This window comes from Cyrtonyx montezumae, unplaced genomic scaffold, assembly GCF_038088225.1.
Source record: "Cyrtonyx montezumae isolate F1298 unplaced genomic scaffold, pur_monq_1.0 scaffold_29, whole genome shotgun sequence".
NCBI lineage: Eukaryota > Metazoa > Chordata > Aves > Galliformes > Odontophoridae > Cyrtonyx > Cyrtonyx montezumae.
Window position 1 is genome coordinate 1,136,681 of NW_027072033.1, and position 144,179 is coordinate 1,280,859.

Consider the following 144,179-nt stretch of genomic DNA (forward strand, 5'->3'; position numbering starts at 1 on the left):
CCGATGAGTCCCTAACGATCACGAACACCTGAATGAAGCCGACGGCGGGTCCGAAAGGCTTCATCTGGTGACCCCGACGTGATTCGTTAGGGAATAGTGGTCAGCCACTGGCAGCGTGGCAATCCTGCTCTCATCCGTCTCCCTTGGGGAAGGAGGCGATGACCCTGGAAGAGGGGGCTGCGGCTTAGGAGAGTGGAAGCTGGGTGCGTCGGAGGTGCTCTGACTGCAGCAGAGTGTTTGACCACCGGCGACCCAGAACTTGGTGAAAGCCAAGTTGGCACTATCGGAAGGGGAGCCCGATAGTGGTGATCCGCGGGACCGAGGACGTCCGGCGATGATGGAAGCTGTCATAAAGGTGATTTCGTCCGCGTGTAAGACTTATTGTGGGAAGACGTCTCCTTCTAAGAAGGAGATCGCGGCATTATTACTGTTTTTACAGAAAGAGGGGTTGCTAGCGTCTCCCTCAGATTTATATTCCCCGGGTTCGTGGGATAACACTACAGCAGCGCTCTCCCAGAGAGCGATGGTGCTGGGGAAGTCGGGGGAGTTAAGGACTTGGGGATTAATCTTGAGAGCGCTTAAAGCAGCCCGGGAGGAACGGGATACATCTGAACAGGCGAAATTTTGGTTGGACTTGGGGGGCGGCGCGGCTTCTCCCACTTGCTCTACAGGAGGAAAATCCACTCAGATCTCGGAGGAGAAGAATGGATCGACTGTGCAGCACGAACAAAAAACGACCGTTGCTGTTGCAGATTGCGATTGCGCCGCTTCTGTCCCCTCCGCCCCTCCCCCGTATGTGGGGAGCGGCTTGTATCCTTCTTTGGAGGGGTTGGGAGGGGCGGAGAAGGAGGGTGTGGCTATGTTATCAGCGGGGCGGGACGGTGCGCCCCGATGGGTTGGACAGAGGGCGGAGTCAGGGTGCTCTGGCTCAGCTCCTGGGCTGGCCTTAACTGATTGGGCAAGGATTAGGGAGGAACTTACAACAGAGAGCTCATCCGTAGTGGCAATGCCTGTGGTGGTTAAACCTGAGGGATCGGCTTGGACTCCTCTGGAGCCGAAGTCGATAACGCGGTTGGCTGACACAGTTAGGACCAAAGGTTTGCGGTCTCCAATTGCCATGGCAGAGGTGGAAGCTCTTATGTCCTCCCCATTGTTGCCACACGACGTCACAAATCTTATGAGGATTATATTAGATCCTGCCCAATATACCCTATGGATGGATGCTTGGGACACTCAGCTGCAGGTGGTGGTAGCAGCGGCGACTCGAGATCCCAGGCACCCTGCTAATGGCCAGGGTCGAGGGGAGCGAACCAACTTAGACCGCTTAAAGGGCAGAGCGGATGGCATGATAGGGAACCCAGAGGGCCAGGCAGCTCTTTTGAGACCGGGGGAGTTGGTTGCTGTCACGGCATCGGCCCTCCAAGCACTCAGGGAGGTCGCTCGTTTGGCAGAGCCTACGGCCCCTTGGGCAAGTATTACACAGGGCCCATCCGAATCCTTTGTGGATTTTGCCAATCGCCTCATAAAAGCGGTTGAAGGGTCGGATCTCCCATCAGACGCACGGGCCCCTGTGATTATTGATTGCTTTAGGCAGAAAACACACTCAGACATTCAACAGCTTAAAAGAGCAGCGCCTTCCACACTAACGACACCTGGAGAGATAATCAAATATGTTTTAGACAGACGGAAGATTACCCCACTCACAGACCAGGGAACAGCTCAAGCCTTGAAGGAGATCGAGAGACTGGCTTGCTGGTCCGTTAAGCAGGCCAATTTAACAACTTCACTCCTCAGCGATTTATTAACGGACGTCGCAAGTGTTAGGCATGCGGTCCTGCAGAACCGAGCAGCTATTGATTTCCTGCTTTTGGCTCATGGCCATGGCTGTGAGGATATCGCAGGAATGTGCTGTTTTAATCTTAGTGACCACAGTGAATCCATACATAAGAAGTTGCAGCTTATGAAGGAACACGTCAACAAAATCGGCGTGGAAGAGGACCCAATTGGAGATTGGCTGCGTGGACTGTTCGGAGACATTGGGGGATGGGCTGTGCATTTACTGAAGGGTCTGCTTTTGGGACTTATAATTATGTTGCTTCTGCTAGTATGTTTGCCTTGCTTCTTGCAAATTCTGTTAGGTTGCGCGCAACGGATGATTGATCGTACAATCAATTATCACATAGAGTATAGAAAGATGCAGAATAGCTTGTAAAGGAACGCGTAATAGGGTTGTAGAGACTAGGCTATTTAGCGTATCGGGATGTAACGGGTTAAGGCTTGCCGGAGAGGACAATAGCATGTATAGGCGTAAAGCGGGGATTTCGGGATGTACGCGAGTAGAGTCCTCTCTGATTACAGTAGGGAAATTAATGCATCGGGAGGGGGAAATGTAGCCAGTGATCACGGAAAGATTCTGCTCACAAGGAATGTAGGGGGTGATCACAGAAAAATTCCACCCTCAAGGGGTTGCCAATAGTAACCAGATAAGGGAGTAGTGCTAATTGTGACCAAATAAGGTAATAATGCCTGTAGCACCTAGATAAGGAGGTAATTATGCAAGCGCCTGAGGGGCGTAGACGAAACTATGGTAAACTATAAAAGTTGTTGTTACGAACAAATAAACGCCATTTTACCACCCACCACATTGGTGTGCACCGAGGTAAATGGACAGACCGATGAGTCCCTAACGATCACGAACACCTGAATGAAGCCGACGGCGGGTCCGAAAGGCTTCAGATGTGTTTGGGTGCACCATTACCTGTAATGTGATCTGTGCAGAGGGCCACTCTTCAGGTGCCAATCCCACTAGTTAGTCTTGGATTTTCTGTTGTTTTTTGTGTTTGTTTTTTTTTTTTGTGTCCCCAGGTCCTCTGTCTTTTAGTTTGCTTGACCTTTTTTCTTTTGTTATTAGGCTCAACCATGATCCAAGGATCCTGCTGATCCAAGTTCTTCTCCTCTTTCAATGAAATAGATCTTATTTTCAAAGGAGCAATTCCATTTGAAGTTGGGTCAGTCTGTTCTGTCAAAGACATAATTTTATTTTCAAGTTGTCTAATACAATTTTTCAAAAACTCATTTTCATCTTTTAATTCTTCCTCTGAGGAATGGTGTACATTAACAGTGAGAAGCAGCAGCCATGCCACGGCAGATTCTACTAGTATTCTTTTCTCAGTTGTCAGAAGGTTTTGACCTAGCTTAATAAAAAAATAAGCCGTTTTTGAAGGGAATTTGATAATGGAACCATTGTCCCCCACAGGTTCCCATTCTTCAATAATCCATGCAGTGCTCAGCCCAGGAAAACTGGGGTTTCATCTCTTTAAGTGTATTTGGGGTCTCACTGATCACACAGCACACGATTTCTTCAAAATAACCCATCATAAATAAGTACCTGCCTGGCTCATCAAATGTACTGGCAACAGGACCAGCACAATGAGAAAGTGTTACAAAGAATGAAGAAAATGAAATGCTTGCCTAACTCTGAGGATTGAGGCTCACAAGAAAAAAGAAGGATTCTCCAACACAAGACCTTTTCTCAGTGCCAGTCAGCCCTTAAATGAGCCTGGCTCCACCCCTTCCAGTTACACAGGTGAACTGCCTTCACCTGTGCTCCCAGGGCTGACCAGGTCTTTTCAGCAGGTGCTCATTCAGTGGTTCAGGCCATGACTCAGCAGTTACCATACAACAGTTCAAGAAAAACTGTGAGACACAAGAGAATGTATTAAACACTACATAAAAAAGGAAAAAGAGAGGCAAATCTTTATAACAAACAGTAATTTTCAAATAGTTATGCAGAATTGTAACTAAAAGCTAGTGATAATATAAAGCTAGAATATTCAAAATTATTTTGTACTTCTCAAGTAGCCTAAAATACAATCAAATGAACAAAAATTATTACTAAATATAAAAATAATCATTATGTTGATTTTTTTTCAACTTCATTCTGCAACAAGAAGTTTGCCTGCAAAAGGAGGCTACTAAAAGAGTATATTGCATTATAGCTATATGATACCAAATAACAATTTTGTGGTAGTTCTAGAATGCTCAGAACCTCACCATAGTATATTCGTCAGATGTGATTGTTAATGTTTGATACCTTCAATAACTAGTGTTGAAATACTCTTTATCCTTATACTGAGAAATTGATCACCAATTTTGAATAGTCTTAAGAACAGCATTTGTATTTTATACACTTATAGGCTGTAGAAAATGACTATCCTCATCTGAAAATTCTGTTTTCCCTAAAAAACACTGAAAGAGAACAAAAAGACAGTGTATTATTATATAGACAGTATTACGCTGTAAAGAGTGAGAACCTGAGAGGAAGAAGATATTTTATCTCCTTATTACTGCACCTTGCAGGGCAAGGTAAGGTGAGATGAAAATAGAAAACGAAGAATTATTTCATGAATTAAGTAGGAGGAGCTGCTAGCAGTGTTAACACATCTGCGAATCAACCACAAATTTTAAAATTCACTTTGCAAATATATACATAATGCTTTAGTTATAATATATATACATAATGCTTTAGTTTTAATGTAACCTTATTTTCTTTGTATTCTACTTAAGTATGCTGCTTTTTTTACATATTTCAGGAGAAAATAGTGGATCAGTTCAATTGAACAGGAATTTTGCCATTGACTTCAATTAAGTTTGTACAAGTTTTCAAGTTTCAAGGTGAAAAAATCAGTCCCATTTAGGTAAAAAAATTGAAGAAATTGTTTTCAAATACACCCTTACTGACTAGAGTGATCTTCCACACCATTGAAATTCTGTAGAAAAATAAAAAGCAACTGTAAAATACAAGGAAAGTGTCACAGAGTTCACAGAAAATTAAGAAATCTGCATTGCTTACTCAGAAAAATGAAAATTAAGTGAATATGGGTCATCATGATGGGTGGAAGGGAACTTTTCCTTTAAACATTCAGTTTAGCACTGGTAGTCAAGGTGCAAAGAGGAGCTTCATTTCAGTACTGACTAAATCAGAAGCATCCTGAATCCCCTTAAACACAACTGCTATCTCCTTTTCTGACCCTCTGTACACTTGACTCTAAAATCCAGGGGGTCAAACTCAGATCTCTCCTAAGACTCTTAGCCAAAGACTCCAAATGGGACTTCTCTCTCCAACTGCAGTATAAAGGATGATTTTTACATCATATCCCATCTAAACCCAGAAAAGATTGTCTCTCTTCCTTACTAGTGGGCAGAGACATGGCATTAATTTTGTTGATCACATCCCTTAGGTTGTGACAATGCCTATCTTGATACTTTATACCTAGGAACTGAATTTCCTGTGCAGGTCCTTTCACTTCATTTTGCTTAATAGCAGAATTGGCTTGCAGAAGGATCTAGTCAACTCCGCTTTCTTGAAAACTTCTGCTGCTGTACTGCCCCACTGCAGTTGCTTGGGAGCACTGCTCTGTTCCAGTCCAGTTTGGAACAATCTGTGGTAGATTGTTGGACAGTGTTTCCACCCCTGGAGCTAACAGTTTCAGGCATAATGAACATCTCTCAATATAAAAGCATATTGTGGCCTACATTCTGTGGTCAAAGGAGTGGAAGCATTAGCAATATAAATTGTGGTATTACCACTTGGCTGCTTTTTTACTTCAATTCATATCAGAGTTCTAACATGCCTGGTACAGCAGCATTCAGTGGAGGTGTGATTTCATTCAGGCCACTGTAGTCTACCGTCAGCCTTCACACACTTCTAGATTTAAGTGCTTAAGTGGATTTAAGGCTATATGGGGCTGCTAAAAGGTGAATGAGTTTTGCTTACCACTCCCTGACTCTCTAGTTGGCAAATCAACTTATGCGTGGGGAGCAAGGAATCCCTTTTAGTGCAGTACTGTCATCTGTTTTTGTAGCCACTGGTGCTTGCTGTGATTTTACTTGTAGAAACCCCAAAACAGACAGATCTTCTGACAGGACAGGCAAAAGAGAAAGCTGCTTAACATGGTGTGTATCTTTACCAGTGAGGCTCATTTTGGCCTTCAACACTGTCAAATCTTGGGAACCCACAGCCACCCCAGAAATACAAATTGATTCTGTCCCTTTGTGGCTTGAGAGCATTAGAGTACACTGCTATGTGTCTATCAGTGCCTCAAATTTCTATTGGTCTGATGTGCCAGGCCATTGAATCCACACAGACCAACACACTCTATTATCCCTTTTCCCACCCTGGCTGGGGGCAGGGCCCCTCTAATTGACCTGTATAGTTCTTCTTCTGTGAGCCATGATCAGGGTCTTTACAACTTTTGCCGTGTCTCTTAGAAACTGGAGGAATCAACTTTTAGGAGGAGTTAATCTTGGTAGTTTATCTGACTTGTAACTTTCTTACTGGTACTCATAGTGCAGGAGTGCTTTTTTAATGCCACTTCTTCATATCTTCTCCATGCTAACCTGGTAGTACTCTATGAAGTCATCACTGTCTGGATTAATGTGGGGAGACCAGAGTCTAACAAACCATTCAAATAAAAGACATCTTCTTTGCCCTCTGCCATACAATCCTATTAGTGTACTTGTGTATTTTTCTGCTGCAGTTCTAGTGGATTTCTGCTACATACTTGGTGTATACCTGACTCTTGGGATCATGTTCCTGGTTTGGATTGTCAGGAATGAACATGGGGTCATGTCATATTTCCACCAAAGCACATTCTCTCTAATAATGGATGCCTTTTTCCATAGTAGTCCATGTCTTCAATTGAGACATCAGATCTTCTTTGAAGAGGTGTTTTTTTCTCCTAGCACCTGCCTCCAGAGAATGAAAGTCCCATTCTGATAACTACTAACTTCTCTGTCAATGGCTGAGATCTTTGCAAAACTTCCCAGTTGGTGAGCTTCTCTACTATCTACCAACACAATGCTGGCCCCATTGCTCCAACATCAAAGTAACATGGTGACAGTGGTTTCATTCAGGTGCTGTGAAAAATCTTCTCTCAAATCTTGAATTTCACTTATATTCAGAGTTTGAGTACTAATGGTGACCATGTCTTCTTCACCTTTCTCTTCTTCTCTTTTATTTTTTGCTGTTGACTTCTTCATGGGCAGAGTTTTTGTCTTATAATGCTACATAATAACACCTACTCCATACATAGTACTGGTATAAATATCAAACACATATACAAACAAAAATTGAAAATAAACATATTTCAAATAAAACATTTAGTACGCTTGTTGGTCTGAGCATAAGAAATTTAATTGCATTTCTGTACACTAAAGAACATTAATTTGTTAATCAAGATGGAATATTGTAACTGTAGGCTCTCGTTATTGCTCCAGTTTAATAAAGAAAACATCAAATTCTGAATAATCAGTGGAGATTATATATTCTTATGTTCTCTTCACAGATGTGTACCTCAAGATGTAAAACAACTGAATAACAAAGATGTTGACATTTATGACTACTAATCTCAGGCATCAGACTATCTTATCATAATTTTATATAAAATGTTTCTGTGGGCAGAGAGAGAACACTAGTTCTATGATAAAAGACATACATTCTATAATAAAAGCATTCATGGTTTAAACCTGCAGATCTCATAATCACTAAAATCTGGAAAAAAGTTTGAACTCCAAATATGTCTATTTTTTTAACTAGATCAGATATTTGATCAAATTAGATCTGTATATTTAATTGAAAAACTTTTAAGTAGAAAGCTAGTGCTTATTCTACTAATACCATACTGCTACTAGAGCTTATTACTCTGGGTTAGTGAAAAAAGATTATTGAAACTGAGGTTTTCACTGCCCATCACAATGAAAAGAACTTTTCATCTTCAACTGCTATCAATAGCAGAACTACAGTTTCAGCTACAGCTACTGCATTATCTCACACTGGAGAGAAAATTTGGATTTTACCATCTAATTGGTCTAATCTATTTCATCATACTATATGTGAGAGTAAAGCCTAGGGGAAAAAAATAGCGTATTTATGGTATTAGGCAGTTCTATTTCTTTATAACAAAAGCTAAATATGAATAAGATTTAAAAGCACAGAAAATATATTAAAAGTTGTGTGAAATTGCAAATAATGTAAATCATTTAAAATTATTTTACTCATATCCTCAGCTGAAGTATACAAAGAGCAGTTATCTGGAAGAAGGAAATAAATATGGAGCACTAACCCTCTAGAGAAAATATCAAAAGCAGGTTACCTTTGGTACAATGCTTCCCTGAACTCCTTATTTTCATAGCAGAAATAAAAAAGGATTATCTACTATGTTCCCTTGAGAAATGTAATCTTTCAGCTCGAAATTGACCAACTAATATAAGAAAAAATATATTAAATATATTAAATAGAAATATATTAAAATATATTTTCATTTATATTTACTTTATGTTTATTTGCAGCATTGCTTACCTATGAAATTACCTCTGTCCTGGGTACAGAATTAAAAATATTTTTAAATTTTATACTTGTGCTCATGGCAAATGGACAACATTTGTATTTTATGTCCTCTTGTCTTCCAAATTTATCAGATATTCTGCATTAATATGACTTGTTTTGTAGGAGAGAATGACTAATGTGAGTCTTTCAGAAGATAGTCAGTTTTGCACTCATCACTTCTGAGGAACAAAAACTACAATATTTTCTGCAAACCTGACTGTGCCGTGTCTATTACATTATAGGACAGATTTGTTCTTGGAACAAAGGACATGCCTCATTAATCAGAATCTAGTATTTTCCTTTTGGAAAGGAACATGAGATTGCAAATTCTATCTGTATTACTAATATTTAAGACGGTTTAACTAGATGAACTTTGTCTAACCAGATTTTCCTTTCTCTGCAGTATCAGTGCCGTCATACTGTAATACTGTAATTAATTTTAATGACTTTTCAATTTCATGGGGCAATAAGGGAGATCGTCAATCAAAGAAAATAAGAAAAAAAAAACAGTTTTATTTTTATCTAATGCTATTAGTTGCTAGTTAGGAAGAAAGTATGATAAGATGATTTATTAATGTAAAAAAAAAAAGGAAAAAATAAAGGATACCAAGTAATAAAGTAAATATCAAAAAAGAAATTAAAAAACAGATTTTACTTATACTATTCCTCACCAGGAGTCATAACAGCATGCAGATAGTTTATTTGTTAAGATCAGAACAATGTGAATGAAAAATACAAAAAGAGGAGATTACATATACCAACTATCCTACTGCAATGCATGTTCATTTTGAACTCTATTAAGCAATTTTTTATTCATTAAAAAATGATATACTAGGAAATTAAAATCTGTAACCACATATAAAAGAAAAAAAAAGGTCTTTAGAAGTGAAGTCAAAAGTGAAACACAAACATAAGCTGAGCAATGAGACATACATGCAGAGGTTGCACCAGTATTGATTTTGAATATACTAGCCCATTTACTTCTGACAATTTGTCTCTTCAACTCAATTGCATTAATGTGAACCAAGCTTTGGGAAAGGAATTAGCACCAAGCTGCAAAAGAAGACCCAAAACAAGTAAACAAAACAAACCATTACAGAAACCTATGTGTGTTATTCTTACCAATGATAAAATATATATAACAAAAATCCTACATAGGACACTGTCGAAGAATTCCTGCAACAGCAAGGTGGACAAGACAGGTCACTGCTTCTTTCAACTGTTAATTTTATTTCTGATTACTCCAGAAAGAAAAAAGCTTTTTACTTCTAATCATTTTTAACAAGCACATTTTTTAAAAATGAAAAGGGTATTATCCAGTCCTGCTGACTCAATGGAGCCTCTATATAGTATGTGTTATAAAGACTATGGTTATATTGTGTGAATATACAAGGCCCTGGTGACCTAGTGCCTTTCCTTCAGCTGGGATAGAGGGAGTACAAATCAAATAGAAAACAAGACACTCAGATTTCTACATTAAGGTGAAGAATAGAGGCAGTGAACACAGCAAGAGATATTTGTTCTCAGCGATGTCTAGAGCCTTTCCCAAGTCTAGTGAAACAGACAAGCTAAAACACTTTAAGTATCAGAAGGAATATTCTTGTCGGAAGAGTATCTCATTCTGATCTTTTCAGATAGGGTTTGACAGAAGTTTGAGGTAATGCATGTATGGGGAAGATAGCATGCACAAAAATCTTTGAAGATCAAGTTTCCAGGAGTAAAAATAAAGTGACATAGAACAAAAATATCTTCTGTGCAACTATTTAAAGTATCTTGCTTTTATAATTTAATATGATGGAAGATGACAATTATTTTTGAATATTCTGATGCAGGTCCTTTCTTAACTGAAGAAAAATGCACAGTCAGCATATCCTGGCCAAGGCAACATGCAGGCTAGGAGTTTGCAGATACTTTATTGTCTTAGATATCATTTTGGACTTGATGCTCTTGGTGGATTCCACAGTTATAGAAATGATTCTCATCATTATTAACTTTTTTTCTAGGTAAAAATTTCATGGTTGCTATACACATTTCCTCAAAGCTCTACAGCTGATAAACTGATAAATAAATGAAATTTACCTGAACTCTTCAACTCCTAGGAATTATCTTTATGTGGAATTTAATATGTGGGCAACCCCAACCTAAACTATACAATTTTTATTCAATTACCCGTATAATAAATAGAGAGCATGACATCTGACTCACAAGTTAATACTCCCACTCAGTGCATTGTGACTTGAACAAGAAAACTTCTGGGTTTCCCAGAGGCAGTCAGACTATGTGGCTATACTGTTCCTGGTTTATTTTTCCCTGTTTTCACTATCTTTGATGAACAGCTGCTTCTTACGAATTCTTGATTAAACAAGATTACTTAGAAGGTCGTTTAACATCATTCTGCTGGAGTTTCTTGTACAAAGCAGGATTAATGCCAGAATTATTGTAAGATTTCAATTCTTTAATGCTGGTAGAATATTTAAAGCACACGAAGTGGAGTAAAAAAAATAATAATGATTTAACATAATTATAACAGTCTGTTGAGGCTGTGTGACAGTTCTGCAAATTTTTATGACATATTTGTAGTAAATTAATGATGAATGAAAGAAGAAAACCTATCAGGATGACTACTATTTTCCTTCAGTGTGAAAAAAAGTATCTGTTAAGAACATATTCTGAAACATCAATCCATCAGGATTTCATGAAGCCAATTTACAATCTTAACTTTAAACAATTCTTCTCACATTATTTTGTACCTAAGTATTTGGTCAGGTCTACACATTTTATAAGACATTCAATTTAGCCAATAAAGTTAATTAACTTCTACTATATTTAGAGATGAGTTTAGACATTCTCAAACCTTGAAATCAAATACACTGATCGAGTCAAATGACTACACAGGCAGTTAGTTTAATCAGACTAAAATCCAACTGTAACAGTTTTTTTGCATGGGCCAAGGTAAGTATTTTTAATGTGCCTCCTTCCTCTGTTTACAGCTGACTCAGAACTTTGGAAAAAAAGGATGTGTCTCTAAAGCTTAGAGAGAAAAATACATTACAGTAAGAGTCCAGATTGATTTATTCACACATATCCTTGCACTACTCTGTGCACTTATATATATACTTATGTATATGTGTGTGTGTGTGTGTAAAGAAATTCACTGTGAAAGTTTTGACACTTGCAGAGTGTCCCCTAGTGAATTTAAACCTATTTTCATATTTAATAATCATTCCAAAATGTTAAGAGATCTCCTTCAGTATTTAACTTTTTAGGTATTAAATGAAGGATATGATAGATTATGAGGATAATAGATAAAGGGAACAAATTTAAAAATGTGAAATTTCATTTGAAAATAAAACAATACTTTTACTGTTAGGATGGTCATACATTGGAATGGATTTCCCAGAGTTTTAAAAAAAAAACAGTTTGTGGAATCTCCATTCCTGCAGAGATACAAAGCCTTAGTGAATACAGTCCTGAATGAACTCTTCTCACTTACAGCTTCTTGTTAAAGTAGGGAGACTGCGTGAATTCAAGAAGTGCCTCCAATCTCAGTAATTACATGATCAAAAGAGTACTGGACTATTTCTATTTAAAAATAGCATTGAAGATGTATTTTCAGATCACCAAACAATAAATTAAAAAAAATAAAGAAAGACAGAAAAAAAAGAAAAATCTGAAACAAAGAGATTCCCTCAAGGAAGAGAAATCACTTTTTTTTTTTTTTTCACTTTTAGGGATGCATTTCTACCCAAAATTCATTACAAATTAGGTACTTACTAGATGGACGTTTGTGTAGTATTTCACAAGAAACAGACTTCTGTCTAGTAGTGCTTTACTTAAAATTTAGTCAAATATTTCTTCAGTATAAACTGACATTCCAATGCTATACTTAAGCAAACATTCTTAAAACTACATTCTGAATGCAAAAGAGAGGACAAAATACTGGTCCTGAATTATTCCCCTGGAACACTTCTATTTGGGAAATTGAGGCTTAATATTTTATCCATTCACATACAGGTCAGCACCTCCCATGATATAGAAAATGGACTTAGAGAGCCCACTAGCCTTCATACTTTGTCTTGTGTTGAAGTAAGAGCAGTCACAAGATTCTGCATGGATGAAAAGGAGCCCTTCAGCAAACCCATTAGAAAATAAATGATTGTTTTTCTAAAATAACTGTTCTTTACTTGTCTTGGACTATAATGACCAAAAGGTTATTTACAGGTTGCCAAAATAGCTACTAAGTTGAGGGACTTGTCAACATTGCAGACCGGGTCACATTGTCTCACTGATATTTTGTTCAGATGGACAAGTTTAAAATGCTAACATTAAGCACCGACCATCAATGACCAGTTTTCTTTAGTGGAACAGTTTTCTTAGGATTAATATTGTCACCTTTATATGTGAAATCTAAATTGTCTGTAAACTTGATCAAAGGAGATGTTTTGTTCTGAAGTCATACTCTTTTTAATGATCTTATAAATGTTTCTGGATAGTATGATTCTAATAAAATTTAAAACTTATATTAAACTTCAAAACTTCATTCTTCTTATTTCAAAGAACAAATCTTTATCCACTTATTAATTTATCCACTTATTTTGCAATAGAGAATATTGTCAGCTGCATCAAGCACTCCCTTGAGATTAGAGCTTCTCTTACAAAATACTGTAGCATCATTAAATATATATATATATATATTTCCCCCTCCAGCTCAAATTGCAGGAGTCAAGAATACAGCAAGTCAACAATACAGCAAGTCATGATTATTTATTTAAATGTCTTATAAGACGTAAGCATTCAGCACTCTTGAAATTGCAAATTTAGAAAAATAAGTTTAGAAGGGTGGGGAAAAACAAAAGCAAACAAACAAAAAAAGCTTTGAATAATCTGGGAAAGTAGACGAATCAGAATGGAAATGTGCTAGGTACTATCCTGTCAGCATAAAATGTCATATTTTGAAATACTCATTCCAAGCAGTGAATACAGGAGCTGTATCTGTTATGTGCATCATTTATAAACAACCCCCTCTGGCATTTTTATGCTAGAAACATCTCTCATAAGGGAGACATTCATTGAGTGCAAGTGATAAACAGTTATATAACAAATAAAATTATGAGCAGTTTGATTTCTAAAAGCTGAAGTTGGATAAATTAAAAAATTAAAATAACTGGTATTAATGAACTGAGAATTACTCACTAGTGAAATTAATTCTCTATACCACATTATTTCTTTACACCTAGATATTTCCAAAAGCTCTTCCCTATGTTTTGCAGGAATGACCTGATAAACAAAAGGTCTAATGAAAATACTGTAAAATTTGTTCTGTTCTTAAAGAATGCAGTGGCAATGCTGAGTCATACCTTGCCCAAGCAGTGTTAAAGGGTACGGTAGATAGGCAAGACATGCCCCAGTACAAGCCAAAGTATTGACCCAGGACAGGAATATAGCCTATATCTTGCCATGAAGAGTGGACCTACCCCTTCTTGTACCCCGGAAATATGTATAATTATCTCTGTGAGTCTCTTTGAGTCCACAGGATCACCAGGAGTAGTAAACAAGGTATTCCAGCATCACTGTAAGATCAGTGTGATGCCTAGTGGTGGACTATATGAGATGGATGGAACATGAGCCAAATGTTTCCTCACCCCAGCAACTATGTGTCTCCAGAAGAACCACTGAATACTGACCAATGAAGGAACACAGACTTCAACCATGAACCAATCATCAATCATCTCATATTTTGATAATCTACAAATTGTACAAACGTCAGTGTACTGGAGCACCATAATGGAAAGGGCTTACCTTTAACCTGCTCTATTACTAGTTCATGCTATGAAGGGGTGGAGTGCAGCTTAGTGGAAATCACAGAATCATAGAATTATAGAATGGTCTGGGTTGAAAAGGACCAGAACGATCATCCAGTTTTAACCCCCCTGCTATGTACAGGGTTGCCAGCCATTAGACCAGCCTGCCCAGAGCCATATCCAGCCTGGCTTTGAATGCCTCCAGGGATGGAGCATCCACAGACTCCTTAGGCAAACTGTTCCAATGCGTCACCACCCTCTGTATGAAAAACTTCCTCTTAATATCTAACCTAAACCTCTTCTGTTTCAGTTGAAGATCATTTCCCCTTGTCTTATCACTATCCACCCTCGTAAACAGCCATTCCCACTCCTGTTTATATGCTCCCTTCAAGTACTGAAAGGCTGCAATTAAGTCTCCCTGAAGCCTTCTCTTCTCCAAGCTAAACAAGCCCAGTTCCCGCAATCTTTCCTCATAGGAGAGGTGCTCCAGCCTTCTGATCATCTTAGTGGCCCTCCTATGGACCCTATCCAAGAGCTCCACATCCTTCCTGTACTGTGGGCCTCAGGCCTGGATACAGTACTCCAGATGGGGCCTCACAAGAGCTGAGTAGATAGAGACAATTGCCTCCCACTCCCTGCTGGCCACCCCTTTTTTAATGGAGCCCAGAACACAGTTGGCCTTCCAGGCTGCAAGCGCGCACTGCTGGCTCATGTCCAGCTTCTCATCTACCAGGACCCCCAAGTCCTTCCCTGCAGGGCCGCTCTCAAAGAGATCTTCCCCCAGTTTGTATAAGTACCTGGGACTGCCCCAACCCAAGTGCAGCACCCTGCACTTGGCCTTATAGAACCTCATTAGGTTTTCATGGGCCCTCTTCTCCAGCCTGTCCAGGACCCTCTGGATGGCTTCCCCTCCTTCCAGTGTATCAACTGCACTGCACAGCTTGGTGCCATCTGCAAACTTGCTGAAGGTGTGCTCAATGTCAGGTCACACCTTGAAACAGTGACTGAGCACCTGGTAGGAAGGCAAGGCCAACCCAGGGGAGCTCAGGTACATGCAATGCACCTGAATAACCAGAAGGGGTGGAGCCAGGAGACACCACTTCCCAGAACTCATTTAAAGGCTGTCAGTGGAGGCAAGGAAATATCTCTGGAGATCCCTATATACCTGAGGCCTTCTGAAAGTAAACACCTTCTTTCCCTTACTTCTGTGCTCACTGCTATTGTGTTTGAAAAAATCTTCATTTACTGCAGCCTAGGATCTTGCTGCTCTGCAAGAGCATTTTTCTTGCATTTTTCCATGGTGTTACAAAGGGCAAGAATGTATAGATTCTATAAAATTAACTTTTACAGGGAAGTATTTGCAAAGATATCCTTTATGTAAAGGAAAGTTTTTTGAGGGATTCATGAAGCAGACTTAAAAATGAAAGGTTAATGTGTAGCATCAAGGTGAAGAATGAAGGAGAACAATTAGATTTAAAAGCGTCTGTGATTATCCCATCTTCTGTACAGCAGTAGTTCTGTCTCAACCTTTTGCTGTATTCTCCAGTATTTTTCTAGTGGAGTTGAACCTGGTCCAAGCATTTGTCGCAGATTTTCTGCATTCATGCATTGTGACCCCTTTTAACATATAACATAATTTCAAATAATTTTTTTAGGCAAAAGCAGAAAAATAAAAAGAAACATATAAGTCTGTGTCTGCAGTATGAGGCTAGCAAGATCTGAAAGAAACACTGCAGTTTTATCTACCGTATTTTAATAAAAAATGTGCCCTCTTGTTCATTGATTCTTATTACAACTAAGAAACCTACTAGAACAAAGAAAGAGTTTCTAAATATTAATTAAGCGGAGTTCTGCAGCTCTACTAACTCTGGTTATTCTGTCATGGACTTGTGTTCAGACTCCAGTTCTTTCTCTGGGATCAGACTCCAATCACAAGTGTAGTGCTGAAAAAGACAAGCTGAGGTGAAGAATATGGGTGGAACAGAGTTTTATCCTGAAATGAAATAACAATACATCTGTCAGATTTCAAAATAATTTGGAATGAAGTCACAAGAAAAACTGAACATAAATTAAGAAGTCCTTAAACATATATAATTTCAAAATGTTTGCAAGTACAAAAATAGAAATAACACCAAGCAGGCTACATGGTTGCATTTTAAAATAACTATACTTTGAAAACTTATCCTTGAAATTCCATGAACTGAACCACAGATTTCAGGGTTTCTGTTAGCTCTTCGTTTGTTTTCTTTTGAGATTAAAAATATTCTAATTATTTATTTAATAAATCAACTGTGCATAATTTGATTTGCATGTGTCAACAGTTAATGGGATGGTTTGGTCTGATTCTGTGACTAATGAGGTGAGGGTACCGACATCCTGGGAGAAGAAAAAAGGGAAAGGGTAAGGAGACAGGCCTAAAAACAAAACATTGACAATTATCTGAGGAGGAAATCTAACTTATTAAATAAGATATTAGAGTGCAAAATAACACAATATAAAACAATATAATTCGAATTTAAACTAATTTATCAAGTAAAATGAGAGAATCAAAAAACCAAAGGTATTATTTCAGTGCTGAATGTAACACAGCTAGGGAACATGCAGTGCAGATGAGCAGCAAGGGAAAAGACATGCAAACAAATTTTTCTTCCCCTCTGAATGGAAAACGGAAAAGGCAACTCTTCTGGGGTATATAGTCCTTCTCTTCTGAGGCAGGTATCTCTGGAACTATTGACATCCATGGATCTGAAGCATTAACTTTTTAACTCCCAATGTACTACATTATGTTATGATGTGGAATACCAGTAACAAAAAATAATAAAACAATAACAGCTTGCTCAACACCATTAAGTGTTGTGTTTTTTTTTTGTCATTTATTTTTCATAACATGTCACCTGGCTAATTTCTAAACACATCCAAATTACAGTAAGAAAAAAACAAACATGCAAGACTCTTTCTTCCATGATGGCATATTTTAGATGACTTACCTATATACAACACTTTCTTGTAGTAGTTATTCAGAATGCTTTTGAGGTTTTAGTCTATAGATTTATACTCCTATTTTCCTTGCTGCTTTATATTGCCAAATTTATATAAAATTAAATATAATTATTAATAAGAGTTGTCTTTTTGCAACTCAGAACTGCTCAATTAATATTATTTCTCATTCATTGAGTGCTTTTTCTTTCTACAAACAGACTCCCTTAAATAAGACAGGAGAAGGCTTTACTTTTTCCATTGCTGCAATAAGGGCAATGAAATTTAAATAAGTTTGCATTGTATTCGATGAATACATATTATTAGAGTTTGTTTGATAGTTTGTTGGTTTATTTTTAAACTCAGTATTGTACTTGATTAATGCACAGGCTTCACTATAAAATGTCCATATTGGGAAATTATATTTTCCCAGTCAGAATTTCATGTCTCTGTTGCACAAGTAATTTGTTCACATGTTTAAAACAATCCTAAACTGTGGAAGGAAAATACAATGACTCTCTTGCAGGTCTGAGGGAGCTGCCACCAGAGGGGACCTGTGCTGGAGCTGTGCTTGAAAAGCAGGTCCCATGGTATGGAGCTGTCTTGGAAGAGTGCTGGGAGAGCTGTATCCTGTGGAAAGCCCATGTGGGATTAGTTTGAGAAAGACAGCACCTCACTGAAAGGACACTATGCTGAAGCAATGGCAGAGAATGACCATGGAAGAACAACAGAGACAAAGTATTGTGGACTGACTGCAGCTCCCATTCCCCTGTACAGTTTGGGGAGAGGGAACCAGAAAAGAGTTAGTGGAAAGAAAGCCATTTTTAATTTACTTCAATTTCTGACTATTGTGGTCAGTTACTAGCAATAAGTAATAAAATCATATTAATCTCCCTAAACTTCATCTGTTTTGGCTATGAGAATAATAGGTGAGTGATCTCCCTGTTCAACTTTCAGCCAATGAGCTTTTTTTCATCCTATTTACCTGTTTGGGTGAGTAGGGGGAATGAGAGGATTGTGACAGTTTGGGCAGCCACCAGTGTGTAATAACTACACAAGCTTTTTTTCCTGCTTTTCTTGCTCAGAATTTCTAATGCTTATGCTTTGTGCAGGTCATTTTGTTTTCCTCATTCATTTCTGCTTTCTAATTAAATTTCTGGCAACATATTTGCCTTTGATTCTTGGCACAAAATTTTCTCCATATTTCAATAGTGCCTCCAGGAGTGATGTTCACAGCCTCTTACAAAGTCAGTTAGTTGTGAAGACAGACCGCAGTCTGTCTTCAAAGTACTTAAACTGACCAGGGGAAAGTGTACAAAACCAAATTTTTACCATACTAACCTAGGAGAATGGAAGAGATGATGGAGCAGCAGCATCTTAAACTACTTTTCCATATCAATAGTGAGCTAATTTTATTCCCTCCTACTCTGACTTTCATTTTTGACTTAGTTATTATCACATAACTGTATTCTTTGATAATGGGATGGAATCCAGAAAATACCTTCTGAACTTAAAATTTCCAGTTCTAAGCAGCTAAACCTAACATTATCTTCAAAAGCCTCTATATGAAACAAAAGTTTATATAGATGTGCATATGGAGGAGAAAAGATCTTACTGTGTACATTTTTGAAGTGTTAATCCATGATTTAACACTTCACTTCATGTTAAGAAGAAATAATACAACCCACGCTAAGATTTTTCTTTAAGAGAACACCTGAAAAAGTTGGAAAGAGTAACTATTACTTGAAACAGAAGCAACATATATGGGCAATGATTAGCAATTGAAATCTTTTCTTAAGTGTTCTTCCATCTTCTACAATCTTTTACAGATATTAACTGTCTAGATTTCAGAAACATTCAACTGAAGGCCTTTATACAAGTTGTAGTTTTTTGTAAATTTACTGATAATTAAAATGATGTTTTATTGTTCTTGAATCTCATAACTTACCCCACTGGAAGTCTTTTCAGTTTATATTTGCCTACAAAATTTCTCCACTGATGTCCAAACTCAAAGTTAATATTAAATACACAAACTAATATGTTTATGTGTAAAACTATTTCACATACATTTAAATAGCAAAAATTACAATTAAAAGATACAAAGACCATGTTAATGCAAACTCTAAGATTGTTCTTCTGGCATCCTAGATGATTTTGATTGCAGATCACCTCATACCCAGGGCACATCTAGCTTCATATTATACTGAAGTTCATTGAGAGAAAAAAAAAAAGCAGAGCAGAAAGGAGCAGTTATCTTTAACTAACTTTAACTTAAACTCATTAAATACATGATATCAGACTCTTCATCAGTGGATGCTACTCAATCAAGCAAAAGAGAGCATCCCTGCATAATCAGGACTGACTTTAACTTCTTTCTTAAAGCACAGGAGCCCAGTCCAAAATAATGTTTCAAAATTTGAGTTAATTTTACCTTTTTCTATCTTGCACTATAGTTTTCATTCCTTTAATCTTATCATTTCTTCATTCCCAGCTGATAGTGTCTGCTTTCAAGTGAAAATACAAGGGAACTCTTTCATTAATCAGTAGTGAATGGGTGAGACAGGTGAGAAAGTCTTTGGAGTGTTTTCTCTTAGTTATTTTTCCCTCATCTTTCTTCCTCTAGTTAATGTTTTTATTTTTCTTTTCAATTGAGTGAAGATAAAAAGCTTTCTTTTTTATTAAAAAAAAAGCACCTCCAATACTGCTTTTCCAAAGATTTTTTTTTGTGCACCCACTGCCCTATAATACAAAAGATAAATTATTTTCCTGAATTTTCACTGCTAACTAAAACTACTTTTAACTTTCAATCATTTGTTTGTACCTTTGTTGCTAGTTCTCTTGCAGGTCTTCACACATCCAGTCTTCCTGACTTCTGGTGATCCTAGATCAGTCTCCTTTTCTTCCATTGTCCTCAAAGAACTGACACTTTGCTTTGTGCAGTGTGTCAGAGACAGATAAGAGACCACCACAGGTAGGTAGAAGGATTATAGGAAACTGTTCTTCCTTGCAGACAGCTAGAAACAAAATGAGGAAAGCTTAACAAAAAAGCATAGGTCTAGCTCTCTATGGACAAATGCCTCACATTCCAAAGTGATTTTACTTTCCTATAAAAGAAATTGGTTAATTAGTGTGATTTTCTTTCAAAACTATTCTTTATCACAGTAGAACTTCTTCTTAATGGAACTCCTGAACACTTCTATGAGATTTGTTCATTTGTGGTTTTCCTCTTTTACTGAAACCAGAGTGAACAGGAAAACATGTTGAATTTGCTATTTCCTTTGTAATAGACGTTTCTGTGTAATAGTTGTTTAAAAGTGCAAAATGTCCTTTCATCCTCCTGTTTTATTTTCATATAATATAATGTTCAGTTCTCTGAGCACTCCAGTCTGTTCCATCAGCAAAAAGGAGCTCTGATCCACATGAACTTATGTTCTAGACAGTGTTTCTCATTTGGTAATATCAATCTCAGCCATTTTTTCTTAGCACAGCTTTTGGAAAGGAAAAATAGCCTGACTGTCACAGCACAAATGCCATCTAAACTCTCTGAGAGTGCATTTAATTTTCAACAAGTCTTTGAATGCCATATTGTTAAGGTTCTCAGTGTGAGAACAACATGAGCTGGGATTTCTTTCCCCTACTCAATTCCAGCTGCTGACGTGAATTACTGACAACATATCAATAACAGTTGCTCATTTTGCTTTCTAACATGCACGAATACTGAAATGTTAGTTTTCCAAGAAATCAGTACAGAATTACAAATAAAATAATAACAATAAAAATGAAGTTATAGTTCAAAAATATATACATTGCAGTATTTCCTTTAATTTAAAAAAAAAAAAAGATTAAGTTCTCAATAGATAAAATTTAAGTTATCACCCAATTTAACTTGTAGAAGAAAAAAATTACTCTTAGTTGTTCTGAAGGACTGAAGTTTACGGGAGCTTCTGTATAAAAATTCTGACACTGCAAAACACACACAACAATTTAACACCAGGGAGGGAATTTCCCACAGAGGGAATGGCCACAAGTTGCGCCGGAGAAGATTTAGATTAGATTTGAGGAAACATTTTTTCTCTGAAAGAGTGGTCAGGCACTGGAATGGCCTGCCTAGGGAGGTGGTTGAGGCACCATCCCTAGCGCTGCTCAAGAAGCGTTTAGATGAGGTGCTAAGGGATTTGATTTAGTAGTTCAGTGGGTACGATGGTGATAGGAGGATAGTTGGACTGGATGATCTTGTAGGTCCCTTCCAACCTAACATATCTATGAAGCTATGAATCTATGAACACTATACTATTCCCACTCTGAAGTAGTTACAAAGCTTCTTATATCTGTTATGTGATATTCTATCAAGTCTTGTGTCCTAGTTTCTTAAAATATTATTCTGGCTTTTTTTTACAAAACTTTTTGTAAAAATAAATTATTACATTTCTGCTATCTCTGTTGCTCATGTAGTCCAAACAAAAAGATTTCCTTTCAGATTTTCAAACTTATCTGCCAATAATTCAGTCTGATAGATCATGAAATCCTGAAGTTTCTGTTTCCTATCTTTCATTCCTTATATGCTTTCTTTCCCTATATGTAAGTTACATGTAAAACTTTCTCCGTTTTTACTCTCAGATTTTACTTCTCATCATTCCTATGAGGAAAAATTCCATATTTTCATTCTGGAAATGCCATAACAGTTTGGATGTTTCCATTAGTCTAAGTGACTACCAGATTTAGAAGAATTACAGTCCAGTACTGCACATTTTTGCATAAGACACTGACAATAGGTATGTCTGTGTTAACGGTTTGCAAGCGCTATCTTATTTTTAAAAATATTTTATTCTCATTCTCCATATCATTTAAGTTTTCCTTGCAACTATTTTATTTCTGATTGCTTCAATTCTTCTCTCATCCAGGTTATTGTTGTGGTATGTGCTTGTTCTTACTATATCTACTCTAAATTTTATCTGCATAGTTTGCTGTGAAATTGTTGCCTCCTATTTCACAGAATCACAGAATTTCAGGGGCTGGAAGGGACTTCTAGAGATGATATAGTCCAAACCCTCTGCCAAAGCAGCTCCTTAGACCAGGTTGCACAGGTAGGCATACAGGCAGATCTTGAATGTCTCCAGAGAAGGAGACTCCAGAATCTCTCTGGACAGCCTGTTTCAGTGCTTTGTCACCCTCACTGTGAAGAAGAATGTAAATGAATGCATGAAGGACATTTTCTTTTCCTTCTTTTGAAGAAGATATTTAAACAATTGCAACAAACACAGGCTTTTCATCTGCTTTCAAAAGTAATATAAACTGAAGCGGGGTGGGAAGAATCAGAACAATTTCCTGTTTCATGTCAAAACCAGCGTAATTTTCTGCTTATCTCAAATTTCCAGTAGAAGAATATCTTTGAAAAGATGAGCAATGAAATATTTCAAAGAGCTGAAATAAGAAGATCAATCTGGATTATGCAGTAAACTGTACTTTTAAATTTATGTAAAATTGCAAAACATATATAGCAGACATCAGAAATTATCTTTGGTGCTTATTAGGGAAAATCATCATACTTCTGCTGGGTTAAACAAAGATGGTGAGATCCCATGCTTTATGAATTAAGATCAAATGTGAAGGGGTCTACCTGGCTGCAATAAAATTAAAAGGAAAAAAAGTGTGCCAACACTATAACAGAAAGTTTTATGATAAGGTCTAAGATAAGTTTGTCCAGTGTATATAAAGAACATTTAAGATTCAGTAAGTATGGAATCTCATCAATGTAGTATAATGAATAAGTACATTTAGTAAATATGTTTGCATGAACCTGTTTTCAGATTCAGAGATCATAGCTCCCATTTGTTCACTTATTCTTTTATTTATTTATGCTTTCTTCTTCACAGAGGAGTATAACCTTTTACTCAGGAAAAGCTGGCTTTCAAAATATCCTGTGCAGAAATATGTAATAGTTTTGTTTAGAAAGTCCTTAAATTTTCCTTTCTGCACTTTTGTACTGATTTTGCACTGGAATGGAAAAGAATTTAAAATTAATGGCCAACTTTCTTCTATTGCAGAACCACAAAAGTTGTCTTCCTCCCTAACTTGATATAATATCATGATACTGTTTAATGCAAGTTAGTTAATTCTGAAAAACTGTCTCTAGCTTTTTTTTCTTTCCTTTCCTTTTCTTTTTAATAAAAAGAATCCTTAATAATACCAACTAGATTTTTTAAAGATGTTATGAAAGCCTACTTACTAGTCTTGAAGATTCTGTTTATTTTACATCTTCATAGAAAAATCTTGAGACTGTTTAATTCGCCTCAAACACAATTTGCACTTACTCATATTATTTTAGGAAAGATTGGCAATTTAAAAAAAAATAGATGAGACTTCCAAATAAGAAAAATTTTAATATCAAGCTAACAAAGTTAAAACCCACCACTCTTCTTCTTGAAAGTCCTGAAAGTTTGCCAGAGCAAAGAACGCTGGTTGTAACAATATTTCATTCTTATTGTTTTCTACTCACATTTTGTTAATAGAAAAAAAAAAAAAAGCAATTTACATATAAATTGCCAGTTGTTAAATTCTGCAACAAATAGTTTCTATAATACTTCCTTTCATTATTTTTATTTAGAGATGACAGGATGTACTTCACTGTACAACTGAAACAAAAGTTCACCTAATATATGATCCCTTCAGGGATAATGTTTCACTTCATATTTTTGTGGTTGCTTTAGTAAAATGATCAAAAAATCCTCCCTCCAGCTGCTTCATATCTCAGTGCAGGACATTTTTAAAAGGATTTTGCCAACCATTTATGCATTAGGAATAAAATTAGACAGGAATCAGGACTGACATTTTGCTAGGTAAGTCTAACCTTTTGTTCTCTAAGGATAAAAAACTTCTCTTTTGCCATCTCTGTGCAATTTTTGCCACACACACACTCTTGCCCTTTATTCACAGCAACTATTAATCTTCATAAGTGAACCCCACTATTTCCACTTGCTTTCATCTCTTCTTCTTCAAAAAAAAAAACAATCCACCCAACTTTAATCTATCTCGATGTTAACACTTCTGCTGCTAAGTAAAATTGGTTTAAATTACTCTTTACCCCATGGACATCTCATTCATTTGAATTGCCTCTAATAATTCTTTTCTACTGTTGTCTTTCATTACAAAATGCAGGAGTTGCTCAATAGGCTGATACACTGACGATGCTGTGGTTAAGACTTCAGAAACACATAGACATAGGAATATGAGGTAAATTAAAGCCATTATCTCATATGAACTATATTAAAACTTACCCTTTTGTTCTCATGACATATGACTTTTCTACCTTTTCAGATATTCCTCACTATAGCGGAGATACTAAGTTATGGCTTGAAACAGTGATTGAGCACCTGGTAGGAAGGCAGAGCCAGCCCAGGGAAACTTAAGTGCATCTGAATAACCAGAAGGGGTTCTATCAGGATCCAACCCTTCCCAGATTTAATTTAAATGTTGTCAATGGAAGCAAGAGTATCTCTCTGGAGATCTCTGTTTAACCGAGACCTTCTGAAGATAAGCAGCTCCTTTCCCTTATTTCTGTGCCTGTTGCTGTCATTTTTGAGCAAATCCTCACTTGCGCAGCCTGGGGTCTTGCTGCTATGTCATCATTTTTGTGCTTTCCATTGTTGCACATTCTGTTATTTTAAAATCACTTATTTTGTCTTGATTTAAAGTGTTTCTACTTCTGAGTGGATTTAGATTATTTTATACCTGCTAGACCCTGAAGAAATTTCTGAATTAAATGAGTTTAATTTCCCTAAGTATTTTAATTAGAAAGTGGGGAAAAGTGGGGAAATTATTTTTAAATAGTTTTATGCACAGTTTGGAGAAAATCAAGGCAGTGATTAAAAAGAAAAACTGTTTATTGCCACGTGAACAAAAAAAAAGAAGAGCAATTTCATATGATTAATTTTGATTTGATTATCCAAGAAAAGTAAAGAGTTGGCAACATGGAAATGATCAGTGCTAATAGACTCTTATTTTTCATTATTAATGTGTGTGTGTGGGGGGGGGGGAGGTGGGAATAATTTTATCGTTATGTCAAAAGGACTCTATTTCAACATTTCTTAGTACCAAATAATTTCTCATCTTGGAAGGTTTCAAAATTTCTGTAAGGCACTGGAATACTTGAAATATAGTATAAAATATGATGTCTTCAGATATCTGGTAAGACACTAGAAATCAAGTTACCAAACCTGTGTTGATAGTGTACATCTAAGAAAATTCTGTAATTTACCATCCGAGAATTATTCATAACTGATCGACTTTTTTTCCACAGTAGCACTAAATGCAGTGCACAGACAATGATACCCCCATCTCAGTCCAATTACTGTAGGAGATGCTCTGACACATATAGATACACAGAGTGAGAAAAGGGACCAAATGCTATCATTTTAAGCAACTAAGGAATGTGAGGAAAATGGGGAAGTAAGTGCAAGTAAAGAGAGAACTATGAGGAGGCAACAGTCATCACCATGGATGTCTCTGCATGGTGACATCTTGCTCATCTCTAGGGGATCAGCAAGTCAGTTGACAACATCCCCTTGACCTGCATGACTACAAATCAGTACAGAGTTGGTACTTGTTCTTCTTTGGAATTCTTCAGGTTTTTATCCTCTTCATAGTATTGCTTTAGTTGCCAGGGACAGCAGCTGATTGTCAGGGGCACTTCTATTTAGTTCATCAGGGCTTGCTTTGGCTGTCGGCAGCAGTTATAAACATAAATGTTCATCGGGCATGACAGCAGTTGCCAGAGGTACTTATGTTTTGTTCATCAGGGCAAAAGCAGGCTTCTCTTACTGCTTTTACTCATAATAACCATTAACTCCTAATGTTTGCTGAGTAGACTGTGTTTCAGATGTTGAACAAGCTTTCATGCCAAAAATTGTTCCAGCTTCTCAAACCTCCCCACCTCCATTTTCTTTTTCAAAGTAGGAAATGATGAGAATCACTAAACCAAAGATTTACTCTATTTAGCCATACTATAAATACATATAATATATATATATATATATATATACTTACAGAGAGATGAAGCTGTGCATTTAGAGGTTTTACTTTTAAGTTTGCTTAACGGTAATAAAATTCTAAATTGCTTTAGTAGAAAAGATTTTGTGCACCTTACATTTAAACTGACATTCAGGAAAATGTTTTGAGTAAGAATCAAAGAAACTAGAATCTTTAAATTGTATTAAATAATGATTCTCCATTACATACTTAAATGTGATCAACTATCGTTTTCAAAATGTAATTTTCTTTAGCAGATTCATAAGTACATATTTTCTAAATACTCTCAACTATTGAATGAGTTGTATATCTTTTTTCCAAGACTAGTCAGTGCAGTTTAAAAATGAAAAATTAGAAAATATAAAAATTTAAATTTACGGGCTCCTCAGAGAAAAAATATTTCTGTGTCATTCACAGGTAAGTGAAGGTTAGGGTACTTGTCTCATTAACTTCATACAATGTTTTAACTGAAGAGCAGGTTTGTAGCATTAAACTATAAAATTACATATGTTCCACTAAATCTCACAAAAAAAAATAAACTTTATCCAACATGAAATGCTTTTATAACATTCTGGATAACTTTCTAATGCTAACTCTATCTTCTCTTTCCATGCCAATTATTCAGTATATACAGGTCCATTTTAAGAGGGCACAGTTTAAGAATTTAGCCATGTCAGTGATAATAATTACGTAAATATGGATTTTAATTTCATGAAGGAAAATTTTTTGATCCAGTGAGATTAAACAGAAAACTATTCTGTGTGAAACTGAAAACATCTGGGCAAAGAAATTACTTGGGCTGGAAGACGCTTGAAGATTATGATAACTGTGACATAAGTATGCCAAGAAAATACAACCATGATTTTAGACACTAGTTTACAGGGTATTTGAACTGAAAAGTGTGAAGAAATCTCAGCTCATTTGTTCATAGTGTGCCATCATCACCCTGGACAATGCAGGGTACTGGACTTTTTCAACAAAGGTAAAATTAGTTTGTGTCAATTGACTTGGAAGAGAGAATAAAATGATGACTACTATTTACTAGAAGAAATATTATATTAAATGAATATGCTATTCAAATTGTTCACATGCTTTACTGCTATCAGTCTGCAATCTGACTGCACAAGGTGTAGAATAAAGTCGGAATCTGATGCATTTTTCATTGATGATTAATTATTTTTAGCAACAAGTATTAAATTGTTGTTACATGGAAACAAACTACATCCTTATATACTGAACACATAAATCAATGTAAAGTATTAATATTTATATCCACTAAGTTGCAGGTCAGAGCTAGATGTTATTAAGACACAGTCATCATACCTAGTAAAAATAAAGAAGAATCCTCAGTTGCCTAATGTTTTGTTATTTTTAGTATCATAATCTTATGTAAGCAGGTTTGATAATACTTTCAGAGAGATCTTTGTGCCACCATCATGGTTTTTGCTATAGACTTGCATTATTGCATATGAAATAGAATATGAATATGCATAAGATCTGCTTTATTTTTGTTCTTTACACAAGGCTACCATATACATACCCTCTTTTAGTTTAAAACCGTTCCCCTATGTCCCATCACAATTAGACAGTGTAAGAAGTCACTCCCCCTCCTGTTTATAGGATTTCTTTAAGTACTGGAAGGTCCTCTCTCTGGGGTTAACAGGCCCAAGTCTCTCAACTGTTCTTCATAGAAGAGGTGATCCAGATCTTTGATCATCTTCATGGCCTTACTTAGGACCCACTCCTCCACATCTCCACATCTTTCTTGAGCTGAAGCCCCAGACCTCTGGATGGAGCATCACAAGGACAGAGTAGAGGGAGACTGTCCTGCTGGCCACCCCTTTTTCAGTGCAGCTTGGGATACCACTGCCCTTCTCAGCTGCAAATACACACTGCTAGGTTGTGTCAAGATTTTTGTCCAGAAGATCTGCCAAATCCTTTTCTGAGCAGCTGTTCTCAATTAGTTCTTCCCTAGTTCTTCCTTTCCATTTATCATAGGGGTACACTATCCTTGGCCTTTCTTTTCTGACTAGTGAAGCTATGGATCCTAGGCCAGAGTTCTATTCTGTCCATACATGTCCCCTTTCTCCGTTTCATCAACAGGGCTAGCCCAGACCTCCTGGTTTCCTGCCTCCCATTTGATTTCTTACACTTGGCAACGGAGAGCTCTTACACCCTATGAAAGGTGTACTTAAGGAGTTGTCAGCTCTGCTCCATTCTTTTGTCCCTTATGGGCATGTTTTAGTGGGGAAATAGTGGCATATTTGGGCAGTAAGACTAGGTGACTTTGGAGATCTTTTCCAACCTCAGTGATTTTATGATTCTAAGAATCTATAGTAAGGACAGGTTCTCAAATGATCTCTTCCACTTATTCTTTAAAGAGCTGGAATTTTGCTCTTCTGAAGTTCAGGGACCTGACTTTTTCTATGCCTGTTTTCCTTGTCAACATGAACTCAATCATAACTTTGTTGCTACAGCCCATATTGCCTTCAGAATTAACCTCTTTAATGAGCTGATTTACAGTGGTGAGCACCAGGTTTTGTAATGATTCTTCTCATGTTGGTTTGCCTAGAATCTCCAATACACTAGCACATAAAAGCTATCTTCAGTTCTCTCCAGAAATCTCCAGGAAGGCTTACAGTCTGCCATGTTACTTTCCTGAGGGACATCCATGTGACTGAAATTCCCCATAATTTGATAAGGTACTGTCACTTAGCAGCTCTGCTTGTTACTAGTACTGCAGCCTGATTAGGACTAGGGAGTTTCTGCTTGTTACTAGTACTGCAGCCTGATTAGGACTAGGGAGTTTCCTGAATATTTACTTGACACCAGCTCACACATTAGAGCACCCAAAGCCCAATGAGATGTCTGTTTGCGCTAGCAACACTTTCAGTATTTCTGTAAGTCTAATGAAAACCTAATCATTTTTGTTTTATGCAAGAAATGAATCTGTATGATCAGACATACTAATTAAAACATAATTGACATCACTGCGCCAATACAAATTTGTCATTGCTAATGCAACCCAGTTTATACTTTGTCCCTTATATATTCCTCCTAAGATGACTGGAAGTCAACATCAAAATCAATAAGTAGGAGTCATTTATGCTTAGCAGCTCTCTTTCAGTGCTAGTAGGACATAGAGCTATGTGACTGCACAGCCTTATAGAGAAAGTTAAAATATTCAACCTTATTTGCCATGGAAAAGAAAAAAAAATCAATAAGGAAAAATAAAAGGAATATCTTTAAACGTGTTCTAAAATCCTAACTACTAGCTTGGTAAAATTGACTTCCTGCTGAACATTTGAATGTATTCCTATGGAAGAATCAATACACTCATTAAATTAAAAAACTTACATTGTGTTTGTTCAGTTTTTATGTATGTTTTAAAAATATATTATTAATATTATTATAATTATAACTTTAACTATTATTATTATTATATCTTCCACCAGACAGTGGGCTTGCCCAAGAAGACAGTGGTGGCTCAGATGGAAGGCCTGCCCAGAAATGTGTCAGTTCAGGCCTCTGGTTGCAGGGAGTGCCTAAGCCTGCTGCTGCTGGGGGAGGGTGGGCATGATTTCACCCGCGCAACGTGCAAGCAGGTGGAAGAGCTACTCAACCTGGTGGTGAAGCTCAGGGAAGAGGTGGAGAGATTGAGAAACATCAGGGAGCGTGAGGGAAGACTGATCGCTGGAGTGACTCGCTGACAGGTCAGAGGGAGGGATGACAGGGAGATACCCTCAAAAAAGTGGTGGGTCCCCTGCCCTGTCACAGTCAGACAGATCTGACATGTGAGGAGGGATGGAAAAGTCCCAGCTCGATGTCAAGGGTGCACTCCCTGCCTGCCTACCCCAGTTCCCCAGGTTCGCCTAAGCAATGGATTTGGGGTGCTGGAAACCGATGAGATGAGTGGGGAAGTGAAGGAGGATTCACCTACTAGGGGGACTAGGGCGAGGCGGTCATCCCTACACCTTGAAACTGTCTTTGACAGGAAAGGCAGAAGGGTAACTGTGGTAGGCAGTTCACTTCTCAGGGAAACAGATTTTCCCATATGCAGACCTGAACTGACCCATAGGGAGGTATGCTGCCTCCCAGGTGTCCAGGTCAGGGGCACCACCAAAAAACTCCCTGATAAAGTGTTGACAGAATGATATTGTGTCTGTATCTCATAAAGACAGATTTATTTTCTAGAACTGAAAATATAAAAAAACCTTCAGATTTCCATGATCCTTTGATTCTTTAAAATTGAGTTGATATCTATATTACTTTCTGAACTCTGATCATATAAGAATTTGTTCACAGAATTTTAGGGTCCAAAACATTACATGATTGTTGTAGTCATAGTTGGCTGAAAGAAAATTTAGTACTTGCACCTAAATCTAAAATCTCTCCCCTCCCACAAATGCTCCATGCATTTACACAACATTAGAGATGTAAATTATTAGTACATATGCAAGCATTTATTACAAAATTTAATTTATACATCATTGCTATGTTTTACTTATAAATTTGTTGCATCTGTTTTAGTGCTTATAAAAGCACAATGAAGTGTAGCTCAGCATACAAATCCCACACTACTCCAAACCAAACCTTAAAACTTTGCCAGTGATCTCCAGACACATAGAACAGTGGTTGTCTGGAGTTCTTATTTATTGATTTAGTATATGGTTTCCTCATTTTAAAGTAAAGATGATCAGTGAGAAAAGAGCTGTCTACACAACAGCATCTAGAGTGCAAAGTCAGAGGTGGAAATCTTGGATGCAGTACCCTTCCTTGCCTGAGGATATTCAAGGCCATATCTTTTATAAAATGAAATTCCAGGTGATAAAGTAGGCCAAATGGGAATCTCCTTCTGTCAGTATTCACCTTCCCTGCTGAAAATTTGCTACTGTACAGAAAACAGCAGATGATTTACTGGGAGGTTTTGTAGCTCTAGGAAGAGGTTACCATATTCTTCGAAAAGGGAATGAGAACTTCAGCATCTGCACAATAAATTATTTCTGTACCTTATCCAGCAATTGTACTGAATAAGGCAAATCTTGACAAGAGTCATCATTCATCTGGCCAGATCATTGCTGCTTGTCTTGAGAAGAAAATATGTTAGATAGGTAGTGAATGATTTATTGAATAAGAGCTTAAAATGATACATGTTTGTACAGGCTCAGGATTCTAAACATCAAATGAATTCATTAACTTGAAGCATTTCTAGTTAAACTGAATGTTGAATTATCTACCTAAGTGTCAATAAAAATCACAGTCAATTTGTGAACTACAATTTGGTAAATAGTTTGAAAGTCTTTTTTTGGAGTTGTTTGTGTTTGTTTGTTTGTTTTAGAGGGGAGGGAAGGGAGGAAGGGAGGTTGTAAGCTGATTTATAGAACAGATGTCTGGGAACTGTCCTACCTTGGGATCTCATTTTGCACTTCAGTACTTCACAGCTGAGAAATAACTGGAAGTTGTAGATTTTAACTGTAAATCTTTTGTCTTTGGGGGAATTTAGTTTTGTGTCTGACCAGACTGTAACAGATGCTACTTTCAGTTAGCAGCTAAATTAATAATTTCACTTTTATTAATTAAGTGTGGTGTTGAAGATTTTGTCAAGGGACTGCAAAAGATGAAAAGACTTCTGGTGAAAATTCTCACTTCTATGAAGAGTGCTCTCTAAAGAATAGCAAAATGCTTTCAGTCTGTACTTCACTAAAAAATAAACTATATGAATTGGGAACAAAATAATGCTTTTTAAAAAATCTTATGTTTATGAGATCTTCAGAAATCGGCCATATTCTCAAGTTTTTCTTTTTTATCTAGCATTTTTTAAGGTTACACTGACTAAGCAAACTTTTGCTAATCATCTCCAGCATTGACAGCCTTTCCTTACACTTGCCAACAGGCATTAATTTTTCTTACAAATATGTGTCTTCATTGTGCAATTCCATCTGTTCTGCCATCTAACATGGGAGATTATGAAACACTATACTGAGTATAGTAACAAGAACTACATTTTCAAGATAGTAAAGATTTTAGTTTTCATGTGAAGGAATTCATACTGAATGTGAGGGGCTCTGAGAAGTGCTCATATACAAGTAGTCCTCCTTAAACACCTCTAATTGATTATGAGATTCTGATTATCAGAATTAAATCCTGAGTCAGACAAGTCATTCATCTTTCCCAGCAAGGCAATTCTGCTATACATCTGATACTTTTGAAAGAACTGTTTTATGTACAGCAAAGGTAAGGGTATACTGACCCTGTACTTTCCTCTCTGCCCCCAGGCCCCCCTACTCCGCTTCCAAGACATCAAGAGTCCCTTCAAGTCTTCCAAGGAAGAAGTTTCTTTTTCACCTAGGTGTGACCATCAAGGCTTCTAGAGTCTCTAAAATCCTCTAATATGATGCAATAGTCTCAGGGCTATTAGGCATAATTGATTAATTTGCCTTGAAGCACTACAACTTTCATGAGAATCTACAATAAGCCAAGATAAACAACACATAATGAAATCCACAGTTGTGTGCATAAAAGATGCTTCCTGAAATTACTCTTTCCTTGTTAATAGAAGACTTTTATACATATTTACATACTAACAATCAGAGCTCTGGAAGTAAAAGTTACCATTTTATTCCAAATAGATTTATATTTTACCTATTCATTTTCAAGAATGTTAATACTTTCCTGAAGTCACAGTTAATCAAACTGATTATTCCCAGAAGATTGTTGGTTGATGCTCGGCTCAACATGAGCCGGCAGTGTGCCCAGGTGGCCAAGAAGGCCAACGGCATCCTGGCCTGTATTAGAAATAGTGTAGCCAGCAGGAGCAGGGAGGTGATCATTCCCCTGTACTCAGCTCTGGTGCAGCCGCACCTCGAGTACTGTGTTCAGTTTTGGGCCCCTCACTACAAGAAGGACATTGAGGCCCTGGAGCGTGTTCAGAGAAGGGCAACAAAACTGGTGAGGGGTCTGGAGCACAAGTCTTATGAGGAGCAGCTGAGGGAGCTGGGATTGTTTAGTCTGGAGAAGAGGAGGCTCAGAGGAGACCTTATTGCACTCTACCACTTCCTGAAGGGGGGTTGTGGTGAGGAGGGGGTGGGCCTCTTCTCCCTGATAAATAACGACAGGACGAGAGGGAATGGCCACAAGTTACGCCGGGGAAGATTTAGATTAGACCTGAGGAAGCATTTTTTCTCTGAAAGAGTGGTCAGGCACTGGAATGGCCTGCCTAGGGAGGTGGTTGAGGCACCATCCCTAGCGCTGTTCAAGAAGCGTTTAGATGAGGTGCTAAAGGATTTAATTTAGTAGTTGGGTAGAGATAGTGATAGGAAGATGGTTGGACTAGATGATCTTATAGGTCCTTTCCAACCTTATGAACTTATGAATACTAATGGCTTCTAATTGTAAATGTAAGCAAGAGTATGACTGACCAACCAAGTTCACATCACTGAAGACTGCGTTATGCCATGCTACATTAGTCTGCTTTCCTGTGAAATGCTGATGGAATTGTGAGAAGAAAGAAGGGCATGGGAAAGAGAGTGAGGATTTAAAATACACAGGAAAGATTTCATTTCTCATGTTTAAAAAAATATCTTAAATATCTACCTGGATCACCAACTTTTGGATAAAGAATAACTGAATCTCATTGCCTGACTAAGCTATGGTCTATCTACCAAAAAATTAAGCACGATAACTACTGACTAGAACCAGACTAAGTTGTTTTTAAAATGACCAGTATTAAGAACATTGTTCCCATGATCTAAATAGTATTTTGTATGTACATCATTAGGGAGATACAGTTAGCAGGACTGGAATCACCATTCACAGGTTCATAGGATCATAGGTACATTAGGTTGGAAAGGACCTACAAGATCATCTAGTCCAACCATCCTCCTATCACCATCCCTACCCATTGAACTACTAAACCAAATCCCTTAGCACCTCATCTAAACGCTTCTTGAACAGCGCTAGGGATGGTGCTTCAACCACCTCCCTAGGCAGGCCATTCCAGTGCCTGACCACTCTTTCAGAGAAAAAAATTTTCCTCAAATCTAATCTAAATCTTCCCCGGCTCAACTTGTGGCCATATGAAAACTATTGTGTAGGTATAGCTGAAAAAGGTATATAAGCTCAGGTGTGTGTATTGTTAGTGTGATTATTAGAGGATAGAAACAGATTGTAAGAGAATGTAATGGATTGTAATAGACTGCAATAGTTTGTAACAGCTTGTGAAAGATTAAGTTCTTTGGATGAACCCCTCGGCCTGCTTGCTGCGAAGCTTCCCAACTTTCTCCCATCCCCCCACAGTGACCAGAGAATTCCTGAGACCAACAGACTACGAACCTCGCTGGATCCACGGTGGTGATTATATCTCTCTTGCTTTCTATCAGGACTCCTTGCCTTTTATCTCTTTTCTATTGCTTACCTTCCCTTCCCCATATCCCTAAGCAACTAGTATTTGTAATAAACTGGTTGGGCTAACATTTGACCCATTGTGTCTTAATCTCGCCCTCGGGTATACACATAATCAAAGAACCTCGTCTCCCTCCTTTATATTGGAGCGTGACACAGCTTAAAGAATAAAATGGCTTCATGCTTGCAGCAAGCTGGAGACCCCATGTCTTTATCACCACCTCTGTCACATCATGTATATAAAATAAGCTATTATTTTTTAATTATTATACATAATATACATAATATGTAAATATGAAAAAATATATATTTATATAATACAATATATACAATTCACATATAATACTGTACATAATATAAATTTATAATACTTAATCAATGTATAATTAACATATATTAAATATGTAAACATAATAATTATAACATAATAAACATATGTGTAATGAATGAATAAATATTATAAGATGTATAATATTACATATCGATTTATGTTGTATTATATAAAATATATAATACATTTTCACATGCATAAAATGCATTATGAATTACATATGTGAAGTATATTTCAAGGGGCAAAATGAGGCTCAAAAATTCTAACTGCAAGGTGCTGCACCTGAATCAAGGCAGTCCTAGTGAGTACAGACTGGGAGAATAGCTCATTGAGAGCAGTCCTGTGGAGAGGGACTTGGGGGTTCCTGGTAGATGAAAAGCTTGATAAGCCAGCAATCTGTCCAGAAGCCCTATTGTTTGTATCCCTAGCTTCTTCAAAGTGAGGTGGCTGCCAGGGTGCTCCCCTTCTACTCTGTCCTCATGAGGCCCCACCTTTAGTAAGTTAGATGTTAGAAAAATGTTTTTTACTCAAAGGGCATTGGTGCACTGTAGAGGGCTACCTAAAGAAGTTCTATATGTCTTGACATTCTTCAAGCCATTCTGCCCCAAGCCTATAGCACTGCATGGGGTTATTGTGGAAACAACTGACCCTGAGAGGATATAGAATCACGGAATTATAGGGGTTGGAAGGGACCTCTAGAGATCATCTAGTTCAACACCACTGTAAAGCAGCTCCCTAGACCAGGTTGCACAAGCAGACGTCCAGGCTGGTCTTGAACATCTCCAGAGAAGGAGACTCCACCACCTGCCAGGGTGTTATCCGTGCCAGTGACCAAAGAGAAACCAAGAAAAGAGAGAGAAAGGAAAAGGAAAAGGAAAAAAAAAACAAACTGCACCGTCAGTGGCCATGAGGCCACCCGCGCAGAGCCGTGCGCACCGGGAGGAAGGGGAAACAGAAGGAAAAGATGGGTCTACAAAAAAACAACGGCACGATTTGAGAAGGAACAGTAACTTTACTAAATCTAATAAGATTGAACAATTGAGAGAGAAATGAAGTTTCCAAACCAAAAGCTGTGAGCTTACCTTAAGGAGGAACTGCAGAGGAAGCACATGCGCTGAACCTCCACAGCAGCCGAGAGAGCACGCCCAGGCAGAGCGCCGCCTGACATCCGGTACGGAGCTCCACCCCTCTGCTGCTCCCACAGCATTAACTCCTTCACTGCTGCATGATGCTCTGATGTGGAATACCGGCATCAAAACCACACCACCACAACACCACCTCTCTGTGCAGCCTGTGCCAGTGCTCTGTCACTCTCACTGCGAAGAAGTTCCCATGCACATTTGTTCAGTACTTCCTATGCTTCAGTTTGTGGCTATTTCCCCCTGTCTTGCTGCCACACACTGTTGAGAACAGTCCTTTGCCTCCTGCTCCTTAGATAATTATATATGTGGATCAGATCCCCTATGAGTCTTTTTTTCTCAGGGCTTAACAGACCCAGGTAGCTCAGCCTTTTCTCATAAGGGAGGTGTTCCAGGCCCTTTATCATCTTTGTAGCCCTTCACTGGTCTCCTTCATGGAGAGTCTGGTCTTTTTTTTTAATCGGGGAGCCCAGAAATGAGCACAATACTCCAGGTGAGGCCTCACCAGGGCAGAGTAGAGGGTGAAGATCACCTCCCTTGACCTGCTGGACATGTTCTTTCTAATGCACCCCAGGATACCATTGGCCTTCTTGGCCACCAGCCACAATGCAGCCTCATGGCCAGCCCATCATCCACCAGGACACCCAGTTCCGTCTCCTCAGAGTTCTTCTCCAGCAGGTCATCCCCCAGTCTGAACTGGTGCATTCAGTTATTCCTCCCTACATGCAAAACTCTACACTTGCTCCTTTTAAACCTCATCTGGTTCCTTTCTGCACAACTCTCCAGCCTGTCCTGGTCTTGCTGAATGGCAGCACCGCCTTCTGGCATATCATCCATTCCTCCTTCTCTGTCTCATCAACAAACTTGCTGAGGGCAGACTCTATCCCCTCATCAAGGTCAGTGGTGAAGATGTTGAATGGGACCGTACCCAGCACGGACCCCTGAGGAACACTGCTAAGTACAGGCCACTGATCACAACCCTCTGAGCTCTGCAGTCAGACAGTTCACAACCCACTTCACCATCCACTCATCTATTCCACACTTCCTCAACTTTGTTATAAGGATGTTGTGGGAGACAGTGTCAAATGCCTTGTTGAAATCAAAGTAGACTACATCCACTGCTCTCCCCCCATTCATCCACCCAGTCAGTATGGATCCCTGAGCAGACGAAACCAGGGAGCGGCAGCCTGCTCACAGCAGTGGAGTCAGAACTGAATGGTCTTTGTGGTTCCGTCCAATGCAAGCCAACCTATGATTCAATGGTTTTATGACTAAATGTTTTTATGATTCTATGGTTCTATTTCCATTTCTGATTTTAATGTTGCTTTGAGAACAATGGGAATTCAGTAAATTAAAATTTGTAGTGCAATAGCGATGAAATATTCCTTTTAATTCCCTGTTCAGAAAAAACATTAATATGGATAGCATAGTCACACTTACCAAAATGTTTTTGACTAACAAAACTTCTCCCAATCTTCTTTTATTTAGAAAATATTTTAAATTATGGCAATATACAATTTTGTTCTTTCTGTTGTATTTGCTTAGACTTTCAATTCACTACAATATCTATACAGACACTGCTTTAGAAGTTATGCACTTACTCAAGTATTTTGATAAACTAAGTTTCATAGTTGAGTGTATAGAAACAAAAAAAGTTTGAAAATACAGAGAAAGCCTTTTCCCCAGCTCTTTTTAGTATTTGTCTTAAAAGAGTTTCACAATCATTTTTACACTTCACACTGACTTTTCTGGAACTACTGCTTCGAAATCTATTATTAATTAGAATCTTAGAGTATATTCTCTTCTATAGCACCCCATTGTCTTATATTTCCATTTTATATCTGGAATACATTTTTTTGTTTGTTCAGGCAGAATATACTTTGGTGATTCCAGGCTAACTTTTCAGACAGAAAACTGAAATTCATTTAATGAAGGAACATTTTCAAATGCCAGTTAATACATCAGAGACTCATACCATGTTTCTCCCTGCTATACAAAAAATAAATATTTTGTTTGTTAGGTATGAGTGATAATTCATTTAATAACATATAACTTTTTAAGCATTTTTTCAGACTGTGACAAAAAAGATAGTAGAACACAACCACTTTAAAATAATATTTGGCAAGTAATGTTATATCTTGTCAGAACTGTTATTCATGGCTAGCATGCAAGATGAACAAATGGGATAATAAGGTAGATAATTTTTGTGAAGTTATATAACTCTACTGTATGTAATCATTATTGTTTTCCTTCAAGCTTTAGACATAGAAACAATTAAAATGAATGGGGTATTCAGTTGTGCCTCCAGCAATATGTCAGTTAATTAGCTGTACTCTGTGACCTGAATATTTTCAAGAAAGGACAAAGAGTGCGTAAAAAAACATATATCCTCAGGCCTCATTTTTCTTTTCCAGTTAGCCCAGATCTTTGTATATGTAAATTATCTTATATTTAATAATTGATTTTAATAAAATGACAGTATTTTATTTGACTAGTAACTTTAAAGTAATGCTTCCTTTTTAATATTTTTCCACAGTCAGCAGATGTAACTGTTGGCTATATTTATTGGGGCAGGGAGAGAGGAAGAAGGTATTTACTAATTAAAATAAAATAGATAAATAAATGCATTTATTGGTTATCATGCATGCAAGAACAGTAGGCTTTGTAACAAAAATAATATACATAGCTTGCTCCTAAAGTTAAATTTCTTATTTCATTCCATGGAAACTACAACAGAATCAAAGGGCAAAATAGCTCTGAGCACAATAGCACTATTCAACAGAGCATATTCTCCATTATGAAACACTGTTTTTCAGCACAGTCACCACTACTACTTATACATTTTTGTAAGTGATGAAGAAGTGCATGCCACACTTGTGAAAATCTGCATGGCCATCCAGACTGTGGTTTTTCTTCCACATTGCTTTCATCACTGTAGAAATACACCACCCACAATGTCACTGTACTCATATCCACTGCTTGGTATCCAGAAATGTTCAGCAAGCATTGATGAATGTCAGTAGGCACCATTTTTATTTCATGGAGGAATTCAACTGTACACCTTTGCTTCATACCTATTTTTATTTCTGATACCAGCTTGTCATACTCTCTGCTGCCATCAGTTGGACACTACAAAATAAAATTGAATATATTCAGAAAATAGGAGGCATTACTTTCAGAACAGCCTTCATACATTGAAAATGCCTGCTATTTCCAAATCCAGTAACACTGGAGAAAATTACTGTTTGTCAGTCTCCTTTCTATGACTTATGGAAATATGATTTAAAATAGCTGTATTACCTTGAGTAATGCTGCACAGAACTCCATCAATTTGATTAGGGTTGTCACACAGCTAAATAATATCATCTATTGGTGACACCTACTGTCATTTACTGTCATCATGGAAAATATTCCTAACTAAATACCCATCCTATCTAAATAAAAGCATCTGGCAACACAGAAAGTACAGAGATATACACAATAATTAGTTATCCTTATATTCTAAAAGAACTAAAGTAATCCTTTCAACTTCTTTAAAATGCACAGTAACACAACTATTAAGACAAGAGTTTGATGACTGCAATAGATTTTTGCATTTATAAAATGAAATATTTATGTTAATTTGCATCTGAAAAGATGTGTTAATTGTTAATATTCTGTTGGAGCTCTGATGTAACAGTCATATGGACAAGCCACGCACCCTTTCATGAGGAAAAAAAAAAAAAGGTTAATTATTTACAATTCAAACATTTATTTTTACATGTGTAATATGATTTGTTATATGGTTAGAGTGGAGTAGAATGATTATTTTCTGCTCGTAATTATTTTAATAATTCTTAGAAAATGTAAAAGAAGCTGATGGAATCAACTATTTTATAATCTATTTCCTAATTGATTTAGATTTTATTTAAGATAATTGTTAGTTATTTTCAGTTTGAAATAGCACTAAAATACTTAGAGTTATTTCTGAACTCTTTTTCATCATCACTGACAAGACATGAATCCAGAAAAACTGAAATGAATTATTCATCAAATTTCAGATTCATTATTTTTATGTATCTCTTTATAAAGAGATAAATAATGCCTTCATTAGAGAGATGTAGATTATACATTTACTTCACTTTTAAGGCAGTGTTTTAATTTTGAGAGGTACTTCCCTTCAGGACTATTCATAATTTGTTTTCTACTGACTGTACGTAACTATTATTCCACAAAGGAAAATAGAGAAGGAATAGAAGAGCATTGGTCTGAAAATCCAAGAACAAGATTAATGACATCAACAAATATGCAGTCCCCTAGAACCAATTAACACTCTTCAAGATTTACATTTCTAAACTTTGTGCAGTCCTCACTTTATCTGAAATATCTTACACCTTAAATTATGATAGGATTTTATTACCACTTCCAATCTTAGATCAGATCAGATCTCAACTTACGAAAATTCTCATTATCAGATATCTAAGGATTTTCCTTTCCAGAAATGATGCAAGATACATTATTGACAGTGAGTGGCATAATATTACCAAGGAATAAAAATTTTAGATATCTAAGAAATCAAGATTTATTGCTCTTTGGTAAGTGGTACCTGCCACTGGGACAGAAATAAGACAGTTCCATAAAGTGTAAGATAACGTGAGATATGAGATATTGTTGCTTCATATAAAGAAAAGTTTGCTTGATTTTTAGCTTCGCTCTACATTTAGGTTTCAGTTTGTTATTTTATGCAGAGTAAACTAAAAGGAAAAAAAAACAAAAATCAGTTTACAGTAGTGAAATGAACTGTTGAGTTTTGTTAGAGCATTTGTAGTGCATTTAACATTTTAGCTTTATCTGTCTTCGAAGTTGCAGAGCACTTCAGTATTCAGCATACATATATGGATGCAGCTGATAAGTAAATGCATCTATTCAAAGGCAGTATCAAGAGGTTGGCACTATTAAATTGAATACATGTTGACTTCTGCAAGACTAGACTATGCCAGAGAGTGCCCCTGAAAAAAAAATAGTAGTAGTAGTAGTAGTAGTAGTAGTAGTAGTAGTAGTAGTAGTAGTAAGTGGGGATTTATGAGACATAGAGAGCTTTGAGCCTTCTAGCACTACAATTCTTTTTATCATACAATCCACCATGAAGAACAGAGAGAAACTGGCTCATATACAAGTAAAACACACTAACACACTTAGTCTTTCCTCTGGATTTTTTTCCAGTAGATTTCACTTAATTTCTAAACATGTACCATAAGTAAGTAAGTAAGTAAATAAATAAATAAATAAAAGAGTCAGAAATCTTCAACTAGTCTTTCTCAGACACTCCAAACATAACAATATCTAGATTCAGGTCAGTGTGTCAGAGGAATGTGTCCCAGTGTAGCCAGTTGCATTACATAAACATTCTTTAATTTCAGTCAAAGTGGAAAGCCAGTGGAAAGTTAATTTATTTCAAAACAGAAAGCTGAATTATCCTATTTGAGAAAAAAATATGTCAAATTTACTAAAGTATTCCATCATTCATGGAAGCAGACCATTAAGTACTGACAAGTTCTACATTTGGATTTTGCAGAAAGGAAAAGTAAGGTACTTCCACAAAGATGGCATTTATTAACCACAAGCACTGTGTATGACGTTTTTCTGTTACAGTTATTGATGTATAACAGAATATATGTGGTCTATATGAGTTACCTGAAGTAATCATTTCAGTTAATAGCCCAAGCATTCCTCAAGGAAAATGTTACAGAAGAACATTAAAACTGCTACTTATTGCCCAACATCAAATTGATTATCAGGACATTTTGTGCCCATAGAATGTGTAAAGATAATACACAGAAGCACTTTAAATAGAGTGAGGGGAAAAAATATTTCCACATTTATTTTGATTCTGCAGTAGGAGCCTACAATCCTTCCTACTAAGTTTCACAGAAGAAATGATTCTCCAAAAAATTACATAGTAATACTAAGTACCTATTGCAGGTGCACTTCAGCCCTTTCGAATATCCTGCAATTTTCTCCATGTTTCAGGCTACTATTGGAAGTATACCCATTTTATAGGTACTCGTCAAAATAGTTGCTTTTGCTCAGAATGAGCAGGCTGCTGCATGGCCATTGACTGAGATGAAAAGGCACAAGATATCCACCTGGCCAATACTACAGGCCTCTTGGCATAATATGGGGAAAATGGAATTCACTGCTTTCAAGGAAGCAGCCAACTCTTCACATATGGAAGGAAAATGGCTACCCAGTGGTCATAGATCAGTCATGTCTTATGAACAAATGACAAGGACACTACCAAAGTGGTTTTACATGCAATTTTATGTAAGAAACTCGTGTGATTTAACCCAACAGGTGGATAAGAAACTAAGTTGTTTGCTTAATCCCCACTCTTCCAAGTTGGATGGGGAAGAAAATAGGGGAAAAAAATGTAGAACTCATGGATTGAAATAAAACTATTTACTAAGATAGAGAAAAAGAAATGGATAATAAGTATGACCACACATAAGTATATATACAAATAAATATAAGAGATGGTGAACAAGAAATTGCCATCCACCCCCCCAACCAATGCCCTGTTAGCCTTCCAAATAGTGAAGAGAATAAGAGATGAACTCCCTTCCCTTTCAAAACTTCTTCCACTTTACATGTTTTGTAATATCCCTTTAGCCAGTTTAAATCAGTTGTCCTAATTTTTGTACCCTCCCAATTCCTTGGGCCTTTTGCTGCAAATGACCTTGACTTTGTACAATACTGCTTAGCAGAAACTGTAAGCATCAGTGTGTTATCAATATTGTTTTTCTCCTAGAACCAAAACATAACATCATACCAAATTATCAGAAGAAAAGAATTCCATCCCAGATTAAACCAAGATGATATCAATCCCTTATTCCAGATCACTTACACTGTGCTCAGTCCCACAATTTTTACACATCCTAACTACTAATTATCATTACCTATCTTTTTGTTTTTGATATATATACATGCTTATTATTTCCATAGTCTATGGGCCATCCATTTAAATTGTTCATGGTATTCATTTTGTCCATAACTTTAAGCTCCACTTATCACATGTACTTCAGTGCAGGAGGTATGATTCATAGAGTTAGGTTACTGCATGCAGAAGCTAATTCTGGTTCCCTCAGAGTTTGTTCTTTAACCTGGATAGTTCTTGCAGTAATATTATTAACAGAATATATACCAACCATACTATTTGTGGCATGCAGTATTATCTACCAATTTAAATTACTGGCAGTTTTCATACAGCATCAAATCACCTTGATGTACACAAGGCATATCCCATCCTTTTGCATTACCTACCACATGCACCCAGCTTCCTGATCAAAAGCAGTTCCACAAATAGACTTGCCTTTGCCCAAGCCAGGAATAATCTAGACTGTTTTACGCAGCATTTTCTTTTTGTGTGCCACTCTGACTTTTTCTCTTTCCACAATATGCAGGAGGTTTGAGTTCACTAGACAAGTGCCTTTAGCTACACATGTGTATCCCAATGTCTAAATGAGCCAGAACACATTGCTCTCAATGTAGACCATTGTATTGTTCAATTCTTCAACAGCCTGATGCATGAACTGCCACTTCATTCTTAGAGAATATGTAAGCAGAAGGTCTCATCTAACAGGTTTTTTTGTTTGTTTGCTTTGTTTTTTCCCATTGTTGAATCATTGAGAAAGTTTGTAGTGAATTCAAATATTAATATCTTGTCTTCTTACTCTTGAGCATCCTAAGTCAGCATCCCATTAGACTGAAATGATAGATTTAAATTGTTCAGATTAGTTAAGAAATGTAAGAGAATGAAAAACTTTACCAGTTCATAAATCATTATCATGTTGTTAAAGTCCTCCACCACTTTCACTTCACAAAGGGTAGAATATTTGTATTTGTCATTGCAGAAATGCACTGTATGTACACCAGTGAATTTAACACCCTGCCTTGAGGACATACATATGGCCTTCTTGCATATGCTTATTATATACTTCTACTTAATATTTCCAAAAAATGTTGATGTGTTTGTTTTTGTTTTTAATTTGATGGCTTTTATTCCTTGTTTGTTTGTTTTTAATCATGAGCTAGACATTTATATATACTCACCGTACCCCCAGTGCACACAGTATCTCTTGAATGTATGTACCATGAACTAGTGCATGCTGATATATTCTTCCAATTTATACTAACCATAAATGGATTCATTTATATTTTTTACTTTTTTAAAAATGGCCATAAACAGAAATCTAGAAAGGCCTTAAATAAAATTCCATAAAATTAAATAAAAAAAAAATCATCTCTATCCAATTTGTATGTTTCATAACAGAGACATCAGCATAAAAATACATATGTAAGGAATTATTCCAAAGCTGTATTTTTTTAAATAGTGAGAAATACTGACCAGGCAAATTGTTTATTTTATTTTTGTTTTCAAAGAAAAGTGTCAGTAAGAAAATTATACAAGCATATATATACTTATATGTGCATGCTTATAGGAACAAATGTCAAAGTAATTAATTATCTTCAACTCTGTACCTGCATGGAAGAGCATTCTTATAATTGCTACTGTTTTAAGAAATGTTTCAGTAAGCAACAGAATAATGTCAGGCACGAAAAGAAAGAAAATTTGAAACATAAAACTGCAAGAAAGTTAAAGTTAATTCATTCTTATTTTCATAGTAATATTTGATATTATTTTCGTTATATTTTAATATTTTCAATGAAATTCCTCTTGAAAAAGCCCTTTTTTCATAAAACTTAACTTTTGGCAATCCATTACTTAAACAAAACCACTCACCAAGTCACTAAGCTTTGTTCAGTTATGATAATGTACTTTGCTTGAATTTGTACTTCTGTGACTGGGGGTAAACTTGCCTTTCTTTACAAGGGCTTGATAGATTATCTGTTGACCCAGTTGTGATTGATATGAGCCTAAAAATTTGCTGCAGAAGGTGATGCAAAGCCTTTGATAAATTCTTTTGCACAGTGGTGAATCAGGTCATTTCACTATATTTGCTTTGGTGAAAGTATTGAAGGGACAAGAGGATGTAAGTTCAATCCATTATAAGAAAGAAAAATATTTTTCTCCTACAAAGTTAGGCAACTTCCCTTAAAATTTCAATGTTTAACCCAAACATTGCCTTCATATAGGAGAAAACAGAGTTAGCAGCTTACTGCACTTCAAGTCAGACTTCTTGCTGTGTGACAAATCTAGTGAAAAAAGATACCAAGCATTAAAGCACGCAGCAGCATTATCTGTGTCATAAAGGAAGGAAATGGAGGAAATAGACCTGGGGTGCTGGTCATTGCTTGGCTGAACATGAGTCAGTATTGAGCCCAGGTAGTCAAGAAGGCCATCAGTGTGCTGGCTTGTATCAGAAATAGTGTTGCCAGTGGGGGCAGGGAAGTAATTGTCCCTCTATACTTAGCACTGGTGAGCCGTACATTGAGTATTGTGTTTAGTTTCAGGCTGCTCACTAGAAAGACATCAAGGCCCTGGAGCATACTCAGAGAAGGGAATGAAGTTGGAGAAGGGTCTGGAGCAAGATCTTATGAGGAGCAATTGAGGGAACTGGGATTATTCAGTCTGGAGGAGGCTCAGAGAAAACCTTATCACCCTCTACAGTTAACAGATAAAGGTACAGATAAATGAAAGGAGGTTGTGGCAAGGTGGGAATCAACCTATTCTGCCATGTAACTAGCAATATGCCTAGAGGGAATGGCCTCAAGTTGAGGCAGGGGAGGTTCAGTTTGGACATTAGGAAAATTTTCTTCTCTGAAAGAATGGCTAGGCACTGGAATAGGCTGCCCAAGAAGGAGGTGAAGTCACTATCTCTGGAGGTGTTCAAGAAAGATATAGATGTTTTAGATAGAGACATGGGTTAGCTGAGTAAAATTGGTGGTTGGTAGATGGTTGGCCTGGATGATCCTAGAGGTGTTTTCCTACCTTGGTGCTTCCGTAATAATGTGATTCTGTCATTCTCATGCAAATGATCCCCTGTAGTCAATGAAAGTTTTGATGTTCATTTTTATAGCACAATGATTTTATCTCCAATTATTACTTGTAAAATGTTATTATTATTATTATTATTATTATGGAATCCAGAATGTTCCGCATCCAAAAGCAAGAAAAATGATGTTACAGAATCACAAAACAGTTGCAGTTGGAAGGGAGGTTGTCTGATTCAACGCCCCTGTTTAAGTTGAGAGACCAAGAGTAGATTGTCCAAAATGATGTCTGGGCAACAGATTTATCTAGATTATTCATATATCTTGCATTAAATTAATTTAAATCACAAGTGAAAGGTAGCAAATACATTTAATCCCTTGTTTTTATTTTTAGAAATTATAAATTTTGATGAAGTATAAATTCTCTTTTAAAGCTGAGCTGAAACTTTCACTAGGTGGTCCCTTCTGTGAAGTGACAAAATTTGAAGGACCACTTAGAATTTATTTTCTATTTTATGTAGATAATGAAAATGCTACTGTAAAATCTTAACTTAAAACTTTGGAAGCATGAAATACCTATTGGAAAGCCAGAGGACTAATACAAAAAATGAGTATCTGAAAAAAAATATCTTCAGAAGTGAAAAACAAGAGTATAGCATGAATCAACACCTTTCCACCAAGAACCTGTCTCTGAAATACAAGATAGAACAATTCTTAGACCTTGCTTTGACTATGTAAATAGCCACATAGATACTATATGTCTTAAACAGAAGGTGTTCACTCCTGTCTTACTTTTATATGCCCAAGCTATGGATCTATATGTGCAGAAGCCCAGTGATGAGTCTTAAGGAATAAATGGGAGAAATTCTGAGAACAGGAATGTTTGCTGTGAGTCAGATTCAGTTGTACCATGATCTAATGCAATTTGTATTCTTCTGACTCGTACAATTGCAACAACAGCTAAGGCTACTTCACAGCTGACACCACTTTTTTCAACACCACTGAGCAGCAGTATTGAGGACTACTACCCCTTTGAAAACCACAGTGATTAGACTGACATAAATCAAACACGAGTTTGAAAAGAATAAAAGGGAATATATATCAGTGCGACATGAACAAGCAATAGCTCCTATTTTTATTCTTTTTTCAGTTTGCATAAGTATCCAAGTAAACTCATAAATAAAATTTTGTTCCCTTGATATCACAAAAGTGTAGGTTTATGGGCGCAATGTGAATAAGAAAAACATAATGATTAACAATATCAATTAATTCATTTCTAATGTCCTAATTTTTCAGGATTTTCAATAGTACACAAAATTCTAGAAGCTCTGTCATTGCGTACTTTATATAGTTTCACATAGAAACATTGCAATCCCTTAGAAATAATCATTTTCAATAATAGAAGATATTTAATCTGTCTGCCTAGGTTTTGTTATTTTTCACTTTGTCATTAGCCTTCTATATACCTCAATTTTTCTTTACTATTTTCAATGGAATGTATGGGTGAGATTTTTTACTAACAAACTTTGAAACTGTCATATCATTACCTGTGAATGTGTATAAGTATCAGCATTTTCTGCTTTGTGGTAGTTACTGCTGTGGATAATGTTTCACTCCATTCTGGACCATTTTCTGAAGATACATATTACATTAACGCCAGATATTTAATGCTCTTTCAGTCTCTCCCTACATATGTTGAAAGCTACCACTATAATAATGATTGAAAAAGCTGTATTTGTAAGGCATATATCATGTACTGTCAAAAAGTTTAAAATACTTTGTAAACCTGAAAAAGAGAGGTCAGCTCACTGCTTATCCATTGTATACTACAGCTTCCCAACAGTATATACCTTGAGCATAACTTCTTACAAAAAATCACTAAGAAAACAGATATTCCCCTACATCTTCTGAGAGTAAATATCTTAGCATCTTATTCTTAAAGTTATTGTAAGACAAGAACAAAAATGCTGATAAAATATTTTAAATCTTTTATTAATTCATCTGTGACATTAATGACCACTACTATTATTTATTTTCATAGCTCCCAGACATATGCTCCCTAGACCATTTCCTCTGTCATTCTTGACATTAATGTATTGTACTAGCATTTCCTTTGCTCACTACACAAATATGTTCCAAATTAAAAAATTAAAATTAAAAATAAGAATTTATTTAATAGTTGTCTGCATTCTTAAATGCAGTATTTCTGGTAAAAATAAAACAATAAAGAAGTAACAGTCAAATAGCTAACTTCAGACAAACAATAAACTTGTTGCATATCAAAATATTTACCATGTTGCATTATATTATCTACTGTGTGAAGGAATTAACATTATATTTTTTGCCAATTATGCCCCTTTGTAACAGTGAAGAATTTGCAGCAAAATTGTAAATAGAACTGAATTTACATTTGTCATGCTCCAATATAAAGGACGGAGACGAGGTTCTTTATATGTATATGTATACCCGATGGTGAGATTAAGACACAACAGGTCAAATGTTAGCCCAACAAGTTTATTACAAATACTAGTTACTTAGGGATATGGGGAAGGGAAGGTGTGCGATAGAAAAGAGGTGAAAAGCAAGGAAACTTGGCAGAAAGCAAGAGAGATATAATCACCACCGTGGATCCAGCGAGGTTCGCAGTAGGTCCGTTGATCTCAGGAACCTGTCCAGTCACCGCAGGGGATGGGAGATGGCAGCAAGCAGGCCTCAGGGTCCGTCCTAAGTCTCTTCGGGAGCTCTCCTCAAAGATCTTTTCTTTGGGAGTTCTTCTCCAAAAATCCGTAGTTCAGTGAAGGCCTTTTATCCCCCATTTCTCAGGAATTTTTTTTTTGTGTAACATGTCTGGCCCAACAGATAAGCCAGCAGCGGATGTTGCCTTCATTGCCATGCAGGCCCATTGATTTGTGGTGGTCAGCTTCTCCAAGCCGTACCCCCACGGAGAAAATTATTTGCACCTATTCCTGCTTATCTTTACAACCATGAGCAGAGACAATGAGGGACCATGACACCCCTCCAGATAACCGGCAGTTAATCAGTCAGAGTCTTATCACCAGAAGAGGCCTTACAAAGCAAGCTTTGAGACAAACGAAAGGAAAAACATTTTCTGTCTTTTACAACATTTACTAATTTTTCAATTCAGTAAAAATTGTATTTATAATGCCTGAACAAGATCAAATAGAGCCTAGCAACTGAAATTATTCATTTACTTTATCTAGAAGTTCTTTTTTTTTTTTTCCCACTGAAGTTTAAGCTCATTATCTCTTGCCATTTCAAGAATATATTTTAAATTTGACAAGAATTTTAAATATTTCAGATTAATAATTCACATAATTAGTTTTTGGCATTAGAAATTCCTAGTGTGATTTAGGGCAAGAAAGATAATCACAACAAGAAACAGTAGGTCTCCTTGTATATATTAACAGAGTTCTTGCCTATACAGATGAACTTCCATGACATCAAACAAGTTTCTGACTGAGCTGATGTGCTGCTACTGTCATGGTGTTTGCCATGGATTACAATAAAATTTACCAATTATTCAAAATCTATACTGATTGGCAGAGCTCAGAGGGTTGTGATCATTGGCACAGAGACCAGTTCAAGGCCTGTACTTAGCAGTGGTCCTCAGGGTTCTGTGCTGGGTTCAGTTCCATTCAACATCTTCACCACTGACCTTGATGAGGGGATAAAATCTGCCCTCAGCAAGTTTGTTGATGAGACAGAGAAGGAGGAATGGATGATATGCCAGAAGGCGGTGCTGCCATTCAGCAAGACCAGGACAGGCTGGAGAGTTGTGCAGAAAGGAACCAGATGAGGTTTAAAAGGAGCAAGTGTAGAGTTTTGCATGTAGGGAGGAATAACTGAATGCACCAGTTCAGACTGGGGGATGACCTGCTGGAGAAGAACTCCGAGGAGACGGAACTGGGTGTCCTGGTGGATGATGGGCTGGCCATGAGGCTGCATTGTGGCTGGTGGCCAAGAAGGCCAATGGTATCCTGGGGTGCATTAGAAAGAACATGTCCAGCAGGTCAAGGGAGGTGATCTTCACCCTCTACTCTGCCCTGGTGAGGCCTCACCTGGAGTATTGTGCTCATTTCTGGGCTCCCCAATTAAAAAAAAAAGACCAGACTCTCCATGAAGGAGACCAGTGAAGGGCTACAAAGATGATAAAGGGCCTGGAACCCTGGACCTGGGTCTCTTCAGTCTTGAAAAAAGAAGACTAATAGGGGATCTGATCCACACATACAATTACCTAATGAGCAGGAGGCAAAGGACTGTTCTCAGTAGTGTGTGGCAACAGGACAAGGGGAAATGGACACAAACTGAAGCATCAGAAGTTCCACACAAATGTGCATGGGGACTTCTTCACAGTGAGAATGACAGAGCACTGGAATGGGCTGCACAGAAAAGTTGTGGAGTCTCCTTCTCTGGAGACATTCAAGACCCGCCTGGATGCCTGCAGTGTCTCAGGCACTGACTCAGATATGAACGATCCAAATCATTTATTACAGGTTTTAACATCCCTTATATACTTTCACAAGTTCTCTCTTGTAACTTTCCCACCTGCCTTTACATATGAACAATATAACTTCCCAAAACAGTCCTTAACCATGCATACAGGTAATTATCCAGTCAGGGCTGTGAATCTTCCCTAACCATGCACTCTTCCTCCAATTGGGGTCTGCCATCGTGCAGCTTACTTGAACTTGTTTTCCTCACCTAGAAGTGTCCATGGTTCTCAGCTTTCCTTTCTCATACTGTTTATGCTGTTCCACAGCTGCAGCTCTAAATATACTTTTTGTATTCCCACAGATGCCTACCTTGTAACCTGGTCTAGGGAGCTGCTTTGGCAGGCAGGTTGAACTAGATGATCCCTTTTCCCTCTAGAGATCCCTTCCAACCCCTACAGTTTTGTGATTCTGTGATCTTTGCAATCCTTCTGATACCTTCCTATGTTTAAGCAAAAATCTTCATTCTGATATCCTAAAGTGTATGAACAGATATGATCTTTAGTGATAATCAAAATTGCAAAATAAAAAATAAAAATAAATAAATAAATAGTTCAAAATATTTCCCCTTAGCAAAGACAGACACCTATATAAATTCCAGGCTTGTAGTTCTAAAAGGAAAAAAAAAGGAATTGTTTACATCATTATCCACTATTTTTCACATCTTTGAAAAAATAGTATAAGCATCCATAAGTATACAGTTTTCTCTTCTAGACACCTGAAAGCAAAGTCGTATAGATTTTATTCACTCTACATTTATTTAAAATTTGAACACACATACATATTTTAGCATCACAGAATACATTAAAAAAAAATAACACAAATTTATTCTAGAAACTTCAGCTAAAAAATAGGTGCTTGAATGTCTGTGTTCCTACCTCAGGAACTTAACTCTAACCAGAGTTCCAAATTGCTGCTTAGTTACTCCTAATGAAGCAACTACTAACACATATTTGAGTTGTAATTTACAAAGAGGACAAGTCTTAAAAACTGAATAGCATAGGTAGGTTACTTTAGTTATAATGGCATAACATTTTTCAGCACAATTTAGTGTACCTTTATTGGCACAAAAAATACGAATAGTTTTTTGTAAAGTATTTTTAGCTATCTTTGTTCCAAAACCCTTGAAATATTGTGGAACAGAGGACATAGATGCTGTTACAACATATCTATGTAATTACAAATGAAAGGTCAGTCCTCATGATGATTCCCAAAACAGATGATCAAATCAAAACAAATCAAACCAAGTGATTCTGACCTTCTTTTGCTGATGTTATGTGGAGTAAGTCATCTTTTTGTAAATAAATTGGTTAAGGAACAAAATTCAAATGGCAATACAAGAAATATATGGAAGGTATTTCTACTCCAGGCCTGAGGTATCTTGAGTTACTGGAAGTAGGAAGCTAAGTTGAGAGGATCCTACATTAACACTAAAGGTGGTTGGAAATCTCATGTGCTGTTCCTAGTAGTAGTTCAAACCAACTGAAAGAATTGAAAATCTGTCTTGAATGTAGCAAAATGAAAAGGGATTCAATTATGTAGTAGAAAAAGAACTGGACACTCAGAAATAAAGAGAACATGCGACATGTAATAATCTCCCAGTTGCAAGTCCTATCCTTCAGCATCTACCAACAATGAGATTGAAAATCAAGTAGTTTTACATTTTGACATGAAATTAGGCAATTGTTTTGTTTATTGGTTCATTTTTGGCATTTCATCAACATCATAGACAATTAAATGAAAATCAGATTACATCAGAAATATGATTTTAAATCTAACCTAAGATTCAGTCAGGAAATAAAGAAGAAAAGTGCAATCCTGAGTGAAGCTTGATTAAACTTGGTGTACAAATAATTGGTTTTGACTTTGTAACCCAAACAATGCTTACTGCTTTTATATTAACACTTTTGCCTCTTGAGAAATCCAGCCTGCTCAAATGTTATCAACTGTATTTCCCAGTTCACAAAAGTTGAGCAATTTTTTGAGCCTTTTTTGTACTATATAATATAACATGACAATGTAGTATGAGTGACATAACCTATTGTGACTCATTAAACACCTGCTAGAATGTTAACACAATTTTCAGAACTATTACATTCTCAATGATATGAGAATTCTCAGTATAATACTCAGTATACATTCTCAGTATAGAACATGTTTAAGATCAATTTTTTGAAGGTAAAATAAATATGTCAGGAAAAAAAATTGTGTTTATCATTATTTTTATTTTCTGATATAATTTTCTTCCAAAGAAAGTTAGAGGTAGGCAGCAATTCTGCATGTGGCCATTAAAGCACTTTAGGAATGCCATGAAGGTATTGGCAAGAATGCTGATCTCAGAGCTGAGTCATGGGATCTGAGTTAATAGGTTCTGCTATTCTGGTGGCAAACATATCATACATAGCTTACAACAGAATTGTGCTGTTCTTCCTCAGAGAAAAGCCAGCATACTAGATGATAGGTACTGATAGATAGTTACTTATGTGCAGGATAAGAGCTTTGAAAGTAAAATCAAAAAGCTATTTTTGATGTCTGTATAGAACCATAGCAGATAAATTGAAAATGCTTTTAGCATATATTTTTAGGAAGTCATTTGTTATGGTGACTTGAATGTTGTTACCTACTGTTCACTAAGATCTTATTTTGAAGAATATAGGATCTAAAACACATTAAAAACTAGCATGCAAAGTTAATAAATATTCTGATTAACTAAAACACAACTCTTGAAAATTTTACTCTCACCTATTATCTGCAAATTATTAATTTGCCACATATCTTTAAAAAAAAGCATTATTGAAAAATCATGTAGAGAATAATTAAAGTACAAGAGTCAAATGAATTGGACAGGTTTTTTTCAGTCGTGAGCAGTGACAAAAAAAAAAAAAAAAAGGAGCAATGGCACAAACTGGAACACAGGAAGTCCCAAACAAACATGCCAAAAAACCTCTTTACTGTCAGTGTGACAGAGAACTGGTACAGGATGCTTAGAAAGGTTGTGGTGTCTCCCCCTCAGGAGATATTCAAGGCCCATCTAGACATTTTCCTGCTCAACCTACTGTAGGGAATCTGCATTTAGCAGGGAGGTAGAATTCCCTTCTAACCCCTATGGTTCTATGCTTTTATGATTCTATGATGTAAAATTCTGAAAGACAATTATGTCTAAAATATAGTTCCTGAAGGAAGACTAAAATGTAAATATTGCTAGGTATATGTATAAACTAGAAGATGTTTTGAAGAATTTGTGAGATAAGTGACATCCCAACTTCATCATTTTACTGTTAATGAGAAATGTCATAGTTTCATGATTTTTGTTATTGGTATTTCACATCATAACATCATGTAGTGCATTGAGAATTAAAGAGTTAATACTCCAATTCTGTGGATCATTGATAATTCTGGGTATACCTGTCTCAGAAGGGAAGGAGAACTACATATCCCAGAGGACTTTGCATTGTTATGCATTTATTAGTTTTCCGTTTAGAGGTAAAGATAAAACTGTTCACATGTCACATCAAGAGTTTTTTTTTTTATCCTTTCAGATCAACACAAGAGGAGGTGCTCCTCAGCTGTCTCACCTTCAGCATTAGCGTAAGGCATTTGGTTTTCAGATACTCTCTCATTTTAATTGATTTATTAGCTACAATTCCAATTATATTGTATTACATTGTGTTATTTTGTATTCTGATATCTTACTTGTTAAATTAGCTTTCCTCCTCAGATTGCTGCTGCTGTTTTGTTTTTAGGCCTATCTCCCTCTTCCCTTACTCCTTTCCCCCTTCCCCTTTCCCAGGGCATGTGTCTGTGGGTTCCTCCACCCCATTCATCATGGAACTGGGCCATACCAGCCCGTAAAATACTGATATGAAATGAAGTGAAAAGATGGAATTTAATCCTGTAATTTCACTACATTTTAGAGAACCGTTTCCTCATCTGTATATTTAATAATACTAATAGCTTCATGAAATTACAAGAGTGTAACAAGCATTTATATTTAGGAGAGTACAAAGGACTCTAGACTCCCTAAATTACTATTTCTAATGGTTAATTACCTTCACTGAATAAGATTCTTATTTAAAGCATTAATTTTTCCAGCTTTGTCTTTTAGTCATTGTATCTAATAAGGCCTCTGACTGCAAGATTAAAAAGTGCTACTGCTATACTATCAGAAGCTTTCTCCCCAGCTAGATTCTTAGTGTTCATGATCAGGACAAGGGAACAAGCAATCTTCTCACAGATAACATAAAAAATTAAGTTTCTTAACATGCCCACTATAAGACTTAAGCTCTGTGTTACAGAGATTTCTGTTGATATCCACTCCTAATTCTTTCTACATGATAAGCGCTCTTAAATTTAGGAGCATGTTATGCTAGATATATTGTTTCAATCTTCACATACCCAAGTATGGTCAAGCGTAGATAAAAATCTGAGAATGGCAGGGAAATAATAAGGAGTCTTACAATTATAGAGACTACATATATTATAGCATTCTACAAGATGCAGCTCACTGTCCAGATTTTAATTCATTAATAGTCTGCAATATACTTTAAAATCTTGGTAGCAATTATTCTCCCTACTTGTACTTAGTATATACTTGTTTCAGCACTACCACAGCACATGGTAGTCTTAGCCACAACTTTTCTCTTCCAGTTTACACTGAATTGATTTCCAAATCAAGAAATTATGTCTCATTAGAGCATTTTCTTTATTCTAATATATTTATTTTCTCTGGAATTTGCAGTGCAATCTCCATTTTCTTACTTTTAGATATACAAATAATCAGCCCAGAAGTATGTATATGATCAAATTGTAATAATCTTCAAAAACTTAGTCAAATTTGGAATTGTATCCAAAAGGAGAAGGGAGAGGAGAGGCAATCTCAGCTCACTGAGGACTCATTGAAGGGAGAACTCACCCAGAGAAGCCCTGTGAAGAAGGATTTGGAGATTCTGGCAGACAAAAAACTTAACATGACAGCAGTGTGAACTCGCAGCCTGGAAGGCCAAATGTGTCCTGGACTACATCAAAAAAGTGATGACCAGCAGGACAACAGAAGTAATTGTCCGTTTCTCCACTGCCCTTGTGAGGTCCCACCCCAAGTACAGCATTTAGTACTGTGATCTCCCAGCACAAGAAAGACATAGATCTGATGGAGCATATCCAGAGAGGAGCCACAAAGACGATCGCATGGCTAGAACACCACTTCTGTGAATAAAGGCTGAGAGAACTGGGCATGTTCAGTCTGAAGAAGATACTTCATTGCAGCTTTTCAGTACATAAAGGGAGCTTATAAACAAATAGATGTGAACTATTTGTATGGTTTGAAAATGACAGAACAAGGGGGAATGGTTTTAAATTAAAGGATATCTAGGCTAGATATTAGGAGGAAATTCTTTAGACAGTGGTCAACAGTTTACACATGTAGGGTGAATAGCCTGAAAGAATAGTACTCACACAATATAATGAAAATGGACAGTATATTTTTGGATGGATTATCCAGATGGTAAGAAGATACTTGATAAATTAGGCAGCTCTCACCTCTGTGACTGAAGGTTGAGGCTCACCTGGAACTCAACATGAGAGGGATCTCCAACAAGAGAACCTTCCCCAGTGCTGGTCAGCCCTTAAGTAGGGTCTGGGATAGGTGGAGCCAGACTCCAACCCTTCTGATCACACAGGTGAATTGCCTTCACCTGTGCTCCTGCAGCTGACTCTGTGCTTGCCTCAGTAGTTCAATCAATAGTTCAGGCCATGGTTCAACAGTTCCCGTACAACAGGCCAAATCGTCCCAGTTCCATGACTAATGGGGCAGGGGGAGCCACAGACCCACACCCCAGTAAAGGGGAAAGGGGAAAAGGAGAAAAAGGGCAGAGAAATAGACCTAAAAACAAAACAGCAGCAATGATTTGCGAAGGAAAACTAATTTACTAAATAAGATCTATGAATGCAAAACAACACTTAATTTTATATAATGAGAATTGAGGCTAAAAGACAAATAAAATGAGAGTGCCCAAAAAACGATGGCCTTACTCTAACACTGAAGGTGAGACAGCTAGGTGGCACACACATGCTGCAAAAATGAGCAGGAAGGGAAAAAAGGGGGTATCTTGTGACCTGCTAACAGTTTTATCTTTCCCTCTGAACAGAAAATGGAAATACAAAGTCCCCTGGGGTATGTAATTCTTATTTTCTTCTGAGACAGTTATACCTGGATCTACCGACAAACCATGGAGCTGGAGCATTAACTCTTGAACTCCCAGTACACCACATGTTGTTGTGACGTAGAATACCCATAGCAAAAATGAAAATAATGCAAAGGTAGTAAAGGAACCATTGGAACTGGTTCCCCAGACAAGTTCCAGAAGTCCTGTCCCTGGAGATGTTCAAAGCCATGTTGGATGGGATCCTGGGCAGCCTGTTTAAGTGGATGGCCCACAACAAGGATGATGTAACTCAATATCTAGGGTCTGTAGGGTACTTTCCAACACAAACTATTCCATGATTCTGTGATTCTACCATTTAGCAAACAAGTTAAGAATGTTTTACTATAGTCAAATGTATGATATAAAGAACATAAGCTTACATAAGATGAGTGTCTTATTAAACCACCATGTTGAACTTGAGCAAGTGAACAACATGAATTTGTGACAGATAAGATTTCTACAATCTGTGGTGCACAAGTGAAGAACAAATGAGAGGAAGCACTGAAGTCAAAATGCTGAGACACAGCTCAAAACAACGATTGAGCACCTGGCATTAAGGCAAGGCCAACATAGGGGAGTTCAGGTGCATGAGATGCACCTGAGTGACTGGAAGGAAAGGAGCCAGGATCCACTCATTCTCAGATCTCATCTAAGGGTTAGTAGTGGAAACAAGGTAATTTCTCCAGAGATCCCTACATACCCAAGGTCTTCTGAAGGTAAGCAGCTTCTTTGCCTTATTTTTGTGCTAATATTATCCTGTTGGAGAAAATTCTTGTTCACAGCAGCATGGGATCTTGCTGCTCTGCTGTTATTGTGTTTTCAATTGTGTAGCACTTGGTGATCCCAGCAGGCATGACAGTAGTGTACATATTTAGGATGAATTGTCTTAAAAGGAAAATGCATTGACTGGTCACGGGGACCCCTAATGGAGGAACTCCTGGGGGAAAAACCAAGGATTCCTATGGCTGAGTGTCATGTGGATTATTGAAGAATAGAGACCCATAAGGGTAAATAGTCCCATTATTAAATCCTTTTCCAAGATGGCAGAATTTTTGAATGAATTAGAAAAAACTTCCTCTAAAAGCAGTGGAAACAGTAGTAGTGGCATCTGCTGTAGAGTGGACATTACTACTAAATATGAATCATATCCTTCCTCTGAAGTAGGATCAAAAACAAAAAGAAACTTTTAAAAGCCTGTTTCAGACAACTGGAAAATAAAATTACTCTTCAGATGGATCCTGTAGGAATCTAAAAATAAAAGGAAAATTGTGAAGACTAAAGTCTAACTAGAAGATCCAGGAACTTCAGATTATCTAGAAATAAGATGAATAATTACTCAAAAAATTGAGTATGTCCAAGACAAACTGATAGGGTTGCCACCCAATGAGTTGCCCCCTGCACGCACATCACATTACATGTGACAGCATGCCCTTATACAGCCACTGAACTCATGGATTTATTACAATTTAAACAGAAACCATACTAACTTAGCTCTTAAAATGACATGGGGGCTGAATGTATAGTTAATAATGGACTGGAGATTTCTAAACTTTCATCCATCGCTACACATCTGGCCCTCAGACAATGATGATATGTGACTGTAATGCATAATGACTAAAATAATTCTCTGGGTAGGCGATTTATGATGACACCTTTGAGAATCCATACCCGGTTAAACTTTCAGCAAGGAAGAGGGATCTCATCTTATAACAGGCATCTCCCCATCAGTATGGCACACTAGTGTCCACAGTAAACCCTTTAGTGGTCTCAGAGGTCATCATCCAGCAAGCTGTCTAGTTGGTAGCTTATCTGGGGGATACAGAAAGTCTTCAGAACAGGCACAATATCCCATCATTGGAAAGTCCTCCCCATAACTAAAAATAGGAGACTGGTCTCAAAGACTTCTCAGTCAGGACTCATACAGGTACCTGAAAACAGATGTTTAAAGATTGAAGCACCAATACAGATTAAATTTGCAAAAATTGACTGCCATCCCAATCATGTCCTCCTCCAGCTATGGAGCTCCAGCTATGGAGGCAGCTGGAGGAAAATTACAAATTTCCAAACATACCGAAACATTCAGGGGTAAAATCTGTTGAACAAGTATGAACAAGAATATGTAACTTGGAAGATTTTATAGTTCCTAACAAAAGGAAGCCTCCTCAAGTGACCCAGGCCACTGTGCCTGAGCCACAGCAAGTGATATTATTAGTAGAAACAGGTGCAGAAACCTTGATTATTTATGATGATCCAACTACATTCCATGGGGATAAGGCAATAATTGGTGGGTATGGGGGACAGATGGTCCCCATAACCCAGACATGTTTGAAGTTGAGAATTGTACGTCTCCAACCCTTGGGTGAAAAAGTGTCTATTGCCCTAGTCTATGAGTATATGTTGTGCATAGATATAATACAGGGTCTGACTCTCCAGACAAATATAGAAGAGTTGACAGAGGGAAATGTATTAATATCTGGATGGTGGGAGTGGTACTGAAAGACCATGTGATACATGAGCCTATTTGCTTGCCAAATCCATGCTGGATTACTAATATCAAACAATATACACTCTGGTGGGACTGAAAGAGTAAAACCCCAGAATGGTGCAGGAACAAGAAAAAGTAGGAATCATAAGACCTGCATGTAGCCCATATAATTCCCCCATGTGGCCCATACAAAAGGAGGGTAGCACGTGAAGTATGACAGAGGATTACAAATTGCTGAGTAAAGTCCTGCTGCCCTTTCATGCAGCTAGACCCAATACTGCCTCCCTGATGGACACACAGAGTAGGGAGATACAAAACTACCATTGTGTCCTAGACTTAGCATATGCATTCTTCAGTATTCCATGCATGAAGAATTGCAAAATCAGTTTGTATTAACTTGTGGAGGCAGGCAGCAGATCTTTCAGGTCCTGCTGCGAGGGTACTTGTGCTCACCTACATACTGTCCTAGTGACACGTGACCTAGAAGATTGGTATAGTCCCGGTAACATCAACCACTATATTGATGATCTAATGTTGATGTCTTATCACGCTCCAATATAAAGGAGGGAGACGAGGTTCTTTATATGTATATGTATACCCGAGGGTGAGATTAAGACACAACAGGTCAAATGTTAGCCCAACCAGTTTATTACAAATACTAGTTGCTTAGAGATATGGGGAAGGGAAGGTGTGCGATAGAAAAGAGATGAAAAGCAAGGAGACTTGGCAGAAAGCAAGAGAGATATAATCACCACCGTGGATCCAGCGAGGTTCGTAGTAGGTCCGTTGATCTCAGGAACCTGTCTGGTTACCACGGGGGATGGGAGATGGCAGCAAGCAGGCCTCAGGGTCCGTCCTAAGTCTCTTCGGGAGCTCTCCTCAAAGATCTTTTCTTTGGGAGTTCTTCTCCAAAATCCTTAGTTCAGTGAAGGTCTTTTATCCCCCATTTCTCAGGAGTTTATTTGTGTGTGACATGTCTGGCCCAACAGATAAGCCAGCAGCGGATGTTGCCTTCATTGCCATGCAGGAGCATTGTCTTTGTGGTGGTAAGCTTCTCCAAGCCGTACTCCCACGGAAAAGACTATTTGCACCTATTTCTGCTTATCTTTACAACTGTAAGCAGAGACAATGGCACCATAACACCCATCCAGATAACTGGCAGTTATCAGTCAGAGTCTTGTCACCAGAAAAGGCCTTACGAAGCAAACTTTGAGACAAAGGAAAACAGTTTATGTCTTTCACATGTCTGACTCACTGGAGGCACTAGAAAAGGCTGTGGAGTCATTGGTTACCTATCTACTAGAGAAAAGGTGGGCTATAAACCCACAGAAGGTCCAAGGACCAGGTCTGTCAGTGTACACAAACAAATGTTTGACAGAAAGTCCAGGATCACTGAAGCAAACAGTATTTCAAAACCTGATGAGTGTAAATTCCATATGATTAGTTAAAATATATACAGATGACATCTTTACTACCATTCACTTTTCAGAATTTATATGTCTTTCCTTCAATACTACCAGATATTTAACTAGAAAGGCTGCTAGAATATATGGTGTGTATTTATTTTTAAGCATGCTGTATATATGAGATTCTAAAAATCCCCTTTATCATTACCTGCTGCACTGTAGCTTATATACCTTCATCTTTGATTAATGTTCAGGTAGAATTACAAATGATGAAAAAACGTATATTTAATAATTTATTCTTAAATATAAAAAGATATTTAAAATACAGGGGGATTTTAAAAAAGGGGGTATTTCCAGTCCGTTGAACAGTTTAACAAATATCAAAGTAGTTTCTTTTCACTTTACTGCTCTTAAATCAAGACAGGAGATTGTTATAGTAGAAACATTGCAATTCAAACATTGCTACTGTCCAGAAACACAGAAACAATGTTTTTTGACAGTCACATCAGATGAACAGAGTTTTCACATCAGTTTTTAAAACTATCTCCTATTCTAAACATGACACATGCTTCCTTTTAACAATACCAAGACTACAAGTAGTCTTAATGCAACAGCTACAATGAAAATATCTACTGCTGTTGAATGTTTGACATAACTCTAATTTTAAAACTTACTTATTTTGAGACAATTACAATCACAGAATCACTCAGATTGAGAAAAAAACTCAAGAACTTCAAGTCCAACTACATCCTAACCATACTACCCTAACTCTGATAACCCTCTGCCAAATCATGGCCTTGAGCACCATATGCAAATGTTTTTTTTAAACACATTCAAGAATGGTGACTCAACCACTTCCTGGGAAGCCTATTCCAGTGCTTAACAAACCTTTCTGGAAAGATGTTTTTCTTTATATCCAACCTGAACCTCCCCTCATGCAACTTGAGGCTATTTTCCTTTGTCCTGTCACCTGTGAGAAGAGACCAGCCCACCCCTCTCATTGCAATCACCTCTCAGGTATTTGAAGAGAATAATAAGATTTGCCCTCAGCCTCCTTTTCCCCAGACTAAACAGCCTCAGTTCCTTTAGATGCTCCTCATAGAGCATATTCTTCAAACCCTTCACAAGCCTTTTTGTGCTTCTTTGGACCTGCTCCAACACCTCTATGTCCTTTCTATATTGAGGTGCCTGAAACTGAACACTGTTTGAGGTAGGGCCTCACCAGTGCTGTGTATGGGAGGAGGATTACTTCCCTAGTCCTGCTCACCACACAATTCCTGATACAAACAGGATACCATTGGCCTTCTTGGCCACCTTGGTATGCTGCTGGCTCATATTCAACTGACAGTCCATCAGTATACAAAGTTCCTCTTCAGCTTCTCAGCCCTTCCTCCCCAAGCCTGTAGGATTGCCTGGGGTTTTGTGATCAAAATGCAGGATGCGACACTTGGCCCCACTGAAACTCATATAGTTTAACTTGGCCTATTGATCCAGTCTGTCTGGGTCCCTCTGTAGTGCCTTTCTAATCTCTGGCAAATCAACATTCTCTCCTAACGTGGTCTCATCTGCAAACTTACTGAGAGTGCACTCAATCCCCTTATCAGGATCACTGATAAGGATGTTGAATTGGAGTGGCCCCAGTACTGAGCCCTGGTGGACACCACTTGTGACTGGCCACCAACTGGATGTAATTCCTTTGGGCCCAGCCGTCCAGCCAGTGTTTTACCCAGCAGAGCATATGCCCATCCAACCATGGGCAACCAGCTTCTCTATGAGGATTCTGCGGGGTACAGTGACAAAGGCTTTACTGAAGCCCAGGTAGACTACATCAATAGCCTTACCTTCATCCACTAAGTGTGTCACCTTGTCATAGAATGAAATCAGGTTTCTCATACAGGATCTACCATTCATGAACCCATGATGACTGGTCTGATTTCCTGGTTGACCCTTAATTGGTCCATGATGGTTCCACAATCTTCCCTGGTACCAAGGTGATACTGATAGGTCTGTAGCTAGCAGGAGCATCTTTTCAGACCTTTTTTAAGATGGGCATCTTATTTGCCAGTCTCCAGTCCATGGGGACATCCCCAGTTAGCCAGGCCTGTTCAAGTATGATGGAGAGTAGCTCAGCAACCACATCCGCCAACTGCCCCAGCACTCTAGGGTACAGTCCATCTGGCCTCCTGGACCTGTGAGTTTCCAGCTTCCAGAGCAGGCCCAAAACCATCTCATCACGGATTATGCAGGGCCTATTCTGTTTCACATCCCTATCTTCCCTGTGCACAGGGAACAACTAGTCTTACTATTAAAGACTGAGGAAAAGAAGTCATTAAGTACCTCAGCCTTATCCTGATCTTTGGTCACCATGCATGGGATGGAGATTTTCCCTAGTCCTGCTTCTACTCTTGATGTATGTATAGAAATATTTATTATTATCTTTCTGGTCTTAGTGGCTAAGTTCAGTTCAAGCTGGGTTTTGGCATTTCTAATTTTTTCCCTGCACAGCTCCACTATGTATTTGTATTCCTCATAAGTTGCTTGCTCCCTCTTCCAAAGACAATAAGATTTCCTTTTATTCTTGAGTTCAGCCAGACTGGTCTCCTTCCCTGTCAGCTCAGCTTCCATGGCTTGGGAATGGTCAGCTGTCAGCTTCTGCCACTTTAGAATAACTTCCTTAAAGTATTCCCAGCCTTCCTGGGCTCTTATGCCCTCCAGAACTACCTCCCAAGGGGTTCTATGAACAATGATCAAAAAGAGACCAAAGTCTGCCCTCCAGAAGTCTAAGGTGTCAGTTCTGCTGACTCCCTTCTATGGTTCTACACAAAATGGTAGACTTTTCAATCCTTGATCGCTTTGCCCCAGATGGCCTTCAACCTTCACATACCTCACAAGACCTTCTCTGTTAAGAAACCAGGATTTTCCTTCCCTTTTTTGGTTCCTTCACCATCTGTGTCAGGATGTTATCTCTCACGCACTCTAGGAGCCAGCAGGTGTCTGGGAAGTTTAAGTTCCCCGTGAGAACAAGGGGTATAGACCATGAGACCTCACCTAACTGCCTATAAAGTATCTCATCCACCTCTTAATCCTGGTTGGGTGGCCTGAAGCAGACTCACATGACTATGTCAGACATATATCCGATATTCCGTAACTCCTCCATTTTTGGCTATGCTGTCCAGTTTCAACTGACTAATGTAGAACTGTTCAGTTTCAGATAGGTGCTACCATTTGACAGCTGTTTCTTAATCCCCTATGTTGTTATTTCTACAGAAATATTTATGTGGAAAATTAATTCAGATATTTTATCGAATATTTAGTAAATGAGAGTAGAAGACACTACTTATATATCATATATATATATCATCAGATCTCAGGTAATTTGATAGTCTTTTCACTTTCACACAGAGTGACAAAGTTGTTATACTTTAATCCAAATCACTAACTAAACTGGAACATTACATGTATGACATAGTTCTCACATAATATAACTTACTACCTATTAAGAATCACTAGATGCCTCAACAAGCCATAAACTGGATTACTTAGCCTAAATATTTTATATGGTAGAAGTTTAACTGGGGAAACTACATTTTACCCAAAAAAACAGTTTGCAACAAATCCACAGTGACATCTGCTTCTTTGAGTTCATTTAAATCTAGTTTTTAACTTTTGATGTAATAACCAGATGCAGTTTAGAATTACTTATAATGAATGTTTAATATTGTTAAACATTATATTCTATACACTCCATGTGTGGAAAGAGGTATTATATAAAGTTTAGGTGTTCTTGCAAATAGCTATTTGTGTTTATGGAATGTTTTGTTGACGTGTGGAAGGTGGGAAAGTTTCAAGAGGAAACTTGGAAATGTATAAAAGGGATGTTAGAACTAGCAAGAAATGATTTGGATTCTGAGTCCATGCCTCAGAAGCTGCAGTGAATATTCTGCATTTTTCATACTAAAATTAAAAACAAAAAAAAGTCTACTAGTGGGATGTTCTTTGTATTCAAGTACCTCTATAACTAGCGCTCTTCTATTGTCACATACATTATTCAGTGGACACCAGCAAAATTTATCAAGCAAATTATTCATGGAAGTACACCTTTGGAGTTCAGCCAACTCTCCACACTCTATTATTCATAATACCTAAATTGGAAAACATTCATTGTCTGGGAAACAAACTGCTGCCTTCATTTGCACCATGTTTCACTCAGATTTTCTGATAACCATAGTTCTTACGGATTCAAATATCAACCAAAGTATAGGCAATATGTATGACAGTATGGCAGAAGTCATATTTTAACATTTATTTTTATAGGACAATGAAATTTCATTGTGATGCAGAAGACATATAGGGGCAAGCTGTAAGACGAAGATAAGTTTGGGCAGGGGGCCATTGATCAAGGAGGACCCCTACTGGTTTATCTTGAATCTTTTTTTGTTTTTGTGTAACTATGGATCAGATCTCAAAAGATCTGCCCCAAGCTGGGCTTCAAGATCAGATCTTGATATTTTTTTCTTTGAAATACCCAGATCTGAAGATTCAGAGACCTGAGTATTTTTCAAAGAAATATTTCAGATTTGTTTTACCAGAATAGACAAAGTAGATTTTTTTCCCTGTTAATAAACTAAGTTGCTGCTCTAGTTTCTCAGTGCAATCACGTATTAATTGATTATCATTCTCAAGGGTGTTATTTGAGTGTTCTGCTCAATTTATTGCATTTAATAGTGGTCATGCCACAGTGGACACAGCCAGCTGTTGCTACTTTGTGATGAGAATATATATGTCTAACCTATAGAAATATTCCACTATCTGGGATTATGATTGAAGGATATTCCCACTATCCCACAAGGGACCCTATTTTTCAACTATAGTTGTGAGTTGGGGGATCACAGAAATCCGAGGATATGCCCTGAGAGGTTTTTATCCAAAAGGGTGATATTCTCCCTCTTGACGCATTTAAAAAGACTCCAGAGAAAAGCCTTATTTTTTTAAATATTTATGATGTTTTGGCCTGACTGGCTTGCCAAATGTAAAGGCAAAGGGACCAGAGCAAGCAAAGAGATGTTATAAGAGGGAGGAAAAGAATGCTCATCTGTCTCGGAGGATCTAGCCTTACAGGGAAAGAACTCCAAAAAGAGGAACCTCCAACAAAAGATCCTCCCTCAGTGGCAGTCAGACCTTAAATGAGGTTTAGGAAGGGTGGAGCCTGGATCCACCCATTCTGGTCACAGAGGTGAATTGCCTTCATCTGTGCTCCCAGTGCTGACTGGATCTTTCCTTCAGGTGCTCAGTCAGCACTTCAGGCCATGACTCAGCAGTTCCCATATACTAGCATGTGGCAACTATTAAAGTGGAAAATTTACAAACACATATTAAGTAGCTCCAATAAGAACTTGGGGAAATAAACAAATTGCATATGTCCTTGGAGTACATAATTGCAATGCTTTAAAATATTATTATGGTGCCTTTCAGTTTAGTTCTTATAATTTGCTGATTTTTCAATTAGTTCTGTTAATGTGGACTTTGACTATATGAATGGAAAAAGAGAAGGATGTTGCCACAGAAGAAGAAGAGATTTTTATCCTATAGCTGTTTTTGTGCTTACTTTTATTTTCACTCTCAGGATACCTTTGTTCTTAAAAGCTAGGGATTTTTGTGAAAAGTGTAATATTGCAATATAGTTCAGCTGGGGTAGAGTTGGTTTTCCTGATGTGATACTTCCTATGGCTTTAGGAGAAAATCAATGTTGACAACATCCTGATGTTTTAATTCGTTGTTTTTTTGTGGGTTTTTTTTTTTTTTTTTTTTTTTTTTTTGAGCTGCACAGGGCCACCTTCTCATTCTTTCATGCCAGCAAGAAGCTAGGGGGTGCACAAGAATCTGGGTACTTTGAGTACCATCATACAGTACACACAGGATGACCAAGTAATCCCTCTTAGTCAGCAAAAGCTGATTCAGCCTCACTAACCTGATCTTCAATGACAAGATGATTTGTTTAGTGGATGAGTTAAAGGCTGTGAGTGTTGTTTTCTTGGACTATAACCAAGCATTTGATACTACTTCCCCCAGCATTACTCTGGAGAAGCTGACTATTCACTAGATTAAAAACTACCTGGATGATCAGGCCCAACAGCTCAACTGCAAATGGAGTTCAATTTGTTTTATGGCTGGCCAGAAATGGTGTTCCCCAGTATACATTAGGGCATGTTTTGTTCAGTGTTTTTATCAGTAATACTGATTATGGGATTGAATGCACGCTATCACACTCCAATATAAAGGAGTGAGACAAAGTTCTTTGATTATGTGTATACCCGGCGTGAGATTAAGACACAACGGGTCAAATGTTAGCCCAACCAGTTTATTTCAAATATTAGTTGCTTAGGGATAAGGGGAAAAGAAAGTGGGTGATAGAAAAGAGATGAAAAGCAAGGAGTCTTGGCATAAAGCAAGGGAGATATAATCACCACCGTGGATCCAGAGAGGTTTGTAGTAGGTCTGTTGATCTTAGGAACTTGTCAGGTCACCGTGGGGGATGGGAGATGACAGCAAGCAGGTCAAGGGGTCCGTCCTAAGTCTCTCTGGGAGTTCTCCTCACAGATTTTTTTTTTTTTGGTCCGACCAGTTTATTACCACTATAAACCAGGGAGATGGGGAAGGCGGACACTGTTAGGGTGATGGGGAAGGGAAGGTGAGCGATAGGAAAGATAGGAAAGAAGCAAGGGTTTGTACAACGCGGGGAAAGTCACCAGCCAGGATCCTAGGGGCAGTCCAGTTGCAAGCGGCTCCGATGGTCCGAGGCAGAAGAGCAGGGGCGGCAGAAGCGGGGAGAACAGCAGCAGCGACGGGTAGCCCTGAGCAGCAAGCAGCTGTCCTGGAGAAGCGGCACCGGGTCAGCACAGGAGAAGCAGCATGAGAAAAGTCCAGGAACAGTGTCTGTCAGCACCGGAGAAGCAGCGAACAGTGATCAGCTCGTGAGAGTTCAGATGGTAGAACACCTCGAAGGAGCGGCAAGGTCCAGGAGAAAGCAGCATGCCTCAGGCAGCAGGCCCAGGAGGGAGTTCAGCAGCAGGGATCAGCTCATGAGGTTTCTGACGGAAGAATACCAACACAGCAACAACAGCAACAAACCCACAACCATCTCATGGTGGTTGATCCCTCTTTTTTCCTTCATTTCTCTTGCCTACGTGGCAAATCCTGTGCTAGCCTGCCAGGCAAGCTTCTCCTGAGATGGCTATCTCCCCACGGAGATGAGTACCACACAAAAGAGTGTTCAGTGGCCATTGAGCTTCAGCTTATCTCTCTTTCGTTGCCCCAGGACATGCCCATCTGCTTGTCCCTTAGACAAAGGATTTCACAACCCTTGCCCAGGACTTGCTTGGACATGTTTGGACATGTTCATCAGCAAACTTTGAGTCAATGATATAAAACATTAGTCGCTTACACACGCTCAGTAACTTTTCACATGGATGTTGGATGAGAGTGTTGAAGGAAGGCTCTGCAGATGGGCCTGGATAAACTGGATTAGTGGGTGACATTCAATGACACAACAAGGCTAAATTCTGGGTTCTGTGCTTTGGTTACAACAAGCCTTGGAAAAGAGTGCCTGTAAAACTTTCTGGCAGAAAAGGATGTAGGAGTGCTGGTTGACACTGGGCTGAATATGAGCCAGTAAGGTACCTAAGTGGATGTAGTCTACCTTGATTTCAGCAAGGCATTTGATACTGTCTCCCATGACATACTTATAACAAAGCCAAGGAAGTGTGAGATAGACAAGTGGACAGTGAAGTGGGTTGAGAACTGGCTGACTGGCAGAGTGCAGTGTTGCTGTTGGTGGTGTAGAGTCCGGTTGGAGGCCTGTAACCAACCGTGTCCCCCAGGGGTCCGTGCTGAGTCCAGTCTTGTTCAGTATCTTCATCAATGACCTTGATGAGGGGATAGTGGCCATCCTCAGCAAGTTTGCTGATGATACGAAGTTGGGGTGACACACCTGAAGGCTGTGCTGCCACTCAGCAAGACCTGGACAAGCTGGAGAGCTGGGCAGTCAGAAACCGGATGAAATTTAACAAAAGCAAGTGCAGAGACTTGCACCTAGGGGGGAATAATTGCACGCACCAGTACAGGCTGGGGGTTGACCTGCTGGAGAGGAGCTCTGCAGAGTGGCACCTGGGTGTCCTGGTGGACGACAGGTTGACCATGAGCCAGCAGTGTGCTCTCATGGCCAGGAGGGCCAATGGCATTCTGGGATGCATTAAAAAGGGCATGGCCAGTGGATCAAGGGAGGTGATCCTCCCCCTCTACTCTGCCCTGGTGAGGCCTCATCTGGAGTACTGTGTCCAGTACTGGGCTTCCCAGTACAAAAAGACAGGGATCTCTTGGAAAGTGTCCAGCAGAGGGCCACAAAGATGGTGAAGGGCCTGGAGGATCTCCCCTATGAAGAAAGGCTAAGTGAACTGGGTCTCTTTAGCCTTGAGAAAAGAAGACTGAGAGGGGACCTGATCCAGCTTTATAAATATCTGAGGTGTGGGGGACAAAGTGACAAGGCCAGACTCTTTTCAGCAGTGTGTGGAGACAGGACAAGGGGTAACGGACAGAAACTGCAGCATAGAAAGTTCAGCACAAATGTGTGCAAGAACTTCTTTATGGGGAGGGTGACGGAGCACTGGCACAGCTGCACAGGGGGGTTGTGGAATCTCCTTCTCTGGAGATATTCAAGACCCACCTGGACGCCTACCTGTGCGACCTGGTGTAGGGAACCTGCTTTGGCAGGGGAGTTCGACTCGATGATCTCTTGAGGTCCCTTCCAACCCCTATGATTCTATGATTCTAAGTGTCAAGCAAAGCCAATGGTGTCTTGGCCTGCATCAGAAATAGTATTTTCATACGAATTATGGAAGAAGTTATCTCAGCACTAGTGAGACCACACCTTAATTACAGCATTTGGTTTTGGGACTCTCACTACAAAAAAGAATGTTGAGTTTGCAGTGTGTGCAAAGAAGAGCAACAAAGCTGGTGAATGAATTAGAAAACAAGACATGAGCGATGGTAAGGGAATTTGGGCATTTTAATATGGAGAAAAGTAGGCCAATGCCTCATGACTGTCTATAAGTAATCGAAAGGCAGATGTAGTGAGAAGAATTAGTTTCTTTTTTCGGTGATACGTGATAGGACCAGGGAATGTTTAGACTAGATACTGGGAAGAATTTCTTCACAGAAAGAGCTGTTTGGCATTGGAACAGACTGTCCAAGTGACAGAGTCGCCATTTCTGGAGGTATTTAAGAGAGGTATGGATGTGGTACTCAGGGATAGGTTTACTGGTAGACTTGTATTGTTAGGTGGATGGCAAAGTTTGATCTTTAAAGTATATTCCATCCTTAATGATTCTATGACTCTATGAGTCCATCTCAAAATTATCAGGTTTTTTTTTGTTTGTTTGTTTTTTTGTAACTTCACCACTCCACTCTCTCACTTTCCCTCCTCAAAGGAAGAATGGTGAAAAATAGGATGGAAAAGGGCTTTTGCATTGAAATAAAAGCAGGGAGATTGCCTAGCAGTTACTATCAAAATACTAAACATAGTTAAGATCAATGTAAATTATTACCTAGTATTAGCAGTCTAGAGCAGTGAAAAATCAAAAGTAAGGTAAAATCACCTCCCTCAGCAATTAGTCTTTTCCTATCTACCCCCCCCGAGATGCACAAGGGAACAGGAACAGAGATTGCAGTCAGTCCATATCACTTTGTCACCTGCCACTCCTTCTTCTCCACTCTGTTCTGCTGCTCCAGCATGAGGTCCCTCACATGGGATGCTGTCACTCATGAATTAATCTGATGTGAGCTTCCCACAGGCTGCAGCTCTCCTAGCACTGCTTCAGCAGCTCAGTATGACAGGGACCATCCTTCAGGCACTGCTCCACATGAGTCCTGATGGGTAGCAGCTCCGCAAGCTCTCCTGCCCCACTGCAGGCTGTTCCCCACAGGCTGCAGCTCTGGTCTGGGGTGTTCCATGTCCTTGGTGTGTCAATGGGTTGTACACTCTCCAGGCCTCATCCCCTGCTGCATCATGGGCTAATCCATGGCTGCATAGGGAGATCTGCTCTACATGATGCCCATGCATCATATGGGCTGCAATATGACAATCTGCTCCTCCATGGGCCTCTCCTAGGCTGCAAGGAGCTTCTGATCCACACCTGGAGAACTTCCTGCTCTCCTTTGCACTGATCTCCACGGGTACAGGGACTCTTCTCTCACATTTCTCACTCCTCTCTCCCAGATGCTCCTGTCCAGTGTTTTTTATTTTATTTCTTTTCTTTCTTTCTTAAATCTTCTCTCACAGAGTAACAGTCAACACTGCTGATGGCAGCAGAGGGTCACTTTTGGCTCTAGTCTGACAAGGGGCATCTTCATTTCTCTTCTTTCAGAGACCATCCCTACCACCCATCCTTACAACAAAAACCTTGCTATGTGAAACCAGTACAAAGTAATAACAAATATGTTATAATAAATGTACAAATTAGAAGTAATCAGTAAAAGTTAGATTCAAGTGCTTTGTACAATACTTGTACTTTATTTCATTTTTCAGCCTTCATTTTTTCAAGTTCTCTTGAAACCAGCTGTAAGACTAAAGAATGTAATCTTATTTTGTGACTTCCTTTAGCAGTACAAAGATTTTCTCTCTTAATTTTTAAGGTCCAAACATCAGAAGGAACAAAATGGCAGACACTAAACCAGGTGGAAATAAATTTCAGTCTTTGGCTACTGGAATAATTTCATAATAACTTGATTTTTAATATCATTTTAATGACATTTTAAGTTACTCACAGCCACTGACCATCCTTGAAGTGATTCTTTCCATCAGATGAGGCATTGTGAAGGACAAGTGAAAGATGTTTATGTTGTGCATATCTGCTTAAAGCATATAGTCAGAGCTGAGAACACAATACATTCCTCCAGTCATCCCTCCTTCTTTTATTTTTGACAATTTTCACACCCACATTCTACATCAAGATTATACTACAAGGTAAAATTCAAAAACACACAGGGGTTCACCTAACTTCTTTAAGGATCTACTCTACATAGGCTGTGACCAGATCTTAAAGAGATGAATAAAAGCAACATAAATTAAAATAAACAGTATTTTTCTGGGCTCTGCTGTATTCTGTTCAGGTCAACCCTTACCATAGAGTTTGGCACAGTTCAGGAAAAGAATTTCACCTTGCCAACTTCTATACTAACTTGTTTTATTTACAGCATTTTGTTTCTTCACAAAATATTTACTGCATTAAAGGCAGGCCTCATGTTGAGGTGTTCGCATGATGTTTCATACTGGGTCAAATCTCCTAGGGATGGACTTACTTGGAGATCAGAATTGACTTTGAGGATGTGGAAATAGGACCTGCACAGCACTAGCAATGATGTAACTGCAAGGAAATACAAAACAGAAGTAAATAAATATTTCAGTCTCAAGACTATTTAATTTACATAACAAAATACTAATGGAATTACTCAAGTATTGTCATTTTTTTAGAACAATCAGCTCCCTAGAAATGAAAGTTGTCCATCTCATTCTGTGAAAATCCTGCCTATCTAACAAACCTAGACATCTAATGATGTCTGTTCTTCACCTCTAAACTTTTTTTTACTGTAGTTCCATTTTTCTTTACTATAGAAGTGACTTAGAGAAAAAAATAAGGGGGGGGTGGTTAAAGGAAGAGGAAGAAATTATTTTGAAAATATTTTGGTACAGTTCTAAGATAAAATAATTTAAATAAGACTGTTTCTGACTTTCTACTTCTACGGAATCAGAGTGTAGTTGCAAGCAATAAGGTCTTCATTGTTTTATACACAACTTAAAGTCTCTCTTTGCTTAGAATCTGCTAAAATTCACTAATTGCATGCAGGACTAAGCATGAAACAAACCCAGGAGATTTTCTTCAACACACTAAAATAGTTCCATCAAAAAAATAATAAAAGACAGGAAAAATTGGACACCCTCTCCAGCATTTTTCCTGTACTGTGGGCCCCAGACCTGGATGCAATACTCCAGATAGTACCTCAGGAGGGCAGAGTAGAGAGGGACAATCACCTCCCTGTCCCAGCTGGCCACCCCTTTTCTGAGGGAGCCTAGGACACCACTGACCTTCCCATCTGCAAGAGCATGCTGCTGGCTCGTGTACTGTTTTTCATCCACCTGAACCCCCTGCGAATGACAACTATTTTTTTGGCTCCAAGCTCACTTTCTGAGCCACTTTTGGGGATAAGACTCTGAGTACTGCAAATAATGTAGGGGAGAGAGTAATGGATGTCACCATGCCACAGCACTTTCTGCTTGTGACCGTAAAGATAAGCAAAAATGGCACAAACAGTTGGGGATGCAGCTTGAAGGAGCTGTCTACTGCAAAAGGCAATAATGCTTGTGAGTATCAATGAAGGCACCACTCCTTCCTGACTTATTGGTTGGGCTAGATGTGCCATGCTAATAGGGAGAAAAGAAGAAGAAAAAAAGCTGGGAAGAGAGAGGATAAAAAATCCCCACTAAACTGAATACTTTGGATGCATCTTTTCTTTCTCCCACTCCCTGCAGTGACCAGATGAAGTCTTGGGATCAACAGATGTGTATCTGGCATTACTTCAACCAAAGTGCAAGACCTTGTACTTTACTATGTTGAACCTCATTAGGTTTACACAGGTTTACCTTTCAGGTTGTTGAGATTCCTCTGGATGGCATTCCTTCCTTCTAACTTATCAACTGTACCACTCAGCATGGTGTCATTGGCAAATTTGCTGAGGGTGCACTCAAGCCCATCATTGATGTCATTGATGAAGATGTTGCAGAGTACCGGTCCCAAAACAGACCCCTGGGGGACCATGCTCATCACCAGCCTCCACCTGGACGTAGTGCCATTCACCACAACCCTCTGTGGCCTTCCAACCAGTTCCTTATCCATCAAATAGTCCACCCCTCAAATCTGTATCTCTCCAATTTAGGCTTAAGGATGTGCTGGGGGGACCATGTCAAAAGCCTTGTGCAAGACCACGTAAATGACATGATTTACATTCCCTTTGTCCACCAGCATCATCATTCCATCAAAGAAGGCCACCAGATTGGTCAGGCATTATCTTCCCTTGGTAGAGCCATGCTGACTATCTCAGATCATCACATCTATTGTGGGCCTTACTTATCTCCTAGGAGCATCTGTTCTGCAATCTTCTCAGTCCCAGAGGTGAGGCTAACTGACCTGTAGTTCACGGGGTCCTTCTTTCTCCCCTTCTTGTAAATGGGAATGATGTTTCCTTTTGTCTAGTCTCCAGGTTCTTCACTCACAAATCTTTGCATATATCTTTTTTTATAGGTTAAACTATTAGGCCTTGATATTTCTGTCACTGTCAGTCTCAACCTTGATAAATGCATTCACAATTTCCTCTTCATTTTACAAGGCCAGGAAAGTCTCCTCAAATTTTTATGTTTGAAGCATAGAATCACAGAATGATAGAATCACAGAATAGGTTGGGTTGGAAGGGATTACAAAGGTCGTCCAGTTTAACCTCTCTGCTGTGGGAAGTGTTGCTGACTGCTAGATATAATTACTAACAGAATTTTCCCATTTTGGATTCTTAGCATACGTGTTTCCATGTCTATTTTGATCACTAAACTACATAAAAAGAAAAATTTGCAAATATGATATTGAATACTTTTTTTTATTAAAATGAACTAAGGATAGAACTCATTAAAATTTGCTTTCTATACCTACAAGGGCTTCATCACAGATGAATGGATTTGTTCATGTAAGAGACTAATATTTTATATCATTGCCTCAAGGTTTGCTGATGAACATGTCCAAACATGTCCAAGCTAGTCCTGGGCAAGGGTTGTGAAATCCTTTGTCTAAGGGACAAGCAGATGGGCATGTCCTGGGGCAACGAAAGAGAGATAAGCTGAAGCTCAATGGCCATTGAACACTCTTTTGTGTGGTACTCATCTCCGTGGGGAGATAGCCATCTCAGGAGAAGCTTGCCTGGCAGGCTAGCACGGGATTTGCCACGTAGGCAAGAGAAATGAAGGAAAAAAGAGGGATCAACCACCATGAGATGGTTGTGGGTTTGTTGCTGTTGTTGCTGTGTTGGTGTTCTTCCGTCGGAAACCTCATGAGCTGATCCCTGCTGCTGAACTCCCTCCTGGGCCTGCTGCCTGAGGCATGCTGCTTTCTCCTGGACCTTGCCGCTCCTTCGAGGTGTTCTACCATCTGAACTCTCACGAGCTGATCACTGTTCGCTGCTTCTCCGGTGCTGACAGACACTGTTCCTGGACTTTCCTCATGCTGCTTCTCCTGTGCTGACCCGGTGCCGCTTCTCCAGGACAGCTGCTTGCTGCTCAGGGCTGCCCGTCGCTGCTGCTGTTCTCCCCACTTCTGCCGCCCCTGCTCTTCTGCCTCGGACCATCGGAGCCGCTTGCAACCGGACCAACCCTAGGATCCTGGCTGGTGACTTTCCCCACGTTGTACAAATCCTTGCTTCTTTCCTATCTTTCCTATCGCTCACCTTCCTTTCCCCATCACCCTAAAAGTGTCCACCTTCCCCATCTCCCTTGTTTATAGAGGTAATAAACTGGTCGGACCAACATTTGAACTGTTGTTTCTTAATCTCACGCTGGGTATATACATAATCTAAGAACCTTCATCGCCCTCCTTTATATTGGAGCATGACAGTTCATCATATGGCTACTGTAAGGAAAATAACTGGTAAAAAAATTTAATCTGTATTCTTTTTGTGCAGTACTGGATCATCTGCTTTTGATTTGTTTGCCCTGTACTAGTAATACAATGAGTATAGTAATACATTTAAATATAAATTGGAGGCAGTGAGAAATACATTTTCTAATAGGTGAACAAAACACAAGCCCAGTTCATTTTTGGAAGAACAAATATATATATTATTTTTACTTTCAAATCAAGGCTATTTTTCAGTTCTTAGGTAAGAGTTTGCAGGGCTTGATTGTAATGTTTTTATCCAGCAGGGAGTGAGATTGGAGGAAAAAAAGAAACAGAAAAAAAAAAAAACAGAAAAAAAGATAAAACTTGGGTGCTGAGATACAACTTAATTGAACATAAAAGGAAGGAAATAAAAAAAGGATACGAAACAAGAGGTACACAATGCAATTGCTTATCAGTAACAGACTAATGGCTAGCTGATCTCTGAGCATCGTTAAGTCTGCTGCCAAATTACCTAGTATCTCTGGGGCCTCATACAGTATGGTATAGAATAACCCTTCAGCCATTTTGCATCAGCTGTCCCAGTTCTGCCCCCTCCCAGCTTCCTGTGGACCTTTGTAGCTTGCAAAGCAGGATGAAGAGAAAAAAAGTCCTTGACTTTATGTATGACTAACTGTTCACCCACTTAGTGTGTTATCAGCATTATTTTCATCCTTAAACCAAAACTAAGCACCTTACAAGCAACTGGAAAGAAAAATAACTCTATCCTAGCCAAAATATAGACATTGAGATGAACCCTTATGAAAGTAAAGAAGAGCCCATTACCAAATACTTCTACACAAATATGCAGAGAGTTCAGATTACTTCATTTCTTCCCTTGATGAAAGTAATCTCGGTGGAAGTATCTTCCAACTTAAATGGTCCACACTTCTGTACACTGGATGCTGATAAGAAAATATAATTGTCTTAATGTTTTGCAGAGTGTAAAGAAAAGGAGGGAGCTCTGGTGGTTGTGTCTTATGAGCTAGAATGGCATTGCCTTTCAAGAGATTGCAAGAGGAAGAAAGCTTCGACACTGTTTGATCCTGAAAATGCACTGCTAATGAAATCCTGCAGGTGTTCTTTCTGTTAACCTATGTTAACAGACTAGTTAAGAAGAAATAAAAAGCATTGCCAACATAAATCAGGAAGTTGCTGAAAATAACCTTCAGCTCTTCCAAAATACACATTGTTCTTAAGCAGAACTCCAAATGGAATGACTGGATACAGCCTTCACCAACATAGTTTCCCATTATTAGTTATCAGTATTCCACATCATAACATCATGTATTTCACTGGCAGTTAAAGATTTATGTTCCAGTACCAAGGATCATCAATAGCTCTGAGTACACCTGTGTCAGATGAAAAGAAGAACTAAATACCCCAGTGGACTTTGTGTTTCCATTTTCTGTTCAGAAGGAAAGATAAAACTGTTTGCAGATCATGAGACACCCCCTTTTTTCCCTTTCCGGTCATCCTGGCAGTGTGAGCTCCCTAGCCATCTCACCTTCAGAATTTAATGTAAGGTCTTCAGTTTTTGGACACAAATTCTCTCATTTTATTTCATTTATTATACTCAATTCTAATTACACTGTATTATATTGTGTTACTTTCCATTCCTATATCTTATTTAGTAAATTATCTTTCCTCCTCAGATTATTGTCGCTGTTTGGTTTTTAGGCCTTTTTTCCCCCTTTTCTCCCTTTCTTGGGGCATAGGTCCATGGGTCCCTTCCATCCCATTAGTCTCAGAACCAGACTGAATCACCTGTAAACAAAACTCTGACTTCAAAGGAAGTCTGAGACTCGATATCATTCTATTGGAGCAGAACAAACCAACAAAACTCTTTCTTCTTTACATCTAACTCCTATCTCATAAGAACAGAAGGGAAAGGGATGGGAAAGGGAAAGGGAAAGGGAAAGGGAAAGGGAAAGGGAAAGGGAAAGGGAAAGGGAAAGGAAAAGGAAAAGGAAAAGGAAAAGGAAAAGGAAAAGGAAAAGGAAAAGGAAAAGGAAAAGGAAAAGGAAAAGGAAAAGGAAAAGGAAAAGGAAAAGGAAAAGAGAAAAAAGACAGTAAGGAATTATTTCTACATGCAAGATTCAATAGGTTATCAAACCTCCTTTGCATATGACATTTTTCAAACACATATTTCAAGTATTTCAGAATGACAAGGAAACTCAGTGCAACATGTAGCACACAGCAGATTACTCATTTCATATTGTTTTCCATTTGTTACTGTTGGTGACAATGTGAGTTCAAACCAAAGCAAAATGAGACTATGAAATAAAAATTTAAAGCACAGATAAGAAAGAATTTTTTTATAAACAGATAAGGCTAAATCAACAGCTGTACATGTCACTCAGAAATGCATGGAAATTTTCATTCCAGGAACAAAACTTTCTATTAGGCAGGCTACATATGCAATCTCTGTGACATTAGGAGGACTTAAGTAGGATGTGATTACTCCTTTCATATCCATCATACTGGAAGGGTTTTTGGTGGTTGTGTTTATTTTTTCTTTGTGATTGTTTTCCTGCATTTATAGAAAGGACAGTGTAAATAATGAACAAAATACCAAACAGCCTCCTGCCATACCAGAAGTTTCTCTTTCCTATTAACTTGTTCTTTCTGTGCCTGTAAGACTTGGGAACTATTAAGTCACAGCTTGAACTAGTGATTGAATGCCTGGCGAAGGGGCATAGCCAGTCCTGGAAGTACAGGAGGAAGCAGTTCATTTCTGTGACCTCTCTAACCTCACTTAATAACTGGCTGCCATAGAGGATGGATCTCTACTTGGAGATTGCCTTATTTGGAGTGTTTGGTAAGCCCTGATCCTTGGAAAGAGGTAAGCAATTCCTTTTCATTGTCAGGTTGTTACCTCTGTCTTTTGTGGCTGGCCCTAAACTGGTTTAAAGCAGCCCTGTCTTCTGTCACCTTTCTCTAAATCTGGTGACGCAGGCAGTCCTCCTGGAAAGGATAACACTAAAAATGGTGATCCTTATCAAGACAATTGAATGGTTCAGTTGGGGAAAATACTATCCATATAGACAGGATGTTGTCTGGGCTTCTCTATTTCTATGTATTTCTATGATCTCCATTTTATAGGACAGTCACAGTGATTGAAAAATGGTGCTCTTGGTGAGATGGGGGCAATATTTATGAGTCTCCAGCTCACTTGGTGGAATATCTAAATAACCTCAGTTCAGATACACCAATTACAAAAGATCAACTGCTAGCTGTATCCACTGCGTTACCACTGTTAATGGCCTTGAATAAAATTTTATATATCAAATAACATGCTGGAAAACAAGAATCAACAACTACAGAAACTAGTCAACAGACTCAAACAAGTTGCCATACTAACTGGGAAAAGAACAAATCTGACAGTCTGCCTGAAAAAAAAAAAAGTCAGGATAATATAATTAGAAACAATCAAGGACTCTGAAGAAGTGACACTTAACACCCAGATTTGGTAGATGAAAAAAACTGAAAGGTCAGATCTTGAGACTCCACTTAAGCTGACCTACTGTGACAGAAAAAAAGACACAAGGTAAACTGGTGGGGGTATCCACCAGTTTAACCAAGTAGTCTTCTGCCCAGACTACATTGCATACAATGGCTCTCCCATGCACAGCAGCCAAAATATGGATTTAGTACAGCAGTTTAGACAAAAAGTAAGAGGAAGTATACCAGCTTGTCTGCTTCGTTTATGGGCCATGGGGGCACAAAGCATAGCAGTAGACATACCAGAAATTTCAAAACTGTTATCTGTTACCATGCATCTGACCCTCAGGAGGGGCCAGATAAAAAAGCATAGCAGTAGACATACCAGAAATTTCAAAACTGTTATCTGTTACCATGCATCTGGCCCTCAGGAGAAAACTATATGCTACTGTCCAACACAATGAGGAAAATTACTCATTGATTCAATGACTAATGGCTGCATGCTGAATAATATGGCCTAATAAACCAGACATACTCACCTATAGCTGTTTATGGAATTCTATGGAAGAGCTGCAGAATTACATCTGAGAGCTACATATGAGGAAGGCTACCTATTAGGATGCTTCTGAAAGTCCTGATTTAGTCAAACTCTTTGAATGTAATCTCCAGCAAGCTCCTCCTCATCACTTTGGGTCACTCATAATGATCTTAAATCCTTTGGTGGCCTCTGAGGCCATATTTCAACAGGCCACTCAATTACTGGGTGACCTCAGAGAGACTGAGTTCCTAAGATCAAAGTGCAATATTTGACCAATACAGGAAAAGGAATACTGACCTCAGGAAGTCTCAGCCTGAAGACACCCTCAAGGATTTCACGTTCAGGGCCTGTAAGAGTCTCTTGCAGGCAAATATGGAATGATCTCATATGAACCCATAGAGTCAATTAAATGGAAAACACTTTACAACTTCCCCCACTAGAAGGGAGGGTATCAGGACTGTAGATAGATTTCCTCCACAGGCTTGGAGGCCAGAAGATGTCTTAATACAATCTAAGAAATCCGCACCACCTCAATGAGCCCAGGCATCTACATCCAGGCCTCCAGAAGAACAAGACTTTGGAATTTCTCAAGTCATGACCTGAAGCAGATAGAGAAAGGTGCCCTGAGGATTATGACCTACAAAGGAGTCTGAAGGCACTATGCTGAGTTGGCAATATACTGGTCCTGATAAAAATACACAAAGAGTAATGGTACTAGTGGACATAGGAGGTGAATCATCTATAGTTTCCAGGAACCCATCGAAGTTTCCTGATATGCAAACTAATATAGGGGGTTCTGGGGGAAAAATGATCTCAGTTATGCAAATCTGGTTCAAATTGGGTGTTGAATGCTTACCTCCTCAGGTGTACAAATTATCTATTGCACTAATACAAGAGTATGTATTAGACATAGATATACTGTGGAGACTGACCCTCCACAATAACATCAGAAAGTTCAGTTTACAAATTAGGAGTATTAAGTGTTAAAGTGGTACAGTCAGCTCTACAGGGCTTGCAAAGCAAAGCCCATTTGGGTGTCCCAGCCATGCCAGACCACTAATATGAGTCAGAATGTATTCTCAGGAGGTCAGTAAGAAATCACTTGAACAATACAAGAATTGGAAAAGATGGAAATAGTAAGACCAGCAAGCACATAGTCTCTATAATTATCCTTCATGACTGGTCTGGAAAACAGATGGGACTTGGTGAATGGCATTCAACTATAGAGAATTAAACAAGGTCACTTCATGAATTCACATGGTAATATCCAGTATCACCACACTCCTGAACACATGGATCAGGGAGTTAGAAACATACCATTGTGTCCTAGATCTAGCTAATGCTTTCTGTAGTATCCACATTGCTGAAGAATCCCAAGACATTTTTGCGTTCACATGGTAGGGTAGTCAGTAGATGTTTCAGGTCCTACCACAAGGGTATGCATGTTCACCAACTTACTGCTGTAGTTTGGTAGCCTGTGACTTGGTAGAGTGGGATAAACCAGATAATGTCAAATTGTGTCATAATGTTGATGACTTAATGTTGACTTCTGCCCCTTTCAAAAGACTTGAAAAATCACTATTGAAATACCTATGAGAAAAAGGGTGAGTTATCTACCCACAAAAAGGTTCAAGAACCTGGACTGCTGATGACTGTTTCAAGAGTCATCTGGTCAGGGAAGACTAAAGTCTTACTCAGTGTTGTTACTGATAACATTTAGGCATTTCTGCCATCAACTGCAACAAAACTGCTACAAGAACTTTTTGTCCTGGGCTACTGGAGGACCTTCATACTCCACTTTGCAGAGATTCTGAAGCCTCTATATGGGGTGACCAAGAAAGGCCAATGGTTGAATTGGAGATGGACAGACACCTACTCTGCCTTGCAGATGGTCAAGCCAGTAACACAAATGGCAAAGGTAATATTAAAAATACCTACTCAAGAATGATTAGAAGACCTATCACATATTCCTAAGACAGCGGTGGCCCAGGTCCAGACAGTGGCATAATGAGTTGCCTATCTGCGACAGCAGAATCACTTATCTTCCTCCCTGTTAAAAGAGGAGATACAGAAAATACTCTGCTCAGTGATGTACCATACTGATGTCCCTAAAGAGACCACTGTCACTCCACTGGAGAGGAGTCCTGTACAGGAGGGGAAATACCTTATCCCAGGTAATTTCTAGTACACAAGTGTGTTCAGCAAAGGAAATACTACTAGATGTTGAGGAGTTTTGCACCATTCCTCAGCTGAGACAGTCTATTTCAAAGAAGAGGATGAACAAAGTAGCCAGTGGGCTGAACTAAGAGTAGTGATAGCTGGGCAGTCTACCAAGAACTTACACTGTGAATTGCACAGTGGACTGCTCAGGATTGGACTATTAATACCTGACCAATCTGGGGCAGAGTTGTGGTTGGACACCTGGAACATGGTTAGGGAGGGAGCAGTATATACCTACTATATATCTGGACACCAGCCCATTCCCTACAGGGAGTGATGAAGCTAACACAATTTACTTGGATAAGGTGGCTAGAAGATTCATCAGCAAGCAACAGTGCCAAATGGCTACACAAGAAGTTTCAACATGCTGGATGAAAGATAATGTGGGCATCAGTAAAAGCAAGGGGGCTGCCCATCTGAATGCTAGATATTGTCCAGGCATGTCAAGAATGTGAACCATGGATGCATCTAAGACCTTTGCCATAAACAACAGTGCATCTTGTCAGAGAACATCATCCTTTGCAGCAATGGCAGGTTGACTAAGTAAGTCCCCTCCCCTAATCTGAAGGAACCAGGTAAGCCTTGACCTGTGTCAACAAGGCAAGAGGATTGATGCAGGCCTATCCAGTACCAGAAATACATCAAACCTATACCACTGAGACATTAACTAAATCAGTGGTAGCATATGGGACTTCCCAGGTCATCAAAAGCAACCAGGGTACTTGCTTTACAGGAATGATGAAACAAAAGAGGGTCAAGGAAAATAAAATTAAATGGTGGTTTCATCTGCCTTATAACCTGATGGAAGTGGGCCTGACAGTGTGGTATAATGGCATTCTTAAGGCTGCTCTGAAGATCAACTCCCAGACCTCACAGGGATGAAGTAACAGTCTGTATGAAATGCTGAGAGACCTGAATGAAAGACCCAGAGATGGCAGACACAGTGCCCTGTGTATGTTACAAACAACTTGGACCTCCTCACTTAGGATCCAAATTAAAGGAAGTGATATACAACTGAAACCCTAGGTTAGAACAATAAATAATCTTCCACTTCCTGCCCCTGAGAATTTAGAACCTGGAACCACAGCGTGGGAAGCACAGGTAGAAGTAATTCACCTGTGTGAACTGAAGGCCATATCCAGGGTCTATCCTTTCCTAACTTCATTAAGGATTGACAGCTGCAAGGAAAGCATCTCTAGGCCCTGGCACATGTTCAGAGAAGAGCAACAAAACTGGTGAGGGGTCTGGAGCACAAGTTTTATGAAGAGCGGCTGAGGGAGCTGGGATTGTTTAGTCTGGAGAAGAGGAGGCTCAGAGGAGACCTTATTGCACTCTACCACTTCCTGAAGGGGGGTTGTGGTGAGGGAGGTGTCAACCTCTTCTCCCAGATAACTAATGACAGGATAAGAGGCAATGGCCACAAGTTGTGCCAGGGAAGATTTAGATTGGATATAAGAAAAAACTTTTTTTCTCTGAAAGAGTGGTCAGATGCTGGAATGGCCTGCCAAAGGAAGTGGTGGAATCACGGTCTCTAGTGCTGTTCAAGAAGCATTTAGATGAGATGCTAAGGGATATGATTTAGTAGCTTAGTTGGTAGGGATGGTGATAGGAGGATGGTTGGGCTAGATGATCTTGTAGGTCCTTTCCAACCCACTGTTTTCTATGTTTGTATGTTTCTTTGTAAGCCCCGATCCTTGTGAAGGGATAAGCATTTCCTTCTTTCTTGTTGAACTGTGACCTCTATCTTCTGTTAGTGAACCTAAGCTGGTTTGAAGCAGCTCTATCTGCTATTACCTTTCTCTACAACTTGAAATCCAGTTTAAAAAAAGAAAACAGTATTCTATGTAGGTGTGTAGTTTTTTTTTCCCTTCTTAGGTTGAAATCTGTTTTATATGAAGTAGCACTGAGAAGAAACATTGAAAAAATAAAAAATGAAGAAAATATTCAAAAGAACTCTAAGGTGTGTGAGTTTTGGCTCAGAGAAACACTAGACTGTATCCAAAGATGTATCAGTTTGGCTAATTCAGAATCTTCTTAGGAACTGTGATTTAAATATCTTTATACTACAAGTATGACTATATTACAAAGCCATCAAAATTTCATCTTCAAGTGTTCATGGCCTTTGATGTCTAGTATAGTTATTCTCTGAAAAGATTAAAGTAGATGTCTTTAGTTATTATCTGCCCTCTGAAGAAGCAGAATGTTACTGAACACCTTGAATTAAGAAGCACTGGAAATAAAAAGTATTTTAATTTCTTTTTATATTTACCTATTTTTGTGGAAGAGTACATAATAATATGAGAAACTATATATGTCATATAATATGAGAAAAATAATATGTCAATGCACTTTCTGATTATTGTTAGATGTATGAACTAAGTGATGGAGAGCTTCCCATGCAGTTCGTTCATTTCTAGATCAATTTACTGAGAATGTTCTTTTAAACAATTTTATTGTCCCATAATTTTAACTCATTTGCATAAGGAAATCCCATTGTATAAAAGGCAGAACATGCTTAAAATGGAAAAATGTCATTTTGAATAAAAAAATCAAAGGTAGAAATTAATGTTTTCAGATCATAAATCATAATTTCATTATAACAGATTATTTTTGAGAATCATGTAGGATATGACATTTTAACAATTAGTAACTAAAACAAAACAGATAAAATTTAATTCTTATTTTCAGTAACACTCGGATTTTTACAGTAACTAGGTAGATTCAGAAATTTACTGGAACTCTGCTTAGCATTCCAAACATAAAATTTTCTTAAAGAATAATAAAAGATGTAAGCCTAGAAAATCAGTGCAGGATAATGATGGTCATGCAGAGACAAATCGATTTGTTTTTAAATTTAAAATGTTCATTAACCTCAACTAAAAGGATTATAACTGTGAAATAAAAGAACATGCCTAAAAAACATTGATTCTAATCATTAGTCATCAGAAGTAAAACGAAGTCACTGAGGAGAGAAATTAAAATAACTATCAATATGTTAAGATAGTAAAACATTAACATTGACTTGAAACAATTTATCCATATCTTCAGATTTATCTTATGGTCAGGATAAATTTGAATATGGAAGTTTTCAGGAGAAAAGATTAAAGCAGAGTTTAAATAGTTGCAAACATATATATATGTATATAGGTACAGAAAAAAAAAAATTACTTTGTCTCCAGATGGGTAACAGAATTTTAAGCTCTCTTTTGGTGATACGACAGCATTTTGAAGTCTATCACATTTATGAAGTTGTGAGAGATGGTATCTGAACCCTTCCTTTTTCACTCAGCTCAAAGCTCCATTTGTGAAGCCTTTTGGTGATAAGGCTCAAACTCATCTGGTAACCACAGAGGATGGGAGAAAGCCAGGGAGCTTCACACTGTAGCAGAAAGCAGGCTCTGGGGGACTTTCCTAAGAGGTTTCTTCTCTCTGGGAATTCCTTCCAAAGTACTTAGCTTAGCAGGCCTTTTATCCACTCTAAGTTCCTTCTTTCTTCTTCTTTTCTTTCTGTTAGTGTGACACTGACCCTCCAGATAGGAGGAGGTGGTGTCTCAGTTGCCAGTGTATAAATATTATTGTCTTCTACAGTGGTCAGCTCCTTCAAGCTGCCCTTAAACCGCATCCCAAAAAAGACTGCTTGTCCAGCTTCTGCTTACAGTCACAAGCAGAAGTATTGTGGTATAGTGACACCCACCACTTGCCTCCTAGATAATCTGGAGTTGTCAGAGCCTTATTGCCAAAAGGCCTCTTAAAGCATGCTTTGAGACAAGGAAAAAAAAAAAAAGAAAGTTTCAGTTTCAGTATGGGGGTCCTGCTAGAGTGGGGGATTGGACCAGATAAGTTCCTTCCAACCTCAGCCAGCCTGTGATTCTGGGGCACCTCTTAAGGAATCTTTTTGTTGGTGCTGGTGTTTTGTTTTGTTTTGTTTTAAATAGTGCCTGCTTGAGGGCTGCCAGACACAGGAAATAACTAGAACATGACATTAATTTTATTCTAGAAAAAGCATGGAAGAACTCTGTAATACAGGGTAGTGTATATTAGGAAACTAAACTACTGGCAAAGATTTGCCTGGTAGTAGCAATGCCTGCTATTTTGAATGACTAAAAAACAAAGACACAAGCTTTCCACAAACAGATGATAATTGCACCCTACATCAAGAGAAACAGTGTCATGGTTTTACGACTTTTGGTATTGGTATTCCACATCATAACATCATGTAGTGCATTCAGAGTTTAAGAGTTAATGCTGCAGCTCTATGGATCGCCGATAGTTATGGATATACCTGTCTCAGAAGAGAAGAACAACTCCATTCCCCAGAGGACTGTGTGCTGCTTTGCATTTTTATGTGTTTCTGCTCAGAGGGAAAGATAAAAACTGTCTGCAGTCATGGGACACTCTCTTTCCTTGGGATCGACTCAGCAGTGGGTGCTCACTGCCATCTCACCTTCAGCATTAGTATAAGGCCTTCAGTTTATCAGACATACTCTCTTGCTAATTTTATTTGATTTATTAGCTTCAATTCCAATTATATTGTATTATTTAGTAAATTAGCTTTCCTCCTCAGATCGTTGCCAATTGTTTCATTTCTAGACCCATCTCCCTTTTCCTGTTTCTCTTTCCCCTTTCCTGGGGTATGGGTATGTAGAACCCTCTGCACCAGTCATCATGGAACGGGGCCAAACCAGCCCGTAAACCACTGACATTTTTGGTTCCCAATGTTGGGCAAACTAGATGCCTTAGCTAGGTAGAAACAAACTCTTAGAGTGAATCTCTGTCTCAAGGAAGATTATCTGTACTGCAGGGGCTGTACTGCAAAACTTGGCCTTGAAGTCCAGGCGTACTGGCAATTGTTCTGGGATATTTGTAAACTTTTTTGGGTTGTCCTAGCTTCTTTTAGTAAAGAGAAAAAAAAAAAAACAACACAAAACAAACAAACAAAAAAGCTTTCTCTTTTAAAACTCCTCTTAAAGGGACTGCATTTCATTGGTTTTTCCCTTGTAATGCTCAAAACATACTGGGACTTTTTTCCTGGACACCTGCAAGATCCTGAGAACCTAAGCAGATATGTGAGACAGAGATGTTGTGGCTCAGATAGATCTGAGGAGGCACAAATTATTTGGGGTTTGGTTTATGCCAATCAGACCTTATTCACTACTATTCCAGAGTGGCATAGTTTCTGAAATAGAGCAAGAGATCTCCAAGCCGAAAAGGGCATTCTCCAGATCCAGAAAGGGAGTCTTTTAGCTGACAGTCAGACACTCCAGTCCAATTTAGTCAGCCTCCAGTCCAACCGAGACACTCTCCAGTCCAATATGGATGCCTTCCAGACCGAGCAAGACGCTTTCCGGTTCAAGAAAGACACTCTACAGACCAAATGAGATGCCTTCCAAACTGAGCGAGATGCCCTCCAGTCCAAACTCAACAACCCTCAGTCTCAACAAGATGGTCTCCAATCTGAGCAAGGCGCCCTCCAACCTGAAAGAGACACCCTCCAATTTGAGTGAGACGTCCTCCTGTCTGAACAGGACTACCTACCTTCAGAACTGAGCAAGGTGCCTACCAACGACAATAGCCCCTGCCCCCCAGCCATGTGGGGGAAAGGGATAATAGAGTGTATTGGACTGTGTGGATTCAATGGCCTGGCACATCAGAACCACAAAAATATAAGGCATTGGTGGACACTGGTGCACAGTGCACTCTAATGCCCTCAGAGTCACCAAGGGACAGAATCTATATTTCTGGAGTTACTGGGGGTTCCCAAGAGTTGACCATGTTGGAGGCTGAAATAAGCCTCACTGGTAAGCACCGGCAAAAACATCCTATTGTGACTGGACCAGGGACTCCATGTATACTTGGTATTGATTACCTCAAAAGGAGTTATTTTAAGGATCCCAAAGGGTATCGATGGACTTTTGGAAAAGCTGCTGTAGACACAGACAACATTAAGCAGCTGTCTGCTTTGCCTGGCCTATCAGAAGATTCATCTGTTGTGGGGTTGCTATAGGTGGAGGAGCAACAGGTACCGATTGCTACAAAACGGCGCACAGATGTCAGTACCGCACCAACAGGGATTCCTTGCTGCCCATTCATAACTTGATTCGTCAGCTAGAGAGCCAGGGAGTGATCAGCAAAACTCACTCAACAGCCCCATATGGCCAGTGCATAAAGCCAGTGGAGAATGGAGGTTGACAGTAGATTACCGTGGCCTGAATGAAGTCACACCCCCACTGAGTGCTGCTGTGCCGGACATGCTTCAACTCCAGTACAAACTAGAGTCTAAAGCAGCCAAGTGGTATGCCAGCACTGACATTGCTAATGCCTTCTTCTCAATTCCTTTGGCCACAGAATGCAGGCTGCAGTTTGGCTTCACCTGGAGGGGCGTTCAGTACACCTGGAACCGTTTGCTCCAGGGGTGGAAGCACAGTCCAACTATTTGTCATGGGTTGATCCAAACTGCATTGGAACAGGGCAGTGCTCCTGAGCACTTACAATACATTGATGATATCATTGTGTGGGGCAATACAGCAGGGGAAGTTTTTGAGAAAGGAGAGAGAATAATCCAGATCCTTCTGCGAGCTGGCTTTGCTATCAAGCGAAGCAAAGTGAAAGGGCCTGCACAGGAAATTCAGTTCCTAGGTATAAAGTGGCAAGATGGACGTCGTCACATCCCTACAGATGATCATGAAGTTTCATCCCCTCTGCCTTAGGCAAGGCTGACAACTGCCCAGATAAAATACTATAAACATGAAGGAAATCAATTTTTTTTCCACAGCTAGATAGACAAGAGAGAAAGGATTTAAACTACAGGAAGGGAGACTTAGGTTAGATGTTGGGGTGTTTTTCACTGAGAGAGTGGTGAGGTGCTGGAACAGGTTGAACAGAGAGGCTGTGGATGCCCTGTCCCTGAAAATGTTTAAGACCTGGTTGGATAGGGCCCAGGGGTAATCCACCTCAGTACTTGATTTAGCAGCTGGCAGCCTTGCCTTAGGCAAAGAAGTTGGAACTAGATCCTTGATGTCCCTTCCAGCCCAGGCCATTCTATGATTCTAAAGTTGCCATGGCTCAAGTGAAACAATTAGCTGTTAGCCTTGCTAAACCTCATTCTTTCATGTGGGTATCATTCTCAAGCCTATTCAGGAGTCCGTGGTTTGCATCCCTCCTTAATATTGTATCAACTTTACCACTCATCTTACTGTCATCTGCAAACTTGCTGAGGATACAGCAAATCCCATTTGGGATTGGTCTAGGTCATTAATAAAGATGTTAAAGAACCACCTAAGTTGTTTACCTTTCAATATTATTTACTTCTTTTTTTTTTTTTAAGTTAAAGACAAAGTTAGCTAAAAAAGTTTACAAACTATTCAACCATAATTAAAAATAAGCAGAGCACCTGGAGCACCCCTCCTGTGAGGAAAGGCTGAATGACCTAGATCTGTTCAGCCTTGAGGGAAGACACAGAGGAGATCTGATCGATATCTGTAAGTATCTAAGATGCAAGAGGCAAAGAGACAAGACTAGATTCTTTTCAGCAGTGTGTGGCAATAGGACAAAGGGAAATGGCCACAAACTGAAGCACAGGAAGTTCTGCACAAATGTGCATAAGAACCTCTTCACAGTAAGGCTGATGGAGCACTGGAACAGGCTGCCCAGAGAGGTTGTGGAGTATTCTTCTCTAGATGTGTTCAAGACCCGCCTGGACACCTATCTGTGCAACCTTGTAAAGGGAGCTACTTTGGCAGATCTCTAGAGGTCCTTTCCAGCCCCTACAATTTTGTGATTCCATGATCTTCTTTAAATAAATATTCATTTCTGTGTGCTGCATGTGACCTACTAATTAGAATATTCTATGTAATATTCTGGAGATTCTTAATATGTATAATCACTATACAAGTGATTACTTAAATGATTAAATCATTAGCAAAACCATGTCATGCTTCATACTGCATCAAAGATCAGAATAAAAGATTTAATTTACCCACCTTCCTATTTCTATTACTTGATACTTCATTTAGAGACTCATGCTTTATATCAAATGTCTATAAATACATACATCCATAATACTTTGAGGTAAATGAGCAAAAATATACCAAATACGAAATATTTGTTAAACCTTGTTCATGGCTGATCTGAAGGCATTTTCTGAGAAACTTTGCTTCCAAAATCCTTAGCAATGTACATTCTCAATATAAAGTTATTAAGTAAACCTACTTTTCTGATAAAGCTAACTTTTCTGCAAATTATAGTGATTAAGGAAATTAGAATATCTGTGGAAAATCCACTTCGTTTTCATGAGAGAGATCGTTTCTTGCCATAACACAGAGGATATTTATGGTATTCTAGCCTGCAATATTTTGCTTTGTCTAAGTAAACATAGACATCTTTTATCTATCAGTTCCATTTACCTGGATCTGAATTTTTCATGTTATCAATGTCCTCTTTCCAGAGGCAGATAGCCTGTATGAACTCAAAGGAGTTATTTTACTACACATTCATAAAAGCATGGGTACTATCTCTGGGGGATGCAGGCACCAATAGTCAAAACTAGCTTTACATTTTCTGTGATTTCTGTCAAGTAAACAAACATCTGGCAAAAATGTAATTTGCACGCAAACAATTGTAAATATGATAATTTGTTCCAAGTGAAAATTTAGATTAGAAACAAATATTTGAGTGAAAATATTGATGAAAGTATTATCCTCAGAAAGATAGCTTTCAAAACTTTATATTAACTAAGGATGAGAGCATGATGTGTAAGACTCGTCATTTCCCTAAGAAACAGAAGTTATAATTTTATTATTATTCATGAAGGTATTCATGAAAAAATAATGTAATTAGTTATATCTACATAGCCTCAGAATATTTTAGGTAGTTTTGTACTTTTATGAGTGTACAGCATGTACTATACAGAGAGTAAACAAGACATAACTAGAATTGAAAGTGTTTTTGTGATCAGTTCTGCAATTTAGTGACATTTTTTCCATTCTGTCTTGTACAAAATTCCTTAGTGTAACGTTTACCAGCACATAGACATAAGGATACATAATTAATTTCTGAACACACAAGAAATAACACTCAGAGAGATTGTAGAGGGAAAGTTGAGCAGCCGACATGGTGGAATACAGAGCCACTTCCACATATGTACTGTGAATCTATATAAGTGCATTAAAAATAAATAAATTAAAAAGAACACATCAGAAGAGTTCCATAGCAGAAACAGCTCCTGATAAACTCTCATAAGCAGTATGTTGTTTCATATGACTAAAAATGTACTCCTTAAATGTCTATAGTAATCATCGGAAGCCTAAATCTATATTTTAGTGTAATACTTTTAATATTATTTCACAATCTGTGAAGCAATTTTGCTTGTTAGACTGAAAGTAGAGCATTCTGCTCAGTGACATTCAACCTTGATTTTTCTAGTCTACACATTCATGCCCTAGAACTAATATTAGCCTTCCAATTCAACTCATTGGAAGGTAGCAAATAATGTGACAAGATTTTATATGCCATTTTTTTTATTTCATAACTCTCCACAGAAGGGGCAGTTTGGCTTTTATTTAAGGGATTTTCCTTAATTTTTTATTTTTAAATACAGTATATTCATGACAACAGTTTCACTGTGAAGACTCAGGGACATAGACAGGAAAAAAATTGTACTAAATAACATTTCACACTAAAATACTGAATCTTTTGGGATCTCTGTTTTCCTTCTTCAAAAGATAAGAAACATTGGATTCACAGAGCTCATAAACCTCCTCTACCTTCTGTAGATACAATTTATAGAATACTTATTGGATATGTATAGTATTTGCAATACACATTTATTTCTCAAGAAATAAATAGATTGACAACATTAAAAAAACCTGTGAAATAATGTTTTTACTCTGCCTTTGAGAGCATCCTTTTGTAATAGAAATCTTTTCAAATCTTATAGTTCTCCAGTCTAAAATAAAGTGTCAGTTTTACTCCTTTCAGTCAAACTACTAACTGTAGTGTCGTGGTTTCGTGCTTTTTCTGTTACAAGTATTCAACACCATAATATCATGTAGTGCTCCAGGAGTTCACGAGTTAATGCTCCAGTCCGTAGCCTGTTGATATGTCCAGGTACATGGTTCTCAGAATAAGAACTAGATACCCCAGAAGACTTTCACCGTTCTGTTTCCATTTTCTGTTAAGAAGGAAAGATAAACCGTTTGCAAGAAATGAAACTGTCCCTTCTTTTACAGATCATCACTGAGGGTTGTGCTCCCTAGCCGTATTGCCTTTAGCATTAAAGTAAGGCCTTTGGTTTTGGGTACTCCCTTTTTTTTTTTTTTTAATTTGAATTATTAACCTCAGTTCCAGTTATATCATATTTTGCTATCTTGCATTCCAATATCATATTTAGTAAATTACTTTTTCACTCTTAGCTTGTTGCTGCTGTTTTGTTTTAAGGCCCACCTCCCTACCTTCTCCCTCTTCCCCCCTCATAGGCCTTGGGTCTGTGCCCTCCCCTCCCCCTGCCTTATTTATTCATAGAACTGGGCTGAATCAGCTCAAAAACCTCTTTTGAAAGGATCTGAAAAATCAGCCTTGAGATCGATATTTAGACACTGCTTAAGACCACTTATATTATTATTTTTGTGATTGTGTTGTTCTCTAGCACCCCTACACACATTTCTCTGCTCATCAGATATCAACCTCATTTTATGTTTCCTAGTCCTCATAGATATCCTACATTCTTGTGTTTGCATCTCTTCTCAGGGTAAGCAGACCAGTGTATATCACAGCACATTTGTTATCTATGATGAATCTTTTTCATTTTTTTTATAATATATACTCTCTGCTGTTTTATGCATCTTAGTAACAGCAAATCCAATGTAATATAAAACTATCTTTTCTTGATTTTGCAGCAAACTGCAAGGAGCCTCTTCAACCATCCCTAAATGGCTTCTTAAGTCCCCCCAATAAAATTGCATTTTGCCTATGTATGGGCCAGAGTTGGGAGTGTTACAGTTAAATTGAAGGTAAAAGTGAAATAAAAACTCTTTTACATCCATTGTTTATGAATAAGAGAACCTGGAGATCAGAATCTGATGTGTTCATGACAGATGAAAACTCTGCTTGGTCCCAGGTTCTTCCTCTGCCAATACTGCTTTAGCCAGAGTGTAAGCCTAACTTTCATTGTGATCATTCACAGCCCTGTAAGATGTTGCTAGAAATCAGAACATTCTCAACAGTTCTTGTGGAACTGTAAATAAGTTCAGAGGACATCTACTGAGTGGTAACAATGTATTAGGCTCGAGGAAATACTGATAGCTGAAGACTGTTTCTGAATCCCATGAAATAGTGCCCTCAATCTACCCCACAAAGCAATCGCAATAGCATTAAGTGCTGTTTCTGTGATGGCAGAACACCATAAAATCGATGCTTTTTGCTACAAAAAACAATCCTCTCATTTTTTCTGCTGCTGCTCCTTCCCCTCTCAATTTTGTAAGTGGGAATAAGCATGTTTAAGCAAGTACTAGCAAACCTTGACCAAATCCCCAACTTGTTAAACAGCCATTGAGGCAGAAAACAAGGGAACTATTTCTCTGCTAGTAAAGAACAGCCACATGCATTTTTTTTCTTTCTCTCTCATACACACATCAGAAAAAAATATAGAATATCATCAAGATTAATGCATTCCCTCTATAATTTAGTTATTCCCCAGGTTGCTCCTGAGGAAGTACAGGAAGGTACTGCTTTTCTTTCAGGAAAGAGAAACTTGTAGCACTGAAACATGTTTAAATGACATTTTACAAATAACTCCTAGCAGGAAATGCCAACTTCATATAGAAGAAAGTATACTAATGAATTCAAGAAGCACATTTTAAATACGACATGTTCAGCACAAATAAAATGAACTGGGGAAAACTCACCACCAAAGAGTGGTAAGTTTAATATCTGTTCTGATATACCCATGAACTACAACCTTCTTCTGATGCTACCAGTAGCACTGGTGCAGCCAGGCACTGGGCAGACTGTTGCACCCTTGCTAGTGAATTTATGTAGGGGATTTTTGAGAAGGCATATGAGCAATCCTTGCTACAAAGGTTGCTATTGTTTAAAAAGTAGGACACAAACAGAAAAAAATCTGTGTAAATCAGCAGAAAGGAATCTACTGGAAAGAAGAAGGAGATGCATGCTTCAGCTAGAGGAACAGCTGGATAAAACAATAGTAACAAACGTACAGGCACACGATTGAGAGATTAACAAAATTGATTCTACTTAATGAAAAATTTATATCTATCCTAGAAACTAGTTTTTGAAATTGTTGTTCAGTTTAAAACATTTTCATATGACACTCAGCTCATTTTATCAATAGGTAAAAAATTTATGAAGGTTTAAAACATATTATTCATCTACACCATATCCAACATTCCTTTCCTTCTATTCAATTTTGCTGCTTCCCTCATCTGAGTAATTGTTAACTATAAATTAGCTGCAAAGTTTTCTGTATCCTTTTTACCACAGTCTGTTCATATGCCTTGTTACATTAAACATTTGCACACCAAGACAGCTTTCCTACCTAAAGTTCATGAAGTAATAACCTAGAGGCCAGTCTTGCTCTACAGAAGCAGTTACAAGGGATTTCAAGAACTGTAATATTTCCATAGAACGAAAGAAAAAAAATCCAGCACTTAAAGAAGGTTGTGTACTATTACATACCTTTTTTGTTTTGGAGGACCATGACACTTAGAAAAAAAATATATGGAAATTTAGTTTATATGTTTTAAAATATTAAGTTATCAGAAAAACCCAGTATGCATTAAGATACAGTCTTATTAGACCATACCATCTCCCTCATATGGATTCAGATACAACCTGTTAAACTATGTCTTCACTACAGTAAGTTTTATTATTATTAATTTCATTTATGTGTCAAAGTAGAACTTTAATTACTCAAGCAGTAAGGAAAAGAAATGAAGAAAGGAGAAGAATGTGAGAGGTCAATGAAATATTTGGTACAAAAGTACAGATTACTTATGGATTTAGTTTTCATAAGTAAAAAATGTGCTGCATTATATTTGCATATAGTGCTCTATCTATATCTCACTAAGGTCTACAAAGGAAAAATCCCCATCAGATTTAAATGGGGTCAGCCCCATAAATGCTTATATTGCATTACACGAATATTTTCCTTCCTTCCAGGGGAAAGCTGATCCCCTAACAATGCCTGGCAGCTTTAAGGTGCTTCAGGCTTCTGCACATCCCTGCTTACTGAAGGCCAGTTTAATGTTCATACCTCTTTTTCTGAAATACTATGCTGTCTCACAGGAGTTACCAAAAAGATATATACCATACCTTCACCCTCATTTCTGAAAGGCCTCCATTTCAAAAAGCGTTTGAACATAAGTTATAACAGCCTCATTTCTGTTCAAGTACACACACTAGTTTAGAGAAGATAAAAGTCTAGTCAGCGAAGTTCAAAAAAAAGATACAAAAGTGAAAGCTATCTACACATCTTTCTGAGAAAGTTGCTGGAGTATACCCAGACAGAATTATTTCCTGAGAAAAGAGTATAACAATGATTTAATACAGCAAGAATTTCATCTTTTCAGCTTCCAGCTGGGTCTTGAGCATATCCAGAGAAAGAGACTCCAGAAGCTCTCTGGGTAGCCAGTTTCAGTGCTCCATCACCCTTACTCTGAAGTTCTTACACACATTTCTGCAGAACTTCCTATGCTTCAGTTTGTAGCCATTTTCTCTTATCCTAACACTATACACTGCTGAGAATAATCCGGCCTCATCCCTTTGCCTCCTGCACCTTTGATATTTACAGGCATGGATCAGATCCCCACTGAGTCTTCTTCTCTCAAGGCTGAACTGACCCATGTCTCTCAGCCTTCCCCCATTAGAGAGGTGCCCCAGGCTCTTCATCATCATCATTTGACCCTCTGTGCCTCAATCTCACCTATATGTATATATATATAAAAGAACCTCTTCTTCCTCCTATAAACTGGAGTGAGACTTTAGCTCTCCAGCCTGTTCAGGTCTTGCTGAATGGCAGCAGAGCCTTCTGGTCTGTCAGCCATTCCTCACAGATTTTTATCATCAGCAAACTTGCTGAGGGTGGACACGATCCCCTCATCGAGGCCATTGGTGAAAATGTTGAATAGGAACAGACTCAGCACCAATCCCTAGGGAACGCTGCTAGATACAGGCCTCCAGCCAGACTCTATGTCACCCTGACCTTGGCCAGTCAGACAGTTCTCAACCCACCTCAACATCCACTCTTCATCCCACACTTCATCAACTTTGTTATAAGGAAGTGGTGGGAGACGGTACAAAATGCCTTGCTGAGGTCAAGGTAGACTGCATCCACTGCTCGCCGTCCATCCACTCAGCCAGTAATGACATCATGGAAGTTCACCAGATTGTCTGAGCATGACCTCTCCATGCTGAACCCATGTTGTCTACTCCTGATAGCTCTCTTCTCTTCCAGTTGGCTGGAGATGGCATCCAGAATTAGCTGTTCCATCACGTCTTCAGGGACAAAGATGAGGTGTAGTTTCCTGGATCCTACTTTTTTGCCCTTTTTGGAAGTTAGAGTAATGTTGGCTATCCTCCAGTCTTCAGGTTCCTCTTAAACTTTTCAAGTCCTCTCAAAGGTGACAGTGGTTCAGCAATCACCTCTGCCAGCTTTCTCAACGCACATGGATGCTTCCCATTGGAGCCCATGGATTTACGTACATTGATCTTGCCTAGACGGTCTAGACCATCTTGTCCTCATCAAGGGGAAGCCCTCCATTTCCTAGACTCTCTCACCCTCATGGTCCAGGAGTCCTGAGGGTATGTTACCACAGTGAAGACAGAAACAAAGAAGGCATTCAGTATCTCCACCCTCTTGGCATCCTCAGTTATTGGAACACCCCCCTCATTAGTAGGGGATACATATTTTCTCTAGTCTTTCTTTTACTGTTGACATACTAAAAAAAGCTTTCTTATTATCCTTTATTTTCTTTGCCAGATCCAATTTCAGGTTGAGCCTTCCATGTCACTTCCCTGCATGACCTGGCAACATTCTTACACTCTTCCCAAGTGGCAGACCCTTTTTCCTCATATTTCATGGACCTTTCTCTTCCCTTTGAGTTTATGCATGAACTTCTTGCTCATCCACACAGGTCTTCTACCACCCTTGCTTGATTCACGAGGATGCACCAATCCTGAGTTTGGAAGAAGTGCTGTTTAAATGCTGACCAGCTCTCACACTTCTGAAATCCTAGCCCATGGGACAGCTCCAAGTAGGTCCCAGAATAGATCTTTTTATCTACTAGGCAATAATTCAAGAGAAAAGACAATATTCATTCTCTTACAGCACCTTCGTCTTTGGGGAAAAATCGCACATGAAATGAATTTCAGGCTCTTTATGAGAAGTAGACAAAAGTCCATGTCTCTCATATTCTTGACATAAAATCATAGAATGTCCTGAGTTGAAAAGGAACTCTAAACACCCCTGCCATGGGCAGGATCACCAACCACTAGACCAGTCTGCCCATCCAGCCTTGCCTTGGATGGCTCCAGTTATGGGGCATCCACAACCTCTACGGACAACCTGTTCCACTGTCCTACCACCCTCTGAGTGAAAATCTTCCTCCTAATATCTAAGCTAAATTCCCCTGTCCTAATTTAAAAACATTGCGCCCCATCCTATCACTATAAACCCATGGAAATATTCGCTCCCCCTCCTGTTTATATGCTTCCTTCAAGGACGTCCACAATGAGAACTCTCCTGAGCCTCCTCTTCTCCAAGCTAAACAAGACCAGTTCCCTCAACCTTTCCTCTTAGGAGTGGTGATCCAGCCCTCTGATCATCTTAGTGGCCCTCCTCTGGACCCACTTCAAGAGCTCTGCATCCTTCTTGTGCACGGTGCCCCAGGCCTAGACACAGTACTCCAGATGGGGCCTCACAAGAACTGAGTAGAGGGTGACAACCACCTCCTTCTCCCTGCTGGACACTCCTTTTTTAAGTCAGCCCAGAACTCAGTTGGCCTTTTGAGCTGCAAGTGCACACTGCTGGCTCATGTCCAGCTTCTCATTGACCAGGACCCCAAGTCCTTCTCCACAGGGTTGCTCTCAAGGTGTTCTTCCCGCAGTCAATATAAATACCTGGGATTACCCCAGCCCATGTGCAACACCTTGCACTTGGCCTTGCTGAACCTCATTAGGTTCATATAGGCCCACTTCTCCAGCTTGTCCATGTCCCTCTGGATGGCTTCCTTTCCCTTCCAGGGCTGTTCCCCTAAGCTTGGTGTCATCTACAAACTTCCTGAGGGTGTACTCAATTCCATCATCAAAATCATTCATAAAGATTTTGAACAGTGCCAGTCCCAAGACTGATCCATTGGAGATATTCTGACCAGCCTCCACCCAGACATAGAACAGTCGATCACAACCCTTTATCTGTGACCAGCCAAGCAGTTCTTAATCCATCAAACAGTCCATCCTTCAAATCCATACCTCTCCAATTTAGAGAGAAGGATGTGGTGAGGGACCATGTCAAAGGCTTTGCAAAATTCCAGGTAAATTACATCCATTGCTCTTCCTCTGTCCACCAATTCCATCACGCCATCATAGAAAGCCTCCAGGTTGGTCAGGCAAGATCTTCCCTTGGTGAAGCCATGCTTGCTGACTCAGATCACCTTAACATGGAAACCAGGAAGATCTGCTCCACGATCTTCTCAGGCACAGAGGCAAGGCTTACCAGAATGGTTCCCTGGGTGTTATGGTTTTATGATTTTTGTTGTGTTGCTGATATTCCACATCATGACATTGTGTGGTGTATTGGGAGTTAAGAATGTAGTTCTTCTCTTCTGAAACAGGTACACCCAGAACTATTAATGATCCACAGAGTTGGAGCATTAACTCCTTAACTCCCTGGAGCTGCTGTCCCTGGAAGTGTTCAAGAGGTGTCTGGATGAGGAGCTGCGAGATATGGTTTAGTAGCCTGCGGTAGCAGTGGTAATGAGAAGACAGTTGGACTAGATGATCTTATAGGTCGTTTCCAACCTTGTGATTCTATGATTCTATGAGAGGTGGAACACTCTCCTTGGCCTGTCTCCTCCTGCCTATGTACCTGTAGAACATTTTCTTGTTATTTTTCACATCTCTTGACAAGCTCAGCTCCATTTGTACCTTGGCTTTCCTGATCTTATCTCTGCACAAGTGGACAACATACCTTTATTCTTCTCAGACTACGCAACCCTGCTCCCACTTCCTGTACTTTTCCTTCAGGTTAAGCTGCAGGTCCTTGCTCAGCTATCACCCGCCTTCTCTGCTCGACTTCTTCTAGGGGATGGAGCTCATAGAAGGGTGGCCTTAAAGAGCTGCCAACTCTGTTCTGTTCCTATGCCCTTAAGGACAGTTTCCCAAGAGATCCAAACCAGCAGTTCCTTGAGTCGCCTGAATTTTGTTCTCCTGAAGTTCAGGATCCCAGCTCTATATTTTATTAGGCCTGTATTCCTCCAGATCACCTCCACCAGGGCATGACTGCTACAGCCCAGGCTGCCTTCAATCTTAATCTCTCTAATACTCTCCTTTGCATTGGTGAGCGACAAGTCCAGTAAGGCTTCCCTTGGGTTAGTCTGTTGAGTACCACGACCAGGAAGTTATCCTCAATAGACTCCAGGAATTGCCTGGATTGTCTGCCACCCACCATGCCACTATCCCAGCAGATATTTAGGTAGTTGAAATCCCCATCAGGAAAACAGCCTACAAACTCAATACCTCCCACAGTTGAAGCAAGAAGGCCTCATCAGCAGTTTCCTCCTGATCCAGTAGTCTGCAGCAGACCCCAACCACGGATGTTCCTTACAGTACCAATCCCTGCTTTTAACCCATAAGCACTTAACCTAATTACGGTTGTTTCTCAAACACAGTTCTTTGCAATATATCCACTTCCTTACATAGAGGATATATGTGGACTGCTGAGTCATAGCTTGAACCACTGATTAAGCACCTGAACGAAAGACCTGATCAGCCCTGGCTACACAGGTGAAGGCACCTTCCCACAGGAAGCCTGCCTGCACCTCTCTCATTTCAGGGCTTACTGGCACTAAAGAAAGATCTCTTGTTGAAGATTCCACTTCTTGGAGTTCTTTTCCTGAAAAACTAGATCCGTGGAGATAGATATTTCCTTCCTTCTTGTAGTATTTCCTCATTTGTGCTGGTTCCTTTTCTTTTAGAAAGCGTAGCTCTTTCTCCTACTTTGTGTATCTCTACTGAAGCGCCTGTAGCCTTCAATCACAGTATGCCTGCCATGAGATTTGTCCCACTGTATTTCTGTGACAGCTACCAGATCATAGTTTTCCAAGCACATAATGGTTTCTAACTCCTGTTTATTTCCTATGCTGTGTGCCTTAGTGTAAAGGCACTTCACCTGGGCTTACTAGCATACTACCTTCCTAGAGGGCCACCCTTCAAACCCCTGGAAGAAATCTGAAGTTTTCCCCTGCTGTTTCCTAGAGCAGTATGAGAAGGTTTCCCACGGGAGACTGGCAACACGAAATTCTCTGGGGAGTTCTCAGAAGATCCTACAAGCTAGTTTGGAGGTTTTTCCCTACAGTCTCCTGGCATGACAGAAACTCCAACCCTTTCTCTGTCTGCCTTTATCTGGCATGTCAGGGCATTACTCTACTAGTCAGCCTCCCACTCCCACTCCCTGACCTGGTCCTGTTATGGTTTTATGATTTTTGTTATATTATTGATATTCCACATCATAACATCACGTAGTGTATTGGGAGTTAAAGAGTTAATGCTCTAGCTGGTATACCTGTCAGGTTTCCTAGTCATATATACCTGACTGGGAATTGAACCCAGGCTGCAGTGGTGAGAGCACTGGCTCCTAACCAGTAGACTAAGAGCACTAGCTGGGGCTGGGCTCATAACCCAGTGGTCGATGGATCAAAACCATCCTCTGGCCACAGGATGCAGGCCACAGTTTGCTATCACCTGGAGGGGCGTTCAGTATACCTGGAACTGTTTGGTGGGCCCTTAATGCCCAATACACTACATGATGTTATGATGTGGAATATCAATAATATAACAGAAATCATAAAACCATAACAGGTCCTAGGCCTCTCCACCTCCTCCTTGAGCTCTGCCACCATGCTGAGCAGATCTTCCACCTGCTCACACTTCACACAGATGGAGTTCTTGCCACTCTCCCCAGGCAGTAGCAGTCTCAGACACTCCCTGCAGCCAGAGACAGGAACAGACACATTTTGTGCAGGGCCTCTGTCTGCATCAACAAAGTCTTTGTGGGGCAAGCGCATTGCCTGGTGGAGGCCATGGAAAATCTGTTGTCTTGGAGACTGCCAATAGGTGAGCTGCTCTCCTCAGCAAGGAGGGACTTTACTTCTGCTGCCTGCTGCACATGTCACTGTACCTGCTGCTGCAAGATGCTGTGGGTGCTGTGCATGCACTGCCTTCTCCTCACTGCTCTGATAGGCAGGTGACATGTCAGCACCTTTGTGTTTGGAGAAAAATTGCCCATGAAATGATTTTCAGGCTCTTTATGAGAAGTAGGTAGGAGACCATGTCTCTATCTTAACTCTTTACATACTGCTTTGGCTGTTTATGGGTACATATATGCTGACAGCATAGGTTATGTGCATCTTGTTAATTTGAAATTTGTTAATATTGTTGTATTTGGGAATAATTTGCATTGTTCTAGCACTTCACTCCATATCTTCTCAATAGGAACTAGATATTTAGAAGTTAGTCATTTCTACATGTGTTTTTTCCACTACTTACTGTGCTACTTGCTGAGGATTTCAAGGGGAATATGAAGCAGAAAAAGAATCTAAATTCTGTTTCTCAGTCCAGTTCTTAAAACACAAACCAGTTCATTCTGAATTAAGTTATATATAGAATGATTAATAGCACTCAAATAACATCTATTAGTTTTTCCTTCTAACAAAGTTAAAATTAATATATCTTTATTGCACTGTCATTCATGTATTTTAGAAGCACAACATGCAGAACAAAAACTCTCTTCAGTGGATTCTTTTCATTCTTCTAATGAAACAAAAGAAAAAAAAATCCAGTTTTTAAGACTGATATTATAGACAAGGAGTTTGTATACACAGCTCCCAGCCGTCTGGAGAAACACAAGAAAAAAAGAGTAGAGACTATTATCTGGTGAGTCAGAACAGTATTCCTCACATTGCAGTCCAGGGATTTCCACTAGCAGTTTGTAAAGGCAGTTCTACCAAACTGGGTAGTTTTGTTATCTGTTAGTCTTGAAGAGGAGATATGTATTGCAGCTGCTGCCTGTCCATAGTTCTTTCAGTCCATCTAGAGAATTTTTTTAATTAGATAAACAGTGTCACATAGCCACGATCAGTGCAATTAAACCCTTGTGGCTATCTCCATATCCTCGGTCTCACTTCACATTCTTGTCAGAATTGGGGTTCACTACTTAAATAGTGTTCAGGAGAGCTAGTGTTTACCATTGGACAAGCTGTAAGAAGACACCATGCAGCCACAGATTCACATAAAATACCTGTCGAAGCACAAGAGTTATGAGGAGGAAGTGCTTCCTTCCTCTTATTAGCCAAGTGGAGGAGCAGAATGTGGTTTCAGATCAGGCAGGCCCAGTTGAAGTCCAGTAATTCACCACTTTCTCCTTATGGCACAGAATGCTGACAATTGCCTCCTCCACTGTAATAGTAAATTAAATACTTAATCATGCACTTTTTTCATGCAATCTGCAATTTAGAATTTGTAAAGCATCCAGCTGCTGTACTTCAGTAACACAAGAAAATGAGAAAGCTGCTGACTGAGCTGGTAACATTGAAGCAGTTGGAGATATAAGCAGATTTGCTGTTACTGTGAGAAGTATACAAATCAGGATCCCAGATCTGAACACACAAATTTTACAGAATTTGAATCTAGATTTTATTTTTCTTTTTTGAGATATTTTCAGCTCTATTATCCAAAATTTAAGTTTTCCTCAATTAATTATGAGAGAAGAGGTAGAAAGACAATTAATGGCTAAATGGTATCATAAACTTATTTTCTTTATAAGGTGTTCATTTTATTTATGGAGTATAACCACAAATAAAAGTCAAATCTACTCACTTGCTCTAGCTTAGAGAGGAACATGAAAACAGATATCAGAGATTTAAAGATGAAAGGTTTATTAAAGATTTGCTTTTAAATTCATTTATCCAAGTGCTTTGGTTTTGTTTTTTATAAAGCAGTGAGAGGTGTTTCTGTATGTCTGAAGATGAAATTAATACATATGTACGAAATGAATGTATAGAGGAAGAGACACCTTCACTGAGGGTGAGGGGGAGTCTGCGTAATTGAATTAAAGTTTGTGAAAGATGCATGTGCTTGATCCTACAAGATGGGAACACAAAATAGTCTGCATCAAAGTTGCTTGGGTATTTCTTTTTAAATGTAGCCAAATCTTTATGTGCTAGGGCTAGGCTTTACAAATGAATGTGGGAAACTTGTTACTACAGGGTTGCAGATTTTATTTAATGCTAGGAATGTCTTATCTTAATAAGGGATTTGGGCTTGTGTTGTTTACTTCATATCTTTACTTCTTTGCCTGTGTCATGTTTTTATGATTTTTGTTATTGATATTCATCATAGCATCATAGAGAGCATTGGGAGCTAAAGAGTTAATGCTCTAGCTCCATGGATCTTTGATATTTCCAGGTATACCTGCCTCAGAAGAGAAGAACTACATACCCCAGAGGACTTTGCGTTGCTTTGTGTTTTTTCCATTCTCTGCTCTAAGGGAAAGATAAAAACTGTTCACATGTCACAAGACATAGGCTCTTTCCCTTTTGGATCAATCCAGCACCAGGTGCTCCCTATCTGACTTGCCTTCAGCATTAGCATAAGGCCTTCGGTTTATCAGACACTCTCTCTTGCTCATTTTATTTATTAGCTTCAATTCCAATTATATTATGTTGTGTTATTTTGCATTCCAATATCTTTTTTTAGTAAATTAACTTTCCTCCTCAGTTTGTTACAGCTGTTTTGTTTTTAGTCCCATCTCCCTTTCCTCTTTTCCCAGGGTGTGTGTCTGTGGGTTCCCCCACCCCATTTGTCATGGAACTGGGCCAAACCATCCTGTGAACTGTTGATAGACTGGAGTAAGTGTCATGGAGTATTGTGTTCTGCTCAGGGGCCCCAGCCTAAGAAGAGCTTGTTAGAGTGGGTCCAGAGGAAATCCACAAGAGTGATCAGAGGGGCCTGGAGCACTTCTTCTCTAAGACAGTGAGAAAGTTGGTGTTTCTTAGCCTGGAAAAGAGAAGGCTTTAGAGACTGTATAGCAGTCTTTACCTAAGGGTGACCTACAAGGAAGATGGAGAAGATCTCTTTATCAAGGAGTGCAATGGGAAAATGTTAGCAGATTTAAACTAAAAGATGGTTGATTAAATTGAATATTAGAAATACATTCTTGAACTATGAAGGTGGTGAAACGCTATAGCAAGTTGTTCAGAGTAGTTGTAGATGCAGCATCCCTGAAAATGTTTAAGGCCAAGGCAGCAAGGGCTTTAGACAATATGATCTAATGTAAGACATTGCAAGAGACTTAGAACTATATGATCTTTAACATATTTTCTAATCCAAACTGTTTTATGGTACAGCTAGATTTTCTGTTTAATTCTGACCTTGCCATTACCTTTGGTCTCTGCCATTATAATGTTGGTTGCTAAACAACTGTGTCAGTTCAACCTTCAGAAGTTTCTGGTCACTCCTGAGAATCTTGAAAGATAAAGTAAGGTGTCTGGAAGATTGTTCTTCGAAAAGATATCCACAGAATTTCATCCTGTTAGGTCACATTATTTTAAATGAAAAGTCTTGAAAACATTTCTCTGTGCTGCAGTATTTGTTAACTGGAACTAATTGATAACTGTTCATTTTTCACTAGATTAGTGATCAAAGCAAAGCACTATATTTTCTTTACTGTTGGAAAATTTTTTGAATAGATTTAAGTCATCTCCAGTTTTCAGGGAGGAGGGACATGTTCAGGCTGAACTTTTAAAGAAAAAAAAGTGAAATAAATGAAAAATACAAAAAAGCTTAGCATCATTTTTGTGCACCTGTGCTTTTACTTTTTTTAGTAATATCTGTTTCTAAATTGATAGTTTTATGTTTTGGTTCTTTCGTGATTTGAAATTAATATTAATAATTTTCAAGTCCTTGTTCTCCAGTCACTGACAACTCCAAAAACACGTGCAAAGATAAAAACTTTGTCATTTCTCAAGCTAGTGACCTGTTCTTAGCATTAGGATTACTGTACTGTCAGTAATCTGTATGGATGCAACATTCCTCTTGTTAATTAACATGGTTAAGGATCTCTTGTCAAGGTGAAGTTCCCTAGCTCATTAGTTAAAAACTCTGTTCTCTAGAGAATAACAATTCTGTCCTGTTTTGTATACATTTTATGATTTCTAACAATATTTTTCAGGTAAGACATTAAAAAATAAAACACATTATATTCATTTTATACCTCACAAACCAACAATCAAAAAAGTTGGAGATTCTTAATCTGACAAAGCAAAAACAGCGAGAAAGCTTTCTCATTCCACTTCAGATCAGAGACTGACTTGTTGTATCAGCAGTAAATCTTCTGGGACTTGTTGATTTCTGTTAATGATTATACTCCTGCCAACACAAGAGAATATTTTATATTTTCCTATTCTATAAAGTAACTACTCTTCTTATTAGTTTATAATACTTTGTTCCCTGAAACCTACCTTTGAGAACACCATGGAAACGATCCTTTTTTTTTTTTTTTCTATTCTCTATAAGACAAATCCAATTTCATTCTCCTTTGCTGACATACCAAGTTCAAATATGAAAATATGGGAAAAGACTGAATGATATCCAACATCTGGCTTCTGCACTTGTTACTGCAGCCACTCTATGGCTTCAACTGGCAATGAAATTGAATGCATTTTTGTCAGATGAGAAAGTTACATACTCATGAAGAGAGATGTAAATTAATTGGAGTTTAGGATACTTCTTCCTGTCAGTCCATTCATAAGATATTTGGTCTCTGAGAAGACCTCATTTCTACCCTGTATATTTTGCTGTGATGTGAAATGACATGCTAAAATGAATGCTAAAATGGCGAGAGAATGTATGAATAGGCGTAAAACCAGTTAATCAACCTGGAATGTTAAGTTTCACCTTACTTGGACCCTTACCCCCATATTTTGACCCTTAAATTCAACTAATTTGTTTAATGTATAATTTTTACTTTGTAAAATCTACCAGCTCATGTACAAAACTCTACATGGGTTAGCCAATCTGCAAGAGAAAATGATGCTAAATTAGCAGTCAACACTGAAGTGCTTTCAAATTTTTAATGCAGTGCTGAATGTGAATTTGCAAATAGTATAAACAAAGGCAAATTATCTCCAGCATGATGCCAGTTGCTTTCCTCAAAGTAATTTCTCAATTGTAAATTTCAGCCCTAAGTTGTTCTATGCTTGAAATGAGACATTTTAATCTTCTTTTTGTTTCTGTAATTTTGTTTAATAACAACTTCTGTTCAAACACCTGTACATAAAATAACACATTTAAGGTGAGGACAGTGCCTAAAATATTCAACTCCAAGATGAATTCTATTCTAATGCATATTTTTGGTACTCAGGCATAACCAAAACTTTCTGCTCAAAAACACTTTTAAACATACACTTCTAACTGAGCTCAGGTGTGTGTTACATCATCTCACAGAATTGAAAGCAATTCATTCCTACACTTAAAATTTATGGCAAATTTTATCTTAGCTGACATAACACAGAATCACAGAACTGTGGGAGTTGGAAGGGACCTCCAAAGATCATCTAGTCCAACCCCACTGCCAAAGCGGTACCCCTAGGCCAGGTAAGTGTCCAGGTAGGTCATGAATGTAGGAGACTCCAAAACCTCTCTGGGCAGCATGATCCAGTCACCCTTACTGCAAAGAGGTCCTTATGAATATCTGTGCAGAACTTCCTATGCTTCAGTTTGTGGCCATTTCCCCTCATCCTATCACCACGCACTGCTGAGAAGAGTCCAGCCTCCTCGCTTTGCCTCCTTCACCTCTGATGTTTATAAGCATGGATGAGATTCCCCTCTGAGTCTTCTTTTTCTCTAGGCTGAGCAGATCCAGGTCTCTCAGCCTTACCTCATAAAAGAGGTACTCCATGAACTTTAACATTTTTTATGTCCTCCACTGGACTCTTTCCAGGATGTCCGTGTATTTTTTGTGCCAGGGAGCCCAGAACTGGACACAATACTCCAGGACAATACTACACAATACTACAGGTCCCCATCTGTAGAGCTCCTCTTCCTTGCTTCTTTTAAACCTCATCTGGTTACTTTCTGTCCAGCTTTCCAGGTCTTGCTGAATGGCAGCAGAGCCTTCTGGTCTGTCAGCCATTCCTCACAGATAATTATCATCAGCAAACTTGCTGAGGGTGGACACGATCCCCTCATCGAGGCCATTGGTGAAAATGCTGAATAGGAACAGACTCAGCACCAATCCCTAGGGAACGCTGCTAGATACAGGCCTCCAGCCAGACTCTATGTCACCCTGACCTTGGCCAGTCAGCCAGTTCTCAACCCACCTCAACATCCACTCTTCATCCCACACTTCATCAACTTTGTTATAAGGATGTGGTGGGAGACGGTACAAAATGCCTTGCTGAGATCAAGGTAGACTGCATCCACTGCTCTCCCGCCATCCACTCAGCCAGTAATGACGTAATGGAAGGCCACCAGGTTGGTTGAACATGACCTCTCCATGCTGAACCCATGTTGTCTACTCCTGATAGCTCTCTTCTTTTCCAATAGGCTGGAGATGGCTTCCAGAATTAGCTGTTCCATTACCTTTACAGAGACTGGAGTAACAATGGCTATCCTCCAGTTATCACAGAATCACAGAATCACATAATGATAGGTGTTGGAAGGGACGTCTAGAGACCATATTGTACAACCCCCCTGCCAAAGCAGATTCCCTACACCATGTCGCACAGGTAGGCGTCCAGGCTGGTCTTGAATATCTCCAGAGAAGGAGATTCCACAACCCCCCTGGGCAGCCTGTGCCAGTGCTCCGTCACCCTCACCGTAAAGAAGTTCTTGCGTACATTCGTGCAGAACCTCCTGTGCTGCAGTTTCTGTCTGTTTCCCCTTGTCCTGTCTCCACACACTGATGAAAAGAATCTGGCCTCATCGCTTTGTCCCCCACACCTCAGATATTTATAAAGCTGGATCAGGTCCCCTCTCAGTCTTCTTTTCTCAAGGCTAAAGAGACCCAGTTCACTTAGCCTTTCTTCATAGGGGAGCTCCTCCAGGCCCTTCACCATCTTTGTGGCCCTGCGCTGGACTCTTTCCAAGAGATCCCTGTCTTTTTTGTACTGGGGAGCCCAGAACTTGACACAGTATTCCAGATGAGGCCTTACCAGGGCAGAACAGAGGGGGACGATCACCTCCCTTGACCTGCTGGCCACACTCTTTCTAATGCATCCAGAATGCCATTGGCCCTCTTGACCACAAGGACACACTGCTGGCTCATGGTCAACCTGTCATCCACCAGGACACCCAGGTCCCTCTCTACAGAGCTCCTGTCCAGCAGCTCATCCCCTAGCCTGTACTGGTGCATGGAATTATTCCTCCCTAGGTGCAAGACCAGGTTCCTCTTCAGCTCTCCAAGTCCTCTCAAAGGTGATAGTGGTTCAGCAATCACCTCTACCAGCTTCCTCAGCGCACATGGATGCTTCCCATTGGGGCCCCTGGATTTACGTACATTGATCTTGCCTAGATGGTCTTGGACCATCTTGTCCCTCACTTAGGAGATGCCCTCCATTTCCCAGACTCTCTCACTTACCCTCACGGCCCAGGAGTCCTGAGGGTATGTTACCACAGTGAAGACAGAAACAAAGAAGGCATTCAGTATCTCCACCCTCTTGGCATCCTCTGTTATCAAAACATCCCCCTTGTTTAGTAGGGGACACACATTTTCCCTAGTCTTTCTTTTACTGTTGACATACTTAAAAAAGCTTTCTTATTATCCTTTATTTTCTTTGCCAGATCCAATTCCAGGTTGGCTTTGGTGTTCCTCATTGCATCCCTACATGACTTGACAACATTCCTATCTATATTCTTCTCAAGTGATCAGACTCTTTACCACATTTCATGGACCTTTCTCTTCCCTTTGAGTTTATGCATGAAATATTTGCTCATCCACACAGGTCTCCTTCCGCCCTTTCCAGATTTTTTACGCAGAGGGATGCATCGATTCTGAGTTTGAAAGTAATGCTATTTAAATGCTGACCAGCTCTCACAGGACCCCTTAGCTTCTAACACTAGCCCATAGGATAGTGGTTGAAAGGAGGTCTCATAAAAGATTGAAGTTGACTTTCCTGAAGTCCAGGGCAGTGATCCTACTTTTTGGTTTGCTTATTCCACTCAAGATATTGAATTCTATCATATCATGATTGCTACATTGCAGGCTGCCCCAACCTTCTTTTCCTTAGCAAGCCATCTTTATTAGTAAGAACAAGGTCCAGTAACACCCCAACCCTTGTCAGCTCCTCCACCATCCAAGTCATCACATTGTTATCTTCAGCACATTGCAGGAACTGTCTGGACATGTTGCTTACCCAACAAATATCTGGATAATTGAAGTAACTTTTAAGAACCAACACATTAGAAGCCATACACGTTTTAAGAAGAGCTAGCAAAATATTGATAGATATTTCCCTTATAATTTCCAACTTTGCCCTATAGTACTTTCTGAATAATTATTATGGGAATTTATCTTTACCCTACAGAAGTTAGGTAGAAGATACATAGATTGGTTAGAGAGAGAGAGAGAGAGAGAGAGAGGTTAACAAGGTCATAGCTGTCTTAGAGTCAACCTATTTCTATCTGGTGATAATTAACAATTTGGTCTTAAACTAAATGCTTGTATGAGGTTAGTCAGAGAAAATAGGAGAAACCAAATTGCTGGAAAATATTTTCACAGGATGATAGCTCATTTTTGACCAGAAAGATGTACCAGATGAAATCTCTAAGGTGTCATTTCTGTTGTTTTGTGTTTTCGTCTCTGATTAGAACTTTGGAGTGGATTTTTTGATTCTGAAGCACTGTGGCTAACACATAATTCTTCCCATGCACTCTCTTGCAGCAGTCTGCTTGCACTTTCCAGCCTTTCTCACAAACTGGATGTCAAGCCTCCAAAGGACCTTCATCCATCAATGTCCTCACTCTGCGGGTTTTACAAGTACTCTGAACTTAGAGAAAATATTCTCTGCAGGTACTGGGAGTAGTTCAACACCACAGCAAGAACAAAAATGTATACAGCAATGAGCTTCTCCACTGGAAATGAGTCAGCAGGAGTGCTTTTCCATTTCAATCTTTTACACAGATTAAGACTCTCCCCTCATTTCTGTGTGGATTTTTTTTAATTATTTTTCTTTCAGAAAAATCTTTTCAGGAGGTAACTTATGATGTAAAGATGCAGTAATAAAATGTATTTGTAATGTATACAGAAAAGATACTGAGTCATCGTCTTCAAGTTAACGATGCATTTCTTTGCCTGCTACATCTGTCTGAATTGGGAATTGCTTGCTGCAGGCATCCTGTTAACATCCTAGAGGCTATTTTCATTGCCAATTTGCTGTTCCATGGAAATCACTGAATCATTCAACACTGTTCTAGTCAGTGCTGAAAACGGTTCAGACACTTTACAAAATATTGGTTATTCAACAACTTATACATACACACATGTATATGATATATGATGTACACAGTAAGGTTTTAATGTTTGTAAAATATGACTGCATTTCAATCATATTTTCAGTGGTGGAAATAATTTCCTTAGTGATATTTTATGAATAACAACAGATTTAGTATTTATTCTACTGTTTTTCATTTTTGCAGCTTTACTGTACTCAGGGGAGTTAAGCAAAGTATTTTTTATCTGAAAATGTTACTTATTTTACTCTGAAATAGGCACTATGTATACAGGTTCTGGTTCTTATGGGAAAAATTTTAATTACCTGACTCCTGCTGGGTTGACAATATTACAAGGGACATAAGCAGTCCAGTACTATTAATGGACAGAACAGTTAGGAAAGTTGATCATCTGGATTGATAAACAAGGTAGACTCATCTGAGGAATGTGAAGGCTGATTAAAGTCTTTGCTGCATTGAGCAAGATAAGTAAGAAGTGCATATTAGATAATTATGATCTGGGATTTAGGGAGATCAAACTTCATGTTGTTCTGAGTATTTGGAATAGTGGGAAGCTACTCTGGAGTGTAACATGTAAATGGACAAGAAGTGGGTGACCTCTTCAAGAACACATCAGTGTTCCTCTTAGATGTGCTTTATTTACTATGTTTATTGTTCACATTTATATCAGGGAAGCAGAGGTTTCATTATGTTAACTTCGCATGAAAATTTTATTATGCAATATACAAATTACCATTCTAAAATAATTTCTAAGTAACATCTACAATAATCACATACTGTAGATTTAAATAATAAATATATATTGATACCAACTTCTTTTGCTGTACCAAGATGCCATGTATACTTCATTAGAACTCAAACTATACTTTAATTTTCCAGCTCTCCTAAAAGTCAGTGCCAGAAATTTTAGACATGAAATTGTTGCCAAATTCAAAACAAATCCCACTTACAATTTAGAATTGTTCCTATTTACTGATGAATAAATAGGCCTGCAACTCATATCTTTGCAAAGATGTTAATAACGTAAGAACAATTTGAACTGAAATTGAGATATCTTTTTTCCCCACAGAATTACATCAGTTGTAAACAAATGCTTCAGTCTACCAAAACCTTTATGATAATGTAATGTTAGATAAAGACAAAAGAGATAAGTTGAAATTAAATTATAGCTATGGAATTCTGAAATGGAGATGTGAGCTCCTTTTATGTGGTGTAAACAGCGGCCACACTACACTTTAGTTAGTAAATCTGTGTATTAAAGCTATATGTTTTAAACTGTACTTGTGCACAAAAACAATAAAATGAAAAATAGGATCATATATCTATTACCACAAAAAATGTATTTAAAAAAAACTGTGGTATCCATTCTACTTTCTACATTGTTTATTATTTCTGTTTGATCCTTGTATTTTTCCTTTTCAGAGACTTCCTATTATTTAAGGTTCAGTCCATTAAACATAATTCCCAAAAAAATCAAAAGAAAAAGCACAGGAAGCTAAAGCTATATGAAAGATGACTATTTCTATCCTCTGAGGTTATTATATGATGAGAGGCTCATCTGAAAAGCCAGGAAACAATAGTATTTTCTAAAGTAACAGTTACTGCCAATTAGTAGCCTTTGATATGAGTTTTTTGCATATTTTTGCAAACAAGCTGAATTCTAAGAGCCTATAAGTTGATGCAAGAGGACTATTTCTCCCATTCTGGGGTAATTTAGAGTCCTACTAAAAAGCCAAAGGCTATCTTTAGCAAAACAGCAATTTAAGTCTGAAGTTTCTCTTCTTAACTTTCCCCCACAAAAAGAGATGTGGAGGAGCAGCAGATCCACTAGAGTAACTATTGATTGGTGTCAATGGTTTAGAGCTGGTTCAGCCCAGTTCTGTGACAATTGGTGTGGGGGACCTGCAGATCCACTGGCCCAGAAAAGAGGAAGGGGAAAAGGAAGGTGGCCTAAAAAAACAAAACAGCAGCAACAATCTAAGGAGGAAAGCTAATTTACTAAACAAGATATCGGAAAGCGAAATAACACAATGTAATACAATATAATTGAAATTGAAGCTAATAAATCAAATAAAATGAGTGTGAGAGAGTGTCCAATAAACCAAAGGCCTTATGCTAACGCTGAAGGCAGACGGCAGTGAGCACCCACTGCTGAGTCCATCCCAAAGGGAAGAGAGCGTCCCGTGACCACAGACAGTTTTTATCTTTCCCTCTGGACGGAAACACATAAAAACACAAATCATCACACAGTCCTCTGGGGAATGTAGTTCTTCTTCTGTTCTGAGACAGGTATATCCAGAACTGTCGATGATCCATGCAGCTAGAGCATTAACTTTTTGACTTCCAATACACTAAATGATGTTATGATGTGGAATACCAGTAATATAACAAAAATCATAAAACCATGACAATTGGTCACATTCTCCAGGGACACAGAGAAGAGAGAAGTTACACAGTTCACAGAGCAGGACATTTTAACTTTTTCTTATGTTCTGGCCAATTGCCATAGAGTAATTTAAGAAGCCAGATAGAAATAAAAGTATTGGAAGAAATCAAGAGTTAATTACAATCATTCTCATATGGTAAACACAGATATTCATACAATTTATTTCTTTCCTGTAGGGAAAGGTGATGGCAGATAACTACTTTTGTACTTCTGTTTCTGTGAAAGTTGTACCCTAGTTTCCCTCCATTACTTGTGGAGTCCCTTATGCTGCCATCAATCTGGTTAAGACCTTGATGGTATTGGCTTGGTTTGCTTTTGGTATCAGATAGGTTTGCATTAGCCCACTCAGCATATGAACACAGGTAAGTGCACATCTGGTCCCCTCAGACTGACTTGCCACCATTGTAAAGGGTCATGTCCCCTGGCAAAGTGTGCTGCCATTAACATCAAAGTTTTTGGTCTCATCCTTAAGCAAGCATTGCAATTGCAACATGCTTGGACGATATCTGGCATTTGTACAGACAGCTCTCACATTTTGGTTGCTGCCCATGTCATCTTCTGTCTGGAATGACATAGTTTTTGATGTAACAAGTGGGCAATATTTTCCATAGGTGGATCTTCCAGCCATCTAATATGAGTGTGTCTGTTTCATCATTTCCTAGCAACTGAATGTCCAGAACTGTCATAATTTTCTAATAATAATTATAATGAACTGATGCCCAGAAACACAGTAAGCATGTATTGTCCTATGCTTGACTATGCTTCTGATATCTAACCACGCATCCTTGCCCCAAATTGGTCATGCATGAATTGCCCAGTTCTGAGTGGCCCATTGTGCTACCATAGTGCGCCAGCTATTGGTACAGATGTTCAAAGTGCAGTTGCCTAGTTCTTGCATGATGACCATCCACACAGTCTGGAGCTCTGCTCACCAGCTGCTCTGTAAATCTCCCTCTTCAAACCACATTGCTTTGGTTGAGGGATGGTATGCAATGGCTCAACACTTGTTCAGTTTGCCTTTGCTGGCTCCATTTGTGCACCATGCATTTTCAGGGATTGAATGCTTTCTTTCTGGTACAGGTCTCTTCTCTGTCAGATTGGCTACAGTTTCTTTTGGTACATCACCATGATACATGACTGGACCCAATATATTTTGTAGTTCTTCTTTTAATGGAGATGGAGATAAATGACTAGGTCAACACAGATAGACTACCCAGCATGCAACTCGTCATAGGAATACATTCTAAATCTTTTACACAACCTTGAATGGGTAGTGTTGCTTTTACTATTACTTCAGCTGTTTGAGTAATTGGTTCTACTGCTGTGATGCTGAATATATTGGTGCTAACTTTTTTTCTATTATACTGTATCTCTCTTCTGCCCTGAGCCACACTTAGTTCCAGCCACCAACTGTAGTATGGACAGAACCCTGTCACTGCTACAATCACCACCCAAAATCTTCCTGAGTTATATGTATGTCTAATTCAGCAGGCAGAGTGGGGTTGGATATACCAAGGGCTTGCAGTTGTTTCACAGCTAGTTTGGCTTGCTGGAAAGCACCTTGTTCCAGCTGTCCCCAGTCCCATAATTGGCCTTCAAGATTTGTGCAAGGTGAGGTACAAATGGTTGCCAATACCCCCAAAATGCTGAAGAATTCCTGCAACTGCCTTGCTGTCGTAGGTATTGGGAATGCCTGCACCTTGTCTATAATTGCGTTAGTCAAGACCTTGGTCTTCCCTGACTGAATGACTCCCAGATATTTGACTAATAGTCCCACTCCTTGTACCTTTTGTGGGTTTATTTTTCCTTGCAAGTAGACTGATAATGAATTTACTGCTTTTTCCAGTGTTTCTACTGAGGCAGAGGTACGCATCAAGATGTGAATATAATGGTACATTTTTACATCAGGTTTACTCCAATCTGACAGACCACACAGTACCTAATAATGATTGTTGGTGAGCAGACCTATCTTGTGGCAAGACCTAAGAGGTCCACTGTCTACCTTCCCAAGTGAACACAAACCGGTATTGCAATTCTTCAGTGATTAGAATACTGAAGAATGCATTAGCCAAACCTAAGACACAATAATATGTTTTATTTCTCTACTTAATGTTTCCATAAGGGAAGCAATGTTAGGTACTGCTGTATGAATAAGTGGGTTCATTTGTTTAATTCCCTATAATCTAACATAATTTGACAAGTGCCATCAGGTTTTTGGACCAGACATATCAGAGAACAGTAGGGACTGTGCACAGGTCTTATAATTCCCACCTTTTCCACCTTTTGAGAGGTCTGACCTCCCAGGATCAATTGAATAAGTTCATGTTTCACGTAACTCTTGAAGACTGACTGCACTGCCAGCATATTAATACTTCTGTTTCATAATCTGAAGTCTCCAAGTTTAGTTTGAAGATTCAGTCCCCATAATATATCTATACCAAACATATATTCCTGCATTGGTACGATAGATTCTTTGTACTCCAGAGAAGGTAGACCAACACCCAATTTTAAACAAGTTTGGGATCATTTTTACACCATATCCTCCTATGATGATTTCTGTACCAGGAAATTTTGATAGATCACCGTGAACTGTAGATGTCTCAGCTCTCGTGTCCATTGATGCCATTACTCTTTGTCTATTCTTTCAGGACCAGTATATTGTCAACTCAACATAGGACCTTCAGTTGAACCCTTTGGAGGCCTTAATCCTCAGAGGGCTTGGCCCTTCCTTTCATACCACAGAAGAGAAATCCCAAGGTCTTGTTCTCCTGGAGGCCCAGACATGGTTGCCCAAGCTCCTGAGCTAGGGCTAACATTTCTTAAATCGTATTAGGACATAATTTAGGCTCCAGGCCTGTGGACAAATCCTGTCTACAGTCCTGATACTTTCTCTTCTTTGAGAGAGAGGACATAAAGCATTGTTTTTCATTTTATTGCCTCCACGGTTTAAGCAGGACATGGTTGGGCTGTTTATCAGTCTTGGAAAATTGTACCCCAGCCCCAGTGAATTCATTTCACATTTGCCTGTGAGAGACTTGCACAGGCCCTGAGTGTGAAATCCTTGAGGACTATCTTCAGGCTCGAACTTCCTGAGATCAATATTTGTTTTCCTGTGTTGGTCAAATATTGCTCTTTGATCTTTAGTACTCAGTCTCTCTGAGGTCAACCACTAATTCAGCAGCCTGTTGAATTATGGCCTCAGAAGCCAATGAAGGATTTAAGATCGCTATGAGTGACCAAACCATAGTGACGGGGGAGTTTGCTATAGAATCAAGTATCTCATCCCTGCAGTCAGTTTGACTAAATCAAGACTTTCAAATGCATCTGTATAAATAGCCACACTCATGCATTGCTCTTGGGTATAATCCTGGAGCTTTTCCATGGATTTCCATAGACCAATATGGGTAGGCATATCTGTTTTATGAGGCCGGGATGTGCCCAGACAAGGTCTTATATAGAGAAGTAACATCTTTCCCACAGGACCATTCAAGTACACTCATTAAGAACACCATTTTCAGTATTCTTTTCTTCTGGAGGGAGTGCCTGGCTTGACAAGCAAAATACAAGGCACCATTTAAGAAATAAACTACTATGTTTTGTTGTTCTTTCTTACTTAGTGTTAAATATAGAAATAAAGCACACTGGATGCTAAGCCTATGTCACCAGTAGGGATTTCCTTTATATTTGCTGATGTAATACTCTTTAAGTTTTTCGGGATGAGATAGGATTAGCTGATCAAGTGATACACTACAGTGATTTTTTGACATGAGACATTACAGCAATTTCTTCAAGCCATTAAAGCAGATTGTGCCAGCTCTTGTTACTATGCCAAAAAATTTAGCCCTGTTATTATTCTATTCATAGTATTATGATAAGTTACGACATATGGAATTTCTAACAAAAATATAGGACTTCTATTTTATTTTCCTTTAATTTTCTATCAGTTCTATAGATTCATACACCAAAGTATCTGTTATACTAAAGACATCAGGTCTGATTTTATCCAGACTTCATTTCACCTGAAATGCTGCTATGGCAAAAGCAATTTTCATTCTCATCATCCTCTGATGAAACCAGCAAGAAGATTTACTCCTCCCTGAAGGCAGTTCATGGACTAAAGATCTCAACCTACAGAAACTAAGCTGTCAGTTAGGATCTAGTAAATGAAGACAGAGCTTACCTGGAGGTACTGATGTTTTCCCAGAGAGAGACTTTGGCAGGAAGCTAGATTAGGGTTTTTCTTAACATGAATGCTTTCATAGAACCACAGGGCCATGCAGGTGGGAAGTGCATCTTAGCTGCTGTCTAAAGATGGTTAGAGACAAATATCTGGGCCTCTCTCTCTCTCTACCTTCAGGCTCTCACTTTCTGAATATGTGGGTAAGGCACATCATAAAAGTATGACAACCTGGCTACACACAAGAGCAGAAAATAGTCTTTATGGAAGAAGAAGAGGGCTGGATTAATTTGATCATGCTGTACTGCACTTCGTTATATGCCTGGGGCAGGAAAATGTAGTAAGAGGTCAAGGCTTACCATATGTGAAAGGTCAGAATAAAATTCTAACAAGAAAGTGATCCAGAATCAATGTCCCATGATCCCACTAAAAATCATTTACAATTTTTCCAGTCAAAAATAATCCTATCACAACTGGACAGTAACATAAATTAATATATTAAGAGGGAAGTCAGAAAACAGAAAGCTAATTGCTTACAGCACTACTGTACTTCATTAAGAGTTGGTCATATTTAATTCTTAGAAGCTAGTAAAATGAACGTAAGAAGGAATCTATGCTCCAAATTCTTTACGTTTATAAACACATACACTTAAAAAAATAAAAAAATGAAACAGAAAACAGTGCTTATAGCTCAAAGCAAAAAGAAACTAACCTCAGCATTTAAAGACAGCAACTACAGGTGCCAAAACCAGATATTTATCTGATTTTGTTATTGCAGAATTTACCATTTTTACTATTTATGCAGCATAACAGTCTGTGTTTACATAATGACAGGTAGACAGCTAAGAACAGATTTCCTGAATTGAATGCACAGACCTGCATGAAGAATTTCCAAGCTAAATTTTCATGACACTGTATGGAAATATAATAAATAAGCATCTAAATTTTTGTATAAGCTTACAAATATGGAAGGCTGTCAAGGAAAATATCATAAATACCTTTTAAAAAATGAACATCTGTCTCTATTGCTTTGAATGCATAGGTTTCTCTGAAACTAATGCCTCATTTATTTCCATGGAAACTACAACAAATACGAAGAGTATAGTGACACTATTTGATAGAGCAGATTCTCAGCTACAAAACATTATTTTTCAAGATAGTCATGACCTTTCACAGAATTACAGAATTTTAGGGGCTGGAAGGGACTTGCAGAGGTCATTTAGTCTAACACCCCTGCCAGAGAAGACTCCCTAGACCAGGTTGCACAGGTAGGCATCCAGGCAGGTCTTCAACATCTCCAGAGTAGGAGACACCAGAACCTCTCTGGACAGCCTGTGCCAGTGCTTTGTCACTCTCACTGTGAAGTTCTTAAACACATCTGTGCAGAACTTCCTATGGTTCAGTTTGTGGCCATTTCCCCTCATCCTATCAGCATGCATCGATGAGAAGAGTCAGGCCTCATCTGTTTGCCACCCAGAGGGGAAGGGGAAGGAGAAGAGGGAGGGAGAGGGGCAGGGGGGGAGAGAAAGGGAGGGGGAGAGGGAGAGGGGGAGAGGGTAGAAGGGAAAACGGAAAGTGAAGAAAATAGGAAAGGAAAAATAGGGAAAAAAAGAAAGGATATATGTTACAAAATAAGGAAGAAAATAAATTTTAAAGTTTTAAAGTTTTAAATTTTAATTTTGTAAATTTTAAGTTTTAAAAATACTATTAGCTTTGATTTATTTTTATCCAATTCATCTTTTTTTCTCTTCTCCCCTATGTCTTCTCTTACTGTTTTTGATTTCAGGATAATTTTCCCAATAGCATATTTATGTATACTTTTCTGACTTCTCTAATTTATTTCTAACCAGCAAATTTCAGCCACTTGTTTTTGTTTTCAGTTTCACCATGAGAATTGCTGTGGGTTAGTTGTCTGTATGCTTTCACTTGGTATATATTTTCTTGAGTTTTTTGTTGGTGATGGTGGTGATGAAGGTTTATTTGATTTTTAAGTTCTATAAAATTTCCTCTTGTGGGATGCAACTATATCTTGCGAAGAATTTTTTGTCATTCTTTATGTACAATCTTAACTACAGTAAAGGGCTTTGTTATTTAAATTAAACTCTTCCATGTTTGATTTTTATTTAATTTGTCCTTGGTGAGGAAATCTACTACCATTCCAGCTTGAGTACTGCCAGTAAACAATCTATTTTCCTGTATTTGAGCCTTTATATCAGTTATTGGTATAAAACGTTGTGTCGTATCAATCCTAATCTTCATCCAAAGCTTTTTTTTTTTTTCCTAATCCAGGTATGCTATCATTTTGATTGACTTTTACAAATAATCATTGTGCTCCTACCTTGTAGCACACAAAGTTTTCCATGTTGGATATCTCTGATAATAAATATACTGATTACAAATAGGTATAAGAGAAATAATACTTTATTTAATTGCTTTAGTAAAAATTAAAGGGTTCTCTTGAGTGTTTCTACTGTATATGATTATTCTTGCTCTTGCCTTTCTGTAGCTAATTACATAACATGAGAATGGTTTCTATCTGATTCACTTTTGTGTGCACAAAATTTTGTATTTTTTTATTTCATGCTTGTATTCAGAAGCTATAAAAAAGCATACTCCTTCACAAATGGAAAAACCTTAAGGTTTATGTTAAAAAAAAAAAGTGTTTTCTCTTAATCTATACATACTTTTTTTTTTCTCCTTGCTTCATGAAAGACTCAGTGTTTGGATAGTCTCACATTTAGTATTTTATAAGTCACTGAGAGATCAAATTGAACCATATCTTTTTCTTCAGCTAACTGTAGGCTAAGAAATTTATGTCAAAATCCTGGTAGGATTTTCTACTTCAAGTGGCTATTATTTTATGTCATGGTGCTATGAAAGAGTAGGCTATGTATCCCATGAAGTGACAGTTTCTGTATAAACGGTAAGGATTATTTTTTTGTAAATATTTTTTCCCCTTAATCTTTCTTTATCAAAATCACTTGTCAAAGTTAAAATATCAAAGTTCATGTAACTTCAAATACTATATAAATTTAAATTTGGGTGGCTTTTTCATAAGTTTTTTCATTTTTGAGACAATAAATTTTGCATTTTACTCCCTTGAGGTAAAAATCTAAAATTTCTAGCTATCGGGCAGGAAAACAAAGATATTTTTTCTTCATTTTTAAGCTTTCCCTCTAAATATTCAGCATATGATTTTTCTCCACTTAAAATGTATTTTTGCAAAATTATTGAGAGAATTTGAGTTTCATATATTTTTAATTTAAATCTCTTTTAAAGTTAACTGTATATGCAGAAATCTTCATTTCTTCATATTGTTTTGTGCTACTTTAAAGCTATAAAATTTTCTCTTCAGATGTGGTAAACTGCTTTTAGGTTTTTTTTCTGTGTACATTTATATCTGAGATTTGAAACAATTTTCTCGTTTTTTTGCTTTATGTCTATTTCTTGGGTTAAAACACGCACGCAAGAGAGGAAGAGAAGCGTGATCTTCTGGACTTTCATTGAACTAAAAAGCTGTCTTGGGTATACCAAACAACAGATGTGATGTGTTTTTTGGAAAAGTACTTCTAAATAAGGTTTACTAGCTTTACAGATCTGTCCTAGCTGTTGAAATGGGGGAAAAAATATATATATATATAACTTGTATAGAAGATTTGGATCCTCTTGTTTAATACCTAAGTTATTTGTTGAAGTTCCATTAACATGGGACAAATGCTTGTATCTCAGGAACGATTCTACATACATTTTAATAAATAGATTAGCATCTTTACTCCAATCAGAAACATTCATCAAATACTAAGCTAATGAGTGAAAAACAGGTAAATTAAATTTTATAAATACTGAGTTGTAAGATTAGTGTAAATGAACATTAAGAGTTAATGTGTAACATAAGCCTCTTGTTTTATAATATATTTACTTAATAATAAAGTGAAACTCTGGTTCTAGTGCACGCTGATGTATATCTGCCTATGACTGCATTACTTCTTATCTGTCCACATAATGACAATTATGTCACATAGGCATATCCTATAAACACCTGCTAGCATTAGAGTAGCTCTGAGAATATACCATATCCATGCTGTGCATTAGGAAAATCCCTCTTATTTAGCCACATAGGCAGGTGTAAAAATGGTATTATTTAAAATCTAAACTCAAATTCTGCTATTCCTCACTGCAGTAATCTGAAAAACATGGATATTTAACATAATACAGGAGCATACGTTGTGGAGAAGGAAGCAACACAGGCTTCACACATTTTGAATTTATTAAAGATAAATCTTTGTCAAATTACATTGATTTTTAAAGATATTGCCATAGCAATTACGCAACACTATCTTCACTTATTCTTTTTTTACTTTCTCCATGTCAGTCAGGATCTGTTGATCTTGTTCGACCACATATGAAAGCCACTATTTCCCATTTCTCTTCGCTGCATCACCTAGAGCATGCTGGATAATTAGGCTTTTGGTACATAACTTTTTTATTTGCCCTTAGTTATCCCATTCTATTACTTTTCACAATCTCAACACTAATTTTTCTTTTCTGATTTCATCAAGGTATACTTCTTATCACACTCTCCTTGCCACTAGTTTATCAACATTTATTCATACACTAAAGTCAAGTGATCTTCAAGGTAAGGACATGTAAACTTGCAGCCAGCTTTGGCTTCCCAGAGAATCAAATGTGTAAAAATGTAAACAGCTGGCTTTGCCTTTCCAGAGGATCAAGCTTTTGCATATCCATCATTTAGACCAGGGACATGGTATTCACTGTCTTGGGTAACACACTGGGAATTTCACTGGGAACTTGCAGAGCTGAAGTGACAATCTGTTACAGTTGATAATGTTCACTACTCAAGTTGTCTCACACTATCCATCAACAGGTCAAAGCTAAGATGGAATGTGCAATCAAAATAGTAAGAAATGTTGAGTTTGGGGATTTTATAGAAGAAATTGTACCAAGTTCTCAGTGGTACAGTCAGAACTATAATTCAGTCCTGTGCTGCATTAACCCAGTCCTATACTGAGCTTTTACTTATACTTTACAAAAATTTCAGCAACAGCTAGGCAATGTACTCCTAGTGGTATACTTGTTCAAGTAATATTTTAAAAATACTTATGATGGTGAATTTGTAAAATATACAGTTCTCCTTCATTCTGATTGTCCTTTGAGAATACAGACTCTAATTGTTTCCTGCAAGTTCCTGAACAATGGGGAATGTTTGGATTGTAGTCATATCTGTTTCTTGGTCTTTGTAAGAAAATACATGTAATTATTTCTAAACAAAAAATGCATTCAAAACATAAGAGGAACATGCATTTGGAATGATATGAACTGACAAGATGTTATTGGAAAGAGAAAAACAAGTCAGAAATATGTTTCAGTGTTTAAGTTATTTAGGAACATAGTGATAGGCTAGAAACATATAAATTCAAAATTCTCAGAGGACTGTTATCTCAGTTTAAAGAGCATGTACCAGTATCTACTAATTTCCTATACTGGGATATTGGTCAGTTCTTTTCTTGTACTCAAGATATGATAAAACCAGTAGCTTTATGTTTCACTTGGTCAACATTCTTCTGCACTGTGTTTTAGGGTAATTCTCTGGTGGAATGTCTCCATTGCAACTCATCTCACCTAGCTAGCTCAGCTGCAGTGATTTTGTAGATATCACAGAACAGGACATAGTACAGAAAACAAAAGCATACCTTAAACAAGGTATAAAAATCTCTGGCTATGAGCCTAATTCAAACCTCAGGGGAATACAGAGTTTAATTGTACCCAGACTTGTTCAAAATTATCTGGGAAGACCCACAGTTACTGCAACCTCAACTTCATCAGCAAGCAAATAGACCAATGATATTGACACAGAAGTTGTATAACCTGGGAGTGTTGCAAAGTTAGCTTGCACTTTCATGCAGATGCTAAACATTACTTGTGATTCTTCCATAGGCATAATCAAGTTTAAGGAATGATTATCTTCAACAAAGTGAAATCTCACAAAGTTCTTGTACTAAGTGCAAAACTTACAAAAACAGGTTTTGGGGGTTGAAGTTTGAAGACAGAATAAATCTTTCCAAAATACTCCTCTTTCATTGAAATGGCAGTTTTTATCCCTCTTCTTTTGAAACTCACACTCTCCTATCAAGAATTTTTCCTTGTTCATACAGCTCCTATTCAATAGTTAAAAGTCATCTCTGGATGTATTTCCAGCTGAAAGTTTGCTCCAGTAATGTAACTTGCACCGATTGTCACCACAGTGATTCCTCTAGGACTGTAGCCTATTAACAAAAGACATTAAAAAAAATTCACTGTCAAGCATAATTAACTCTCAGATCTTGAATGTCTCGTGAAGTTGCCAGGAGAGAATGGAGCTCTCTTGCTGCGAGTTCAAACATGGAGCTATATACTTACTACTTACACACAGCCACTTCATCTGGGGGCAGTGCCACCAACTGTCTTGAACACTACAGTAAGCCTTCCAGAAGAAATGTAAAAGCAAGATTATTTTAATGAACTTAAAATTGTGTATATCTATATTATTGAGCTAACATTTGTGGCTCTCTTGTGCTTACAGAAAACAGACAATACAAATTTGGAATTCTTCTATATTTAACCTCTTTCGTCTTTTTTCCTGAATATCCTTCATATCTCTAAAATGAATGTGGCATTGTCACATGCATGTAGATCTCTGGGGAATACTGTTTTTATTTCACTTTTCTTTGTGCTGCAACAGGTGCATAGCACAAGCCCTAACAAAAATACAACTAATGAAAACTTATTTTTATTTCAACACTGTCCTATTGACACGAAAACATTTTAATTGGAAAAGAAAGATGAGAAATTACTAGTTAGTGGAGCTTTACAAAGGACAAATAGACTAAATCCTAATTTTACTCAAAAAGTCATAATTTATATCCAGCTTGGATTTTTAGTTTAACATGCGTTTATGATTCTGTTAAGTTTTACAGAATGTATTTTTAGTAGAATACAAAAACTGCAGGTAATGTGTAATGATAAAAAATACAAATATTTCATTCTTTCATTCATATGTACCTTGTTGCATGGATGTCCAACCTTTTGGCTTTCCTGAGCCACACTGAATGAAGAGTGTCTTGAGCTGCCAATAAATATATAATGTGTATAAGTGACAAAACCTTTTAATTATAGTGCTTTTTTGTTGTTGTTGTTTGTTTTATGAAAACACAAGAAAAGAGGGCAATGTTAACCTAAATCTATCAGGTTGAATATGTTTTAGGATAACTTTATAAACAAAACAAAAAATGACAACAATGGAGCAGAGATAACACTTCTCAAATTCTTACTGAATGTGAGAAAGTTAAGCAGGCGTAGATTTATTGTACTATATATAACGATCAGGACAGAGATAAAATGATTTTTAGAAGGAAATAATGTTCTGTGAAAAGAGATTTTTATTAATTAATTTATTTACAGCTTTACTGTTTTCAAAAGTATTTAATATATCCTCCATTAAGAGTAGTCATGCACGGTAAAAGATAATAGACAACTCTACAAAAAAAAAAAAGACTCAGAGGTATAAAAATATTCATTCTAGTGAAAGGACTCTTACAATTAGGTTAAGAGGAGGAGTAACTCTAGAAAACATTTTCATGCTTTGAGAGTAAAACTAACATAATTTCTTTTAAATTTTGTCTGTGTAGACAAGTTAATGCTTCTTCAAAAATTAAATATTTTGTGTTTTACAATGACATTACGAAGATTACAGACAGACATACTGTCTGTGACTGAAAAAACAACAAGTGACTGCATAATTCCTTGTGCAGGATAGTCTGACTTTCTAAATACCTAATTTCCAAGTGAAAAATATGTTTTAAATTTGTCCTAAATGTTAATGTATCATGTGATGTTTTAAATGCTAGCATAACAAATTTCCGCAGCTTTAAATCATGTAGTCAACTGTCAACCAAGTGATTATTTAGGATTCTGGCAATGTGACTAGTCCACAAGCTAGACAGTTGATTCAAATAGATCCAGTGATAAGTACCTCCTGCATATAAACGTTTTTCTGACCTACCTCACAGATATCGTCCATTCCTGAGATTTCTTGTCAGTGCCCTATCAAATTCTCCGTGCTTCGTTTCATATTAACTATCTTTAAAAGACACAGTTGTTTTAAAGGAGTGCAACAGTTTTTAAAACATGATAATTTGAACATTTTATAATGTTCAAGATATGCTATAATTTCAGTGACAGCTGAATGATTGCATAATATGCAGTGGAAGAATAAAGAATCTAGCTACAGCAGGTTACGAAAAGGAAAAAATATTTTATATGCATCAGTATTTTATAAAAATGAATGTACTCCTTCAATTTTGGTTTTTGTTTTTTTCAAAAAACAATTGAATTGTTTTGTGTTTTTTCTTGTGTTGTTGATATTCCACATCATAACATCATGTGGTGTATTGGGAGTTGAAGAGTTAATGCTCCAGCTCTGTGAATCATGGATAGTTATGATGGATATGCCTGTCTCAGAAGAGAAGAAGAACTACATTCCCCAGAGGACTTTGTGATGCTTTGCATTCTTACGTGTTTCCGCTCAGAGGGAAAGATAAAAACTGTCTGCAGTCACGGGACTCTTTCTTCCCTTCAGGATGGAGCTCAGCAGTGGGTGTTTGTTGCAGCCGTCCACCTTCAGCGTTAGTGTAAGGCCTTCGGTTTATCAGACACTCTCTCTCTTGGTCATTATATTTGATTCATTAGCCTCAATTCCAATTATATTGTATTATATTGTGTTATTTTGCTTTTTGATGTCTTGTTTAGTAAATTAGCTTTCCTCCTTAGATTGTTGCCGCTGTTTTGTTCCTAGGCACATCTCCCTTCTCCCTTTTCCCTTTCCCCCTTCCTCTTCCCTGGGGCATGGGCCTGTGGGTCCCCTGCCTCGATCGTCACGGTACTGGGTCAAACCAGCCCGGTAAACCGTTGGCAATCTGTAATAAACTATGGTACAAAAAGGTAGAATTCTCTTCCTTTACTTTTCACACATCCATGTTTTTATAATAGTACTTTCCTTTAATGAATTTCTCACACTTTTTTCCAGTTACATTTTATTGAACTACCATCTCTCATATGCTGCTTGGTAAACTGGACCCAAAACAGAAGTATATCTTCTAAGAGACCCTTCTTCATAGAGAAGTTCATAGAGAAGATTTGTTTCCTGTTTAATCTAGTTCACACAAACAAAAGGTGTTGAATATAAACAAATGGGTGCCATAGTTGGTTTATCAGTGTAGTACCAAAATCATAGTTCCATGCCACACACCTGTCACAAAATGATTGTGTTTTTTAAGTGAATTTACCATAAAGTCAAAACAGGCAGTAACTACGCACCAGTACTCCTATCTAGCATGTGAGACCTATGAAAATTTTTCTACTGCACTAACTCACTACAGCTATCAAAACTACATCCTGTCTAGTTTTTCACCTTCATGTTTCTTGGCGTGTTAATGTAGGAATTTGGAAAGGAAAAGAAAATGTCTACCTTTGCCTCTTCGATCTTTATTTCCATAAATGCTGTAGCACCAAAATAAGTGCTATTCCTACAATAATATAGTAGTAATAATTTAAGGAAGGGAAGTGACATACTGTAATTCAAGAACTTCAATAGGAAATTTCTCTTTGATGTTTAAAAGTAGTTAAGGATACAAATAACACTACACATTGTTTTTTTAGACTGCAAGGCATGAATAATGACACTTAGCCTGTCATTATTTATTGTAAGTTGCCACGGATATCAGGGTCCGAGTCAATTGCTCTTGGGCGGGGAAGCATAACAGGACTCAATATATGAGTGATCAGGCTTCAGTTTATTACCCAGACAGCCTTATTCTTATAGTGTTTAAGACAGGGGCATATAGAAAACATCACACAGCCATTGGTAGAGAGCCTTGAGAAAAACAACTTCAAAAAAACTCCCAACAACTAACAGCGGTGAGAAACACATTCTGGAGGAGGCGACTTTTGATATCATCCTAATCCTAAGAAACTAGGCAGGAATGCATCGGTGGCGGATGTGAAAGGCAGCGCTGGCAGGGCATCCCCTGATTCAAAGTGCTGTTTTCCTCTTCCACTCGCCACAGACCATCTCCTGCTTTTACTTTTCTCAAGGTTCACACAGTGTAGTTTCCTTTGAGCACTGTATCAGCGTGTCCTGTGCATAACACAGATCCCAAAGCAAACAACTGCTGGCTAAACAGAATAGACTATCAAGGACAGCTTACTCTAAAAAATACCTATAGTTACAATTATCAACAGCCCTGTGAGGCCCTCTTCGCTGAAGGCAGACTGAACAACATCATCACAGAAGTTTCCCATAGACGTCTTGGCAGCTTAGGTTGTTCAGCTGAAGCAGTTCTTGTCTGCCTTGAGTTGTTTGTCACTTGGCCCAGGGACATCATGACCTCCTATCAACATCTAATACTTTTCCATGAGTATATAGTCTGTGCTGCCACGTAAACTATGCTCGTACATATCACCATGACCTCCCTGCTCTTGCAGCCGTTCCCCAACAGTAAGTGATACTAAAAGATGAGTAAATCAAAGTAAAATATTGCTAAATTCAGTATCTGGAAGAGATGGAGTAAAATGCTTGAACAAAAATTCATTCATCTAAATAAATACAATGAATAGAAACAACATTTCCCAGTCATTATGAGGCATTTCACCATTAGGAATATAACATAGGATGTAATTGTTTCTTAAATTACGTATAGTTACTTATAGACTTGTCAAAATACAAATGACACGATCAGTTTAAATTGCACTGTGTGCCCCACATGACCATCCAGACAAGTTCTGCCTAAAGAGTTTCACAGCATTCCAAATCAAAGAGGCAAAAAAAACCAAACACCAGGTATTAGGCAATCCTGCAGCATGTCATTAAAGAACAGGTAATAACTTCAAAGTCTTTATGATGATTTGTAAAGTTGATTAAATAAGTTTAGTCTCTGCTGAAATTTTCATGTGCACAGAGAATGTAAGGATTACATATACAGCTATAAAATTAATGCTGCATATTTTTTCTATGTTTTTTGTTAGAGGAATTTACACTCAAACAGGGACCAAAGTATTGTGTATTTCAGTATGAATTCTAGTACCTTATAAAAAAATGTTCAGGACTCTATTAGAAGGAACTGCATCTCAGTTCTAGAAGAAAATTATTTAGCAATGTGTCTTTATATTTATCCTTACACCAGTCACATTTTTCAACAAGAAAACCCAACTTAGAACACAGAGGTATAAATTATGTCATCCTCACTGCTTTTAGTATTCATTATCAAAACTGTGTCTCCTGAAGAAAGGTTTCAACAGAGAGGATTTAAATGACCTGGGCTGGGAACAAGAAATGATCAGTAGACGCCAGTAGTGTTAGGACTGGAAGACTTGGATAATATTGTTAAGGAGAAAAATTACATTAACAGACACTACTTAATTAGTAAGAAATCCTTAGTAAGACACTACTTAATTAGTGAAAGAATACATGAAATAGAAAGCTCTTAATTTAGTCTCCTGTAGATTTTATTGTTCTTTGATCACCAGTGATCAGTCAGTGTAAAAACACAAGTTCTCACTCATGTTCAGATGGAACTTCCTGTGTTACTGTTTCTAACATTTCTTTTTCTCTTAAAAGAAATGTGGGTACCAGTGAAAAGAGTCCATTTCCATTCTCTTGATACCTGCACTTCAGATATTTTATAAATATAGATAAGATCCCCTCTCAGTCTTCTCTTCCCCAGGCTAAACAGTGCCAGGTCATAGAAACATAGACTGACTTGAGTTGGAAGGTACCTCAAGGATCATCAAGTTCCAACCCCCTGCCACAGGTAGGGCTGCCAACTGCTATACCAACTACTTGATCAGATTGCCCAGGGCTTCATCCAGCTCGGCCTTAAACACCTTCAGGGTCAGGGCATCCACAACCTCTCTGACCAACCGGTTCCACCACCTCATCACATTCTCAGTAAAATAATTCCTCCTGATATTTAATCTAAATCTTGTCTCCTTTAGTTTAAAGCCATTCCTCCTTGTCCTATCACTATCTACCCATGTAATCTGCCCTGGTAAGGACATATCTGTAGTACTGTGTCCAGTTCTGAGTTCCTCAGTTCAAGAAAGACAGGTAACTTAGAATCCAACAGAGGACCACAAAGATGATAAAGGGCCTGGAGCATCTCTCATATGAGGAAAGGCTGAGAGATGTGGGACTGTTCAGCTTAGAGAAGATAGAGAGGAAATCTCATCACTGTTAATGAACATCTAAAGTGGGAGAATCAAATGGATGGGACCAGGCTCTTTTCAGTGGTGTACAGTGACAAGACAAGGGGTAAAGAGAAAATCTGCAACACGGGAAGTCCCATAAAAATATGTGAAAGAACTTCTTTACTGTGAGGCTGTCAGAGCTCTGGAACTAGCTGGTTGTAGAGTCTCCTTCTCTGGAGATATTAAAAACCTGAATGCTTTCCTGTGTAACCAACTTCAGGGAACCTACTTTAACAGAACTATTGGACTAGGTGACTTCCAGAGATCCCTTCCAAATCCTATGATTCTGTGACTGTGATTCTGATATCAACTGATAACAAAGCTGAGAAACTGTGGGATAAATGAGTGGATGATAGATGGTTAGATGAGTGGATAGATGAGTGGATGGTTGAGAACTGACTGACTGGCGGAGCTCAGAGGGCGATGATCATTATTGCAGAGTCTGGTTGGAGACCTGTGACTAGTGGTATTTCCCAGGAGTTGGTGCTGGATCCAGTCCTGTTCAATGTCTTTCTCAAAGACCTTGATAAGGGGATAGTGTCTACCCTCAGCAAGTACGCTGGTGATCTAAAGCTGGGAGGAGTGGCTGACACACTGGAAGGCTGTGCTGCTACTCAGCAAGACCTGGAAAGACTGGACAGATGAGTAGAAACAAATCAGATGAGATTTAACAAAAGCAAGTGTAGAGTCTTCCATCTAGGAAGTAGTAACTGCAAGTATCAATACAGGCTGGGACATGACCTGCTGGAGGGGGCTCTGTGGAGAAGGACCTGGGGGTTCCAGTGTATGACAGTCTAGCCACGAGCCAAGGCCAATGCCATCTGGGGCTCTGTTAAAAGAAGCGAGGCCAACAGCAGGTCAAGGAAGCTGATCCTACCACTCTACTCTGCCCTAGTGAAGCTTCACCTGGAGTGCAGTATCCAATTCTGGGCTCCGTAGTACAAAAAGAATCCAGGAGATCCTCACAGGGATCTCCTGGAGAGAGTCCAGCAGAGGGCCATAAAGATGGTGAAAGGCCTGAAGCATCTCCCTGTGAGGAAAGGCTGGGTGACCTGGGTCTGTTCAGCCTTGAGAAAAAAAAGAAGACTAAAAGGTGATCTTATTAATGTTTAAAAATAAGGCCACAAAGTTGAGTGTAGGAAGTTCTGCACCAATTTGTGAAAGAAGTTCTTCACAGTGAGGGTGATAGAGCACTGCACAGTCTGACCAGGAATATTGTGAATTCTCCTTCTCTGGAGATATTCATGGCCTGCTTGGATCCCAACCTGCTACAGGGAGCCTGCTTTGCAGGGAGATTGGACTTGATGATCTCTAGAGGTCCCTTCCAATCCCTACAGTTCTCTGATCCTGTAATAAAGTAGATTTTGCTGGACAGATAGTGTTATCATGTATTCTCTTTTATTTTCCTTCCACAAGGTAACTCTAGCAAATGTACACAATATCTTATCTAACTAAGAGGTTTAAACAAATACAAAGGCACGTTAGAAGAAAAAGAAATATTAGGCAGTATCATTACAGTCGTATCCCTTAGTTTTTAAATCATAGCTACAATACAGATACTGATTCTCTTTGCAGATTAAGTGAGAGCATTTCTTTTATATTGTGCTGGTACTTAGAGTAGATGTTGATAGTATCAATTTCATTATTTAAAAGGAAAAAAGAAAAAGGAAAAAGATTACAGTGATCTGTGCTGCTAGCCTTTCAATCAGGACATGATGTTCATGTGCATATAGAACTTCCAGACTCCTTAATGAGTAATGCTATGTGAGTGTTTGCTGAAAAATCTGGATGGATATGCAATGGCAAAGCTATTATATAGGAACTTCGTACTCACACAAGAATGAAAACTCCTTCCAGGAAGCTTCTTTGCAAAGCTGGACAGTAAGCTGTGTATAACATCTGGGCAGCAAAATATGAAAAATATTTTGTTCAAGTGAACAAAATGACAAATCAGTAAAATGCAGGAAAGAACTCAGGGTCACACATGCCTGGAAACTTTCCAAAGCATAAAGAAAAATAGTTGTGCATATATATTACTTTGATTTAAGTAATATCTAGCTGATCACAGTCCCACAGTCTTCATCTTAGTCTTTAGGGATTTTGAGAAAACTGATATCTGATTTGATCTTTGTTTTAATATGGCCTTGCCTCACTCCAATTACCAGAGGAAATGATTAATTATGCATCTGGAATTAGGCTAAGGCAGAAAACAAGGCCAAGATATTGCCCAAGTGATTTATTACCAATTCTAAGCAGTTAAAGAATGCAGGGAAGACAGGGAAGTTAATGACTGTAAAGAAAGGAATCACAGTGAACTGGTCATAAAGCAGGTATAGGCACTACCATGGATCTAGCAATGTCTCATTGATCTGGAGAGGGTTGCAGGTCAGTCAGCAAAGTCTCATTGACCTTCACATCTGCGATTCAATGGAAAGGATACTCATTCTACCTCCAAGCTCCTCAGTTTTTACTCTCTTCATGCACCTCTAGTTGCTCAGGGCAATGGCACCTGCCTTCCCTGTCAGGTGATCAGTTGCTGATCATGGAGCAATCATATGCCTGCTTCCTGGAGGGCCAGTAGACATGTATGCTGACTCCATAGCGGTCACTTTCTCCAATACAAACCCAAAAGTCTGCCTGACCTGAAAACAACAGCTAAGAGCTAATTCTTTCTTGTCTCTCAACCACATAAATTCTTCTAATTGGCCTATCATGGTTTCAAGCAGGTGCTGCTGAACAATCTTTGAAACAACAGTGCCTTCTGCATGAAAGTTTCTTATTTCTTTTGTAAAATAGCTCAGAGACTACCTGAGTTAAATATGGTACAAAATAAACAAACAAACAACAAAGAATTAAATATCAAAATAATAGATTCAGGGGCTTAATATGATGCTGTACCATTTATAAGCTAAAACATCTTAACAAAAAAAAGCCATATAATCAACAAAAATACTCTGAGGACAGTGAGATTTATGATTTTTCCTAGATCTGGGAAGTTATATGTGAAGTTTATTTAATATTCTGTGGGTGTTTTAGAACCTCCAAATCAAATTTATTAGATTTTTGTAGATATTCTGACTAAAGGTATTCTTTGCCTTAATTTTTTCATCCCACAAAAATTGTATTTCTTTTGTAACACCAGGCATTATCTTACTGTGATTCTGAATGGCAATAGTTAGAATATGTTTCCAGATTTATGTTCAAAACCATTGAGTATATTGCAGTCATCAAGTCTTTTTTTTTGTGTGTGTGTGTAATATATACTACAGTATGTGACTGTAAGATCTCTATATGAAACAGTTTGCTGTGTTTCAAACTGGAAGAAGAATTCTCAAAGGTAGTAATAGTATTACTCCTATATCACGTCATGTACACTGAAACAAAGTTCAAAGTCATTGCTTTTTTATGCTATCTCCAGAAGGCCAACAATATATTAACACTTCTGGCTTGAAAAGAACAACATTAGATATCTGAATTACTATGAATACTTTCACACTTTTTTTAATTGGCAGGATTTATGTTAAATAATTTTTTAAAAGAGTAAATTTTTTTTGTTCTGTTAACATTCTATGACAAAAGGAGGAAATTGAAGTGAAAATCTCCAAAGAATCTTATGGTGAGATAAAACAGGAATCAGAAAAAAACCATTATTGAAATACCAGGCAGGGAGACAATGCACAAGCCAATACACAAAAGTTCAAAATTCAGTGTTACAATGATTCCAGATGGAGTTTATTAGCAGATGGTCTACCTAATTAACACAGCAGAGCAGGAGAGAACCTTTTCCAAAAATTCCTTAAAGCAGTGGTTCTCTATTCCGCAGAAGAGATGGATATACAAATCTTAAAGTAATCAACGTCAAGCCCAAAGTTTAGATTTGTGTATAAAAAAAAAATAATAAAATAAAATAAAATAAAATAAATAAAATAAAATAAAATAAAATAAAATAAAATAAAATAAAATAAAATAAAATAAAATAAAATAAAATAAAATAAAATAAAATAAAATAAAATATATTAAAAGGTTGCTTTACAAAGTTTCTAGGGCACTGGCAGATCAAGACTGTGAAAGAGGAGTGTTTCTTCAATTTAAACACTTCTACATGCAAAACCTGGATAGGTGTTTTAAAAGTGTGCATTCTACATGCCTCAAAGAGCGTAAATGTCAGGACAATACCTTGGATTTCATCTACTCTCTCACAGATAGTTTTTGTTGGTTTTTTTTTTTAATTCATGAAGTTCTATTATAAACATGACTTAAGTTTCCACTTAAAACTTGAATAGAAAATAGATGTTTAACTGAGGAGGTCTCAGTTATAATCCCAGCACAGTCAACTAGTCTTTAGTTAATAGGAGTATGACTTTGGACATTTAACACAGAAAAAAATATATGCATGTATACATATTTCCTCTGTTTTCCTAACATACGTATATATATATATATATATATATATATATATATATATATATGTATGTACAACCTGTATATATATATATACAGGTTGAGCAATACTATCTGTGAAATAGTCATATTTGGAAAATTATTTAAAGTTGCTGCAACTTGTAGTGTAGATAAGTTCCATGACTACAAGCAGTTTACACGTAACATGGATACAGACATAGTCAAAAAGGATATTATTCATTTCATAAGTTTTCTTACATAAAATACCATGGAATGAACAGAAAAACTAATATACACTGTAATGGAATTTACTTTGCATTCCCCTGAGAACTCAGTGAGCTCTTGTTTGAAGCAGTGTCTACCGAAAATACCTGTGCCTTTATTACTATAAAACAATTTTCTCTGCTTGTTTTATATGAGAATGAGCTATAAAATGACTCAAGACTGGGTGTCAGCCGTTTGCGAGTTAGTTTGACCCAGTACCGTGACAACTGAGGCAGGGAACCCACAGGCCCACACCCCAGGGAAGAGGAAGGGGGAAAGGGAAAAGGGAGAAGGGAGATGTGCCTAGGAACAAAACAGCAGCAACAATCTGAGGAGGAAAGCTAATTTACTAAATAAGATATCAGAAAGGAAAATAACACAATATAATACAATATAATTGGAATTGAGGCTAATGAATCAAATATAATGACCAAGAGAGAGAGTGTCTGATAAACCGAAGGCCTTACGCTAATGCTAAAGGCGGACGGCTGCAACAAACACCTACTGCTGAGCTCCATCCCAAAGGAAAGAGAGTGTCCCATGACCGCAGACAGTTTTTATCTTTCCCTCTGGACGGAAACACATAAAAACACAAATCATCACACAGTCCTCTGGGGAATGTAGTTCTTCTCTTCTGAGACAGGTATACCCAGAACTATCGATAATCCATGGAGCTGGAGCATTAACTCTTTAATTCTTAATACACTAAATGATGTTATGATGTGAAATATCAATAATACGACAAAAATCATAAAACCATGACACTGGGCTAGTAAGGTAAACTTACTGAATAGAATTACACAGTATCCCCTCATAAACTATGATTTTAAAGCTTCCTTTAGGTATGTGTTTGAAGATTTTATACATAATCAAAACTATGAGGAAGCAAGATCAATCTAAAAGCATTAAGGCAAGATTCCCTTTCTTCCACCATCACATGGACCTACCTTAAATTGTCAGGTCTTCTGCACTACAAGAACACCAGGCCTTGGGATGAAATAATGTATATCCAAGTAAAGTAAGTGGGAGGTTCCCAGGACTGGGAAGGATTTCTTCTTTCTTGAAACTTCAACTACCACCAAGGCAGTTTCACGTGACTTTCTTGTTTCTCTCCAGACTAAGGGCAAACAGTTGAACTGAGGTCAGGTACATTTTAAGATACTGAAGATTCTGGGTACTCTATTCTGTGTATTATAGGTAGGTGGATTGTTTAAAAAATTGGAATTCTCAATCCAGAATAAAAATAGCAAATACATGTTTGGTGGGAGCAGGCTAATTAAGCTTCTGAGATTCGGATAGATGTAAGTGCCTCAGGATAACCCTTCACATGATGGTTTACAGCAATTCCAGAGTTCCAAAACCTTTACAGTATGTTGCACAGTAGTCAGGAGCATACATATTCTGTTGTAAAATAAAATCTATTCTATTTTGAGGTAAAGAGACATTAAAAAAAATACTTGACATCTGTTGACATTGAGCTGAAAAAGATGCAAAAAAAAAAAAGAAAATCAGAGAATATAGGAAGAGCTTGCATTTCTGTAAGAAAAAAAAAAAAAAAACACAAGAAAACAAGAACAAAGAAAGAAAGGGGAAGGGGTGTAGTTAACTGAAAGCTTGTAAAGAGGATGTGGCAGTCTCCAAGTTGCAACAGGACCCCCTCAGGGCCCCTTGACTCTTGGGAAACCATGGTAACACTATCTTGAAGATAAGAGAGGAGAACAAGTAAGGCACAAGACATGCCACACATCCATTGGGTAGAGATAACTGCAGCATAGGTGATTGGTAGTATTGTAATGTAGAAAGCTGTAAGAAGAGTGTGTTGCTTAGGATAAAGGCCATTTGCCACTCATCATATTGGTGCATTTCATGGTGGCAAGTGGACCGGGCGGGCGTGGTACCGGTAGGGTCGGGCGCTGGGCCTGTAGGCTGTGAAACCACTGCAGGCCGGAGTGTACATAACTTAGGTTGCCAGGAAAAAGGCAACAAAGGAGAAAGAGAGGGCAATGACAAGGGCAAGGGATAGGCAAAGAGAAGGAGAGAGGGAAAAGAAAGGGAGAGGGAGAGGCTGAAGTAGCAAAAGGATTTGTTCACAGCTGGGGCAGTAAGTTCAGTGGTAACATTTTCTACTTCAATCAGTTTCTTAAGCCTACTGAAAACAAGCTGGAAATTTAAATCCACTACACAGGCATTGCTACTATGTTACCATAGACAATTGGTTGCAACCAAAACACCATCAGAAAACATTCTGACATGTAGTACAAGAACACAAAAATTCCCCTGATGACAGTCGGGTGTCTGATGCTAAAAGATGAATATCTGCTTTAGCTATTTCCTTCCCAAGGATTTTTGTTCTAATTAAAACAGCCTTTCTTGACAAGTCCTCTGTAGATCTTCATGAGGATATGAAATGTATTATGTAGAATCATAGGATCATTAAGGTTGGAAAAGACCTCTAAGATCATAAAATCCGACAATCCACCTACCACCACTGTTGCCCACTGAAATATTCCTTAGCACCACACCTACACACTTCTTGGGCATCTTCATCCTCTCCTGACTAAACATAGCAGTTTCCTCAGCTACTTATAATAAGAAAAAGGCACAGTGACTATTTTACCAGGTTGTATCTATAGTGACCACTACTGTTTGTTGTTTTTGAGAAACTTGCTAAAAATGAATTATGATGTTTCAGTGAATATTGTGCCTTTTCAGTGACTACTATTGAATTTCAGCTCCTATACAAAAGAAAGCAAGAGGAGAAAAGAAGATAAGTTTACTCTCTTTGTATGGTCTCCCTATAGGCTAATTACTAAAGCAACCATTGAACTCCTCTAGGACATTTAGCCAGAACTTTTCCATATGACTTGGGCCTTGCTATCCAAAGTCAGTGTTCGAAATTCAAGTTGACAGTGTTTCCTACAAGTAAGAAATTCCAGTTTACAGCCAGCTGCAGCCATGATTTGGGGTGATTTCACTCAGCCTTCTTAGGGGTTTTCATACGTTTCCAGTTGGTGATGATAACAGAGCAGTTAAATGCTGACATGCTAATAGCAGCAGATTTTTTTTACTGTATCTAACACAGTTGCTGGGTAGGAGATAATGTGTGTGACAATTTTTGTTTCATCTGCAATATTTCCACGCATCTTTCTGGGAAAATTATTCTAACAGTGACAAGTATCTAGAAGTGTCTTCACACAAGTACAAACTGAAACAAATGTTAAAAGATGAGGAGAGGGAAGTGAACAGTCAGTGGACCATGAAAAGCTGCTCTCTGCAACATGCAGTTCAACAAGAACTCTGCCATACTGAGCTGATGAATCTGACAGAGGCATTTGTCTTAGCAAACATCCTCTTCAAACCTCAGATCACACAGCCATGAAAAGGCATACACAGACTGCAATTTAAAGAATATTGGCCTAATCTATGTAGTTCACAAGCTGACAAAAATTCAGCTTGCCTGTCCTTTCTGTATCATATAAAGAGGAAGAAAAAAAGGACCAAGCCTCTGAGCTTTACAATACATAGTGACAAGAATACTGAGTGGGGAGCTGGCACCCTGTGCTCTGAGCACACTTGCTCTCTTAAGAAGCATGCCAGTAGCCTGGGAACATCCTCACAGAAACATATCACAGCAGTCAGTGAGATTTTCAATGTCAGTAACTTTAAGTAATCCCATAACTAAAGGACTGGCAGACTGATCTATGTTAGGAATACAAAGGAAAGACAAATCAGCAACTGTAACTTGCAGATCTATTTTGTACCTTCTAAGAATATATTATGGATTAGTGCCTTCTTATAAACAAATGCCCTCTTAGAGATGCTTTTGAGGAAACAAAGTAACACAAAAATTGTTAACATAGTGTCTCCCATCAGACGTCCAACAGCTCATAAATATCATCAGCTATGTCTTACTCCCCTATGAAGAAGGCAAAGTTTATTTTAAGGCCAAATATAGTGACTGCTTCAATAGCAAAATAATAGAATAACTTCAGAATAACTCCAGATCATTCATTCTCCCATCCACTGTTAAAACATCTCTTTTTTTCATTTGTTGGAGTCTTGTCACTGCAATATTTAATGTTTTGGCAATTCTTAGCTTTTTGAAATTACAGAATCTACCTCAGTGCAGAACTGAATGCAATGTCAAGGAAATTTGTTTGCTTGCACACTGAGGCTTTTTTTCCTCTTTCTTATCCTGGTTTTGAAATGGAGTCAAGGAATTTCTTGTGAGCAACTGGAACTTACATGCATTGCAGGCCTCACGCAGTTCTAGCAACGGTAAAAAAAAAAAAATTGCTTTTGGTGTGCACTGCATGTTGTATCTCTGTGAACAGTATCTTTGAGGAGCACTGATTCATAATGTACAAGCATGCCTTGCTAACATGAAAGATCCATCGAAAAGTATGTATAATAGTAATTATATACAGGGGGGACTGAGCTACAGATTTAACAGAAATAAATTTGTACATGATTGTCTTTGACATCCTACTATTTTGAAAAATAAATCTAGCCAGAACAGGTAAATGTGAGTGTATTTCTTTTGAAAAATTAAACAAAAAGTGTTATTTCATATACAGACACAAATACTGAAGGCTTTGTGTGATGTTCACTATAAGCTTTTCAGTCTCCAGCAGTTTATGCATAAATAATGCAGGATTATGCCAACCACTGGGTATAAGGAAATATGACAGTGTAACAACTGTACAATCATAAGAACAATAGAAACAATGATTTCTCCATTGGAGAAAGGATTGGATTCGATCAGCCAAGGATATAGTTCTGACAAAGGCAAGTGCTAAGAGCAGGCAAGCTTTCTAAACCTCCCCCCCATCAGCAGGTGCCAGGACAAAGCATCATCACCTGTCCAACTCCTGCTGACCTGCAGAGCAGATGCTTTGAAATACATAGGGAAGAACTTTCTGGACAAACCAATCCAGAGGCTGAGATACAGACCAGTCTGCTGCTCAGAAGGGAATTTTCTCAGCTACAAGAGGGAAAGAAGAGGCATTGATAAATGAATCAGACATACTCTACTTAGGACAGGATGATAGATCTCTCAGATTTCCAACTCAGCTTTGATTTCATTACTTTTTTTTTTATTATTATTATTTATTTGGAAAGGTGTGTCTGCTGCTTAAGGTTGTCAGAGGACAGAAATATTAATAGCAGGATTACTATCTAGGCAGGCTTTATAACCCTGGAAATATCATCTGCCCCTTCCCTAATCAAATGCTTCTGTGTGCCCCCAAAGCGTTTCCAAAACCATCCTTGTTTTGGGTTTGTGTGACAAGATTTTGGTACCAGAAGGCCGCAGGAGAAGCCTCTGTGAGCAGAACCATTTCCAGATGCTCCAAAGGGACCCATTACTGCAACAGTGGTTGTGCTCTGGGAGAGCAGATTTGAGAGAGGGAAAAGCTGCTGCACAACAGTGGCTAGGAGAGAGGAGTGAGAAAAGTGAGAGCAGCTCTCCAGGGACCCAGGTCAGTGCAGGAGAAGGACAGGAGGCACTCCAGACATGGAGCAGAAGGAGCAGATATCCCCCTGCAGCCTATGGGAAAACCACACAAAATCATTTCAAGGAGGACAGCATCCAGTGGGAAGGACCCTACAGAGGCAGTGAACACGATGAAGTGGCAGAGATGAAGTTTTACAGGCTGACTGGAGACCCTAACCCTCATTCTCTTGTGCCTCTTGGGTGGAGGTAGAATAGAGTAGATGGGGGGTAGGTGCTTCTAATTTAAGTTCTCACTGCTCTTATTTGTTAATAACAAGCAATAAATTTTACTAATCTCCTTTCACTTATAATGTTTTTCCCACAATAGTAGATGATGAACGGAGAGTTATCTCTCTGTTCTTTTCTCAACCACTGAGCCTTTTTCCATTGTATTTTCTCCACCTGTTCCTTTAAGAAGGGGAATTAAGAGAGCATAGTTGACCATGAAACCACCATGGCATGAAAACACCACAATCCTACATAAAGGCAGTCAAAAAAACAAACAAACAAACAAACAAACAAAAAAAAATACTCCAAACCCCTTGTTTAGCACAAAAAGAAATTGATCCTATGTGGGAAACCTACAGAGATTTCATGAAATGTCAGTTGATAGTATTCAGAGATTTTCTTGAATGATCTCCATGACAACTTATAGCAACATAGGTTCTGTGTGTAGCCAAGTCTAATGTAAAGCTCCACATCTCCTTGTCTACTTCACTCAGTCGCTCTTGAATCACAGAATATGATCACTTGCTCTTCAATCAAGCATGTCTTCCGTAGTGTACCAGCAGCAACAGAGGTTGCACTGTAGTTACTTTTGATGCAAAAAAGCTGGCACTACTTTGGGAACAGGTCACTTCTGAAGAACGTCCCACTTTCTCTGGATTCTGCAGATGCCAAGCAGATACGCATAGCTCTTTCTGTTGCAGAATAGAGTTGGCCTCTTGAATTTGAGAAGAGTTTTGTGATTTTTCCAAGAACCAACATGAGACATGCATCCACAATTTCTACACATTAATAGGAAAATTTTTCCCTATTTGTCCTCAATAAACCTACAACAATTTAAAATACAGAAAATACACATGAAGAGGCCAAACTATAAAAATCTGTGAGAATAGGATTTATTTACTAAAACTCATTTTACAATTACTGCTCAGCACATTTGAGATAGCATAGCACAAGGAAATTACTGCAATGCAACGTACTTATGCTACTATTTTCTTCTGTTAGAACTGTAGTTAATTTGCTGGAGGTGAAAGCAGTTTGTTCTTTCTTCTCTACTGCCTTTTCTGCATTTAAGAGCAGGCTGTCAGGGAAATTAGAGCTTTGTCTTTGTATGTCAAGGAGATGAAATGCAATTTCAGATAAATTAGATGAATAATAAGGAGTGAAGTGCTGGAGTAAAGGACTATCAAGCCTTATTAAGTTTTTGCCTGAACTTCTTACTCTGAGGATGGCTCCTACTGAAAAACACTAACTCTGAAACACAGAGTGCCACTTGTTAAAACCCACCAGGACTTCCATATTAAAAATCAACATTTGTTTTAAAGAAAAAGAAGTCCACAGTAAGCAGTTGAGCAAAACTTGTGGAATAATCTGAAGGTATATAAAAGTCAGTACAGGTGTCTGGGTGCCTCATGCTAAATTTCAACACATAATTTTCAGCCAATTAGTTATGATACTTTGCAAAATTAGTCAATAGGTCAGAGGGATAAATTGTGCTCTTTTCCATAGATGTAAGTGAAAAACAAAACAAAACAAAACAAAAAGCCCACACAGATAGTTTATTGTTTTCTAATGGATAATTCAGCAGCAAGACCACTCCTGGATCTATTCTGCTGCTACCCTATAATCTTGTCTCTCCATAATGTGTCTGATAAATAGCCTTTAAATTGTTTTCCACTCACTTTTTCTGGTCAAAAACACGTTAATCAATAAACAAATGTCATCAAAAATTGATCAGTGCAAATTATTAATTATTAATGAACAACATACAGCAGTAAGAGATACAGTTTGAGCATAGCGATGACATTAGGCTATAATAATTTAGCCTGAAACAGTGTCATGGTTTTATGATTTTTGGTAATGGTATTCCACATCATAACATCATGTAGTGCATTTAGAGTTAAAGAGTTAATGCTCCAGCTCCGTGGATCATCGATAGTTCCAGGTATGCCTGTCTCAGAAGAGAAGAAGAACTCCATTCCCCAGAGGACTTTGCGATGCTTTGCGTTCTTACGTGTTTACGCTCAGAGGGAAAGATAAAAACTGTCTGCAGTCACGGGACTCTCTCTTCCCTTCGGGACCGAGCTCGGCAGTGGGTGTTTGTTGCAGCCGTCCGCCTTCAGCGTTAGCGTAAGGCCTTCGGTTTATCGGACACTCTCTCTCTTGCTCATTTTATTTGATTCATTTGCCTCAATTCCAATTATATTATATTATATTGTGTTATTTTCCTTTCTGATATCTTATTTAGTAAATTAGCTTTCCTCCTCAGATCGCTGCCGTTGTTTTGTTCCTGGGCCCATCTCCCTTCTCCTTTTTCCCTTTTCCCCCTTCCCCTTCCCCGGGGTGTGGGCCCGTGGGTCCCCTGCCTCAATTGTCACGGTACCGGGTCGAACTGTCCCGCAAACCGGTGACAATTTTGGCGCCCAACGTGGGGCACGACTAGCTACCTTAGCTGGGCAGAGACATACTTTTAGAGTGAATCTCTGTCTTTTGTTCGGAAGCTTATCTGTACTGCAGGTCCTGTACGGCAAAACACGACCTTGAAGTCCAGGCGTACTGCCAGTTCTCCTGGAATATTTGTAAACTTTTCGGGTGCTGCCAGCTTGTTTGAGTAAAAGAAAAAAAAAAAAAAATGTTTTTACTGTTTCTGTTAAAACTGCCCTTACAGGGATTGTATTTCATTGCTTTTTCCCTTTTAATGCTCAAAACGTACTGGAACTTGGTTAAGCTTGCCAGTCTGATCTATGGAGCCTGGTCCCTATATGACAAACTAAAAGCAGTGATGGTGGCATCTACCAGATACCTGGGCACCCCGGCTGATGTAACAAACGATACCATGTTAACAAACCAAACAATATTTGAATGGGTGTCCAGTTTCTCCTCTCAGTTCCTTATGAATTTTCAAGATTACAGCTTAGGGACTATGTTAGCATTTGGGATATTAGTCCTCCTGAATGTACTCTCTGTAATAGGATTTTACATTGCATGGAGGAAGCTTTTCCCAGAAACAGAGAATGCTGAATGGCAGGGAAAGTGGAGAGTTTTAGGAAAGAAATTAGAAGCATGGGGACCCCCGGTGCCATGGGATTTTACTCCTGAGCACTTACAGGATCCTGAGGAGCTAGGCCTGTATCTGAGTAATGGGTGTTGCGGCTCAGAAAGATCTGAGGTGGAACAGCTTATCTGGGGCTTGGCTTATGCTTACCGAGGCATATATACTGTGCTGGAGAGAGAGTGTGTCCAAACTGAGGCTCAGACCAAAGAGGAAAACCTCCCAGGCACATCTGACCATCCAGAGAAAGCACCGGTATCAAAGTCAGTTGCCCCGGTGGAAGGCCAGAAATGGAAACGTGTGTCCTCACGCCTAGAACGCAAAGAAGAGGTGGCGAAAGAAGAGGAAGATCCAGGCGAGGGGGGGTCCTCAACACCACCACCACCAAGAAAGGCAACAAAGAAAAGTGAGAGGCATGGACATAGTGATGATGAGGATGATGAGAGAGTCAAAATTACCACGTTTCGTCGACCCATGAAAATGTCTGAGATCCAAGGCTCAAGAAAGGAGTTTATTCGACGTCCAGATGAGAGTATTGTCACTTGGTTGCTTCGGTGTTGGGACAACGGGGCCAACAGCGTGTCCCTCGACAGTAATGAAGCTCGCCAACTAGGAAACATTGCTCGTGACCCAGCTGTCGACAGAGGGATCAGCCGGTATATGGATGGAATCGCCAGCCTCTGGCAACGAATGTTAGTAGCTGTGAGGGAGAGATATCCCTACAAGAGTGACCTGGCACCTAAAGTGAAAAGATGGAAAACTATTGAGGAAGGCATCCAGTATTTGAGAGAAACAGCTGTGGCGGAAATGCTGTATGATCCCACGTTTGATCCTGAAGATCGGGACCATGATCCAGAGAAAGTAAGGAGTACACCCGAAATATGTCAGAAGCTTTCAAAAACAGCACCAGAAAGGTACGCCGGTACACTAGTGACAACGTTCAACAGATATGAGGACCAAGACAGAAAACCCCCAGTTTTTGAACTGATTCTTACACTTCAAAACTTTGAACAAAAATTTCCGCCATCACACGCTTCCATTTCAGCCATATCAAGGTTAGAAGTACAGATGGAAGACGTGTTAGAGAAAGTATCCCGACTGGTTGATAGGGTTGAAAAGATTGCAGCTTTCAGAAGCAAACGCCGTCCTGCTCGAGCAAATGACAGCACTAGCTTCATGTCACGCGCGGCTCTGTGGAGTTACTTACGTGAAAATGGAGAAGATATGAAGGAATGGCATCAAAAACCCACCCCTGCACTGCGAGCACGGGTGAGAGAATTACAACACAGACCAACGACCAGTGAAGTTGTTCCTGTCACTACAGGTAACCAATAGAGGGGCCCTGCCCTCAGCCAGAGGAGGGAGAGGGATAATAGAGTGTATTGGACTGTGTGGATTCGGTGGCCTGGCACATCAGAACCACAAAAATATGAGGCACTGGTGGATACTGGTGCACAGTGTACTCTAATGCCTTCAAGTTATAAAGGGACAGAACTGATCTATATCTCTGGAGTGACTGGGGGCTCTCAGGAATTGTCTGTGTTGGAG